The sequence below is a fragment of the Microtus pennsylvanicus genome, chromosome 7 (genome assembly GCF_037038515.1).
Source record: "Microtus pennsylvanicus isolate mMicPen1 chromosome 7, mMicPen1.hap1, whole genome shotgun sequence".
Taxonomy (NCBI): Eukaryota; Metazoa; Chordata; class Mammalia; order Rodentia; family Cricetidae; genus Microtus; species Microtus pennsylvanicus.
The window spans coordinates 87,280,753-87,402,648 of record NC_134585.1 but is presented as its reverse complement, the minus strand read 5'-3'; the positions used below and the strand labels follow the sequence as shown (position 1 = coordinate 87,402,648).

Below are 121,896 nucleotides of genomic sequence, written 5' to 3'. Positions count from 1 at the left end.
ACATTATCTATGATGGGTAGGCACTACTCAGGAGCCAGAGTGATCATCTTATGGGTACCAGATTGTTCCCTTCAGGCAATGAGAACTGCTTCTGGTCCCCTTGCAGAACCAGAACTGAGATAAATATCACCCAGACCACACTTTACTGAACTACAAATTCATCTTCTTTCCTGCCTCCAATCCTTTCTCTACTTAATTTTGAAGCTTATATCACTGCCCTAAAGGTAAAACTTGGGGTTACTGTAACCTTTTATGTGTTCCCCTTCCCAAAGTGTCACGCTGACTTAATCTCCTTTGTTTCACAGCATTACTTATGTCTTAAATTGGCGTATTGTGACAGGTGAGATAGAGGGCCTGTCCTCACCTGCTGGGGCTATAGCAGCAAGGGATTTGCCTTAAAACTCCTGTAGCAATGGGAAAAATAAAGGAAGTCCTATACTTGCGCATCTTATTACCCACAGAGACCATTGTCCAGGGAGGTAGGGACATGAGGCAGGGAAGCGCAACAGGGATGGAAGGAGGAGAGCATGCCCAGAGTGAGATCCAGATTGCAGAGTCCACCTGAGGGACAGCAGGCCAGCAGGAGGAATGGCCGGAAGGAGTTTGTGTTCCCACCAGTGCCAGTGGGAAACCTTGGTATGACCCGAGTATTCTCAGGGTTTCAGAACAACTGGGAAGAAGTCAGGTCAGGACACTTTATTAGCATAGGAGAAAACTTTCTCTCAGGTGTGGTTTTGGTTAAGTGGGAAATGATGTCAAAAGCGCTACAGTTTTTTTTTTTTTTTAAGACCACACATCTGAGTACCCATTAGGAAGCAGGACTCACCATTTTCCAAACTACTGTCTGATAGGAGTTTTAGTCAACGCCACCCTGGGCAGATATCTGTAGTGACCACAATGATTTGACAGTTATATTGTGTTCAGTGGCTCAGCTTACATATCAAAAATTTATCTGACTCTTGCTTTATGGACACTTTTGTTCCGTTTTGACATTGTTTTGTCTACGTTTTGTGAGCCACAGAGCCCCTGTTCCTTCTTAGCATCCAGTAACCCGTGTTAAACTTGCACACTTGCCTCCCTCAGAGCAATGACTCAGAGCTATCTGAACTCTGTCTCCCAACCTGGAGCTCTGAAGCCCCAAAGTAAACCTTTGTTATTTTTGCAGTTCCTGAGTTTGGATTGATACCTGACAGATAGATAGCACAGGGAAGGGAGAGCGAATACTTTCTTTCTCTGTTACCAGTTTTAAAAACCAGTTGGCAGACTGGAGAGATTTATCAGCAGTTAAGAACACTTATTGCTCTTCCAGAGGACCTGCGTTTGATTCCCAGAACCCACATGGCAGCTCACAACTGTCTGTAACTCCAGTTCCAAGGGATTTGATGCTTTCCTTGGGGCTCTATGGACATTAGGCACCAATACAGTGCATAGTCATAGGTGCTGGCAAAACTCTCGTGTACATAAAAATAAAAAGCTGGTTCTGTAGCAGCTCCCAAGGTTGGCCAGTCCTTAATTATGTTTAGAAACACTGGGACTTAGACACACTTCATAGTCTCTTCATCTTGCGGCTGTCTCACTAGTCCTCCAACTGCGTCCTTTTTGATGTGAGAAAGCTTCAACGGAGCTTAGCAGTAAGAATCAGCTTACCATCAATGAGCACTCCCACGGCTCAGAGTGTATCTAAGAACCACTTCCCTCACGCAGGAATGGAGACTCTCCAAGTAAGGGCTGGCTCCAGAGGTGGCACTTTATTTTTCTTTACGTGAATCTTGGAATCTTTTAAAAAGAAAATACTTTTTAGATGCATGCAAAAGAATATTTTTTTTTATTTATGACATTTTCATAAATCCGTGCTGTTGGGCTTCATGTACATTTCCCTGTTCTTCGTTGTCCTTATTCTGGAATGTTCTTTTAGTCTCCTTCCTGTTACTGGCTGAATTTAGAGCTGTATCGGAGTTCAGTCCTACATCCAGCCCCTTACATTAAGAATTCTCTAGATAGAGCTGTAGAGAAACATTGACATTTTAAGTGGTGGAGTAACAAGAATAGAACTGCATTTTATAAGTACCAGTCTGACTCAGTATTGGGAATGGAGAGGGTGGCTAGGGGGTGGAGGGCAGTATACTGCATGTGTGTATGTGTGTGTGTAATGATGACTACGGTTAGATGTGGGGGAGGGGCTAATTTGAGATCTTGTCAGTGGCGTAATAGGGGTTGACTGGCTAGCAAGAGGCTAACCTAGCAGGCCTTAGGTATTGCATGTGTCCGTGTGTGTATCCGTGTGTGTGATGCTGGCAGCTGGCTATCGGGGCAGAGCGAACTGCTGTTTGTGTGATTGTGGTCCAGGAGCAGAAGGTTATGGGGATGGGAAGACAGGGACTATAACTCCTGGAGGAGGCCTCTCGCCCCCAGGCTCCATTTTTTTTTTTTATGACTGGTCTTGGAATAGACGAGGTTGAAAGCACCCTTTATAGGTGATCATTCCTGCTTTTTTACTAGGGGACTTGAATGCTCTATCAGTAGCAAGTACTAGAGAAGCCCCTCTGCGGTTAGCCAGCGGTGACAAACACTGCATAGAAACATCCTGATATGAAGCGGTGTGTGTGTGTGTCTCCAAATGGCAGAGCAGGCACCTTACAAATGCTTTCCAATCGTGGATGAGAAACTATTGATGCACTGAGTAGAATTTTAAAGCGATGAACAACATGTGAACGAGCTAGTCACTAAGATAATTCTTCATTCTGCTGGGAAACATTTTTGGAAGGTGGCCTGGTTGATAAGTGCACAAATCGAGCGTGTGGAAGCCATAGGCTAGCGGAAGAAAACTAGAGAGCAGCACAAGTCCACGTCAGCTTCTTCCCCAAACAGCCTCCGCCCGGAGCATCTCCCACGCCCCTCCGCAGACCGCCCTCCAGCTCACTCAGTGCGCGTGCCCAGCATCCGGAGAGGTGCCCCTCCCGCCACCCGCCGCCCGCCTACATTAACCCTCAGGCCCCGCCCCTTTTCCTGGGTCAAGGCGGAGCTTCAAGCGTCGCCCCTGGTGATTGGACCTTGAGGTTCAGACCCCGCGCCTCCCGCTTCGCTCCGCCCTCCACGCCGCAGAGACGCCGAGCTCAGACCCATGCTAGCGCGAGCCAGGGCGCATGTCAGCGCGCGCCCGGAGCCCAGCGAGCAGGCCCCGCCCCTTCCCCTGCTTCGCCCCGCCCCCGGTCTCTCGGCTCCGGCTCGGCTCCCGGGCTCTCGTTCCGCAGCCGGGTATCCGCGCTTTGCGGCCATGGAGATTCCTGGGAGTCTGTGCAAGAAAGTCAAGCTGAGCAACAACGCGCAGAACTGGGTGAGTGGAGGCCGCGGGCGGGAGCGCGAGCAGCGGGGGCGGCTGTGGGAGCCGCGGGCTGCCAGTGCATCCTGTGGGAGCCGGGGGCGGGGACCCGGGCGGCGGCGGCCGGCGGAGGCTAGCTCGGGCCAGGCTGGCGAGGCCAGGGCTACGGCGGAGACGGAGTAAGGCGCCTCTGCATGATCCTCGTTTTCTCGGCTCTGTCCGTGGGCTTGGGCCGTCTTGGGTCGGTGTCCACGTCTCTGCATCTCTGAGTTGCAATGTGCTGGGAGCATACCCAACAATGTGGCCATTCATGCATCGGGACTGCACGGAACTGAGGTTCTTTGTGTATCTGTTTTAAATCGGAATGCCTGACACAGACATACTTTTAAAGACTCGATTCCCGGTGACAGTTAGGTGTGGGAAGATTAATGGGTTCTAACATGGAGCAGCGAGTGCCTGTTGGCCTTATTGACCAAGTACTGTACCCTCAGAAGGTTGTTTTCTTCTGTAGTTCATTGATGGCAGCAGCTAAGATGGTAAGCGCGAAGGTGGAGACCGTCCAACTTTGGAGGCTGCTAAGGGACTGGTTTTAGGTTTAGATGGAAATTTTTATTCCACAGCTAACAGGATGATGGGGTTTAAATTCAGTCTTGCAAATCATCACTTGCCCTTGGCAATTCATGGAGGAAGAAAAACGCTGTTTCAGGCGAATGTACTTTTGAAGTCATTAATTTCCCCTGTCTGCTGTCGGCATCAAGAATTCTTACTGTCTCTCTTCATTCTTTTTCTTAACTTCTTAGAAGGCGAGGAGGGACGGGAGATAAAGGGAGATGAGGGTACTGGAAGGAGACCCGGACTTCTGGCATGGGCTCCAGTCCCAGCCTTGCCTTTTGTAAGCTGGCCGATCTTGAGCACAGTCATTTTGCTTTGAATCTCGGATGACTGAGGGTGTGACAGTGTGACCTTTCCAGGATTATTTTCATGAGTAGAGAAGATAATGAACTTGAAAGGACAATGAAACCTTTCAACAGGTATTTTATGGGCAGAGAAATAAGTTGATTAAATCGGAGTATTTAAAAATGATTTCAGTGACAATGTCTACAAGTCATTTATTTACTTAAAATTTATGTTATTATTTATGTATCTGAGCGTTGGGCCTGCCTGTATGTACATGCACCATGTGTGCATGGTGTCCAGTGAGGTCAGAAGGGGATGTCGGATCCCTTCACACTGGAGTTACAGATGGTTGTGAGCCACCATGTGGGTGCTGGGAATTGGGCACAGATCCTCAGCAAGTACAAGTCCTCTTAACCACTGAGCCAATTCTCCAGCCCCAAGTCATTTATATATATAACACTGTTTGCTAAATGAGTTTGTGTTTTATGTAGCTATCCATGCTTGACATGGATATATATATATTAAAAGAAAAACCACGTGGGGCTTAGTGCAGTTGCCCAGGGCAACTGATTGTCACCATTTATCCCCTGATAGGTTTTCATGGACCACAGTGAGAGGCCCAAGACAAGAGTTTTATTGCAGGATTAGAAGGGATGTTACTTTGGCCCCAGGTGATTTTATAAGTTAATGGAGGACCTCATATTTCTGAGGTGGGTGGGAGCCATTACTTCCCTGAGTGGAGACTTGCTTGACTTCCTGCAGGGCGTTTTTGTTGGGGAGCAGAGATAACGCTGGGGTGGAGCAGGTCTGTGTCCTGTTAATGTTTAGCTACAGAGTTAGGATGATTTTCTAGGAGATTTTGAATGGAGCTAGAATTGCTATCTTTCTGAACTTCGTCTTTCCTCTCTGTAAACGGATAGCCTCCTCCAGCACACTTAAATCAATGGCTGGATGCGTGTGTAAAGAAGCTGTACGTTGTTAATGCTCCCTTTATGTAAAATTGATAATCCAGGAAGACTGCTTTACAGGAGAAATGCAGGCACTGGCTGCATTGTAGTGACAAGGATGCCTGACACAGGTGTTTTGTCACTGGTTGATCCAGTGTGAGCGGATGAACGGCAGGCTGGAAGGAGCAAAGGCAGGCCAGGGAAGACCAGACTAGGCTGAGAGATGGAAAGGAGAGAAATGGTCAAAGGAGGTCCCGGAGCTTTGATCTGAGACAGTTGAAATGTTGTATCTAAGTTAACTTTTGAGTTTTTGTGGGGTTTTGGGTGGGATGTAAAAACAAGGACCCTGATTGAGTATGATGGTGAACATCTGCTACTCCAGAGCTCAAGCTCAGCACACTTAGCATCTCCGTTTTATTAATGTAGAAATTGAGATGCTGAGTTATTAGGGTGTCAGTTGGGATTTTAAGCCTGTATTTGAAGGACGGCCTTAGTTGAAATATTTTGTAGAGTAATTCTAAGAGAAATCAAACGACCTGTGTAACAACAAAAAATTAAAGGCCGTGTTAAAATAAGTGAAAAATATAAAATGAGTGTCAATATATTTTCTTTAGCCTAATATAGCCCAACTATTTTCGTTGAATATATTTTTCAATATATATACATTAGTGCTGTTTGTAATCAGTGTAAAATTGCTGATGTTTTGCCTTCTTTGTACCTAGGATCCGAAGGATGTTTTGGTTTATCACACATCTTAGTTCAGTATAGGCATTTTGCACCTGCTCTCTGGGCCCTGTGCACACTGTTGTTACAGGCGTTGAGTTAGGTTAGGCTAGAAATAAAGACCTACTGGCTAACTTGAGTAGGACATAGAAAAGATGCAAATTAACGTGGTGAGAGTAGATTCTAGTCTTCTGCGAGGGATGGGTAAAAGAAGTGGGTTCATGGAAGACGATGAGTAAGAGATAGGAAAATGTAGTTCCGTGATCCTAGGAAGTGCATTGTTAGATGTCACCACCTACCCACAGGTGTAGGAAAGAGCAGTCAAGAGTCTGGTTTCCACAGGAACCCCCGTCTGTCAGTCTGAAGGGTAAGGAGTATCGGTCTTAGCTGCGTCATTCTTCCTCGCATGGGGTCACTTTCCATCTGCCCTTTGTAATGTGTCACTTGAGGTCGCTCATTTGAGACTCAGGTGTCACCCACCCTTAGAGTCAGGCAGGTGAATGCCCTGCTCGGGTTCTGTGCTGGGCTGGGCTGTCCAAAGCAGCGCTCTGGTTAGTGTTCTTCTCAGAGACAGTCTGCAACCCAGCATGAGATTCTGAAGCATAGATAGTCTCATTCTGGGTTTTCTGTTTTCTTCCCCTACCTCTCCCCATACCTCTGTAGCTCAGCACAACTTCCTCTTTACACCTCACATCCTTAGGATTTTGTATTTCCTTCTGTCTGGGCTGTCTACAACCCTTTAGCGAGGACTGGCATCTTCAGCGCCTTGGGCTATTCTGCCTTAAGTGTATTGACTTGCTCCTGGGTTGAGTCGCTTGTCGAGCCCTTCATGTGGCACCGCTACCCTGTCTGTGTAGATATATTTCGTTAGAGATGCTTCATAGCTACTGAGCTCTTACATGGCAGGAAGGGCAGAGGGGTAGAGTGTGGAGAAACCCGGGTGCTTGTGAGACTATAAATCCCTAGTCTGTTTAAGGGAATGAACGGCGTATGTGGTAGGATTCAGGTTGCGGTTCTGTCCTCTAACCATTGGCGAGACTGTGGGCACATTTCCTTAACCCCCTGTGCATCAGCATCCTCATCTCTAGTAAGGGTCACTAAAGAGCCATCACTGTCAGGCTGAATTATGCATATGTCAGGTTTAGTTAGTTAAAGTTAAGGCTCTGTGGTTCCCGACACACGAGTACTATTCTTGCGGTTACTTATTAATTAATTAATCAGATGTTTAACACCTGCTTTGTATATGCACACCTGGGTGGGCAGAGGAAGGGGTGCTGGGAGGAATTCTGCTCTGGTGGATTTTACCTTCTACTAGGGAGACAAACAGCCAAATAAATGACTGAGATAATTCCTCCTCTCACCAGCTTTACATCTGACAGTCTGTTCTCCTTTAGTAGAAGGCTTGCGGCCCAGTCTGCAGTTGGGGGAAGGCTAAGATGATACAGAGTGACTCAGGCTGAGGTAGGATATGTAGAACCTCGTCCTCCATCAAGACTGGGAGAGATACTGGTTGTCTTACCCTCCAAGTCTGGGAGCGGATGCTCCAGGAGTGCCCAGACGATAGGGAAAGCTCAGGTGCTACCAAGGAACATACTTTTTGTGCTGACTAATGGGCTTTGCATAAATATCCTCCAAAGGATATTTACCCATGGGGTAAAGCCTGGTTACCAGCTGTGTGCTGTTGGTAGGTGGTAGAACCTTTAAAAGGTTCTGGTGGGAGGAAGTCTGGTCTTTGGGGACATTCATGAAGGGGCGGTTGGACGCCCGCCTGCTGCCTGTTATTTCTCAGCTGCTGTGTGGTGAGCATCTTGTTCCTCATGTCCTCTCAGTTGCAAGATTTTGCCTTACAACAGTCCCCAAGGCAGCTGGGGACCATGGCCTGAAACTCCCCAGTCTGAGTCTGTCTTGCTGTTTTGTTATTGTAATGGGAAACTGATTAATGTAAAGCCTAGAAGGGTCTTTGTTGTCTAGTATGGTAGCCACTGGCCACAAGTAGCAACTTCATTGTTAAATAAAATAAACTCAGTGCCTTATTTGCACTAACCACATTTTTTTTTTTTTTTTTGATTTTTCGAGACAGGGTTTCTCCGTAGCTTTTGGTTCCTGTCCTGGAACTAGCTCTTGTAGACCAGGCTGGCCTCGAACTCACAGAGATCCACCTGCCCCTGCCTCCCGAGTGCTGGGATTAAAGGCGTGCGCCACCACCGCCCGGCACTAACCACATATTTTAAATGATCGTTACACTTCATGCTTTTCTGCCTGATTCATTTTCAATGTAGCAGGCAAGAAATTGCCAGGGTACATCCTTTTTAGTGATTAAATAAGATAGTCCCTTGTGTCTCTTGTATTTTCTCTCATCTGTAACTTCAGCAGTCTATAGGATACAGTTGAGCTCAGTTTAGTAAGAAAAAACAGGAAATATTTCATAGGAACAAAACAAACTAAAACACGTTAGATGCAGGCTTCTTCTTGTTTTGGAGCTCAGTGACCTGGAAACATCCCCAAACAAAATGATCAAGTCCAACAGGTTTGGTGAATAGAAGCCGGTTACCTTGTAGAACACTCTTCATCCATACCCAGCAGACACCTAGCTTCATTCTGTGCAGGAAGGTGGGAGCGCACTCTGGAGAGGTTCTCTGCTTTTCCCAAGAGGCAGCGTCTGTGTCTGGAACCCTTTCAGGCTTGAGATGCAGAGCTGCCAACCTTTGTTTCCTTACGAAATGGGTCCAGTTTCCCACAGTAGAGATTTTCTTAATTGTTCAATCTGTGTAGTATAATTTTATTGGAAATACACGCACCAATGGTGTTAGTGGAAGAAGGGTATAGCTTTTGTGCTTCTTAAGAGAACTATCAGGTTATTGCTTTGTTCTCTGAAGGTTTCACCCCTCAGGGCAGTGAGTCGTAAAAGTCAGTTGGGCAGGAGAAGCCTTTCCTGCACAGGATGGTGAAAGGGAAAGTGGGAAGACAGCTGTACCTCAGGCACTTCCTCACAGGGGAACAACTGGAGCTGAGACCGCCTGGCAACTGGTTTCTTAGAAACAGCTTGGCTGTTTGAGAGAGCTCAGTTCTCTTCCGGAGGATCCAGGTTTGGTTCCCAGCGCCCATGTTGGGTGTTTCAGAGCTGCCTGCATCTCCAGCTCCAGGGAATCTAATCTAATCTCCATCTCTCTTCTTGTCTCTTTAGGTACCAGCACACACAGGGAATATACACATAGATACATTCACATATATACGCATAAAAAACAGAAGTCCAGGAGCGGTGGCTTAGATCAGAGTTTGGGAGGTGGAGGCAGGAGTGTCAGGAGTGTAGACCTGGAGTGTCAGGAGTTGAAGGTCATCCTTGGTTATCTGGTGAATCCAGAGCCAGCCTGGTGTACATCCCCTGTCTCAAAAAGATAAAAAAATATGGTTATTGGTGGATATTGGCAAGATAGCAGGAGTTCCAAGTGCTTGTTTTATGGTAAAATATTAACAACATTGTACACAAATTACCTTCAAAAGCCACGGAAGCCAGGTGAGGTATCATAGCATGTGGGCACATCGCAGAAATAAGAACAGATAAATCCATGAGGCGTAAACCATACATCACTGTCTCCTGATTCAGGTAGCACAGCTTGGAGAGAAACACCATCTGCTTGGGGCAAGAAGAAGGAGTGAATGCCTGATTTAGCCTTAGATTAGCCCTGAACTCAGGCTGGTAAAATCCAGCGCTGGTTAAGTTCCAGCAGTTGCAGCTGCAGTCTCCAGGTTGGTACCCATAAGTGACCTCCAAGCCTACCCTGGCACCATATAGGATTCTGCAGCCTAGATTCCAACCTTGCCACATTGTTAGACTAACCTCAGCAGCTTTTGTTAATATGTATGCACCAAGCTTTGGGGCTCATAGTCTCAGAAAGGCTAATGGGCTTCAAGAGGCAGACAATAGAACAATAGTGGGTGATTTCAGTACCCCACTCTCATTTCTAGAGAGGCATTTCTAATGGCTAGTGAAGAAGATATAAACAACCTTAGCAGCTCCTTAACAACCTAAGGTTAAAGCAGTGGTAAGAAACCTCCCAGCAAAGACTAGGTCTAGGTGGAGTTACTGCTGAATCTTTAAAGAACTGACCAGTGTTCTACAAAGTGTTCCATCGAAAAAAAAATGGGGCACCACCACACTCTCTCAGTGACTCCTGTCACCCTAAATCCAAGATCAGAAACAACATAACCAAGAAAGAAAATTGTAGACCAGTTTGTCTGATAAACAGATGAAAAAAATTCTCAATGAAATTCTTACCAAATGCAATCAAGGGCTCTATGAAGATATTCAAATACTATGACCAGGTTGTTTTTGCTTTAGAGATATGTCGTTCTTTACAAAACAGGAGGTGCAACAAACACAGAGACTTCAGAACCTAGAACACCTGATCCTCTCGATCAGTACAGAAAAGGCCATTGTCACTAGTCACCAAGCTCAGCATCCGTTCATTATAAATGACCTCAGATTAGGAATGGAGGTTTATAAAGGCAGTATATAATAGACCTGTAACCAGCATTCTACTAGGTGGAGAAAAGTTGAGAGCATTTCCTGTAAAACTCTGGAATGAGACAAAGGTGCCCATGCTCTCCAGTCTTACACATTTCCCTTGAAACCTTATTAGAGCAGCAAGCCAAAGAAAGTAAGTCAAAGGGATAGCAAAGAAGTCAAATTATTCTTATTGCAGACCACACAATCCTACAAAGACCCCCAAAGACTCCTTCAGAAAACAAAGAGCAAGTAAGTATTTTCAGCAAAGTAACAGCATACAAAATCAACATTAAAGCAGCAACATCTTTTCTACATAACAGTAATGAACTTGCAGCTGGGCGTGTTGGCACACACCTTTAGTCCCAGCCCTTGGGAAGCAGAGGCAGACCAAGCTCCACATTTGAGGCCACCCTGTCTACAAAGTGAGTTCCAGGACAGCCAGAGATACACAGAGAACTCTGTCTCAAAAAAACTAAAGGAAATTGAGGAATTGGAGTGGGGAGATCCCCATTCACCATAGTGTCCCAAAACAAAACAACCGTAGGAGTAAAGCTGACTAAGGTGGTGAAAGTCCTCAACAGTGAAACTCCAGAACGAAACTGAAGAGGATGCCGGAACGTGGAAATACCTCCCCTGCTCATGGCTAGACCGGATTAGTATGTGAAGATGCTGTATCAGTGAGAGCAGTGTATGGAGTTAGTACAGTCCTTATCACAATCTCAGCGAACTTCTCAGAAGTAGAGAGAGCGGTCCTGAAGTGTACAGGGAAGCACCGAGGGCCCAGAACTAGCTACTCAGAGCAAAGAGTTGTGCTGGAGATGTTCCAGTGCCTGAGCTTGGATTGTATTACAGAGCCGGAGTAACAGTGTATCTCCTGACACAAGAGCAGATCTGTGGACCTGTGGGAGAGAGTCGGAGACCCAGAGATAAACTCAGGCACAGCACAACTGAAAAATATACATTAGAGAAAACGATAACCTCTGACAGTTGTTTCCACATGAATGTAGATCCTTCTCTGACCCCTCACAAAAGCAAATTCGGAACAGATTCGAGGTCTTCATAGAAGACCCAGAGCTTGGGAGCTGCAAGAGGGAACTTAGACAGAGCATTCTGAGATAAAGTACAAGCGTTTCCTGAACACCAGTGGTGCAGGAAGCGATCGTAAGAATTGACAGACTGGGTGATATTAATAACGTTCTGTGGGCTGTCGAGATGGCTCCTGGTTGAAGGAACTTGGTGCCAAGCCTGATGACCTGAGTTTGATCCCTGGAACCTGCACCCCACTCAAATAAATACATGTAAAATAAGATTTTGCATAGTGAAGGAAACATCCCTGGGGTGAAGAGAACCTACAGAACAACCTTTGCCAGTGGCGCATCAGCCAGGGTGCTGGTGTGCACCTTTAATCCCAGCACTTGAGAGGCAGAGGTAGGCAAATCTCTGTGAATTTGAGACCAACCAAGTCTGTATAGGGAGTTTCAGGACACTCAGGGCTTACACAGTAAGCCCTTGTTTCAAAAAGAAGAAACCCAAAGTAAAACCCCCCACCCAAATAACAAAACAAAACAAGCGAGAACAATGATAGCAGGGACTGGGTAAAGAGCCTTTATTCAGCACGAGAGGGAATAGTAATGTGCGTGGCCACTGTGGAACTCGGTGTGGAGGCTCCTCAGCATTCTGAAAGTGGAACTACCATGTGGCACCGCTATCCCACTTGTGATGAAACACCATGACCAAAAATAACGGGGAGGAAAGAGTATCTATGCCATCATTGTAGGATCTTAGAGGCAGGAGCTGATGCAGGGCCATGGAGGAGTGCTGCATACTGCCTTGTTCAGCCTGCTTCCTTTCTTCTTCTTCTTTTTTTTAAAAATTGATTTTACTGAGCTATACGTATTTCTCTGCTTCCCTCCTTTCCTTTTCCCTCCCCTTCATCTCCCTCCCATGGTCCCCATGCTCTCAATTTACTCAGGAGATCTTGTCTTTTTTTCTACTTCCCATGTAGAGTAGATCCACGTATGTCTCTCTTAGGGTCCTCATTGCTGTCTAGGTTCTCTGGGATTGTGATTTGTAGGCTGGTTTTCTTTGCTTTATGTCTAAGAGCCACTTATGAATGAGTACCTATGATATTTGTCTTTCTGGGTCTGGGTTACCTCACTCAATATGATGTTTTCTAGCTCCATACATTTGCCTGCAAATTGCAAGATAAAATTATTTTTTTTTCTGCTGTGTAGTATTCATTGTGTAAATGTGCCACATTTTCCTTCTCCATTCTTTGGTCAAGGGGCATTGAGGTTTAATAAAAAGTGGAATGGCCAATAGCGAGGCAGGATTTTCAGGCACAGAGGATACTGGGAAGAAGGCAGAGACGCCAAGGGATGCAAAGCAAGCAGCATAAAACACTACAGTGATGAGATAATAAAGCCACGAGGCAGAAAGTAAATTAATAGAAAAAGGTTAATTTAAGTTATAAGAGCTAGTTAGAAACAAGCCTAAGCTATGCCGAGCGTCCACAATTAATAATAAATCTCCATGTCATTCTTGGGAAGCCTACAGTCCTGACAAAAATGTCTGATCACACTGTATAAGATGCCAAAAGCAAGGAAAAGCTAAAACTGCTAACTTTCATTTTCTTTTACACACTCTTATAATGTTTAGCATTCAGCATTTTACATTTACATTTGCCAGTCAACTTAATTCTCACAGCAACCCAGTGGCAGGGGTCCTCTTACCACCGTAGCTTTATGGAAGGCGTTAAACCTGAGAAAAGCTACTAAATAATCCCCCCAAGATCTCATAACTAGGAGTAGAATCTGGCATCTTCCAGCCCTCATTTTTTTCACACACTTAGTCAATCATTCATTCAATCAGTTATTACTGAGATCCATCTAGTATGTCAAGTAAATAAAGTCTCCACCCTTGGTGAGTTTATTTTATTTATTTTTTTTAAATTTTTTTTTTGGTGAGTTTATATTTAACTGGATAATCAAGCCGATAAAATTGTATTAGATACATCACATTAAAAAGGAAGCAGAATAGAAGACAAGGGAAAGTATGGGGTGAGGGCTTCCTCCAGCAGAATGATAAAGACAGCAACTCTGATGGAGGGTGTGGGTCTCGCTTACCTGCATGGGAAAAGTCGGTTTTCCCTACAGCACCACCTGAAAACTGTCTTTCCTGGTTTATACGCTCTGGGCACCTCTGTCAAAACTCAAGAGACTGTATGTGGATTTTAATTCTGGACTCGCTCTTCTGTCCCTGTGGCCTCTATGTGTGCCTGGGTCCCTCCAGCCTTATCGTATATTTTGAAGACAAGCAGTGTGCTATCTCCTAAGACAGCTTTGGTTATCTGCAACTTTCTGAAGTCCTTTACCAACTTTGTGATTGCTTTTTCTAACTCTGTGGGGAAAGGGGTTAGTGGGATTTTTTTTTATTATTTTTTAGTAATTTCAAGCAAGCATATAGTGTACTTGGAGCACATCCACCCTCCCCTAGTGTCCCCTTCAGCCCTTCACAACTCCCAGCATCCACCTTCATGACATCTTCACACATATGTGCAAATGGTACTTGGCTCTCAAACTTCCACAGCTGCCCTGACACCACATCCCCTCAGCATGTTCCCTCCGTTCCCTTTCTTCCCGCAGCTGCCATGGACTTTGCTCTGCTGTTGCCTGGAATCTCCACCCTCCCTTAAGATCTCTTCCTTCTCTTTTAGGATCCCCTTTCTAGTTTGGTAAGCTATAAACACACATATACAAACAAATATGCAGTATTTGCCTGGGACAGGCTTATTTTACTAAGATAATGTTCCAGTTTCGTCCATTTTTCTATAAGAGTCACGTTTTTCTGTATAGCTGCATAAAATCCCATTGATTATATGGACAATACTTTCTTTATCCATTCATCTGCTGATGAATATCTAGGTTGGTTCCATTTCCTGGCCATTGTGTAACTCTTTTTATTTTGATTTTCGAGACAGGGTTTCTCCGTAGCTCTTTGGTTCCTGTCCTGGAACTAGCTCTTCTAGACCAGGCTGGCCTCGAACTCACAGAGATCTGCCTGCCTCTGCTTCCCGAGTGCTGGGATTAAAGGCGTGCGCCAATAGTGCAACCATACATAAATGCCCAATATCTACGTGGTGTCTTGACTCAGAATCCAAAACTCATAACCAAGAATGGTGTGTCTCTGCTTTCTTCCCAGTATCCTCTGTACCTGAAATCCTGCCTAGCTATTGGCCATTCTGCTTTTTATTAAACCAGTTAGAACAACAGATCTGCACGGTGTACAAAAAAATATTTCTCAACAACACAGAGTATTGATTGTATGTTTACAAGAATATGTGTTGACATTTTAAAGGACTTGTGTAAACGAGAATTTTTTTTTTCTTTTCTTCTTTTCTAGGGGATGCAGAGAGCAACTAACGTCACTTACCAAGCTCACCATGTCAGCAGGAATAAGCGAGGTCAGGTGGTGGGGACCAGAGGTGGCTTTCGTGGTTGCACGGTTTGGCTGACAGGTATGGTTAAGAGAGAAACGAGTGGGTGTGGTGGTGCATGCCTGGAATCCCAGATCTTGGGGAGTTCATCATCAGCCTGGACTGTGTAACAAGGCTGTGTCACATGACTGTGGCTTGACCTCAGTGGGTATGGGTACATAGTTGCCAGTGTGCACAAAGGAACCACCAAGGGGGCACGTAATGGCAGGAACAGTGAGGTAGGGGTGCCCGTGTAAGCCATGTCCTTCCGTGGGAATACTGGCAGTGTTCCATGAGGTAAAGGGGATGCACTGCTTGGTTTTCCTAGGAAACTGAAGTCCAGTGCCATGAAGAATTCTTCTGGCTTCTTCCTGAAACATTGTGTTAACAGTGTGGTCGATGGAGAGAGCCGCCCCTTCCCAAATCCATAGATCACTGCGTAGAAACCAATGGGCAGAAGCTGGCAGGGGCTGTTTATCCACACATCTCCCCGTGTGTACAGGTGCCGCACAGACATCAGAAACAAAATTTAAAAGAGATCACTTTCTGCAGTTTACTGACTTCTCTAGGAGACGCCCCTAATGGGAAACACTTCAGCTGACTTTTTCTAGAGATGTTTAGTAGACTGAATTGTACTTTGATACTGTTTCTTAGAAAATGTTTTTATGTTTCAGCTTACTTTTTCTAGAGGTATTTAATAGACCATATTGTACTTTGATACTGTTTCTTGGAAAGTGTTTTTTAGTTCCTAGAGCTGTTGTAGCAAATCAACTGAACCATTGACTTAAAGCAACATCAGCGACTCTGGCCTTCCCGGCATGCCTACAGGCCAGTTACATCCTGAGTGACAGGGAGGGGATGATGGCAGTTGGCAGGGGACGTCTGTGTCTGTCCACTCCTTTTCTTTTCTTTCTTTCTTTCTTTCTTTCTTTCTTTTTTTTTTTTTAAAGCATCTAGGGCTTTTAGAAATAACTGTCATTCTGTGGTTTATAGACAACATCGCTTCAGTCTGTTCTTACAAGGACATCAGGTACTTGGTTTGGGGCCCAGTCTAACCAGCAAAGACTGTATTCAGTTAAGATCACAATCTGAGGTCCTAGTGGACCAGAGTACTTGATGGTAGATGGGTTCTGTCCAACCCAGAACAGACATTTTGTTTTCTTTAGCTTTGTTGAAGCTGATATGTCTTATGTACATTGATTTTTTTGCCTCTTTGTTTCAGCCTCTCAGTTTTCAGCGATGTTTATTCTTTCTGCCTATATGTATTTGTAGAATATAGGTGTGTGTCCATGGGGGTGTAAACAGACTGGTTTCAATGTTTGTTCTCTCTCGTGTACACAAAACTTAGCTTTTCAGCTTTGATTTTTTTTTTCTTGCTGGCACTTGGTGCTCAACTAGTGTTTAAAACCGGCAACATAGCTGAGTATAATTGCCACTTTTAGTCCCCACACCCAGGAGGCTGAGGCAGGAGGCTAGCTCAGCATTTAGTATTAGTTTGGGCTATGAGTTCAAGGCCATCCTGGGATACCTAGGGAAACTCTGTCTCAAAACAAAATAAACAACAACAACCAAACAAATAACAGCAACAGTAACAACAAAACAGATGGAAAAGCAATTGAGCCCTCACGTCTTGGCTCCTGCTCTGTTGTTGCAGCGCAGTTACCAAAGCCTCACCCAGTGAAACAACAGCTCCTCTGATTACTTAGCTCTGCAGAAGCACAATTCAAGGGACTCCGTGGGCCATCTTTGCCTGGATCTCATGTGGTTATAGTCAGAAAGTCCTTGGGTTGCTAAACTGGTGTCCTTGTCAGCTAAGAGCTCAGCTGATTGACACCCGTGACTAGAACAAGCTAGGGATTTCAGTAGCTGAGTGGTCTCGGTGCTGTCCATGTTAAGTGGACACTGAGAAGCTACAGATGCATTTCTGGTCTAGCCTTGGAAGGCTGCACTCCAAGTAGATATAAACTAAATATAGTGCCACTTACTATCTTTTTTGGCTTCCAGGGTCCCTCAGCCAGCCCAGATTCAAGATGGTGGCATTAGGTACTTTGTGTTGAGGGCACAGCGGCAGGTCACACTGTAAGGAGTTTGCAGGGACAAGCTATTGTGTTGACCTCTTTGGGGAAACAGCCTGCTAATGAATTAAAGCAGCTGGCCGCCTGCTGATCCTCTCAGCATGTGATCTTTTCCTTTAGCTTTCTGGACTGCCATGATTTTGTTCTAGATCACTGGCATACTAGACTTCCATGTTCATCTCGTGCCTTACCGTTCTCTTGACTTTGCGGTCTTCAAGTTAGTGAAGTGTCAGTATATAAGTGTATCCTTTCTCTTTCCTGGTCATTTACTGAATATCCGTAATGGAGAGGAGAGTGAACGGAAGCTAGGGTTTTCTTCTCAGGTTAATTATATTGTGACTTGACTCCAGATAACTCTGTAATGGTCCGTGAGCGGCATGGTCCTGGAGTGAGGAGGTCGCTTTGTAGTTCCGCATTGGCTTTTCTCCTTTTCCTTTCCCCTTATTATATATAATTTGGCATTTGACTATAAAGATGTGGCATGTATCTTTCAATAGTGGTTAACAGTGACGAAGTGGATAGACCTACCCAACCATGACACTAAAATTGATAATTTTTTAATCTTATTGGTGATTTCTGGGTTATTTAAGTTACCAAAGATACATGCTTAAGAGGAACACCCCATATACCCCCCAAAACATAAAGAAACCCTAGATGCTTATAGATATTTTGAGTAGATAAAGGGTTAACGTTAAAGAGATAATGGGCAGGGGTGATTCTCAGACCCTGGTGCTGTGAGTAACAGATATAGTTATCCTTGTCCCTAGACTCTTGGTTCTAACTTCTCAGGTGGAATTTGTTTGGACTGTTCCCTCTAGGATTGTCCGGGGCAGGGAAGACGACCGTGAGCATGGCTCTGGAGGAGTACCTGGTTTGCCATGGCATTCCATGCTACACTCTGGATGGTGACAACATTCGCCAAGGTCTCAATAAGAACCTTGGCTTCAGTCCCGAGGACAGAGAAGAGAATGTTCGGCGCATCGCGGAGGTGGCGAAGCTGTTTGCAGATGCCGGCTTGGTGTGCATCACCAGTTTTATATCCCCTTACACGCAGGTGTGTAGCTTCTCTGTAGCTTCCCTGCGTCAGGTGCGGATTACACAGTTCAAGTGCGGTATCAGGCAAAGCGCATATTAAACATTGGCCTGTGTTTTGAGGCTGAATCTGACTTTATTATTTCTCTGAAATCCAAATAAGTTAAAAAAAATTGATTGATGTGATCCAGTGTGTGTAAAACCTGCTTTTTAAATCATCTTGAAGTGTAGCAAAATTGTTGAGGTGAAGCCATTGGCTGGCTATTTAAGCTTAATACACATACATGGACACTCACACACACTCACACACACACGGACACACATATGCAAATACATATATACACCATATGTAAACAAACTCAGGTACAAAGTCCTTTTCATTTATCTTTGGTTCATCCAGCTTTTTATCGTTTCTTTTTATTGACCCCTTCCTGTTTCTGTGCATGTCTTCTTTCTTCTCTTCTGAAGGACCGCAACAATGCGAGGCAGATTCACGAGGGTGCAAGCTTACCTTTCTTTGAAGTTTTCGTTGATGCTCCTCTGCATGTCTGTGAACAGAGAGACGTCAAGGGGCTCTACAAGAAAGCACGAGCGGGAGAAATAAAAGGCAAGCAGCATTTTCTTCGTGGTTTCTCTCTGTCTAGAGAGTTCATGCTTTTGTGTACGGGTCTGATGCCCTCCCCCACTTTTAAATTAAATTGTATTTGTCTGTCTGTCTGTCTGTCTGTCTGTCTGTCTGTCTGTCTGTCTGTCATGTGAGTGCAGTTGCCTGGGGAGGTCTAAGGCACTGGATTCTCTGGAATTGGAGTTGCAGGCAGGTGAGAGCCATCTGACATAGGAACTAGGAACTAGACTCCAGTTCTTTACACGATCATTATATGCTCTTCATCACTGAGCCATCTCTCCAGCCCGCAGGACTGATACTCTTTTTTCCTTTTTTTCTTTTTTTTTGGTTTTTCGAGACAGGGTTTCTCTGTAGCTTTGGAGCCTGTCCTGGGACTCCCTTTGTAGCCCAGGCTGGCCTCGAACTCACAGAGATCCACCTGCCTCTGCCTCTCGAGTGCTGGGATTACAGGCATGCGCCACCACCGCCCGGCTAGGACTGATACTCTTGTCTAAGGAATTGGGAGTGAGTAGTGACTTGGGGCTGGATAAGGAGGGCAAGAGGTTCTTATACTGTTCCTGCTCCCAGACTTAGCAGCAGTGCCTGGGACTGTGCCCCAGTGACCTTTGCTGACTGTGTTGGAAACCTGCTTACAGGACAGAGCTGGGACTTTGAGAGGTGGCGCTGAAACCCCCTTCATATAATTAGGTGTCTAGAGTTAGGTTGCTAGCCGTCACTACCTCTAGTCTTTGTTGGAGCCTGACAGTGTAGGATGTCCCCATAACTATTGGGGAACATGCCTGAAGCAGAAACATTTTGGTAGAAGGAGAATTTCCTGGTTTTAAGACTGTTGAGTTTGAATTAACATATCCGACCCCATGAAAACATCCACACCTTGCCTAGGGTTTAAGGGCTGCTCACAGTTTCGTGTGCCACGCCTTAGGCACTGAAAGGGAATGACAGAGCCCGCCTGCCGTTGTATTTGATCCCAGTTGTGTTCATTCTGTTGGCATTCCTGGGAACAGGACATATTGCGTTAATGAGTCATCGAAGGTAGGTTATAGAATATTCTTTAGGGATGATTCATGCAGGTAACTTGTTTGCCTTCCCAACAAGGTACGATAGCTTGGGATCATTGCAGGAGCTCTGAATTCTAGATTTGGGCATTCAGTTTTTGACACAGGAAAGGGAATAGGAAATTGGAAAAGGATGAGAATATTTGTTACCCATTTTTCATCTGTATTTGGGTCTGGGAATAAGCCCCCGAGGCAAACTCTGCCCTGGAGATGTCTAGTCTTGTGGACCAAGCTGGTGCGGGATCTCGCTGCCTTGGGACGCCGCTCATTGGTGAGGCCTCTCATACCTCTTGCCCCCTAAGCTAGCACCTTCCTAACTCAGACAGGCTGCTCCTTGGAGTGATTGGCAGTAGGCAGGACTGCAGATTAGTTATTTCACATTTTCATGCTTTTTTATTTTTGAGTGATTTTTTTTTAAAAAAGAAGAAAACTATCCTTTTTTCATTTTACATACCAATCCCAGTTCCCACTTCCTCCTCTCCTCCCATTCCCTCCACCTACCCCTCCCCATACCACCCCTCATCCGCTCCTCAGAGAGGGTAAGACACATTGCTTTGGGGTAGGTCCAAGGCCCTCCCTGCTATATCTAGGCTGAGCAAGGTCTCCATCCAAAGAGAATGGGTTCCAAAAAGCCAGTACAAGCAGTAGGGATAAATCCTGGTCTCACTGCCAGTGGCCCTGCAGTCTGCCCCAGCCATACAACTGTCACCCACATTCAGAGGGACTAGTTTGGACCTATGCTTGTTCCCTCCCTGTCTGGCTGGAGTTGGTGAGCTCCCATTAGCTCAGGTAGACTGTTTCAGTGAGTAGCCCCATCATGGTCTTGACCTCTTTGCTCATATTCTCACTCTGAGTGATGTTTAAGATGACCCCAGTGTTGAAAATGCTGTGTAGTATTGCTATTTTAAATTACACTTATTTATCATCAAGCATGTGTGTGTAGGCCAGAAGACTGTAGGAGCTGACGCTCTCCTTCCAACACATGGGTCCAGGCTTTGAGCTCAGGTTGTTAGGTTTGGTGGCGAGCTTCTTTACTCATCGAGCCATCTTCCTGGCCCTGTAGTGTCTGAAGCAGTGATGCTGGGATAGGTCCCAGAGGGGAGGCTCGCATTAGTGTCCTTCTCGCTGAGCTGTGCTGTGGCTGTGAGGTCGGTGTAAAGGAATCAGTGTGTTTGCTGAGGTCTCTTTAGACAGAAGTGCGCATGACACCCAAGGCTGGCAGGAACCTGGGCTTGCATTTCACCCAGGAGACATGATTCAGTGTTTACTTCATTAGTATTTGTGACACCTTCATTGGACATAGGTACAACAAATAATGAGAACCGACTGTGTGTGTTGGGAGAAATCAGGTTTAATTAGAAGTCTCCCAAGAATGAGCACTCAGTTCCATGACGCCCTGACAGGGCAGCGTGAGCCTTAGCTTCAGCGCAGACTGGTGTGGATGGAATAACCCTTTATGTTTCTCCTCCTTCTGTTGTCTGCGGTCCTTTAAAGGCTTCACGGGGATCGATTCTGAGTATGAGAAACCAGAGGCCCCGGAGCTGGTGTTGAAAACGGACTCCTGTGATGTCAATGACTGTGTCCAGCAAGTCGTGGAGCTTCTCCAGGAACGGGTGAGAGGGAGCAGGAGAAAGCTGCCTGATAACTTAGCCTCTAAAAACTGACCTGATTGAGTAGCCTGGATTTCAGATTCTTCATAAAAGCCGGAAACTTCCTGTATGCTACTATTTTAGCATTGTGGGGCATACACAATGCATGAAATACCCCCGTTCTTGTAAATGTCAGAAAGGTTGGGTCTTAAATTTTCTCATTAGTTTTACCACACTAGTAATAGTGGAAATCTAGCGAATATTTTACTGTATGACTTAGTGTTAGACTCTTTAAGTTGAGGCACACAGAGTTATTAAATTTCTTAGATATTCGACTCCCGCTTCAACTTGGTGATGCACTCACAGCTGGATTTTAGAGGAGGGTCCTGTAGAGGGAGACTTCCTGGACTCAAGTACCTCTCTCTGGCTCCTGGGTATTGGAAGCAGAAGATGCGAGGGGACTGATACGTGGTTCCCTTGGATTTTATTCTGGCTTTAGAGATAATTTTCCCCCTCTAAACTACCCAATAGTTTCACTCCACTGTCCGCTTTAGCTGAGAGGATTCGGCCTCTGTGTGGTGATGGAACTTGCATCTGGCTATTGTTCATCAGCTTGCCTGTGTCCCTACCTGTGCTGGCCACTTCTCCTGTGTGCAAAGCAGGTGCGGGTGTGTCAGCGCCCCCATTCTCTTCTCACTGGATGATAGTGTTTGGACTTCCTTTTTAGACACAGAATTCTGAACAGTCTCTGACTAAGTATATTATATGTGTTTCAACTTTGAAGTTTTCTGTATTATATCTCCCAGGTAGTTAGCATAAGGCTTTCCTTCTGAATTCATGCTTCTTATTCAAGTGTTTTCTCTGAATAAATAGAAATAATAGAAAATAATGACATGTTCTGACATTTTATGTATACATTTTTTTTTTTTTTTGGTTTTTCGAGACAGAGTTTCTCTGTTGTTTTGGAGCCTGTCCTGGAACTAGCTCTTGTAGACCAGGCTGGTCTCGGACTCACAAAGATCCGCCTGCCACTGCCTCCCAAGTGCTGGGATTAAAGGTGTGCGCACCCCCCCCCCCCCCCCGCGGCTTCGTATACATGTTTTATATACCCGTGTATGCCGCTGATGCACTGACCAGTACCTTCAGGCCAACGGCATTATTTTAGGAGGGTTCTTATTAACTAACGTCTATTCCTCTGCCTTTGCTGTCCCTCAGTCATTTCTCATCCCCACCAACCATATATGAATTAAAACCCCATACTGTCGTTAGTAACAGCCGCAGGCACTAGCAGTACAGAGGTTAATCAGGGGTGGGTCCATCCTTGGGGATTTGCGTTGTAGGTCAGAGAAGAAGAGCAAGGAGCTCGTGGTTCCTGGGAAATGTCTAGAAGCCGTGATTCAGTGGTGCGCGGTGTGTCTGGAGGGAGGCAGAGAGCAGTGTTTGGAAGGTTGGTCTTTGAGAGTCTTCACCTGCCTGGTCCTCTCTAGAAGGCATTTTGGCCAAATGAATTTCTCTCTCGCAGTCCTGTAAAGGTGTTCTTTCCTCTACAGTCATTCCATTTGTCTGCGACAGGCTCTTGCTGTGTTGCCCTGGCTGGCCTAGAGCTCACTGTGTAGACCAGGCTGGCCTCCAACTTGCCTCTGGCTTCCCTGTGCTGAGATTACAGGTGGGTGTGTGCCACCCCACCTAGCACTTCGTAGATTCGTGAAAATTCATGGCCCTTGCATTGCTTTAAAATGGATCTTCGTTTTAACTGACAACAGCAGCTTACATATGTGTAGCTGTTGTGACTTCAGTGTATGTGTTCAGTGTGTGAGCATCAGTCTCGCCATTCTCTCGAGCTTCTTTGGCTCTTCTCCAGTGGGGAATCCAGTTAGCCATATGTTAAACAGTGAGGTATTATTCCACAGATCCCCCGCTTTTTTCAGTTATTAAGTAGCTTTGATTATTTGAATTAATTTATTTTTAATTTCTTGATTCTGTGTTGTACTCAGTATATTGAAAAGCTTATTTTTTAATTTTTTTAAATTAAAAATTTTTTTTTTAAAAATCTTTGAGACAGGGTCTCTCTCTCTCTATTCCTGGCTGTCCTGGTGCTCCCTATGTAGGTCGGGCTTGCCTCAAATTCCCAGACATCTGCCTCCTTCCTGAGTGTTGGGTTTAAAGGTATGCATAACCATGCCTTGCCCAAGCTTTTAAACTGTAATAATCATCAACTAACAGTTTTGGGGTTGGAGAGTTGGCTTGGTGGTTGAGAACATTGATTGCTCTTCTAGAGCTCCTTGGTTTAATTCCCAGCACCCACAAAGAGGTCCACAGTTGCTTGTAACTTCAGAGCCAGGGAGGATGATGCCCCTTTCTGGCCCCCAAGGGTACCATGCACATACATCATATACAGATATGTATGCTGGGCAAAACACTCATACACATAAAAACAAACAAACAAAACTAAAACCAAAACCAATTTTGTCATCATTTGGCTTTTTTCCCCTATCACGTACACCTCTGCTGAAGTTCTCCAGGGATTCATGCATGCTGATCACATCCCACCGGATCGTGTGAATCAATTATCTTACTGTGAGAGTCACCATTTAAAGTCCTGGTTGATGGTTGAACTCTGGTGATTTCTGGATCTGCCTCTGATGGCATTGACACTTCACTGTGGGTGGTTTCCTCCCCCTTTTGGTTATCTCATAACTTTATTAAGTGCTGGATATTGGATCTGAGCACATAACAAAGATTGAGATAGTGTTTTTCCCTAATTAGTTATTTGTTTATTTATTTTGTGTGTGTATGTATGGGTAGGTATGTGCCATGGAGCACTTGTGGAGGTCAGAGGACAGCTTACTGTATTTGGTTCTCTCCTTCTCCTAGGTGGGTTCTGAGGGTTGAACTCAGGTTGTTAGCATTGACGGCGAGCACCTTAATCTGCTGAGCCATCTCACTGGCCTGAGATGATGTTTTTGTCATTTGTATTTCAGGATGGCATTAATACATAACTGGGAATGACCTTGAATTTCTTAACTAATATGTAACTGGGGATAATACATAACTTAATTAATACATAATTAATACATAACCTTGAACTTCTTGATGTTCCTCTGCCTCTCGACCACTGAGTTGTGCACCGCCACCAAGCCTGGGTTATGTGGTCCTGGGATTGAACCCTGGGCTCTGCGCATCATAGTCAACCATTCTATCCGAAAGAGCTGCATCACCAAGCTGTCTCCTGCCCCACCCCCCTTGTCCAGCCTTTGTAGGTACTGTCACGTATTCTGCCATAGTGTATATTCCCTTGCTCCCTCCCGTTCCTCCTTCAGCCTTCTCTTCCCATTTATCTTAATCTTTGTAGTCTTAGGTAATGCCTTCCTCCTAATTAATCTATCTTAATTAGAGATTGCATTAATTGCCCTTTTTATCTTACGCTTGCCAGACAATGTGATAATTGGACACTTTCATCACCCAGTGTCTTGAAAAGAGGCCTAGGGATATAGTATTCCTCCGCCTCTGCTATTCGCCGAGTTGGATGAAGGGCACACGTGTACTGCTCTATGCCATTTACGGTGATTCTTTCTGACCTTTAGAAACTGGGGCAGCGGCTCATGTTTCCCTCCCAGTTTATCTTCTAATACCCTCTTTTTTGTCTGTTTTTAAATTAAAGATTTATTTACTTTTATTTTATGTGCACATATGTCTGGACCTTATGTGTGCAATGCTCTTGGAAGCTTGAATCCCCTGGAATTAGAGTTACAGACAGTTGTTAGCTGCCATGTGAGTGCTGGGATTCAAACCCAGGTCCTGAAAGAACAGTCAGTGTTCTTAACCATTGAATCTTTGTGCTCCCCACCCCATTTCTGTGGCATTCCTAAGAGGAATAAATTTGTTCTCAGTTCTGCCTGTGTGTTGTCTCATTTCACACATGAAAAGCTTTGGAAGTAATTCAGAGCAATTAGATTTGCTTATGGCGGTGTAGGATTCTGCTTTTGGGTATTTCACAGCGATTTTTATGTATCCTTGGTTTTATTTTTAGAAGTCTTCTTGTTACACTCAAGTCTACATCTAGAAAGTGATTCTGACTGTATGGGCTCAGAACGTAGACCTTTTTTCTTAGGAAGGTTGTTTTTCATCCCAAAGCAGGGTGTCCGTGGAGAAGAAACCCGATGCTCCATTACTGTAATGTGTTTTCTGGGCATCATCCTTATTTGGGGAAAGGGATTTCAGCGAATGCTTTCCTAAGCCAGTGACGTCACTGACAGCTTGTTCTGTGGTGCGTGGTGAAGCGTGTTAATTGGAGACCACTCAGTGCCATCTGTGGTAGACACCACAGCAAACACGGGGGCGTGGCAGCCGACCAGATAGTATGGTTGCGTTACTGACCTGCGTGTTCGGTCCTTGCCACTCTTATAGTTTATAGTGTGTAGACAGGATGGCCATGCGTACATTAGTTTGTCCTGCTTCTTTTGTAGCATGATGTAGAATTCAGAGTTATAGTTGGAAGAAAACACACAGACAACACTCCATCTGTTTAAACATGGATTCTTGTTGATTGTCCCCTAGTAAACTTGACTCTCAGACAAGCCTTATGGCACATGGAGAAACTGGTGGACAGATGCCAGGTCACAGTGGTGAGTTGGTGGGATGCACACTGCTTTCCCATGGAATGGCGCTTGGTATAATGCACACTCAGCCCAGCCAGGGGCAGAAAGCGCAGTTCATCTTTACTATTGCAGCGAAGTGTGTGAGATTGCCCACAGGTGGGCAGGGGAGAGTGCCTGGTGGAGTCTGAAGTAGATTGGAGGGGAAGGGGATGAACGAGTGCAGCGCTGATTTAAAGCCAAGGAGGAAAACCCAGTCGGTTTCCAGTGTATGCCTGGAGTGGCGGTGTGAAGACAGGTTCCGACTAATCTGCCGTGTGTCCAAGTATAGCTGTGCCAGAAGAGACTCACAGGAACAAAGGTGAGCGCCATGAATAACTCGTTAGGCCTCTTGTTTCTGTGTTAGACTGTGTGGTAGGTATGTTGGTGGCCTTGGTGAATTCATATGTTTTAAAGGCCCGAGGGGCATTTATAGCTGTCACCGTTTTACTGATGAGAAGCAGGGTTGGGTTTGTGACGGAGCTCAGCAGAGTCCAGTCAGGTAGGGTTGACACTGTCCCAGGGTGGACTCTGCAGCCCACACTTGGGTTTTTCTAATGTGCCATCATTTCTAGATTATAATTACTTCCCTTTTTAGTGTGTTATGAAAATATGAATCTTTTATCTGATTCCCTTTCGTGTTCCTTGGTAGTTGATTCCCGAGTGTAAATGAAATTAAGAAATGGCAAGAAAGGCACTTCCTTACTCTAAAGAAAGCCAAGGGCAGTGCTGCCTGGCTTGGAAAAGATGTTCATTATGCAGAGAAAAGCTTCCCAGGTTTGAGTCTGGAGAGTATGAAATGTTCGACATGGTGAGAAATAAGGTCTTTGTAGGCTATTTTTGTTCAATGGTGAGTGTGCTTAAGTACACTCATGCACTCACGTGCATGCCTACATGCCCACAGAGGTCAGCAGAAGGCATGTGTCCCCCGGAGCTAGAATTACAGGTGGTTGTGAGCCACCCAGCATGGGCGTTAGCAACTGAATTTGGGTTCTTTGAAAGAGCTGCAAGTGTTCTTAGCCACTGAGAAAAGTCCCTGTGAGTATTATTATTATTATTACTGCTATTTTAAATAAGAGCTCCCTGGCTACCTGGAACTTGCTATGTGGATCATAGAGCTCCGCCTGTCTCTGTCTCTGGAGTGCTGGGATTGAAGGTGTGCGCCACCACACCTTACAGCAAGACAGTGCTTTTCAAAGGTTAAGTGAGGAGATTTTAAAGGCGGTTTGAAACAGTTGTCCTTGGCTGCAAGGATCATTCCCACGTGTGGTGTGCAGTCCAAGGTGGACAGGTATTGCGCAAGTATTTTGTCTGCAAGGTTCTGGCTGTGTTCCAGCAACTGCCTGTGGCAGCTCTTGTTATCTCGTGTGCGTGAGGTCCCCTCCTTGGTTGGGACCCTAATAAATCCCAATGCTGCTTTATAATGACAACTTTATTTCTGAAATAAACTAAGGGACGTTTTATCTCTCCTTTGGGTTCAGTTCTAAGGGTTTTTGTTTGATTTTCATTACATTGGCCAATTTTCTTACCTCTGATATCATTGGAGCATCCCAACAGCTCAGCTCAATTCTTATCCTTTCTGGAATTAGTTTGGCTTACAGGATAAGCACCCAAACTCAGAAGATTTCCTATTCAGACATGAGTCCTGAATGCGGTTGTCTAGGTCACCCACCATTCTGCCCAACTGTTTATATAACTCAGGGCTCCTCTCCTTAAGCTTTTTAACTGCTCAGAATAACTCAGCAAAGCACTTTATTGGTCATTTATTATCAGTTTAGGAACAGTTTGATGGAAGAGATGTCTAGGGTAGCGTGGGGTGTAGGAAGCCAAATTTTCATGTCTTCTTTAGGCTGCCCCTCTCTTAGCACCTCCACATGTATAGCAACCAGAAGCCTTTGAACTCTGTTGTTTAGGGGTTCTTACGGAGGCTTGAGTTGAAGTTGAAAGTTACCAACCTACAATGAGGTAATCCAGAATTCTGGTGACAAAATTCCATCTTGAAGCTGTTCAGGACACACACTAAGAGTCTCTCTGTGTGAAAGACATTGTAACTTAGGAGATTCAAAGCTTGTAGTTCTGTTAGGAACTGGGAACAAGGACCAAATATCTAGTACATTTCTCACTGTGTGGCTTTGTGTTAGAGAGAAGCCGGTGGTCTGAAGGAGCTTGAGAAGGCTGTGCCCATGGGAATAATGGCAGATGGCCTTCTCTTAGCAGCAGTGATTTGGGGAGACTCTTCTGAGATGAATTCTTCCTGGTATTCTTAACTCATTGTCAACAAGGAAGATAAATACTCATTTTTCATGTTCAAGAAAAGTGGATGCTGCCGCTAAGAGGCCTTTGGTTACATGGGTACTTAAGGTTCTGATTTCTCTTTCAGTCTGCTGTGTGATACAGTCGTTCAGATAAAGAATACATGCCACAGCATTTAGTCAAAGGACCTTTGCTTTCTTAACCTGCTTCATTTCGTATGCATTTACTCAAGAATACAGAAGACAAGCAAGCGTGAGACGTTGTCTTTTCTTTCCACTAACCCTTGAGTGGTCACTAGATGGCCTGCTCGCATTGCGTTTTAACTTGGTCTGTTAGAACACAAGGGAGTAGGCTTCTTGCCGCTGGTTTTAATCTAAAGTGATATATTAAATGCTGTTTTTAAATCTACCAGGAACTCTGGATTTACTAGTGCTATAAATTATTTAAAGGTTTGTCTTCTTACAAACTGGTGGTTTAGTGCTCTAAATGGATTTTATACTGCACATAAAAACCAGACTTTGTAGCTCAGTTTTAAAGTGTTGCCAGAATGTCGTTTGCTCGTGCTTTAGATGCATGGAGTGGAGATAATAGAAACTAAATAGTCGCATGAAAATGTGAGTGAGCCCCAGCCTTCAGTCTGCCGAGCAGATCTGGCTCCAGGAGAAGTGTAGCAAATATGTCGAGGAAAAAATGTGAAGTATGGACTCACTGCTTATTAATAGGCTCTGCTGCTACGTGAGGACCCAGATGAGAGGACAAGAATCGCTAGTTTTAATGGTGATTATTTGTCCTGCTCACAGTGGCCCAGACAAGGATGTAGATGCTGCATATATTGGTCATGTATAGTGTTGGGTCAATTAAAACAAAGTTTTGTATCCATCTTGCATTTTAAATCAAATGAGTATTTGCATTCATGACATCTAGTATTTCTGCCCTTGGAGGTCTGGAACTCGGCCTTTATGTAGGGTGATGTGTAATATGTAAACTGTTCACCAGTCTCTGCTTGGGACCCTATTAGTCTCCCCTGGAACCCCGGAGCCTCTCAGAAGGGGTGAGGTGTCCAGTCATAGGAAGACTTTCTCTGGCTAGCCTTGTGCGCTGTCTTTTCCTTGAAAGTCAGTTTGCTGAAATAATGGGGATTATATAAATGATACCAATGGTACAGTGTTTCTGATTGCTAGGTGAGGCTGTGGAAGTCCTTTGGAGTCCCAAATAAGCAATCATTTTATGTGGCAGGGACTCCGCCTTCTGCTCTCTCGGTATCCACACGTACTTTGAGGTGGTATTGGTCCTTTCAGGTTTTTAGCGGTGGTTTTGGAGACTGAGGTTTGTCATTAGAATGTGCTAGAAACTGGCAGTGTCTACATTCAACATAAGAAAATATGTATGGGTGTTTCGTCTGCTTGTATGTCTGGGCAGCATGTGTGTGCCCGGTGCCAGAAGAAGGCATTGGATCCTCTGAAACTAGAGTTACAGATGGCTGTGAGCTGCCATGTGGGTGCTTGGAATTGAATCCAGATCTTCTGGAAGAGCAGCCAGTACTCTTAAGTATTGAGCCATTTCTCCAGCCCTGTGTCTGCATTTTTAAGGTTCTCTTTGTGTTTCTGATAATCAGTTGCCTCATCTCTACCCAAAGTCTACACAGAGCTTTCTTCCACTGAGCAGATGTTCCGTCTTCCCCTTGACTCATGCCATTGTGTTTGTGCTAATTCCAGAAATATTAACTTTATCTTTCCAGAAGAAAACAATAGCAGACTCTTGAGCTTTTATTTAGCATTGGTTATCCACCAGAAGAATCGCACACCCATATTGTAAGACTAAAATGAATTTTATAAATATTGTTAGATATGAATCTGCAAAGGGAGGGATTTTGTTGAATGTTTGTGATGAAAAGTTATTTTGACTTAAAAATAAAACATGACACTATTTCTTCTTGATCTTGAAAAAAATGATTATAGCTCCCTGTTTATTTGAAAGCAGCACATGATTAAAGTTGCATGTTTGCTGAAACAATGTGTGTGACAAAGTCTTCTGACGTAGTTTCTATGGGGAAACACCGGAGGATACCTTTAAAGTTGAAATTCTAGCTCTAGCACCTATCAACTCAATTTTATGGCCTTGGGAAAGTTTTATTTCTGGCCTCACTGCTTTCCTGTGCGAAATAGAACTGCTAATAGAACCCGCCTTAGAGTTTGTTGAGAACTCTGTCTGAGTTAACGGACTGACAGCAGGAACTTAGGCGTGGTTCCTCGTGTACGATTCTGGTGAGTATTATTGTCATCATCATTTATTACCCGTGTGCTAAGTGCAGAGGAAACCAGTGTAGCGGGGTTTGTTCATCTCTTGGGCCTTAGCTCCCTCCTTTGTGGAGGGGCAGATAGCATAGTTTCTTCTGCCTTGACAGGCAGGTGTTAGGCCACAAGGCCTTTAAGAACAGTGTGTTGAGGGCATATCTCTGTAAGTGTTAGCCCTACAGTTCAGACACCATGATGTCTTATTCTTACAACAGCCCTGGGGAATGGGTGTCTGGATGTTTTTTAAGTGGTTGAGGAAAAGGAGAAACCAGGCGGTGAGGTGAGGAAGCTCGTCAGGGCTGTGTATTTAGAACTGAAGAAACAGATCACCGAGTGTCAGGCAAAGAATGTTTGTGTCTTCCTCTCTTTCATCGCAACAGTAAGAACATCAGAAATAACTGACGTACGGACTCCAGCCACCTTCTGTCTCTTCTTGGTTTGAAAATGTGTCCCTTAAATTTTGTGACTAGTTTACTGACTTCGTGTCCTTTCTGTGAGCCTCCCTGTACTCTCCCTTCTAGAAGCCTAACGAGTACCTGGCCTTGTCTACAATTGGTCACTCTTAGCATCTTTCCCTGTGTAGGATTCAGTTCTTTATTTCACAGCTGGCAAGAATATGTATGCCTGAGTGTGCCTTTGGTGTCTTGTGTGTGGGGTGTGTGCAGCTGCTTCGTGCATGCCCCACTGTCCCTCAGGGAGAATGGATTCTGGGCTTTCCCTTTCCAGTTGAAGCTTGGCAGAGACTGTAGATAGGCCATTTGCCCTGTAGCGCGTCCACGGTGGAGAACACTTCCGCGGGACACCAGGCTAATGACAGTGATGCACACACAGAAGGATATAGGGCACCTGCCTACACAGGGCCCTTTCCACATTGAAAGTAAATGCAGAGAGCTACGCCTAAGCTGTGTATCTGGCTAGATTTTTCTTTTCCTTCTGTGTGTGATTTTCCTCTTCCGACGCATTCTTAAAGTCCGCCATTCCGTATAAACTGACTGCTGACCTGTCGTACCCCTCCCTCTGTAAAGCTGACACAAACCTACTTTGGTGTGGTTCATGTGTGTGTGGGGAAGCCCACCTTGTGAGAACATGATCGCATGTGACATCCACCAAGTCAGACTGGAGCAGCTGGAGTGGCTGGAGCAGCTGGAGCAGCTGGGCTGCTGGGCTGCCTTGGTTCCCTTTTTTCTTTAATGGCTTTAGATAGTGTTTCTCCTCAGTAAATACAGCAATAACTGTCTGCCATGAAATATGGAATGTCTGGGAGGTTTATGGACAGTTGTGCTGGGCAGTTTGTGCCTTATGTGCTTGCTTCCTGTTTCCTCCTTGATTAGTGGGGCACACGAGGGGCAGAGGGGCGCTGGAGGGGCAGAGGTCTCTCAGAAATGTTGCTCTGCTCCAGGAGTGAGGCTGTGGGGCCTGGCTGGCCGTGGTCCCTCGCTGTGGATTTTAATTTTATTTCTTCTTTTTCTGTATGTGTAGTCTTACGTACCCTTGGGCTTATTCTGAGAAGTTGGAGGCCTTGAATATTACCATAGGAGAAATCCGGTTTTACTACCTGCTTTTTTCTGTGCTGAACTGTGTTTCTCCTTTTCCCCACTGTGGGAGCAGAGCATCTGAGAAGATGGCTCTGTGGGCCACTGGTTCTGGATTCGCAGATCCCCATAGGGGTTGTGAAAAAAGCTACCCCTGGTCTTCATGGACCTCTTTTGGCATAGACATGTAACTTAGCCTTATTAATATTAGTTTCCTCTTTTGCTATAGAACCAGATACAGCCGCCACTTTGAGCTCTTCCCTTAGACGAGGCATGTTGTACAAACATCTGTAGGTTGTGCTACCCAAACTAAGATGGCTGCAGAGCCACTGGGTCCCAGATACCTACAGCACTGTTAGCTGAGTGGACTAAGTTACCTGCTATGTGGCAGGTACTAACTGTGAGTAGGGTATGTCCTTAAAGGTTTGGTTTTTGGGCTTCAGTATCCACATAAAAAGCCGGGCACAACAGCACATGTCTGTAATGGAGGCCTTGGGAGGCAGACACAGGAGGGTGCTGGGTGTTATCATATAAGCAGTCTGGCAAAATGGCGAGCTCCCTGTTCAGTGAGAGACCTTGTCTCAGAAAATAAGGTGGGGACAGTGTGGACCTCAGCGTGCTTATGTACACACACATACACACATGCGCGTGCACACACACACAAAGATGAAGAGTGACTGAAAAAGACGTCTGATGTTGGCCTCGCTTCTGGGTGTACTTTGATTTGATTCTTTTATTAATGTTTTACTTTGAATTACTGTGGTCATTGTTGCTTCATGCTTAAAAAAATACTTCTTTTAGTAGAAGTTTTAGCTTCCTGCTAACACTGATGCTGTGTAGTGGGCATCATGCCTTTGAGCATGGGCTTCTTTCAGGTGACTGCTTGCAAGCCGCCTCCGGCTCTTGTCCTGGCTTGATGTGCTTAGGTTTACACAGTATCTGTGTCTTTGTGTGTTCTCACCAGGTGTAGGTGGAAGTTCTTGCTCTGCCGTCTGTGCTGTGGATTTTTGGTCTTTTTGGCAGAGACAAGGTGATGCTGGGTGTCTTCATAGGCTGTTATGCCATCCGTGTCTCTTTGGTGAGGTGTTAATTCAGGACTTTCTATCTGGCTGTTGGTGTAGGTTTGTTTTCTTACCTCTGTGAAGGATATCAGTGGTCCTGTGGTGACTGCATTCCAACCTATAAAAACGGGTTTTTTTTTCCCTGTGTGTTTTAAGGTACTTTGTGTATTTTGGCAACACTTTCCCCTAGGTAGGCTTTGGTTGTATCTTTTTATTCTCTTGAGAATTGTTTTATTTCGAATAGCCAAGTGTTGCCTGTACACATGTATGAAAAACCCACAATTGCTCCCATATTGTGTGCTGAGGAGATGGCCTGGCAGATTTGATATTAAAAAGAGTTAATGTGCTGGGACCCATTTAGAATTCGTTAGGGCACGGTAGTGCCTTGGGAGCCAGTCTTGTGAAGCTCTCCCAGTGGCAGTGTAAGTGGTTGTGTTGTCACACACACACACACACACACACACACACACACACACACACACTGCCTGCACCACCTCCCTCCACCCGTGCTCACGCGTGCAGTACGTGTGAGATGAACAGGAAGAGATCCTGTCTTAGTGTCATAGGCGAGCACTTAGAATTTTGACTGCAGTTCTGTTTCACGTGGGATCAAAAAGCACTAGTTTTCGGCCGATATCCCTGGAAGGCTTGCCTGCATCTGAAGAGAAACAGCGGAGGAACAGTGGATGGGGTGGGGTGGGGGAGGAACTGGGAAGAGGGGAGGGAGAGGAAACCTTGGGGTGTAAGAACAAAAACATTTTTAAAAAGTAGTTTTCAGTGGTTGTGGGAAGGAAGCTGACACTTCTAAAATGAATTTCATGAGCAAAATGGTAGCTTCAGTGACACCAAGGAGAAAGTGCATAGGGAAAAATGGTGGTGTCTTACACGGATTGTTTGTGTTTAAAATTTTCGTCTCGGTGTATCTGAGGGCAGCTCTAGTTACAGGTATCTGAAACATAGACGATTCTAGGAATGTTTACTTTTCTATTAATGGGGCATAATGCTGATTTCTTGAGTGTGAGATGTTATTTGGGAGTAGGGAAATTGAGGAGGGGACATGGTGCTAGAGCCCCCTTTTCTGCTAGAAATGCTGGTTTCCCTTCCCTGAGATGCCGTTTGGGGGTGCCTGCAGTGCTGGATCTACTGTCTAACTGCCCTCTTGTCGCTGTGCAGGATATCGTCCCTGTGGACGCCTCCTATGAGGTGAAAGAACTCTATGTGCCGGAGAACAAACTGCATCTGGCAAAAACGGATGCAGAAGCCTTACCAGCGCTGAAGATCAATAAAGTAAGTTCTCCATCGCTTCTCAGACCAAGTGGTTCAGCCGGCCGAGGAGCGGTCAGCTTGATGAATGTGGGATTTAGCGGCCGTGTTTGAAGTCGGGGTGGCAGTAGCAGGTCAGGGTGCTGTGGTATAGATCACAGTTCCCAGGGATGGAGAATGTGTTTCATGGGGAACAGTATTCCCACAGCACCGTGACTTTGATTTACTTTGAGTCACATTTGTTTATTTTGAAATATCAAAGGACAAAGATTATGTGAGATTTGGGGGCGTAAGAGAGAAAGGAATGTTTCTAAAACATTAAGAAATGCTAACCCATAATAATTAAAGGGAACTTTTACTGCTTTAACCATGTTTCCCAATTTCCTGTCCAACACTTGACTCTCCCTTATATTAAGAAAAATGGACACATTAGGAATAGTTCTGTTGTATATCTGTGTCTGATGCTACCATTAGGTGCCTTTCTCAATTATCAGTTTCTGAGTTAGACTAAGCAGGATGAGAGTGGAAACTATGACCTAGTCTTAGGAAACTTTAAGCTGTATAATTTATACAGAGAAAAGAAAAAAAAAGCAAAATCCCGCAAAGGATAAGAAATAAGAGTATGGAGTAGCAGTTGGCTTTCCTTCAAGTCTTCATTTACTCCAAGAAGAATCTAGAACATGGGCTGGAGAGATGGCTCAGAGGGTAAGAGCATTGTCTGCTCTTCCAAAGGCCCTGAGTTCAATTCCCAGCAACCACATGGTGGCTCACAACCATCTGTAATGAGGTCTGGTGCCCTCTTCTGGCCTGCAGGCATACACACAGACAGAATATTGTATACATAATAAATAAATAAAATAAAAATATGAAAAAAAAGAATCTAGAACACGTGAGGAAGTTTCACCTCTCGGTACTGAGGGTGGAGAACTGAGCTTGGCCTGGACAAAAGCTCCTCCATAGTTGTTCACTTCTTTGGTCGGAGTTGCTTTAAATGGACTGCGTGTGACCTGGTGTGAGGTGGACGAGTGTCGGAGGGATGGCGTAAAGCAGGGCTGTGGCAGTGGCCATGGAGAAGGACCATAGTTTGCACAGAGAGAGAGAGAGAGAGAGAGGGAGGGAGGGAGGGAGGGAGGGAGGGAGGGAGGGAGAGAGAGAGAGAGAGAGAGAGAGAGAGAGAGATCTATCTATCTACCTGGAGGTGTACGGCAGTGCAGAACCTTGAAGGAGAGCTTCCTTCAGTCCGGGAGCCTGTGGATTCAGTGTCTGGCACCCACCCACAAGGCACGCTGCTGGTCGCCCATTCCCAGCTTCCTCACAAATTCCCTTTAGTCATATAGAAGGCCAAGGCTTCAAGTAAGGAAACTCGCAGGAATACAGGCATTCAGCGCCTAACAGATGCTGCCCAGACTGAGATAAGCAACAACCACTATCATGGGTTTAGGAAAGGTTTATGAGTTGAGGCTGTGTAATTCCTCATGTTGTTTGCTGTTTCCTTGCACACACACGGCCATTGTGCTTTAGGAATGAATGGGAGACTCCATTTTAGTGCACACCATGGCCCATGGGCGTAGTCTTTTCTCATTGGGGATCCATTGCTGTATGAGGTATGCAGTTCACCAGTTTTTTTACTGTTCTGTTGGGATGTAACCACAAGTCTGGACGTTTAAGCAGTAGTGGTCTTTGTAAGATGCAGTTACTGTCTGGGGAAGAGACTTCTTGGTAAATATTTTGTATAAAGTATATTTTGGTTTAGGATAGTGACTGTCAGTTGGGCGGTGGCGACACATGCTTTTAATACTAGCACTCAGGAGGCAGAGACAGGCGGATCTCCTTGAGTTTGAGACCAGCCTGGTCTACAGAGTGATTTTCAGGACAGCCAGGGCTGCAAAGCAAAACCCTGCTTTGAAAAACAAAACAAACAAGGAGGAAAGGGAGATAGTGACTTTCAACATGCAGCTTCCAGATCTTCACTGACAGCAGTTCTAGGAACTTGACAGAGTTAGAAGATTTCCACTGCCTTGGAAATTGAATGTGAAGCAATATTCATTTGTTTGTCTGCTTGCTTTGTGACAGGCTCTCGCCATACAGCCTGGCTTGACTTGGAGATTGCTGTCTATCCCAGGCTGCCCTTAAACTCAGAGATCTGCTCGCCTGTCTCTGCCTCCCAAGTGTGAGGATTAGGTTTGCCCTACCAGGCCCATCTGGCAGTCAGCAACCTCCTAGAGGTTGTCTGAAACACAGTAACGTTTGAGAACCACTGGCCTAGGGGAGGCTGTCCTCGATGGAAGTAAGTGGAGGGTAGTGTGTTACAGATGGGATAGAAGAACAGTTTGTCCTCCAGGGTTCCTGTTCATTCTTCAGTTTGTAGGATCCACAGCCACTGCTGACATGTTTGTTGCCATTGCTTTTGAAATCAAATGCATAACACTTTTTGCTGCCTGGGTTCATAAGTACATGAAATAAGCGTTTTTTTATTTACAATCTCATTTCCTAGGTGGATATGCAGTGGGTGCAGGTTTTGGCGGAAGGTTGGGCGACTCCTCTGAATGGCTTCATGAGAGAGAGGGAATACCTGCAGTGCCTTCATTTCGATTGCCTTCTGGATGGTAAGACGGTCTACATCTGAAATCCAACTGGGTGTGGAGGAGGTCCTGCATGACTTCAGGGTTTGTCACTTTTCACAAAGGCAGTCGTGGCCTCGCAGTAGTAGTCAGGAAAACTAAGCTCCGCTGGGACACTTTATGGAGGAAGAAGGAGAATCTATGATCAGGACAGAAAGTGAGTTATAAAAGCCAGTTGTTCCCTGTGCCATGCCAGCCTGGCCACTATGGAGTGCTCCACCCCCCCCCCCCCCCGGGCTCATACACCCTGAGCCATTCCTCTACGAAGCCTGCAAACTCAGGGTCTGTTTGTTTGTGTGTTTGTTTTCTGTAAAGATTAAATGCTGCATTTTTATTTCTCTCTTTCGAGTCAGTGGTAGTCTTTACTTGTCTGCTCAGGAGTGACTCAACTTAGAGTTTAGTGCACAGTGATTAATTAGTTTTCCATCTTAACCTGTTCCTAGTCATTTTAGAAGTATATCCGGATTTGTTGATGGCTGATGGCTTTGTCCATGATTCTCTACACAGTAGGATTTCTTCTGTGTAGAAATCCCAGTAGGAATTTAAGAGCCTACTCTAATTTTCTAGCCCATATATGTCATAGTGACTTACACACACACACACACACACACACACACACCCTGCGTCTGGGTGTGATGGTGCATTCTTTTAATACTGAGAAAGGTAGATTTCAGTGAGTTTGAGGCTAACGTTGTCTATATAGCCAGTTCCAGGATAGCCAGGGCTATAGAGAGAGAGTCTGTCTCCAAAACCAAAGAAAGCAATGCAAAGCAAAACACGTAGAGCGCCACAGGCTGGGAACTGAGACTGTGCTTTGGGCTCACTGGTATCACAGTTTGGAGTAATTGGAACCACTGGTTACTGTTTTTGTTTCTTGGCCAGGTACACCTGACATTGGTTTGATTCTGACTATATTAAAAATGTAATTTAAAGGGGGAGGGCTGGGCAAATGTCTAGGTAGGTAAGAGCATTTGCTTTGAAAGAAGAGGGACCTCAGTCCAGATTCCCAGGTCCTATGTAAAAGTTAGACATGGCCACGAGTAACTGTGACGTCAGTGTTGACAGGTGGCTCCTGGGAGTTTGGTGGCCAGGCAGCCTTCCTGAGCTGTCAGTTTAGTGAGAGACCTATCTCAAGGGAGCAAGGTGTAGGGTGATAAAGAAAGACACATCACCCTTCCCTGGCCTATATATACACCTACTCATACACACACGCACAACCCCTCCCCCCAAATGATTAAATAAATAAAAAATCCTGGATTATCTTTGTCATGGATACATAATCAATTTGCTACTTGAAATGTAGTTGTTTGTGTCATTTGTGTCTATCTTGGAAATGAGATAGAGTTCTTGGTCTCATTCATATGGTGGGATGTATAGTGTTACAGCCATGGCCATCTGATGCGTCTTTTGTAAACGAGTTCCTTTACTTCTACAGTTCTGTTTAAAATTCCTCCCCAAGGACTATTGGGTGACTTGTGAGAGTTAGTATGTGGTATGTGTTGGTTCTTTCACTTTTCTTTTATTCTTCTCTCCTCTCCCTCCCCTTCTTTTCCCTCTCTATCCCCTTCCTTCCTCCCCCATTCCTACCTCCCTCCTCTCTCATTCCCTTCCTCCTTCTTTCCTTTCCTCCCTCCTCTCCCACCTCTTCTTCCCTCTTTCCCTATCCCATCTCTTTGCTTCCCTTCCTCTTCCTTCCTCCATAGTTGAATATTTTTCTCTGCCCGCCTGGTGCCCCTGGACCGATTTCTTTTTCGCTCGTGGGTCCCCACAGCTGCTTATAAGATAACACTCAGAGGTTTGATATCAATTGTAATTGTTCAGCCAATAGCTCAGACTATTACTGACTAGCTCTCACAACTAAATCAATTCATTTCTATTAATCTGTGTATCGCCACGAGGCTGTGGCTTACTGGTGATACTCCGGCATGTTACTCCTTCAGTGACGACATAGCATCTCCCTGACTCTGCCTTCCTTTTCTCTGCTTCTTAGTTTGGATTTTCACCTAGCTATATTTTTCCTGGCCTTTGGCGAAAACAGTTTTATTCATCAAGCAATGAAAGCAACACATATATGCCGCATACAGCAGGGCATCCCACATCATCCCCCGCTTTCTTCTCTTTTTCTCTTTCTTTTTTAACTTTCTGAATAAATTAGTTGCTTCTGATTCTTTTGTGCCAGGTACTCAAGAGACAGTCATTGGCTCTTTAAAAATGTTTGCATTAATTAATCAGTAATTCATTGTATGTATGTTCATGTGTGTCCACAGCACACATGTTGAGGACAGAGGAAAACGTGTGGCTGTCAGTTCATCCATTTTACCATGTGGATTCCAGGGTTTGAACTCTTGTTTGTCAGGTGTGGTAGCAAGTGCCCTCAATTGCTGAGTGTTCTCACTGGCCCTGCTTCTTTATTGTTGTTGTTGTTGTTGTTTTGAATTGTGCCACTAAAGACGAAGGTGACTATACTAAGACCCACTGAGTAAGCTGTGCACTTTGTGTTCTTTTGTGTCCTGCAGGAGGGGTCATCAACTTGTCAGTGCCCATAGTTCTGACCGCTACACATGAGGACAAAGAGAGGTTGGATGGCTGTACAGCATTCGCTCTGATGTATGAGGGCCGCCGTGTAGCCATTCTTCGAAATCCTGAATTTTTTGAGCACCGGAAAGAGGAGCGTTGTGCCAGACAGTGGGGAACAACATGCAAGAACCACCCCTACATTAAGGTCTTGACTCATCTGACAGTAATATTTGTGTTGAAATGTGGCCGTTGGCTGTGTGTTAATTGTTCCTCTGGGCTGTGAAGTTTTGCAGAATCGAGACTGGCTCTTAGATGAGTGTAATGAGCAGATGGTCTTGTTGTTTTGACTCATCTAAATATTTATTCAGTAACTCTTTGTAGTTTTTTTGAAATTGTTGATGCTGGGGATTAAGTCCAGAGCCCTGTGCATGCTAAGCCTGCACTTAGCTGTATGTATACTCCAGCGGGTAACCCATAGCTTACAGTGTTTGCTGTGCACCAGGTGCTGAGCTCGGCTGCCTCGGAACTCAGGGCTTGGACGCGTTAGGCAAAGGTTTCATTCTCTTGGAATATATTGGTAGGGAAAGATATTAAAATGTGTTCTTACAAGAAGGATACGAGGGGGCTGCAGTGGGGGCCCACACCAGGGCCGCTTAATATTTCTGGCCTCTTAACATCACATTCTTGTGGAAAATTAGAGAAACATGATTCATCTCCCCAAAGTGCCTCATTTGTGTGTTGAGTGTGGAAATGTCAGTATTGAAGGCAAATATCTGTCAGTTGTCTAGTGTTTTAAAGTAGATTCTGAGCTTTAGAAAAAAATGAAGTGTATGTAGGTACCAAGCAGCGCGGTGTAGGGAAAGGGTAGGCTTCAGGTGCGGCCTGTAAACGTGGGTCCTGAGGGTGTCCCACACAAGATGAGATACCCTTAGGTTATATGTCATTCTGTTAACCAACATCTAATAACAGTGGGGGAAATGCCATTTTTCTTTTTTCTTTTTTAACTGAAAAGTTATAATAATCATTCACTTAGGTTTTGGTCGCTTTTCAGAAATTCCTTCAAATACTGTATTATGGTATTTCTGCAGCGTCTTTCATCAGTGATGTTCATAGGCCTAGCTTGGCCTTTAGGATAGAGACCAACTTGCTTGTAGAAGCTGTGCTTAGCTCGTGGGAGAGTAATGGTCCTGCTTCTGTTGTGGCAAATAATTTCCTTTTGCTTCCTGTTAGATGGTTATGGAACAAGGCGATTGGCTGATTGGAGGAGACCTTCAGGTCCTCGACCGCATTTACTGGGGTGATGGCCTTGACCAGTATCGTCTTACTCCTACCGAGCTCAAGCAGAAGTTTAAAGACATGAATGCTGGTAAGAAGCTGGCCTGCTGGCCTGGTATGAGGCTCCTGACACTATCAACTGTGTAGAGAAGGGCGGTGACTAAAGGTGCCTGAGGCAGTGGAATAGACAGAGAAAAGCGGCAGTCAGCCAGGCCTCTGTAGGTTTTTTTGTATTTTGATACCTTCTTAGAATTTTGTTTTTATTTTTGTTTTCTGTTTTTCGAGATAGGGTTTCCCTGTAGCTTTGGAGCCTGTTCTGGAACTTGCTCTATAGACCAGTTTGACCTTGAACTCATAGAGATCCACCTGCCTCTGCCTCCCAAGTGCTGGGATTGAAGACGTGTGCCACCACAGCCTGCTTTTCTTAGAAGTTGATATGACATTTTGCATATGGTGTGAAAGATGGATGTTCATAGCACATTGGCTGTTTATTATAAATCTCACATGTTAAAGCTGAGCAGAACTATGTAAGAGAATTTATCAGAACTGCTCTCACACCAGGGGTGTCTCATGGAACAAATGATGGAGCAATGCCTATTCCATTAACCTGCATTTGTTGTGTGTCTGTCTGCTCCTGTGCCGAGTGCTGAGGCTCAAAAGTCAACGAACGAGAAGGGGCTTTTCTGGGTAAAGAAGACATTGAGCAGCAGCAGGATGAAGCTGTTTCAAGAGTAGTCTGGGAGCACCTCCAGAGCTCTCATCATTCTGGATTGGGGTGAAGGGGAGCACCTCCAGAGCTCTCATCATTCTGGATTGGGGTGAAGGGGAGCACCTCCAGAGCTCTCATCATTCTGGATTGGGGTGAAGGGGAGCACCTACAATGCTCTCATCATTCTGGGTTGGGGTGAAGGGGAGCACCTACAGTGCTCTCATCATTCTGGATTGGGGTGAAGGGGAGCACCTCCAGAGCTCTCATCATTCTGGATTGTGATGAAGGGGAGCATTGTGTTCGGAAAGGCTGAGGTGCTGTTCTCCGCAGCCTTGTACTCCAAGCGCCCCAGGACAGCATCTTCTCACCATGTGTGCTTCATGGGTGCTGGTAAATGATATGCTTCCATGTGGACCAGACATTTCTGCTCGTGCGCCTTGGAAATTGAAGGTGCTTTGGTGACAAGAGCATTTCCTTAGACTTGGCCAGACTGATAAGAGGTTAAGTGTTCTGCCATTGTTACTGTCGTCTGTGTCAACCACCAGCAGAGGTGGCAGGGCCCTAAGCCCCAATGCCGCTCCTTAATGCTTTCTGTGAGGATGCCTGGATGTGGCGGGAGGGGTTGGTGAACGTGGTGTGAGCAGTGCGGAATGGATGGTGAAAGACTCAGCTCCACCTGAGAGCCTGCAGCCTCTGTCCCAGATGACTAGAGAGCGGTGGGGACAGGAGAGCCCCACACAACCCCAGCAGTCATCTTGGCTTCAGGTTGTTTAGAGTCCTAAATAACATCCAAGATAACATCCTGTCTGACCATTTGGTTGTTTCATACTTATTTTCCTCTGTAAGGCTCATTGGCAGTTGGTGAGTACACTTATGGAACCTAATACATAGGGTTTAATTTATTTATTTGAAATAGGGTCTCACAGTGGCTCTTGCTGGTTTGAAACTCACTATGTAGATCAGACTGGTCTCAAACTCACAAAGATTTGCCTGCCTCTGCCTCCCAAGTGCCTTATAATGGTCAGGGTTTTATTTTAAAAATTGAAATGAGATCATTTGAGTAGTGCACTGTGAATAGCACCGGGCACACAGCAGGAGAATAAGTTTCTGTGTGGCTAGGCTGAAGCTAGGCTGCCTGCATTGGTGTGAAGGTTAGAGAAGGGGTATCTGTTACTCCGGAGCCTGCTGCACTTGGTTGGAATTTGAAGTCATATGACCATAAGGTAGTGTAGACATGGAATCTTCTGATGTCCACACTCTGCCCAATGATTCTGCTCAGCCTGCCTCATTCATTATTCATTCGCATTTCCTGTTTGGCTCCTTCAGTTGCAGGATAGGACCTCCCTGTGTCTCTGAACTTCTCTGTGAATTTGGAGCAGATACTTGGTGTTCTCTAGAGAAATGGAACTTATAGAATGAATCAATCTGTCTATCTATCTATCTATCTATCTATCTATCTATCTATCTATCTATCTATCTATCTATCTATCTATCTATCATCTAAAGGGGATTTATTAGAATTGTTTATGGGCTGTGGTCTATCTATCTATCTATCTATCTATCATCTAAAGGGGATTTATTAGAATTGTTTATGGGCTGTGGTCCAGCTAGTTTGACAATGACTGTCTACCAGTGGAAGGTCCAGGAATCCAGTAGTTGTTCAGTCAGTGGAGAGTGGAATCTTAGTTAATTCTAGATATAGTCAGTTGACAAGAATTCCCATCACCTTGGTTTAACATCCGGTGACTTCTGAGTGTTACATACAATGGCAGGCAGACTGCAGCTTCACTTCCTGCTTTCAGACACATCGGGACTCATCTGACATGTGAGTAATGATTGGGGTTGGGCAGCAGTGGCTTGCGATTCCCTGAGATAATATGAGATTCATGGAGCCATGAAGGCTGCTTCTCGCCATTGCCCTTTAAAGGAGAGAAACAGCTTCCAGAAAAAAAAAAGTCCTTTTTGACAAGAAACTGTATTATCACCAAGAAAGAAAAAGAAAGAAACCATTTGCCTGCCATTTTCCCATCCGGGTGCTGTCAGTGAGGACGGAGTCTTTGGAGTTCTTACAGCCATTCTGTGTTCATGAGAATCCCAAATATGTGTTCTGTGTTGACTTTGTCATTTATCTCCAGACTTCATATTAAAGAGATACTACATATTTAAATTATTTAAGACATTTCTAGTCCGGCCTTTTATTCATAATCAGTAATAATAGGTAGGGCATTTCATTTCCTCCCTTCCTCCATCCCTCCCTCCTGATTCTGGTGGTGAACAGAAACACATTTAGAACTTTTTGAGACCTCTTAATTTGTTTTTGCCAAAATCTGAATTCATATCTTGAATCGATGTTAGTCAATTATTTGGCTCTGTTGAGACATCTTATCATGGGATTATTGTTCATAATTAGAGACTTTACTACTCCATCTGTTTTGTGCTCTTCCTGAGCCAAACATTTTAAGTCATTTAGGGAACTTGTTGCATAATGAATGATTGCGACTTTGTTTAAAGTAGCCGAGAGCCAGTTATTAGCCTTACATCAAACGAGGAAGATTTGTGGTGTTATTTTGTTTCCTTTTCCATTTTAGACCAAGGCAAATAAGCAACAGACCGAGGGAGTTTACTCGGCAGCTCTTGTTTACTCATTAGGAAGCCAGTGACAACCGGCCTGCCTGCCGATGTGTTCAAGAGAGAGAAAGCAGGAGTAGTCCCCATTTTCATCTGCTGTGTGGCCATGCCTCTGTTTGTTCCTCTCCACTTCATCTTAAGTGTGTCTGTGACCTGTGTAGAGTGTTGTCCTGTGAACATGGATGGGACAGGTCAGTGTTGGAGTCCCTTCTGTAGCTGGGAGGATTGCGATTTCCCTGTTGCCTGAATTGCTAATCAGGAGGTGAGCTGTTTACTAATAGTGGGTTCTTGGAATCCAGATGATTGACTGACTGGGCAGCCTACAGAGAAGGAGGGATTTCACTGGGCAGCCTATGAGTCTGTTAAGTTCATATTCTTCCTTCAGGCCAGCGTGGTGCTGCACAGTTTGGGTCTGTCCACGAGGGCTTTTGTTGAGCTGTTGAATTACAGGCTGCTTTAAAGATGCATAGAAATGTTAGAAGGACATCTCAGGCAAAGTTGAGGGCAATAGAGGAGGTTGGTGAGGGAGTGAAGTTAGTGTGTTTGCTTATGCTAACAGCAATGAGCTAGATATGAAGAAACCAGATGAAGAAAATCCCTTTCTGGCAGATTTTGCCTGCAAGCAGAAGCACCCTTGGATAGAGTCTAAAGTTAATGAAATGAACATGGAAAGAGATGGGTGTAGCTATGGGAACCCACAAGTGCTGGGAGATTGAACTGGCAACATCAAGTAGGGGCAGGAAGCAATGCCTTGCCTTCCTGCCTTCCTTCTTTTCTTCCTTCTTTTCTTCCTTCTTTTCTTCCTTCCTTCCTTCCTCCCTTCCTCCCTTCCTCCCTTCCTCCCTTCCTCCCTCCCGTTTCCTGAGGTGCTCTCACTCTGTAGCTAGGCTGGCTTTGGGATGGTATTCTTCTGCCCCAGCCTCCTGTGCACTGAGATTCCAGGTATGAGCCGTGTGCCCAGCAGGGATTTGCGTAGGAGACAGTGCTGTGAGATAGTGCTGTAGGGCGATACAGTGAGATGCTGTGGGGGGGGGGGGGCTCTGTGAGGAGGCGCACAGGTCATAGTTCTGTGAGGAGTTGCTGTGGGCATGGTGGGCTTGGCTGTGAGATAGCCTTGTGCAGAGGCCCGGTGAGGGCTAATGTAGGTGTGGTATGGAGGCATTATGGGTTGGCAAGGCTCCTCCAGATGTTTCTTCCTAATCCTCTGGTTGCCAGCTGGAGCCTTCTGTCCTTGACCCAGGAGCTTGGTACCTCTCCCCCAGTAAGTCCTGGAGAACCCTGTATATCCTGTTCAGACAGCAGAGACAGGTGTGGAGAGTAAGCACACAGAGACCAGTCAGCAAAAGAGCTGCCTACCCAACAGCTTGAGACTGGCAGCTTCTTGTCGCTATGCTTCAGGGTGTGAGAGTACCAGCTTGTGAAAATTGGTGGCCCATATATATGTGCATTAACCCGGGCGCCCCATTACTGTTTTATCGATCCCTCCCTAGTTCTAACCAATATATGTGTGCTTACCCAGGCTCCCTGTCACTGCTTTACTGATCCCTCCTGATGACAGTCCTGATGGCAGAGGGACGATCCTTCTGTCCCTTCACAAAGACCCTCTTGAAGAGCCCCGACTCCCTGCATGATCTGTCAGCTGTGGATTCTTGTCCACGCTGTCTCGTTGGGCTGCTATGTTGGTTTAGGGAAAACAAGCAATGCCCATTTCTTTGAGTTTGGGGTGGTTAAAGTGGCAGTTAGTAGCCTTTTTCCGGTGGTGTGTGGACACTTACTGAGAAGAGAAGAAAAAGCAGAAGTTGTATCTGTGGGTCCCGCATGGGGCTGGGAGTGAAGCATGGGCCCGAGAACTCTGAGGAAGAATGCTGGCATTTGGGAAGACTTTCCTGCTCATTGCCTCGTTCATTCACTCAGTCATTCATTCCTTCACCCAGTCAGTCTCTCCCCTTCTCCCCTCCCTTCTCCTCCCTCCTCTTCCCCTCCCTCCCTCACTGACTGCCATTGTCTTTGGTCACTCAGCTGGAGCAGAGCTTGGTCCTTCTAGTTCTTTGCATTAGGTCCTGCCAGTTCCCACTGCCCGTGCCAATCGATGGGTTATCACGTGACCTGTGCTATACACACCCAGGAGCTGCTGCTGTTTTCACCATCAGGAAATGCTGACACTGTCCTTTACTTTCTTAGTAGTGAAACACAGCTCGAAAAGGGCCTTCTCTGCTCTCCTCTTCCCCCTTCACTTGTGAAAGGAAAGGGCTCCAGTTTCCCTTGCTTCTTACCATGTTGCCTCTTGGCCTGGTGGGGGCGTCCGGAGCGCAGGGAAGGAGAGCTTGCCACACTGTGCCGTCCTTTACACAGACAGCTTTATGTAGGAGGTTGGGAAGAAGGGGAGGAATGGACTGGGTGGAGCTGGGGTTGAGACAGTGATGCCCACAGTGAAGACAGAATGTAAACTGAGTACTGAGATGATTTAGCGATGTCTATAGTGATGAGCTGGGAATCAGGCTGTAGAGATATGGCTGAGATACCACATAGTAATGGAGTACCTCTGAAGTTGGGGTGTGGGCAGTTCCTGAGTGAGCATGGCAGTAGGGCAGCACACAGCCCGGCAGTGAGCCCTGCTGCTCCAGGTGCAGTGAGAAACGGGGTTAGGCCCAGCGGAGTCTGACATGTCATGTTTGATTATGGTTGTGTAAAAATTAATTAGGAGACTAGGCATAACCAAGCATGAACCCCAAAGACAGCAATACTGAAATAGTCTATGTACGGACACTCTTCCCTCAAGTTTTCTGCAGTGGCTCCTGCCTTTTATTTTAAAGAGGGCTTAGGTAAGAGGCTGGTGAGTTTAGAAGCCCAGGGCCCTGTGTGACATTTGGGCTGCAAAGGCTGTGGTAGATGTTCACACAGAGACAGAAAGCAGGGCACCATTGGCATTTGGTAAAATGCTCATGCTCACTGGGTGGCAGAGCAGGAAGAAACCAGTTGGCTGGGTGAATGCACCCAGCAGTTCCACATGGAAGTGAAGAAAGAGGCCATGTTCTGCTCCTTCATCACGTCCGCTCCACACTGTCAGCGCCCGTCTTTCCAAGCAGTTCTAATCCTTCCCTGCAGGACTCGAAAGAACTGGGTGTCTTTAACCACACCCTTGCTCTTTCCTTCTCCGAATAAACCGCAGACTCCCGAGGCACGGGAGCCCCACCGTTACCCCACTGTTCAGGGCTTGTCTGAACTGGAGCTTTCTTCTGTTCACACCCTCCCTGTCCCTGTCCGCTGCGTGGTCAGACTGCAGAGGGAGAACAGTCAGTGCGGACTTCTGTGGACAGATGCTGGTGTCTGAGCACATGCGCAGGAGAAGGCGAGCTGGAGCGTTCTAGACGCTGAATTAGGTACCGGTTCTCCAAAGCTAGGTGGCAGGACGGGAGATGGGCGCAAGACAGCAGGAGTTGACACTTGGGTGATGTTGGGGCACTAAGAGGCAGGTGGAGAGGTGATCTGAGCTTGGGGCCAAGTTTTGCTGAAATAACCAATTTGCAAGTCCAGCCTAGTACCCTTGGCACTTGTAACCTCATCATGGTGTGCAGGGTGTATATGGTCTATCAGGTGAACTGGCCCTAGGGGACACATTGATTAAGAAAGGAGATAAACTGGAACCGTTGGCAGAGTTCTGTTTTATGTGGAAACGCGTCCAGCAGTTTTATCTCTAGTGTCTGTACCCCCTTCCTTCCTGTGTCAAACTTGTACAGTCTCACTGGACCAGTTCTCTACTGAATGTCACAGGCTGCTTCACGTTCCATTCCTAGCCCTTGCTTGGTACCAGCATCCTTTCCAAGAAGCTTTCAGAATATTATGTGATTGTCCTGTACTGGGGTTTATCCAGCTATGTGCCCTCCATCTTTGACAGGATAGATGATTTTATGTTCACATCCCCTCTGGAGAGCAGGAATGCCGCCACACGTTTCCTCCTAGCTGGAATTTTACTTTACTTCTTCCTGTCCTGACTTACTCTGCGAGCTAGCTGGCACGCTAAGTCTGGCAGTCACATGTACTGGTAGATAGCCAGAGATAGCCAGGCTAAGGGTCCAGGTGCTGTCCCCAGACACATTTGCACTGTGGCATTTGGGTCGAGCGGTTACAACAGAGCCCCATGGCTTGCAAAGCCCTGAATGCCTTCAAGGCTTCTTAGTGGTCAAATTTGCTTTCATATACGATCAGGAGTCTCCTGGTAAACTTTGCAGAAGTGAGGGTTGTGGAACTGGATCTAAAAGCAGCTCTGCTTCAGATCCCCACACGTGTCTTCTCTTTTAAAGCATGTTGTTACAGGACTTTAAATCATATGCAGAGATCACAGTGCACTGAGTCCCTGTGCTTCTGACTCAGCTTTAGCACTGCCTGTCGGGTCGTTCTCCTCTCATCTCTGCCACTACTTCACCTCTTCGAATGCCCTCATCACATTCTGAATCAGAGCTCAGTTCTCATGCCATTTCATCGAAATACTTATGTGCATATCACTTTAACAGTGAAGGCTTCCAAAGCACAGCCCTGACACCACTGTTTCTCCCTGAGAAATACCAGCTTAAGACTATCAGATGTTTAGTGTCCCAACTTCTAGTATCGTCATTAGAAACAGGAAAAGATAGCGATAGTATTTCAAACATTGAGTATTAAGGGATATGACAAAACCAAACACCCACATCCTAGTCCTTTGTAACAGCTTTCTGCACTTCTGTCGTGGCGATAGAGGGGTCAGAATTGAAAATAGATTGAAGATGATGTCCACTGTGAAAGGCGGGATGGGAGGCTCCAAAGAGAGCTATACTGCTCTTCAAAGTGACTTGCGTTTGGTTCCCAGCACCCAGGTTGGGTGTTCAGAGATCAGTTCACAACTGCCTTAATTAATTTCAGCTCTTAGGAAATCCAGCATCTCTGGTTTCTGAGGGCATCTGCATTCATGTGCATATCCCCTGCACAGACATACACATACTTAAAAATAATGAAGGGGAATAATTTTTATTTTTAGTAAAAGTAAAAATGAATAAAAGTAAGCAAATTAGAGTTTCGGAGTCAAGTTATCATGGCAGGCGATGTGGCAGGTGCTGGGGTGATGGCAGGTGCTGGGGTGATGGCAGGTGGTGGGGTGATGGCAGGTGGTGGGGTGATGGCAGGTGGTGGGTGACGTGGCAGGTGGTGGGGTGATGGCAGGTGGTGGGTGACGTGGCAGGTGGTGGGGTGATGGCAGGTGGTGGGGTGATGGCAGGTGCTGGGGTGATGGCAGGTGCTGGGGTGATGTGGCAGGTGCTGGGGTGATGGCAGGTGGTGGGTGACGTGGCAGGTGCTGGGGTGATGTGGCAGGTGCTGGGGTGATGGCAGGTGGTGGGTGACGTGGCAGGTGGTGGGGTGATGGCAGGTGGTGGGGTGATGGCAGGTGCTGGGGTGATGGCAGGTGCTGGGGTGATGTGGCAGGTGCTGGGGTGATGGCAGGTGGTGGGTGATGTGGCAGGTGGTGGGGTGATGTGGCAGGTGATGGGAGACAGGGCAGGTGGTGGGTGGTATTACAGGTGCTCAGAGAACTGTGAAAACCGCTCCTGTGCCAGGGCAGTTCTTCTGTTCTATGAAATTACTTTATAACCCAAGGAACCGTGGTTTCTTTTTTCTTTATTTTATTTTATTAAGCTCTACATTTTTCTCTGCTCTCTTCCCTGCCTTTCCTCTTCCATTCAACCTTCTCCCATGGTCCCCACGCTCCCAGTTTACTCAGGAGATCTTGTCTTTTCTACTTCCCATGTAAATTAGATCCATGTATGTCTCTTAGGGTCCTCATTGTTGTCTAGGTTCTTTGGGATTGTGATTTGTGGGCTGGTTTTTGTTGCTTTGTGTTTAAAAACCACTTATAAGTGAGTACATATGATAATTGTCTTTCTGGGTCTGGGTTACCTCACTCAGTATGATGATTTCTAGCTCCATACATTTGCCTGCAAATTTCAAGATGTCATTATTTTTTTCTGCTATGTAGTACTCCATTGTGTAAATGTACCACATTTTCCTTATCCATTCTTCAGTCAAAGGGCATTTTGGTTGTTTCCAGGTTCTGGCTATGACAAACAATGCTGCTACGAACATAGGTGAGCACATGCCCTTGTGGCACGATTAAGCATCCTTTGGATATATACCCCAAAGTGGTCTTGAGGAAGGTTGTTTCCTAATTTTCTGAGAAATCACCCTATTGATATTCAAAGGGGCTGTACCAGCTTGTACTCCCACCAGCAATGCAGCAGTGTTCCCCTTTCCCCTACAACCTCTCCCGCATAAGTTGTCATCAGTGTTTTTGTTCTTGGCCATTCTTACAGGTATAAGATGGAATCTCAGAGTTGTTTGGATTTGCATTTCTCTGATGACTAAGGATGTTGAACATTTCCTTAAGTGTCTTTCAGCCATTTTATTTATTTATTTGTTTATTTTGGTTTTTCAAGACAGGGTTTCTCTGTGGCTTTGGAGCCTGACCTGGAACTAGCTCTTGTAGACCAGGCTGGCCTCGAACTCACAGACAGCCGCCCTCTTTTGCCTCCCAAGTGCTGGGATTAAAGGCGTGCGCCACCACCGCTCGGCTCTTTCAGCCATTTTAGATTCCCCTGTTGAGAGTTCTCTGTTTAGGTCTGTACTCCATTTTTTTAAATTGAATTATTTATTCTTTTATTGACAAATTTCTTGAGTTCTTTGTGTATTGGAGAACAGACCTCTGTCTGATGTGGAGTTACTGAAGATCTTTTCCCATTCTGTAGGCTGCCGTTTTTGTCTTATTGATTATGTCCTTTGCTTTATAGAAGCTTTTCCATTTCAGGAGGACTCATTTATTAATTGTTTCTCCCAGTGTCTGTGCTACTGGGGTTATATTTAAGAAGTGGTCTCCCAATGCACTCAAGTGTACTTCCCACTTTCTATTCTATGAGGTTCAGTGTGGTTGGCTTTATGTTGAGATCTTTGATCCATTTGGACTTGAGTTTTATGCATGGTGATAGATATGGTTCTATTTCATTCTTCTACATGTTGATATCCAGTTATGCCAGGACCACTTGTTAAATATGCTTTCTTTTTTCCATTTGACATTTTTTGCTTCTTTGTCAAAAATCTGGTGTTTGAAGGTATTGATTAATATCTGGCTCTTCTATTTGGTTCCATTGTTCCTCCTGTCTGTTCTTATGCCAGTACCAGACTGTTTTCAGTACTGTAGCTCTGAGGTAGAGTTTGAAGTCAGGGATTGTGATGCCTGCAGAAGTTCTTTTACCGTACAGAATTGTTTTGGCTATCCTGTTTTTTTTTTTTTTTTTTTGGCTTTTCCATATGAAGTTGAGTACTGTTCTTTCGAGGTCTGTGAAGAATTTTGCTAGGATTTTGCTGGGCATTGCCTTGAATCTGTAGATTGCTTTAGGTAAGATTGCCATTTTTACTATGTTATTTCTACCTACCCAAGAGCATGGGAGACCTTTCTACTTTCTGGTGTCTTCTTCAATTTCTTTCCTCAAAGATTTAAAGTTCTTGTCATACAAGTCTTCCACTTGTTTGGTTAGAGTTACTCTGAGACATTTTATGCTATTTGTGGCTATTGTACAAGAGGGCTACTGACTTTTTTGAGTTAATGTTGTGTTCTGCTACATTACATAAAGTGTTTATGAGTTGTAGAAGTTCCTTGGTATAATTTTTGGGGTCGCTTATGTAAACTATCATATCATCAGCAAATAATGAGAGTTTGACTTCTTTTCCAATTTGTATCCCCTTGATCTCCCTTTGGTGTCTTATTGCTCTAGTGAGGACCTCAAGAACTATATTGAATAGATATGGAGAATGGACAGACTTGTCTTGGAACTGGTTTCTGACAGGTCTCCTGGGACAAGCACGGAGGAATGAATCCAGGATTGTAGCACACGATGGCTACACAGTTCACTTAAGCTTGTAGCTATCACCATCTGAGTACTAGCCCAGGTCCTCATCAGAGATACCATTGCTGCATTGCAGTCCTAAGCCCAGACCTCAGATGACAACACAATGGCTTTGTTCTCAGAGTAATCTGCATGAATTTGTGTAGCAAATGAAAAATGCAGCCATAGCTCTTTTCACATCCTTCCTGTCTCTTGTTAATAAAGCCCTGGGAATGACCTGGGGTTCATTACCAACTCAAGTCTTAGGGTCTTTGGAGGATTTGAGTGAGGAGTGCCATTGGCACACTGACCACGAACTTGTATTTGTTGTAAACAGCTGACTGTGAGGACCAGAAAGAGAGCCCGGCAGTTGCTCTCATTCCCCCTGCACACAGGAGTAACTGCTTTATGTCTGTGGCTCCCGTGTCACACATCCTCAGGTGAATGAGGGCTGGTAATACCGATAGTAGCTGTAGATGTCTGTTGGGGACTGCAGACCACCAGACACTAATTTCCTGTAAACAACCTATTTTTCTCTGCTCTGAGCAGCCTGAGACCCTGATGGCAGGGGAATGATTTCTGGTGGGCTTGCAGCCGAAAGATCCCGAGAGCTGGGCCGTGGCCAGAGCACTATATAAGCTGTCCCTGAACACAATAAAGGGGGCATTCATGTTTCAAGGATGACCCGTGTCTCTTTCTGAGACTGGCTAACTGTCCCACAGTGCAGTTGCCACACTACAGGCGTAGCACTGCAGTACACGGAGTAGCACGGATGATACAGATGTTGACTGTCCTGGAATAAGCAGTCAGCAGTCTGTGGCTTTACCCATTTGGGATTCTGAGCTTGCATGTTTGTTACTTGTAGCCCTCGTCAGGAAAGAATGGTTTGTCCCACACAGGGTGATGCTGGAAACTCCTAACCCTGGAAATTCTCTTTTCAGATGCTGTCTTTGCATTTCAGTTGCGCAACCCAGTGCACAACGGGCATGCTTTGTTAATGCAGGACACCCACAAGCAGCTTCTAGAGAGGGGCTACCGGCGCCCCGTCCTGCTCCTCCATCCCCTTGGTGGCTGGACGAAGGATGACGATGTCCCTTTGATGTGGCGTATGAAGCAGCATGCTGCAGTGCTGGAGGAGGGCATCTTGAATCCTGAGACAACGGTGGTGGCCATCTTTCCATCTCCTATGATGTATGCTGGGCCAACCGAGGTAGGGCAGCGCCAGAGTCACTCTTGGGAACATCATAGCATCACCAGTTGACACACTGACCTTTCTTTGATGACGAGGTGTGTTCCAGACATTGAGTAGAGTGCTCCTCTGCTGTTGGGAACGTCCTCTAACGCTGCCCCCTGTGGGCTTCCAGTCATCGGGAAGGTTGGGAGAGGTTTCTTTGGGTCTTTATGGTTCTTAATCCCAGCTGCGAGGAAGACACGGCAGCAAGAACAGTGGAGCGGTACACAGCTGTTTTGTATCCACCAGCCAAGGTCCAGACATGGCTAGAACAACGCTGATTTTGTTCTTTCAATGGAGTCCTGGAGCAGGGGGCAGAGCAGTGTGACATTTGCTTTTTCTAAATCTTTCAAGAGCCGAAGAGGCTCCAGTGTGTCAGCCAGCTGTTTTCACTGTAGCAAACACCTGAGGTAACTAATCAGCTTATGAAGAGACAAGGTTTATTTGGCTCATGATTTGAGCGCTTCAGTATATAACTGGTTGGCCTTGTTGCTTTTGGGCTTGTAATAAAGAAGGCACATCAGGGTGGGAGTGAATGGCAGAACAGAGTGTTTGCATTGTGGTCTGACAGTGAAAGAAAGAGGAAGGGGCCAGAGTCCCACTTTCTGTCAAGGATGGGACCCTATGACCTCCCTCCCTTCAGTCCTGTCTCTTAAAGGTCTCACCACCTCCCGGGAGTTCCAGTACATGTACCTTTAGGATAACTTTGCAGAACCAAATGATGGTTTTGTCCCTGGTCCCAATGGCATTCTTGTACATGTGTCCATCTGAGTGTGAAATGCATTCATTATTTTAGGAAAGTGTACAGCAAGACTTAGTCATTTCCCCAAAAGATTATATTTTAGCTTTGTATCTGCGTGTGTCTGTGAGGTTGTGTGCGTGCACATGAGTACAGGCATCTGTGGAGGAGGCCAGTGGCATTGGATCCCCTGGGAGGTGGTGTTACAGGCAGTAGTCAGCCACCCAACATGTTTTCTGGAAACCAGACTTAGGTCTTTGAGTCTTCTGGAAGAGCCGTCCGTATTGGTTCTTAACTTCTGACCTTCGCGGAGATAATCTTCCCGGTTCTTTTGTGAAGGACTGGAACATGATTGAATAAGGAAGTAAAATTGCTTCCTGATAGGAGGGCAGGGTTTTGGAATTCTGCCTGTGGTCAAATGGAATGTTAGATCTTTTTATATTCGTGCGTAAAGATGATGGAAATTAGGTTTCAGTTTCAGGGCAGAGTAGAGTAGGCTTTCAAAATATATTTGCTGAATGAGTTAATAAATCAGCTGAGTGACCTCAGAAGTGGTGAGTGGGAAATTCCTAGCCAGCTTCTTGTGTTTTCAAGATAAAAACGGAATGCACTTTATTTCCGCACCATTTCATCCTTCTCTTAGATGAATACACTTAGATTTATCTGAGAGTCAAACTCATTTTTAAAAAGATCCAAGTAATTTAGTGAAACAAATTCTTTCCAACATTTTAAAAGCGAATACAAGTATTTGACTATTTAGGATGGAGCTTATGAATCTTTATTGGAGCTTCGTTAATGGGGCTGAATTCTCTGTTACCTCTTTATGCAAGAAAAGCAGACAAACAGAACCACAGGCTAAAAGATGAAAACGTGATTGCCTCTTCGTTTGGACCCTGTTCACTAGTACACTGCCACACTGTAGGAGATAACAGCCTTGCTGCTCGCCTTTCTGTGGGTGTAAGGTGTTGGTTAGGATCGGCCAGCGATGGCCTTGGTGTTCACCGTATTCTTCCCTGACCTCGATCTAGTTCCTGCATTTCACATTTTGTTCAGCAGTTCCTCTAGTTGGTGCTCACCACCGCTCTGGAGGCTGTAGGGCTTGGGAGAATGGAGCCGATACATGAGGCGGACTGCCCCAGACAGTTTATACGCTGAGGGTTAAGAAAGGCCACCTGAGTAAAGTTCTCATGAGTTCAAGCTGCATACAGTCACAAGGACGAGCCACACATGGCAAAAACATGTTTTTCCATAGCGGCATGAAAGGATAGTCAAACATTTAATTGAAAAATAACAGCAAGCAGTAATGAGCAGTCGGAAGTAAATTCACTGTTATCCGCTACACCTGGGAGGAGCACGAAAACATATTCCAAGAGCATTCCCCTGGTTTGGAGAAACTGAGATCCCACAACCCTTGTCTTGTTTTTTTTGGAGTGCTTTCACAAGCACTCAGAGTTCTCCTTAGAATACTTTGTTTCTGGACCAGATAACACTAACCTCATCACTTTAAGCAAGTCCTTTGACCTGAGTTTCTCGAGAATGTTGTCAGTGTGAGAATGACCCAAATGATGTTCGGGCAGTGTGCTGGCTAGTCTTTTGTCAACTTGAAATAAGCTGTCGTCATTTGGGAAGAGTCATACTTGCCTACGAAAATGCTGCTACAAGATTGGCCTGTAGCAAACCTATGGATCATTTTCTTGATTTATGATGGATGTGGGAGGGTCTAGCTCACCATGTGATGGTGTTGCTATGTGTTATAAGAAAGCAGGATGAGCAAGCTTCAGTAAGCTGACACCCTCCATGACCTCTGCATCAGCTCCTGCCTCCGGGTTCCTGCCTAGAGTTCTTGCCCTGACTTCCCTGGATGATGGGCTATAGGTTATGTAAGCTACAAACCCTTATTTTCCCAAGATGCCTGGTGCTTATCACAGCAGTAGAAACCGTACTGTGACAGGCAGGAATAGGTTTGTAAACAGTGACCTTATTAAATTCCAGCTTGGAAAATGAGCCTCCTTATTTCGGACCTGTCTTGTTCTCTTTGTGATTCTTATGCCCTGTCTTTTGAAAGTGGGGTTGCTGTGGAATTTTATTCAGTAAGGTAACAAGAAATGTTTTTTTTTTTTTAAAAAAAAATGAAAACAGGAGGATTTGTGATGAGATAGCCTGTCATAATAAACAGAAAATTCTTTCTTGAGTTAGAAAGGGGTTTGGGGGGCAGAGACTCAGGTATCCCAGGCTGGCCCTGAACTCCAGGTATCCCTGCCATTCCTCCCAGAGAACTGGGTTTGCAAGCCTCCTGCCCTCCGCCCAGCGTAAGATTGGGAAGATTTTATGTTTGAAGTTTTGTCAGTTGTGCTTCTGAAGGAAGATTCAACAGTGAAAGCCAGGGCTGGAGAGATGTCTTGAAGATGCGAGTTTGGATCCCAGTACCTATTAAAAAATGGGTGTGGGACGGCTATACACATACTGATGACCTAGGCCTAGTGGAGGGTGGAGACAGGAGGATTGCTGTAGGCTGCCAGGTGCCTGGCTCTAGATTCAGGAAGAGACCTTGTCATGGAGGAGCAGGGCAGAGGGCAATAGAGCAGGCCATTCAGCATGCTCTGGCTGCCATATACTCATGGGCTTCACCTTCCCATTGGATGCACATACAGCGCAGACAGACAGACAGACACAGGAAGAATAGTGAAGATACCCGAGGGCAGGCGTCTCACTTTAGCAGGCACAGTTGAGCAGCTGGTGGTGTATTCACCCTTTCTTCCACCTTGGGTTCATGGCTAAGACATCCCTTACAAAGAGGTTAGTGTAAGGAGAGCATGCACATTTATTGAATTCAAGTCTTCCATGCCACAAGAGCCTTTAGAATAAAGATCCGAGGAAGGTAGTGTATCGTATGCCTGAATTTGATGATGGGTGAGTGAAAGAAAGAATATGATTGGCTAGTGATGAATCTGGGGCTTAGAAAGGCCTATTGTTTATGTTGTTTATGTTCTTCTCTGCCCCCTTCTCTTTAGAGAGAGGTACATTTCTTTCCCGCATGTTTAGAGAGCCTTTTGACCTACTTTATGGCAGGTCAGCTGGACTTAGCAGCCTTCTCTCAGGGAGAAGGTGGAAGAAGGGAAGAGCAGCCTTCATGCTTCTGGCCCTGGACTGGCTCTGGCAGGACCTCCCCTGACCTCTGATTGACTCTCGTCACCACCTACAAGAGCAAGTCTAGTGACCATAGTAATGACGCAGACGTGTGCTGAGGGCTGTGGCGTGAGGCTGCACTGTTTCCCCCAGCTCCTTTGTAATCCGTTAGACTCCTCTGAGCTGTGTTTACGTGCACGAGTGCTTGTTTATAGGATGCATGGTAGGATTAAGTATTCTTATGTTCAAATTAATTTTCAAATTTGTCTTATTTTAACTTCATATTGAACTATACATAGGAAAAAGGGACACATTTCCTAGGTATTCAGTGAAGCTAAGTTTTCCAGAATAAGCGTAACTATACACTCAGCTTCCAGAAGCTCTTGTTCCTGTTCCTTCTGCTCCACACCTGTCTTTACCACACCAGTCACTGTCCTCACTTGCAGCAATGATCCAGTTCCCTCTTGTGGAAGGTTGTGAGTACGGGACAGTGGACGAAGAACAAGGCTAGGGTTTGGAGATTCATGAGAGCCCTTGCTATCCCATGGAAGAGAAGAGAAGGAAGGGAACTAGACAGGGCCCAGAGAAAAGCTGAGCTGCACTTCGGTCTTAGGCATTATAGATATTAACTAACTCAACCCTTGAGCCACAAGAGAGGATGTGCTGTTTTTCATTCTTTAGGTGAGGATAACCCATGTAGAGAGGTTACATAGCTTGCTCAGAACCACATAGTAGTAAATGATGGAGCTGGAGTCTGAACCGGTGTGCCCTGGGAGTTCTGGGAGATCCTTCAGAGATGCCCTGAGTTACCTAGAAACAGGCATCATAGGTGTATTGACTAGACATTGTCTGCTAAGAAAGGTGCCTTCTTTGGACCCGCAGCTCTCTACAGCAGGGGCTGTGTTTGAAAAGAGTCAACGGCTGTGGGTGCCTGCTGGCTGTACTCCCAGAAGCAGATGCTTGTCTCATCTTCCTGAAGTAACCTAGACTGCCACAGCATTCAGCCAGCGAGGTGTGACACCCGGCAGCTAGAGTCTGACATTGTGGTCTCTTAAGCCTGGCTTCTCCCACTTTACTTACTCTTACTTCGGTGGTATGGGATATTTGTTCAACTATGTAAAGATGTGTTGCATTTGTTTCTTTTGCAGAATAATTGTTTAATTGTGTTGCTTTTGTTTATCCTGCATTTGTTTAACTATGTAAATATGTGTGGCTATAGCACCGTGCCTGCCTTAGGCAACTGATTGGTCTAATAAAAAGCTGAACGGCCAATAGCTAGGCAGAGGAGTGATGGGCAGGGCCAGCTCGCCAGGGTCCACCAGCCAGCCACGGAGGAAGCAGGAAGGCACACGGACAGTACAAAGATGAGGTAAATGAGCCTCGGGGCAGCACGTAGATTAATAGACATGGGTTAATATAAGTTATAAAAAAAGCTAGAAACAGACTAAGCTAAGGCTGAGCCTTCATAATTCATAATAAGTGTCTGTGTCATGATTTGGGGCTGGTGGTCGGAGAAAGCCTGCTGCACTCAGGCAGTGGTAGACTGCTCACTCTCAGTCTCTGTTGCCCTGTGTGACTTCAGCATCCCTTCATCCCTGCCAAGGGCCATCTGGGCTGTGAACATGTGCTGCTGCAGGCTTCAGTACCTCCTTATGTGAATGTGCCTGCTGGGGATTGCTGAGTAGAATGGCTGTGTTTGGGTGTGCATCTATGTGGTGTCCGGCGAGGTTTCCAGTCCTTTCTAATGAAGATGTGCCAGTTCACACTGCACAGCATTGTGTGCCCACCAGTTCTGGGTTGTCTTGTGTGGTTACCATTTGGGCCTTTTGATTCCGACTCTTTGGCCACACGTTATATAATACTGCCATTTCTTAACCAATCTTCAGGATCTTCTTATTGGATCAGTTTCACTGAACAGGGAGTAGAGATTGGTTATATATTAGCATAGCTCTAGGTGGTGATTAAGAAATGAAATATCATAACTCAATTTTTTTTATGTGTATGGGTGCTTTGCCTGCATCTGTGTGTGTGTACCACATGCGTGGTTGTTGTTCACAGAGACCAGAAGAGGGTGTCCGATCCCCTGGGACTAGAGTTCCCAGTGCTTCTAAGTCACTGTGTAGGTTCTGGGAGTAGAACCTGGGTCCTGTGGTAGAGCAGCCAGTGCTCTTAACCACTGAACCATTTCTCTAGCCCCTAGCAGCTCATTTTGATTGAGCGCTCGCTGTATTTTCCAGATAATATTCCAAGTGATTTACATATGTTAATTTAGTCCTTCTAACAATGCTATGAGGGCAGGCACTGTTATAATTCAGTTTACAGATGAAACCCATGGTGGATGTTAAACAGTTGCTGAGCTCAGGCAGTAAGTCATGGAGATGGAGTTTGTATCTGAGCATCTGGTCCTAGAGCCATGCCCTACAGTTCCAGTCTCTGGTATCTGTTAACGTTACAATAGCTGCAAACTGTGCAAGTGTGTGTGTTTTGAAGTCGGACTTGAAGCACATTCGTAGAGTTCTGCAATAGTGAGTTGACATGGCTCTGGTAGACGTCTATAGAGATGGACTCTCCTGCTGATCAGCTTACATACCTGCTCATCACAATCTAGAGTGGTGTTTTTTTTGTTTTGTTTTGTTTTTCGAGACAGGGTTTCTCTGTGGCTTTGGATCCTGTCCTGGAACTAGGTCTGTAGACCAGGCTGGTCTTGAACTCACAGAGATCCGCCTGCCTCTGCCTCCCGAGTGCTGGGATTAAAGGCGTGCGCCACCACCGCCTGGCTAGAGTGGTGTTTTGTACTTTCTGTAAATCTTTATTCTTTCTATTCTAGTAATATCGTTCTCTTCTTATTAGTAAGTCTTCCTGTGGGTTTTGTTTTGTTTTTAGACAAGGTCTCTCTGTGTAGCTTTGACTTAGCTTGGGACTCCCAGTGTTATGTCATCCAGGCTGGTCTTGAACTCACAGTTGGCATTTTCACCACAGTGCTGGGATTAAAGGTATATGCCACCACACCTGGCCCTGCCTGTGTTTTTGTTACTGGGTTTGTATCTCACTGTCTGGCTGATACTGTATGGAAGTTTGTGCTGCTGACTGGCTGAAAGCGTGCCATTGCTTTGCCTCAAGTTCTCACTGTCCTGACTCCACATAGAGGCACTGTCTGTGTCTCATAATGGTGCTCTGTAGACTTGTATAAAAATCCTAGAACTTGGAAATATGACTTGTCATTGGTAAACTTCCTGTCAGAACACACGTCCTTGGCCTGACTTGGGATGTCCTTGGTGTCTGACTGTATAATGCTGATAACACAGGGACAGTAGAAGTAGCGGTCTTTGGGAGCTTGTGTGTGATGCCCCGACTGGATTGATGCTTTGTGTGTTATGCAACCCATAGCCCCATGAGACACGGACTTAATTCCCACTGCACCGGTGAGGCTTCTGAAGCGAACTCTGTTACTCAGCTGCCGTGTGTCCGAGAAAGCTAGAGCAGAAGAACAGTTTTTAACTTCCCATCCTTTGATGAATAAACTAAAGTTCCTAGCAATTATTTTAATATTTTAAGTAGTTAAGTACTTCAGTGTTTATCATCTGGCATGATTTAAGTGACTTATGAAAAAATATCCATTCTTCTGTTCTCTTCTCCCCCTGCCTCTTACTTTTTGAGATATGGGGTCTTGCTATGTAGCCCAGGCTACTCTATAACTCACTATGTGGCCCAGGTTTTGTAGCCTGCCTTCCTCTGTTTCCCAATGACTGTGATCATCAGAGTGTATACCATGCCTGGCTCTATCTGTTTCTTTCTCTGTAGTACCTAACTTCTGTGTTTGGCTTTTTTTTTTTAGCCTTTAAATGAAGATTTTTTAAAAAAATAATAACCAACAAAACCCACCTCATTTTTGTAGTTTTTCCAGGGACATCAGGACCAAGTCTGCCAATAACACATATTTGCCAAATTGTCTTACTAAAACACAAACAATGATTCTTCTTTTGTCGTTCTCTGGTTATTTAGAAGGCATCGGGGCCAGATTTGTTTCCTTAGCACAGATGCATTTCGGAACAATGAGCAGCTGTTAAGGCTGTGTGGTTATCAACAGGATGTTCCTCGTTTTCCAGTCTATAAAGACTTAATGGCTCGATTCCGAAATTCCATCCTAGGAATAGAGTTGGAACTGTGCCGGGAAGAATTGACTTTCTAATGCTTGAACTGGTGTTGTGAATGTTCAGTTTTATTATCTATATGAATAATTAGTTGGGAAATTGAAAATGTTTGGCTTGTCATTAAACAGTCAATCTAGTTTCTGAAGAATTGTTAGTGTTTCCTAAGAGCTGTTATGTGAAAGTGTCACAAACAAGACGGGTTTGAGAATGCATAGCCAGCAGCCTTATCCTGAGCATATGAAGATGTAATGAGGATTTCCATTTAGTTCTTTTTTCTTCTTGGAGAGGGGAGGGGCATAATGCGTTGTTGGGGTGGCAACTTTTCTCCGCCAGGAAAGTTATTCCCCAGTGTTAAATGCTTCTGTGTTAGACACAGATTCTGTGTAAGTGAGCAGAGGCATGCTGGCTGGAGCAGTTGAAACACCTGCTCCATGGATTCCCCTGCATTTCCTTAATTAGGTTACGCTTTAGACCATATCTGAATGGTCAGCATGGTATCTGTTGGGACGTGACCCTGCCCTATTGATCCCTTCAGAAGGACCCCATAGCCTTACTTATGTTCAGGGTCAGCCCCCATCTGACTTCTAGCCTTGCAGATTGGAGTTTGAGCTCTGTGAATGACTGCTTATGTGTATGTGAAAATCTTACACATGGATATGTGCACATCCACATACCTCATAAGCAGATAATCCATAAATATGTACACCTGTATATTGGTTCCCTTTTATGATCTTGGCTTGTGGGCCTGATTTTGATTCTAGCTTCCCAGGAAGCTGCATTAAGTTGTTGGGACTTCCTCCTGTTATGTGGCAATGAAGGGAGCCGTAGAAGGAGGCGCAGCTCTGTGGGAAAGGGTTAAACTCAAGTGCACATGCACTTTTTATCCATTTGCTCTTTCTCCCCAACCAGTCGTCAGAGGCTGCTTATCTAATACGTAGACATCTTTCTAGGTCCAGTGGCATTGCAGAGCGCGGATGGTGGCAGGAGCCAATTTTTATATTGTTGGGCGAGACCCTGCTGGCATGCCTCATCCGGAGACAGGGAAGGACCTCTATGAGCCAACCCACGGAGCCAAAGTGCTGACGATGGCCCCCGGCCTCATCACCCTGGAAATAGTTCCCTTCCGAGTTGCAGCTTACAACAAGAAGAAGAAGCGGATGGACTACTATGACTCCGAGCAGTAAGTGTCTCACCGCCCCCACCGAGCCGCACTGTGTTGTCTGAGCTGTGTGTCCGGGTTCAGCAAATCATCCGGTCTGTATCAGTTCTGATGCAAGGCTTTGTTGGATCCATCTCAGGAAAAGTCAAGAAACCTAACTGTCATTATTCTAGAGTCAGAAATGAAAGTAAAAGTTGGATCTGAGCTGGATCTGGTCATGTAGTCTGAATGGAAGCACTTGGGAGACAGAGGCAGATAGAGCTCTATGATTTGAGGCCACCCAGTCTACATAGTGAGTTCCAGGCCAAGCAAACAAACAGCAACAACAGTCTCCCCGACAAGTACACACTGGCTCCAGAGTTAGTGGTTTGGGGAGTGCTGTTGTGTGATCCTTAGGGGTTAATATTTGTATGTCTGTATGACTGCTGCCAACTTTCAGAAGAAATGATCGGAGTGCCCGGGCTGGTGGCCAGGGGCTGGTAGTCCCAGCTTGTTAGAAAACCGAGGCAGCAGGGTCACAAGTTCAAGAATAGCCTGGGCAAGGCAGGGAGACAGAGTCTCAGAATAAAAAGTAGAGTGGGCTAGAGCTGTAGTTCCGTGATAGTTTCTTAGCACACACAAGGCTTTGGCTCACTTTCTGATATTGCCAATACGTACATACATATGCACATACATACGTAGATACATACTTGCATACTTATGTATATACATAGTAATATTAAGTATATTTCTTTTTAACAAACAGGACTATGATATCTGTGTTAGTTTATAGAGGCAATGTAAAACTTAGTTACAGGGTCAAGTCCTGTCTTTGCTGTATGACCTGAATTTGAAATCTTTGCTGTCCATATTTCCCATCTCTGGAATGATGGCAGAGGATGAGGAATTCCCCTCCCAGGTCTTTCTATAGTTTCCCCATGATCTGCAACACCAACTTACTTTCTTAAGATAGGGTATTATTCTGCAGCCCCAGCTGGCCTGGTACTCACTGTGTAGATCAGGTAGCCTTGAACTCAGGGATCCATTTGCCTCTGCCTCCTGAGTGCTGGGATTAAAGACACGTGCCACTGGCTGATGGTTTTTTTTTTTTTTTTTGTATATAATGTAAACATAGGAGTTGTTTTGTTGACCAACTCTTGGTCTATTTATCTGCTTTTTAGGACAAGTTACAATTCATAGTCAGCAGTGAAAACAGACAATTCATGTAGAATATAATCATTTTTAATTTATGTTTATCAGTTTCAGTTCTACTGACAGCACTGACTGAAAACTGATGGTGGCTTAGACACATCCAGTCTGAGCAATAGTGCCCCTTTTCCATGGCTTTTAACATTGGCTCCGTGTTGAGGAATAATGCTGAGCCTGACCCAGTACCCTCATTTATTGTGACCCATTTTGTCACAGAGGGGACAGGAATGGAAAAAGAAATCTTCTGAAAAATGAAAACCACACTTTGTTTGTAAAAGACATATTAGTACACACCTACAATCCTAGCACATGGAAGGTAGAGTCAGGAGGATCGGGCTCGTCCTTGCTGCATCAAGAACTGGAGACCAGCCTGGGCTACATGAAACCCTGTCTCAAAAAATTAAAACAAGTAATAAACAGATAAAGTAAATAAGTAGAAAGGCCATGAAATGGCTCAACAGGTAAAGGTGCTTGCCACTAAGTCTGCAGATCCTAGTTCAGTCCCTGGAATCCACATAATGGAAAAAGAGATTAGATTCCTTCAAGTTGTCTTCTGATCTCCACATGTGTGCGGACACACAAAGAAGTAAAATGTGATTAAAAAATAATTTCAAAGGATATGAAACTTTGAATTCCATTGAGTTAAGTAAATCATCTGGATTAAAAGCTGTCCTTGCCACTGGAGACCGGAAGATGTCTTGGCTTCACCCGTGTTGTCATAGTGGGTTTAGAGACATTGCACCTCGAGTGACTGATGAGCTCTAGCTGAAACCTGTGGGCAAAAAGGTTTTCCTACAGGCACAAGGAAGAATAGACGGACTCCTGATGGCTGCCAGTGGCCATGTGTGAAGTCAGGATGGGAGCTGTTCCTGCCTGTTTGCTGAAGGCTTCAACTGTGATGACCCAGGATACTCTGAGCTCCTCACCATTGTTACACAGTTATGTTCCTAACCACGTGGACTTATTCTTTAACCTTTAAGATGTCTGCGTCTGTGTGTGCACATATACATTTGTACATACACATACATGTACATGTAAGTTGCCCCATCCCAAAGTACGACTCCAAGGAGATGGGGTAGAGTCTGTTAAAAGAATGTTATCAATTATGATAAACTGTATCACCTCAAAAGGTGATGGAATCTAAGTAGAAATGACAAAGAAAACTGAAAGCCATTTGGGTACAGTCCTGCCCTTTTGTGGTTAAATTTATGTAGCCCACCATCAAAGAGCCAGCCTTAGTCTGTAGGGAGACCTGCCTGTCACCCCTGTTTCAAGCTCCTGAAGAGGAAAGGCCTTCCTACAAACCGTGTCAGAGATAGGTGCTGGGGTGCGGTCCTTTTTGCTTCTTACCCTGAGCGCAATTTATTTAGTTTGTATACAGTATTCTCGACCTTCATTTTCTGAGTGAGTTACATAGAGGCAAGGGTGACCAAGAAGAGAGAAGCAGAGCCATTCTGCCCATTTCTTTGCTTTTACTGTAGAAGAGTTTCCATGTTGTGGCATTAAGAAAACTGAGATAGTTTCATGGGTGAAGGGCTTGCTGTGCAAACTCGAGAACCGGACTTTGATCCCCAACACCCATGTGGAAAGCCTGGTGTGGTGGGACCACACAGATGGCTCAGCATTTTAAGGACAGGTACTGTCTGTTGCAAAGGACTTAACTGTGGTTCTCAGCGTCTACATCAGGTGGCTCGTAACCATCTGTAACTCCAGCTTCAGGGGATGTCTGAGACCTCGGGCTTCTGTAGGTACCCGCATTCCAAGCACATATGCACACACAGATATATAATCACATACATAATTAAAAATAAAACATAAGAAAAGTCTGGTATGTTGGCATGTACTTGCCACCTCAGCCTCAGAGGCAGACGCAGTCAGGTCCCTTACATTCCCTGACCAGCTCAACCTTCTCTTCAGTCAGTCCCAGGCCAGCAAGAGTCCTTCTCTCAATAAGCAAGGTGGATGAGTCCTGAGGAACGACATCTGAGTTGTTTGATCTCTGGCCTCTGTAGCCATGTTCACATCCACGTGTGTCTACACCTACAGCTGCCTGCACACGAGTGTCCCTGACATGCATGCACACGCACACGCACGCACACACGCACGCACGCACACGCACATGCACGTGAAGAAAACCAAGCAAAATAAAGTGCAGTTTTCCTTTCCAGCTCCTGGGCCGATGTGTTTCGTCCCTGTGGTCCCTCTGCGTGGCCAGCTGCTTTCATCATACTTAGAACCCTAGATCCATCTGTATGCAGTTGATTAATGTGCTTCTAAGACCCTTGATAACTTTGATGTTTAGCAAAATCTGTGTAGTGCTGCTTTAAGTCTCTCTTTTAATCATTTAAAAGCTAAATAATTACATCATTTCTCATAAGATTTTCCAGAGATGAATTTTATGTTAGTCACATGAGTGGCTCATTTCCTTGGAATTTTTTTTGGGGGGGGGGTTTACCAAATCTTAATAAGTTGTAACTTGGGAAGCTTTAAAAATGCCTTAGTTTAAAAATTTTTCGGTATTTGTGTTCAAATATAATTAAGTTGATGGGAATATGTTGGAAAGTGATTAAAATTTTGTGGAAAGGCGGTCGTCTTTGATGTGCGAGAAAACAGTTATTAATTATGCACATATGAGCCTGCTCATGTTTGATTAATGGACATTACTCAATGCCAGCTTTTATGTAATTAATGATTTTGTAGCTTTTGGTTTGATTGAATGCTAGAGTAAGACAAGGCTTAGGGAGGGAAATTCCCTGAAGACTTCAGGCAAGATAATTATTGATAGGAATTATGATAGAGTCATCTGTTTACATTTAGGAAGTCAAGGGAGCCGTGTGAGCTTTAGAAGTGACTCAGCTGTAGGAGCTCCGTCCCATTGCAGATAGTAACAATGATTAGGATATCTTTTTTTCTCCTTTAAAGGGTAAATATTTGTATTCTGGGTAGACAAATGCAAAATTATTTAGATTATAGGACCAACATGCTCGCTAAAAGGGAGGTGCGTGAGTGAAAAGTGCCCATGGGGCTGAGTAAACGAAGTGATGGAGGGTAGTGTGCCCGCTCTGGCATCATCGCATCGTAACTGGTTTCTTCCTGTTTTAGTGGCAGACTGTACTTGAACTTGTGTACTGCTAGAGAGAGCACTCAGACATTAAAGGTGCCTCTCTCACCATCTAGGGGATACCCATTACCATCTAGAAGAATCCCCTTACCATCTAGAAGATGCCATGGCCCCTTACCATCTAGAAGATACCCCCTCACCCTCTGGAAGATGCCGCTTACCTACCTAGTACGATAGTTTTTGAGCTATGACTATTAAACCTGTATGGCAATGCTCCTCTATTACTATCAGTTTTCTGTTATTAAAATAATATCCTTTTGGACAAAACAGCACATATATCCACAGATCATAAAACCATGTTGCCTGTCCTCCTGCCAGGCCAGGCTCTTGTGTGAAGTCTCTAGAGTGCCCTCCCACGGTGATCCTTGCTAGCAGAATTCATTTTCTTGCTGATGTAGGATTGGGGTCTCGTTGGCTGATGATTGCACCCTGCTCCTAGAGGCCCCATTAAACCCTTCCCTGCAACATCTCCATTCAGCAATATGACCTTCTTCTGTTACATGTGATAGAATCATCTGGGATCATGTCCACGGGAAATGCCTGGTTTGCATTAACTGAGGTGGAGACCCGTGCACCTGTGGGTAGCACCCTTCCCTAGGTGGGATCTCGTACTGTGCAAGTCGAGAAAGTAAGCCGAGAGGCAGGAAGATTTAGCTCTGTTTCCTGACTGTCCTAGTCAGGATTTCTGTTGTTGCTGTGAAACACCGTGACCAAAAGCAAGCTGGGGAGGAGCGGGTTTCTCTGGCTTACACTTCCGCAGCACTGTTCATCACTGAAGGGAGGCAGGCACTGGTGCAGAGGCTGTGGAGGGGAGTTGCTTACTGGCTTGCTCCCATGGCTTGCTTAGTCTCAAGAACCACCAGCCCAGGGATGGCACTGCCCACCATGGCTGGACCTTCCACATCGACTACCAATTTCAAAAGAATGCCTTACAGGCTTGCCTACAGCGTGATCCTATGAAGGCATTTTCTTAACTGAGGTCCCCACCTCTCAGATGACTTTGGCTGTGTCTGGTTGACTTGAGACTATTTCAGCACACTGTGTGTAGACACAGTGTGAGCACCTGCTTCAAGCTCTTGCTGCCTGACTTCTCTTCCCGGATGGACTGTATCTTGACTTATGAGCCACAACCAGCCCTCCCCACTTAAGTCACATTGGTCAGGGTCTTTCATGACAGTAACAGGGAAAGAAACCGAGGCACAGTTACCTAGAACCTTGTCCGAGACAGGGTCTCTTTGCTGTTCTGGTCAGCACTGCAGAGCCAGGCTGGCTCTCAGGAGCTTCCACGGAGTCTTTTGTCTGCTTCCCATCTTGCTGCGGGGCTCTGGAATTACAGATGCGGTGTACTGCGTCTGGCGGTATCTAGGAGTGGGATCTATGTGGGATCTGGGAGGTCACAATGAGGTCTCACTTGTACAGCAAGCCCTTCCCCGCTGAGCCACCTCCCCAGCCCCCGATTAAACTTTTCATCTATTTCATTTAGTCTTTGGTTTGAAATAATAAGAAAATAATAAAATTGTCATATATGATGCTATCCAGTGCATTTTAGTCTCTGAAAGAAAGCCACAAGTAACTGTTTATCTGGTTTTGAAAAGATCATTTTAAATCATACTCTTAAGAATTCTTAGTGTTTTGATGTGTTATAAATGACCGGCTTTCAAGTTGGATGAAACATTAATTAGAATAAAAAATAATTAGACCCACTTATAAGTCACCACCATTAGTTTTGTTTCTGTCAAGAGAGAACTTCCCTTTTGCTCGTCTGAATCGCTATCTAGTTTGCATCCTGGGAACCCTGGGGGTTTGACTGTGGAGCCTTCAGAAGACAGACGTGAAGGCCATCTGCTGACCTCAGCTCTGGTCCAAGTGACTAGCTTGTCCTGGTAGCTCTGAAGGCTGCATGTGTCGACTGAGGGACAGCAGATGGCTGTGCAGATTTACAGTCGTCAGCAAGTGGCCAGAAGTCATCGTGCCTTGGAGGGCTTCAAGCTGCTGCCCACGTGTGGCTAGTGCATCCTTGGCCTCATGTAGGCTGCTGGCTCTCGGGTTCGCTCCACCCTCCCTGACGTCCCAGCTCTTCTGCTGGCATTCTGTCTGCTGTAGATTAAAAAGAATCTGTAATCCAGTGGCTTTGAAAAGAAGAAGAAGAAAAAGACAAGCATACTTGGGGTTTCTTTTTTCCAGGCTGCCATGGAGGATTAACTTACTGATGTTCTGAAATGACCTGAATTTAAACTGCTGTGTAGTGAAAGTGAAGGGCCTTTTCTGTCTCTGGCAGATTCCTGATTACTCAGAGGTAAAGTTTTAGAGCTAATTTTAGATCATTCTAGAAATTGCTCAGATTCTATTTTATGTAACTATTTCTATAAAACCATCCTATTGTGCAACTGTAATTTAATTATAGACTGTGACTTGAACCTGGCTTCTGATAAAATGTAAAATTCGTATGTAACAGAGATAGACATGCAGGAATGGGCCTAGGGCAGTGTATTTCCCCTAGACAGGGTGGAGAAGCACCAGCACGTGGAAACAGAAATTCACATCTCAGGAGAAGAAGGGATGCCTGGGGCATGCAGGGCAGATGGCGGGAAATGGCTTCAGGAAGAGGTGCCCAGGGCCCTTGGCTTAGAAATGGAATTTCAGAAGGAATGCAAACAAGTTGGGATTTCAGACAGTTTAGCGTTCTGGAGGAGGAAAGGACTTAATTGGTCTGGCTTTTTCCCTTTAATCACAGACTTCAGGCAGATCTTCCAGGAGCACCTTGCTCACTTACTTACCACCACCAGAACCAGAAATTCATGTGTGTGACCTGAGCTCTCATTCCTGGAAATAAAACTTCAGTTTTATACTGGCAAAAGCTCCAGGGCCATGCCTTTCCTCAGGGAGGTTTCTTTAGGGAACGTGAGTACTGCTTCCAGGGAATGGAGACAGCCCTTGCCGGCTGATTCTCAGCTGCACTCGCCTTCCATCGCATCATGGTGAGCTCGCTTAGATTGTATTGGAAGGTACTCTCTGGCCTGAAGACGACCCAGCTGACTGCTGACAGATTCAGCCACACAGGTGCTTGTGGCCCTCAGGGCAGCGTGGCAGAAATCCAAGAGCTGGGGCATGGCTATCAGTTAAGGATCCCTTTATAAGCTTCCCTGGAGCACATTAAAGTTGACATTCCTGTATCAAGGACGACCCGTGCCACTGTCTCTCTGTCTCTGTGTGTATGTGTGCGTGTGTTTTTAAGTTTCCAGCCTAGAGACTTGCAAACTGTAGCATGTACCATCCCATAGTGCAGGCTCTACACAACAGCATTTCCCAAGGCCTGGGACAGATGTGAGTGAGACAGGGACGTAGGGTGAGGCCAAGAATGGGGTTGGGGACTGCCCAGGGACCTCGCAGTGTCAGATAGCTGAACCTGAACCTCAGTAGTCACTGAGAAAAGAGGAGGACAGCTGAGGAGGCTGGAGGGTCGTGGCAGCTCATTTCTGTGCCATTACATCATTGCAACAGTGTGCTATGCTGGGCAGGATGTCCCTGTTGGGAGGGACGAGTTATCGAGGACACTGAGTCTTGCTGTGCGATTTTTTTTTATAATTTTCGTAAGGCACTGATTGATCTCCGTAGTAATTTCAGTTGATTTTTTTTTTTTTTTTGGTCCTAGCTCTAACACTGAAGAATGTTCAATTGTGTGGTGGTTTTCTCGGTGACAGATTAGACAGTAGATTGATACTTTTTCTCACTAGTAACCTAACATGAACTGAAGGAACAAATGCCCCTTATAATTTTCTTAGTAACTTTGTTAAACAGTACAGTGACCGGCTCTTCTCTCTCTTTCAGCCACGAAGACTTTGATTTTATTTCAGGAACACGGATGCGCAAGCTGGCGCGCGAAGGCCAGAAGCCTCCAGAGGGTTTCATGGCTCCCAAGGCCTGGACTGTTTTGGTGGAGTACTACAAGTCCCTAGAGAAAGCGTAGCGGCTGAGCCGGCCACTCCACCTGGGATGCAAGACTGAGTGACAGAGACGGTGTTTCTCTGTGGTCGTGTCCGTCTGGTCACACTTCCTGGAAACAGACCATTTTCTCCGTGTGCATCAGTTTTGGCCTGCCTTTGGGTTCTCTTTTGAACTATGTAACATCTCTGCTCGTAATGTGTCTTTCCCACTTATTGTTAACATTCTTATAATAAGACTGAAAAATCTTGCCTTTTTATATTGTATTTATGCCTCTGTCCTAGGATTTTCCAAGCTGATTTATTGGTTATAACCAATAATACACACATCATCTAACTTTTAATTCTCTAAGAAAGGGGGGAATTGCTAAATAGTAAACTTGGCTTGTTTGGAGAATTTTACAAGATATCTGTAGAATTAGGGTTTTTTATTTTATGTTAAAAATGTAAACTGCTCTCTCCTTTGCAGCCCAGTATGCTGAGGTATTCTTGTAATCTGAGTTAAGTGTTGAATGAATGCCTTGATTCAATAAAATTAATTTTGGGGGGCTTCTTATTTATGTTTTGTGTACATTATACCCTTTCCTTGTAAAGATCCCTGGCAAAGGGGGACTGTGGAAAGCGTTTTTAATTTCTGGGGTCTGATACATAGCTCCTAATACCATGGTGTTTCCTGAAGTTGTGCATAACAGGAACGTGTACTCCGAATTATGTGGGAAAATTATAAAGACTTCTTAGTTGATCTGAAATCTCAGTTTTGCCACGTATATCCTTAATATTCTTAAACACCAGGATCAGGATGGCAACAGAGCGTCACTGCTTTGTAAACTGTAGCCACGGTGTAGGTCATAAATGTTTGAAGTCAGGAAGGCTGGCTCCTGCTCTAGCTGTTCCATCCACCTGAGCAGGCACGTGCTTTCTGCTGTTCCATCCACGTGGGCAGGCACGTGCTTTCTGCTGTTCCATCCATGTGGGCAGGCACGTGCTTTCTGCTGTTCCATCCACGTGGGCAGGCACGTGCTTTCTGCTGTTCCATCCACGTGGGCAGGCACGTGCTTTGCCTACTGTGATCATTCACATGTGTCTATGAGGCAGACTAGAAAGAGGAAATCCTGGGAACATGAGAACAGCTTTTCACAATCCGATTGAAGTGTCTTACCAGAGGAAAAGCAAGAATTCCAGCACAGTGGACAACTACTGAAGACTGCACCCCTTCTCAGGTGCAAACCCACAGTTTTCTAGGAATTTCACCAGAAAACCATTTATAGGGAAAGGACATGTTCCAAACCCTGTGCACAAACCTAGTGGCTTCTGGTTTTATCTTATAAAATTATAACTTTGTCAAAGGCATCTCCAGAGCCACTCTGTAATCTCACTTATCAAAAGAGAAAAAACAATGAGGGGGTGTTCAGTAGCCTTTAAAGATTTGAGAGCCCCCAAAATGGCCTATTTGGCGTATGCTAAGATAATGAACAGTGTGTGTCGCTTGAGGAGCCCACCCCACATTTGGATATGTCCTCCTGAACTCCCTTAGAGAAGCTCACATCCATGCGTCCATCTCTGTGTCTATGCCAGTGAGAGATTTCAGAAGAAAACAGTATAAAAACAGCGTACACATCTAGCCCTGGTGCCACATGCCTGTAGCTCCAGACTTTTAGGAGGCTGAGGCAGGTTTGCAAGAGTAGCAAGTGAACCTAAACCAAAGTCAGGCCTTGCCTAGGAAATGATCACACATGGGCTCTGAAGTATTTGGGTTCAGAAGAGCCAGTGTTACCTGCTAAGTCAGTGGGGGCAAAACTGATCTCAGAGCCCCACTCAAGTGAGTTGGGAAAGATTTCTATCAGAAAGGACAACAGAACTGCCAAACTTCAATGTAATGTTTACTGTCAAAACGTTTTAAAAATTAAGATTCAGGAAAAAGGTATTTTAAAAATGTCGTTCATAAAATAGCATTGGCCTTAGTTGGTGGAAGCAGGAATACTTTGAGTTCAAGGTCAACCTGGCTTACACAGCAAGTTCCAGTTTGGGGTTGTTCAGAGACCCTGTCTCCAGAAAGAAACCAAACCCAACAAAAGAAGCCTTAGCAGTTTTAACCTAAGGCGGGAAGACTGGCTTCCCCAAGCACTGATCCTCCTTAGGGATAACAAGGTTACAACCTGGGATATGCTGTCTTAGGGTTTCTATTGCTGTGAAGAGATACCATGACCACAGCGACTCTTATAAAGGGAAACATTTAGCTGGGGCTGGCTTACAGTTTCAGAGGGTTAGTCCATTATTGTTATGTCAGAATGCATGGTGGCATGCCTTCAGACATGGGGCTGGAGAAGGAGCTGAGAGTTCTACATCTTGATCTACAGGTATCAGAAGGTGACTGCCACACTAGGACCTAGCTTGAGCATGTAAGACCTTAAAGCCCGCCCCCACAGTGACACAGTTCCTTTAACAAGGCCACACCTTTTAATAGCACCACTCCCTATGGGTCAGGCATTCAAACACATGAGTCTAAAGGGGCCATATCTATTCAAACCACCACGAAATGTAAAAGGGGAAGATGATGTAAATTTTTATTGAAATAAAGTGCCTTTGGGGATGGATGCCATCTAGGGCAAACTGGTCAAGCATCTTCGTAGAACTAGTTTTGTGCCAAGCTGTGGTTTGGCAGAGATATCAGCCAAATATGTGTGAAGACCACCTACTCAATCAGCACTTCATAGCTCATTAATTTCATTTTCTTAGGGCTTCATAAGTCAGTCCATTTTAATTCTAATCATTTCATAGCACTCTTTCCATTTGTAATCACAGCTTTTACAGAATTCAGATGTGGCAGAAATGAGACTAGGAGGGGTAAATTAGAGTTTAAAAAGTCACCTTGCATTTTATCAGGTAGCTGGCCTGGGCTCCTGCCCACTAAAACACATGTGGTGAAAACATGGCTTCAGACCCCATCCCCCTGGGATTAACCACCTACTTGGGTTTTATAAAAACATTGAAGAAATAAAAGCAGCCAGTAACTTCTATCAGTTCATAGACTGGCATGTGCTTCTAAAGCTGATAGATGTGGAAATTTTATTTTTCCCCTTCCTAGTTTATAAAAAGAGACCAAACCAATCTTTAAAACATCCAACCCTTCTGAGGAATGCCGGCTGCCAAGTGGTTTCAGAAATCTAAGTGTCTTTTAATCTATTCATCAGCTGGAGAAGGGAATGGAAAAATGATTTTTTTTAAAGGAAAGTGTGATGGTCTTGGCAGAAAAGAGAGTGTCTTAAATCTGTCAGTTCTCTCTTCCACTGTGATAATCAAGACCACATATTTGGGTTTCATTTCCATCCAAGAAGGGAGCAATTATACCTATCTCTTGGAAGGCAGCCTTAGATGCTTAATCAGGAAAAATTCGGAAGTTGTATTTCCACAGATGGCCTATCTTTAGGAGCACATATGCGTTCAAGAATGGGCTGGCTCACAGAGTAAGGAGGTGTTTGCCCACTGGGCCTCTTACATGTAGCTATACTTCTTAGAGAGCCTCCAGGCCTCTTTGCTTGGATTGCTGCTAGATGCCATTTCTGATTCTACACAGTCTTGTTCCAAATATGATTAGAGATGTCTTGCAAAGACCACCCTGCCCACAAAACTCAGTATTTTCCTGGGACGAAGTGAAAGCTGGCTTCCTTACAACTACATATTTGTGAACTGTAATTCTCATCTTCACTTCCTGCCTCCCCAGGTTGCCAGGGAAAATGGCATCAGGATTTAGGACCCAGCACTTATGAGTAATTGGAGGTCAGAATGTGTGGCCTTATCAATAAGTCATAGCTGGAGTACTGAGTGCTAGAGCCAGAGTGAAATCTGGGCATAGACCTCTCTGAGGGGCACTTGATCCTCTTCTTGCCTGTCAAGGACAGGGGACTCAGACACTTGTGTCTCAGGGATATCTGTTTCCCTCAGGTATAAGAAGCTCTAGGAAGGCTTCCTTCTGCATCTGTTGGTTCTCTTTTATCGCAGTGCAAGGTGATCTGTTTGACAGTGTTGTACACTGGGGTGATGTGTTCTTGTTCTCCACCCTGAGAACACTGAGTAAGGTTCATGTGACCCAGTATAACTGTGCTCAACAGCTTGTCAAGGTTGGGAAATTTGGTGGCGGTAATGCCAAATAATTTGAAGCAGGAGCTAGAGAAAGCCTTTACAATTAGATTAATAGATAAATTGACAGTGAGCAAGAGTGTTTCAAATCAAGCAGCTAGGAACATACAAGATGGAATATGTCCTCAGTACACTAAGGAAAACCCAAAATGGACTAGCAAAAATAATTCTCAACCTTCAGTGGTTCTCAGCCTTCCTAACGCTGCGACCATTTAATGCAGTTCCTCATGTTGTGGTGACCCCCAACAATAAAATATTTTTGTTGCTACTTCATAACTAATTTTTGCTTTGGTTATGAATTGTAACATAAATATCTGATATGTGACCCCTGTGAAAGGGTCATTAGACTCCCAAAGGGGTCACAACCCACAGGATGAGAACCACTGCTCTAGAACCAAGTTACTAAAGTGACCTGACTGGCTGCTTGGCTTTGTAGATTTACGGCGACTCTGTCCACATCCTTTGTTCACACAGTGTATCTAAAGGCACAGTTGAGCAGTTTAGATAAAGACCCTAGGTCCTGATCAGCTGGGACTTAGATATCTGGCTCTTGACAGGAAGTTTGCTGACTTCTCTGCTGGACCAAGAATTACTTCTATAGTGTGGATCCTCACATCAGACTTCTCCCCTAAAAGGGAAAGATCAGACCGGAGAATGGCAAAATAAGTGTGGTTGTTAGTGTGTAGGGCCCACCCTTCTATTCCTTTCTTCAATGTATTGAGGAGCTGGGGAGTGGGGGTGGGGATGGAGAAGGAGAAGAAATCTAAACCTTCCCACGGGGTTTCCCTCCCAAAGTCACAGGTTTCTCCTGTTCTGTCGTTGGATGCTAATGATAGTGAGACTGCTCAACAGTTAGTTAAGGACACGACATCAATGAAGAGCTGCCATTTCAGTCCATGTGAATGGATTTGTTTACTGAATTGACCAGGGTTTTTAAAGCATCGTGTTACTACAGCAACCATTACTGTCATGGGAACTAAAACTTGTAACAACATAGTATGAAGAATAAAACTAAATATAAATTTTAGTACATGACGATACTAGTTGGAGTTTTTTTTTTCTTTTAATTTGTGTAAAACTATTGCTTTACACAAGTTAGCGATCATCAGAAGCAGCAAGAATGCGGAGGTTGTGTGATAGGCTGCCAAGCCTGTGAACAGGATAGGAGCATGCACTTCTGGATTTCATGAGTCCCACGCTGTAATTTTGTATCCTGCATGCTATGTTAACATTTTCCTTACATTTAGTTCCCTTGAAAACATGATCAACCTGAAACATCCAGATGCCAGTCTCTCAGGGAAATTACTGGACATTATATACCCCGTGTTTTGTAGGGTAGGAAGTCTCTTTTGGCTTTGGAAGAAGAAAGAAGGGTTGTTTTTTGTTTTATTCACATTTCTACTGTGGGATAATGCTCTTGTAAAGATTGTTCACTCGTATTAGTTTAATAAAGTGCCGATTGGCCAGTAGCCAGGCAGGAAGTATAGGCAGGGCAACCAGGCTAAGAGAATTCTGGGAAGGAGGAAAGGCAGAGGTGCAGTCACCAGCCAGATGCGGAGGAAGCAGGATGAAAATGCTGCACTGAGAAAAGGTACCGAGCCACATGGCTAAGCATAGATAAGAATTGTGAGTTAAGTGTAAGAGCTAGTTAATAATAAGCCAGAGCAATAGGTCAGTTTATAAATAATATAAGCCTTTGTGTATTTCTTTGGGAGTGAATGGCTGCAGGACCAGGCGGGATAGAAACTTTGGTGTACATATTTCTATGGATTAAAAGTATGCTCAAAGTTTACATAATGTTCTTCCTTCTAATGGCAGAAACAACCAAAAGAGAACAAAGAGCTTCAGTAAAGAGGACAGTGTAAGCACCATATGCATGAAGTGCTCGCAGAGGCCGGAAGAAGCCATCAAATTCCCAGGAACTGGAGTCAGAGATGGTGGTGAGGCTGGTTGGCTGAAATAAGACACGGGCCACCCCAGATTCAAGGGTAGAGGAAGCGGTCTCTGTCTCTGTGTCTCTGTGTCTCTGTGTCTCTGTTTCTCTCTCTCTCTCTCTCTCTCTCTCTCTCTCTCTCTCTCTCTCTCTCTCTGGAACCGAACAGCCACATAAAAGTCAATCACATTGCAAAGGCAAGAAGGAGGGAGGTAATTTGTGGTAATTGTTTTTCATTTAGCCAATAGGCCAGAGAAAGATTCCTCATTTCTTTCATTTACTGGAATCCTCTCCTAGTCCTTCCCTCTTTCCACAGTCCAGACTGGTGGACTTAGCTGTATAGAAAGTGCATGGTACAGTTTGCAGTGAGGTGAGCAGGGAATGAGGCCCCAACATGATGGAAGTTTCACCTCCTTCCTCACACGGAAGTACCGACTACCTCTCCTCTGTAGAGATGCAGTTTCCATTTTTTTCAAGTAAACAAAACTTCTCACAAATGCTCCAGAGTTTCTATCCTCTTCTGTGGTGGCAAGTGGCTGTCAGTCGTAAACTGTTCCTCACTGAGTCAGATGGGGAGATGCTTCTCTTGGTTCTGTATGCTGCAAGGTGAAGTCAAGGTGGAGGTGGGATTGCCCTTCCTGAAGGACCTCCAGCTAACTAATAGTTATAGGGTTCATTGCCCAAATCAATTGTCTGCTTTCTCCTCACAAGCTGTCTTTTCTCCTTAGCACATGCTCTATTGAATTTAAGGACTCACTTGGACAACACAAGATGATCTTTGTAAGATCTTAACCATAATTATATCTACAAAGCCCCCCCCCCCTCAAAGAAGTCATACTCACAGGTTCATGGGATTAGGTCACAAGGATATCTGCTCCCTCCCTCTTTAAGAAGAGGGTCTATTCAACAAACTCCTGGGTGTTAAAAGGATCGGGATCTTTTCCATAAAAAAGCTATTTATATAATGGAGCATCACTCAGTTTTTAAAAACAAGGACACCAGGAAATTTGAAGGGAAATGGATGGAACTAGAAAAAAACCATCCTGAGTGATGTAACCTAGACCAAGAAAGACAAACATGGTATGTATCTTCTTATAAGTGGGTACTGACTGTAAAATAAAGGATAACTACGCTCCAATCCACAGACCCAGAGAGACTAGGTAACAAGGAAGGTTCATGGGGGGTACCCGGATCTACCTGGGAAGGAGAAACAGACTATGAATGGACTGTGGGCAGGTGGGCTTGGAAACATGAACTACTAGGTTGGGGAAGGAGGGTAAGGGTACTGAAAGAGACAACTTTGAGTCAACTAAAAGGGGGGCATTTTGGGGTCAGGTAAAAACCTAGTGCAAGGGAATCTCCAGGAATCTCGAAGGATGATTCTTAGCTAAGACTCTTTGCAACCGTGGATACGTCACCTGAACTAGCCATCTCCTGTGACCGCATTGGCCGCTGAGCTCAATTGTCATCAGAGAGCTGTCATCCAGAAGCTGATGGAAACAGATGCAGACCCCCAGCCAACTATTAGGTAGAGTTTGGGGAACCCTGCAGAAGAGGGGAAGAAAGGATTGTAGGGGCCAGAGGGGTCAAGGACACCACAAGAAAATTCATAGAATCTACTAACTTGGACTCAAGAGCTCATAGAAACTGAACCAACAACCAGGGAGCCTGCATGGGACTGACGTAGGTATGTTATAGTTACAGTTGTGGGTATCTGTGGGGATGCCCTTTTCCTCATGGTTTGTTGGCCACAGGCTAAGAGAACAAAAGGAGCAGGGGTGGCTGGCAGGGCTTGGCCAGCTGGAGCATTGTGGAAATATCCTTCTGGTAGTCAGCTTCAGTGAGACAGCTCGACTGTATTCCAGAGTGAGGGGAATGTATAGGACAGGGGACAGCAACCGCGGCAACACCTAATCGTCGCTCTAGCATGATGTATTTGCATTTGGCAGCACCAGCCCATCATACAGATGGGAACACAACACCTAATTATCATAGGGCATTGGGAGAGAGCTTTTGCAGGAACTCTGTCAAAGGTCACATCCATGCTAAGGGACAGCTTTCGAAATAAGGTCAGGCAGACAGTAGGAAGCCACTACTGGGGGAATTCTGTTTATGTTGTGGCCTGGTATCCAATTGAATAAAGCATTGGTCCAAGAGGCAGAGTTCACATTCAGGTGTTCTGAATGGATCAACGAGTCCTTGGAGGACCCAGGATAAGAGAAAGAGTGGTCTGTGTGGGGAGCGTCAGTGAGGCTGGAAGGTTGCAAGGTCTTTTTGGAGCTGGAAGGCAGGGTGGCGGGTGCATCACAGTCTTGGTACTGTCTCAGGTTCTGATATAAGTCCTTGGGTTTTATAATCAATAAACAGTAAAAGAAATTCCATCATGGGAAGGGAGTCTGCCGTTTTGCACCGAGCTTGGAGAGCGGTCCAGACATGGCACACTGCAACCTTAAGCAGCAAAGCCTTCTTTTGTTTTTTTCTCGTTTATTGATAAATTGAAAATATCAACCCAAATTCCCACTTCCTCCCCTCCTCCCACTCTCTCTACCCATCCTCGCACCCCTTCCCCTCCAATCCTAAGGGAGGACAAGGCATCCTACCCTGTGGCAAGTCCAAGGTCCTCCCTACTATATCCAGGCTGAGCAAGGTATACATCCAAAGAGAATAGGATCCCCAAAAGCCAGTTCATGTAGTAGAGACAAATCCCAGTGTCACTATCAGTGGCCCCTCAGTCTGCCCGACTGTCAAACACATTCAGTGGGACTAGTTTGATCCCATGCTCATTCACTCCCACTCCAGCTGGAGTTGGTGACCTCCTGTTAGCTCAGGCAAACTGTCTCAGTGGGTGAGCCCCTCATGGTCTTGACCTCCTTGCTCATATTCTCACTCCTTCCACTCTTCAACTGGACCTTGGGAACTCAGTCCAGTGCTCTGATGTGGGTCTCGCAGCAGAGCCTTCTAACAGGACTTGTAACACTGGGATCAGAGGCTGTCTCTGACTCTTTTTTTTATTTTTATTTATTTATTTATTAAAGATTTCTGTCTCTTCCCGCCACCGCCTCCCACATCCCTCCCCCTCCCCCAATCAACTCCCCCTCCCTCGTCAGCCAGAAGAGCAGACCAGGTTCCCTGCCCTGTGGGGAGTCCAAGGACCTCCCACCTCCTTCCTGGTCTAGTAAGGTGAACATCCAAACAGCCTAGGCTCCCACAAAGCCAGTACGTGCAGTAGGATCAAAACCCAGTGCCATTGTTCTTGACTTCTCAGCAGTCCTCATTGTCCGCTATGTTCAGCGAGTCCAGTTTTATCCCATGCTTTTTCAGACCCAGGCCAGCTGGCCTTGGTGAGTTCCCGATAGAACATCCCCATTGTCTCAGTGTGTGGGTGCACCCCTCGCAGTCCTGAGTTCCTTGCTCGTGCTCTCTCTCCTTCTGCTCCTGATTTGGACCTTGAGATTTCTGTCCGGTGCTCCAATGTGGGTCTCTGTCTCTGTCTCCTTTCATCGCCTGATGAAGGTTAATATCCAGGAGGATGACTATATGTTTTTCTTTGGGTCCACCTTCTTATTTAGCTTCTCTAGGATCATGAATTATAGGCTCAATGTCCTTTATTTATGGCTAGAAACCAAATATGAGTGAGTACATCTCATGTTCCTCTTGGGTCTGGCTTACCTCACTCAGGATAGTGTTTTCTATTTCCGTCCATTTGCATGCAAAATTAAAAAAGTCATTGTTTTTTACTGCTGAGTAGTACTCTAATATGTATGTATTCCATACTTTCTTCATCCATTCTTGCAGCTGTCTCTGACTCTTACAGGCTTTGGGGACCCTACTCTTCATGCTGGGTTGCCTTGCCCAGGTTTAATGGGGGGGGTACTCAGCCTTACTGCAACTTGATAAGCCCTGTTGGATTGATACTCACGGGAGACCCATCCTTTCCCAAACAAATGGAGGAGGAGTGGGTTGGGGAGTGGTAACAGAGGGGGATGGAGGAGGGACTTGGAGGAAAGGAGGAAGGGGAAAGTGATTGGAATGTAAAATAAATAAATTTATTAAAATAAAAATTAAAACTAAAAAAAATAAAGAAAAAGCTAAGTGTACAGAAACCCAGATGGATAATAAAGAGTCATATTGGGAAATCTGCCTGAGTCTTGAGGCTCAATAGTCCAAAAATTGTGGCTCATTCTTTGCTAGATTTAAAAAAAATAATGGTTTACTCTCCTGTCTTTCTTGCTACCCTTGAACAGTACAACAAAATGGATATTATTCCTTTATTATCAGGATAGACAATGCTAACGTACTCATCTCCATCTTGGTGGCTTGATAGAAAACCAGTTTATTTCTGTTTCTGTTCTGCTGCCTTCACTACATAGTTCTTACTGGGGATTTGTTTAGTAGTAGAGTGCAAGGTCCCAGGTTCAGTCTCTGATCACAGCAAACAAACAACAAAATCCCACCAGTCCTTGGTTCCCTCAATAGCTGGGGAAGAAATGTGACAATGGGAATGTTCATTTGGGGCTTTATGGCCAGACTGGAGAGTGGCTGACCTCACTTCCCGCATGTTTCATTGGTTATTGTCAGTCACATGACTCCAACCGAAATGCAGAGAAGCTTAGGAAGCATGGTTTCGCTAAATTCTCAAGAAGGGCTAAAGGGATCAGTGAGCATCAGTCAGTCTCTATCACAATATTTAAATAGTTTTCTAATTTTTTGAAAGTATTTTAAATATAAGGTTCCCTTAGGAAGTGACAAAATATGTAAATATAGAAATTTGGTTAATATGAAAATGATAGTGATAGATATCTTGTGCTTTATATTCTGTGAGATTAAAGTTATTTTTAGTACCATACAACTGAAGACATTGTGTTCCTTAATATGCCAGCTCAGAATTCATGATCCAAATCAATTTTTCTGTGCTTGGGCCAAACCAGGTATTGAAGTTGGAATTCTTGTTTAGTCTCATCTATACTATATACAATTGTGACTCTGAGAGTGGCTTTTCCAGTTTATATAACCCAAGCACAAAACCCCATGTTTTATATAAAACAATTCACAGAAAACTATAACTGTCACACCTGCAGCTGTCATGGTCTTTGGGTCCTCAGGACACATGGAGAGCAATCTGAAAGGGATCACCCAGCGAAGTGGTGCCAAGGGATCCTGCTTTTAAGCTCATACATTGTCAGTATCCCAGATTGCTAAGATGGAGTGGGTTATAGTAGGAAACTTACATCAGCAAGACCCCAAACTAGATGCTCTATCTCCCTAACAAGGGGCAAAGCCAAATGTTTTCTAATGGAAGTCTCTTCATTTCTCAATTGTCTTACTTATTTCATGAAAAATTGGTAGTTTGCTAAGACAAAAATATCTGGAAGTAGTTCGTTCATAGTTTCTGTCACATCAGAAAGGACCCGCAAATATTCACTGAATTCTCTGATAGTTGTGCTATGTTTCCTAGTCAGAGCCTGTGGCCCCCCTCTCATGTGGCACCATGCTGGGAAAAGGTGATCTGGACCATGAACACAAAAGGAACATCGGCTGAGGGACAGCAACCTGATCTCCCGTTTCCGTGCTCTAGCACAAGCAGGTGACTCATTCTGAACACGTGGGATTCTAGGGATATTTATAACACTAAATACCATCAATTTTAAGCCAGTCTTTGGGTCTTATGGAGATAAAGCATGTGGGTGGGAGGCCTATTGTCCTAATCCGTGGAGTCTATTTTGGGATTAGGAGTTGGGATGGAAAGATCAATCTAAAGCAAGAATGATGATCTGGCTCCGAGTGGTATTAGGAGCTCCTTGGCAAGGAGCATGTCAGGGCTTTGGGGGTCTCCTTTGTTCTCTCAGATCCACTTGCCAAGGAAGATCTGAGCGAGGAAGATTGGTCTTGTGCCTGGAGCTGTCTCATCAGCTTTTTATCCTCTATTTCTATTTTCATCCATCTGGGTCCAGACTCTGTGTAGAGAAGAAGTAATATCAAAGAGAACTGACAGCCTTCTCTTTAGCCAGTGTGGAAGGTTGTCAGAATTTATCCACTGATCTCCAGGAGTTCTTCGTAAGACTCCTAAGTCTGCCATTTTTGAAAAGCTCGTGGTGGTCAGCCAACATGGCCTTTTCCATTCTCTTCATCGTAGGGTTTTAGGGAAGTTTGCGGAGGGGAAAGCGTTTGCTTTAGTGACCCTCTGGGTACCTGAGAAGTATTTTTCTAGCCTTTCCTACTCAACACTAATTTAGAGTTTTCTGCCTTCATGTTCCTACAGGTCAGAGTTTAAAAACTGGACAACGCGAATAAGCTATATAAATTGTATGCCGCTTTCAAATTATCTAAAGAACCCAATCCATTCATATATTTTTATGCGTATTTTTTGTGTGCATTTTCCTAATAGACTCTCACACACATCTGTATTGTTTGCCCCCAAATGTTGGGAATTACTGGATAGCATGACATCAGCCTTGCTGTGTTGGTCTGCACCATTGGGCATCCGTATTGTATTTTCTAGAAGAGGGTAACTGCTATTTGCAGCTGATATTGTTACGTAGCTCCATACAGGCAAATGGTAGAATTCACTGAGTTTTGAAATTTAGAATCGACAAGAATGGGTTCAGATTCTGACCCATTTGTGATCATGTGACTTGGAACAAACTACCACTTCTTCAGTTGCTTGAGGAATCCTTCCCTTTGTGGTTCACAGGGAGCTTAAAAGAAGTGCACACCTAGCCTTTACTTTCTATTTAAATGAGTTTTTAATACATTTTTATTTTTTGATTAGCATACTGGGTAACAAACTGTATGCTGAACTATAAATAGATTTTGGTAACTCACAGTTTTGTGTGAAAATTCTCCTAAAACTGCACAGCAGCGCATTGTAAATTTTTAGTTAGAAAGCGCTGATTAAGGGAAAGTAGAGAAGTCTGCTAAGGCAAGAAGACATCAGTTACAGTCTCACAACACATGCACCTCTGCTGTCTGATGCATGCCTTCAAATCTTGTGTTCATGAAAAGGTTTTTAAAATAGGTAGTCACGATCACAGTGTGTTTCCCCTTACTTCTGACAGCCTGTGAACACACTTTAGCTCTTCCCTTATTGTTGGGTTTTAAGTATGTTCATTTTCAAAATGCTAGTGATTTCTCATTGATCGTTACAGATGAGAGTTTTCTTCTGAAATTGTGTCTCATGCTGTAAACCACCTGCCTCTGCCTTCCAAGTGCTGGGATTAAAGGCATGGGCTACTACATCTGGCTTATATGTTCCATATTTTGAATTTAAGGTGATCCTCCTGCTTCAACATTCTGAGTGCCAGGATTACAGGCATAAGCCAGCCACAATGCCTGGTTGGGACAAAATGTTTTAAAGAGTATAAATGCCTGTGGGGCAGATTCTTAAAGGTAGAATTAGTGTAACAGAGAGCATTAGACTATCTTTAAAACACACACAATTGCAAATTGTTTTCTCTGACCTTCACATTATGCAGTCAGATTTTACACAAGTAGAGAATTACACATAGCCACAAAAACAGCTTGTTTTTTTTTTCATTTATTTTTTAATAACAAAGCAAAGCCCAGTTTGCTTATATTGCCATTGCTGGAGATCTGCCCTCACTCTCCTGCCAGTCAATCTTTCCCTCGTTCCTTGCAGAAGAAACCACAGTATTGCTGTTATTTATAGTTTTATCATTGAAGCATACACCCCCCAATACTAGATAAGTTTCGCCTGCTTGTAAAACTTTATATAAACACAGTCGCACGGCATGCGTCCTTTGGTCTGACTTTTAATGTTTGATTTTTATATCTCTGAGATCCATTGATGTTTCATGTAGCTGGCAAGCTGTTGGTGTCTCCAGATGTGGGTGACATTGTACCCCGGGTCCATTCTCATCTCACTGTTATGCCTAAAGGGGTTGTTAAGCTTAGGAGCTCATAAAATAGAACAACTTGCATTTGGACACCATTAATCTGAATGTGTAAGGAAAAAAAAAGCAAGTGTGTTTTGTATGTGTGCTTTGGCTTTTAATGTGTGGAGTGTGTGACAGGGAAAGTAATTAATATACAACATATGTAAGATAATCCATGCACAAATACATGTTCTTTACTTGTATGTATGTATGTATGTATGTATGTATGTATGTACGTATTTAGAGACAGGGTATCACTATGCAGCTCTGGCTGTCCTGGAACTCACTCTGTAGAACCAGCTGGCTTCAAAATCACAGAGAACTGCCTGCTTCTGCCTTCCAAGTGCTGGTATTAAAGGTATGAGTTACTATATCTGTCTTACATGTTCCTTATTTAGAAGACAAAAGTTCACACATGAGTGTATATGTATGTGTTTGTTTACATATCTACAAGAACTTTTTCTTATGGTGAGAAAAAGCAAGGAATGTTTCTCAGGGTAGATTGCCACTGACTTACTGCAACGTGACTTAGGTTGGTGTATTTGGTACCTGAATGAAGAGAAAGGGTGTGTAGGAATCGACTTTGTTATGATTATAAACCTGTGCACTCCATCATTCTGCTTCCTTGCTGCAAATAGCAATGGAAGATATGATTCTTGCTCATTAGAATATACATACATACATATATAATTTAAAAGCTCCCCTTTACAAACTACAGAGAGTTTTAAGTAAGCACCTCTCCTATTTTTCAGTGACTTAGACAGATCTGTCTTTATGAACCGATTTATGTAAAAGTCGACTTATCTTCCTCCATGTTACAGGGTCTCTCCCCTCATTCTGCTTTGACTGAAGAGTGATTCTTGCTATTTGTGTGTTTCTTCAGCAGCCTCAAAATCTAAATTAGAAGTGCCACCTAACGAGGGTAGTAACTTTCTGTCCTCTTCTGTGGTGATCTGGAAAATGGGTCTTTCAGTTGACTACGTTGTTCTGTTCTAAATGCTACCATAGCATGTGTTAATGTCCGTCCACTTCTTACTGCAAAGGTGTGGCGAGGTTCTCTGCTCAGAACTGCATTCAAACAAGGACTCAACACAGGCAAACAGGACGGGTCCGGATCACCACTGAATTCCCAGTTCCTGCCAGCCCATAGCTGTGCCAGCATTTGTTGCACATGGGCCCCTTTTTCCCCCTATCCCCCCATTCTGGAGGTTATAGCATGACCCACAGATATCTACTTTCATGACTAGCGCAGTTCACGCTTCAGTGAAATGCTTCCCACATGGTTTATCCGCCATCCACTAGCAAAAATGCCTCTGTCTGTAGCCCATGTGGCTGTCCTGCTGCCAGCAGCTGAGGTGAAAGCTAGGTCAGCTTGTCGGGAGAATCCGAATGGTCAATGCACTTAGGTAAGACAAGGCAGATTAATCAACTCATCATCCCGCCTCTTTTCAGAGGGCACAAGGGCAATGGTCTCTTGAGCAAGGAATAATTTCCTATTAGTTCTGAGAACCCACTTTCTCGTGTTCAGTTTGTGAAAATAGCAGTGTAGCTCTAACAATTGGCGCACGACTGGTGAGGATGGGCTTCCGTTCCCACCTTTTGCTTCAGTTAAAGTTCTTGTCACATTTTACGCTCGTAGGCCCAGACGTAGCGCTCCTGAAGGGCAGCAGCGTGGGCCTTGCACATAGAGCTACAAATAGCTTGATTTTTAGAAATTGTTTTAGAAGACATACTTGTACTTAATAATTTCTATTCGTCTGTGTTTGGATGAATAGTGTTCCTATGTTGACTAAGCTGGTCTTGAACTTGTGAGCTTGAATGATTTGACTTTCTACCTCAGAGTAGCTTGGGGTGGTTGGTACATGCCATTCATGGCATCCAGCTCAAGCCATAATTAAAAAAAATTCAATTAGATTTTTCATATATGTAATTTTTTGATAATTTCCAATTGCTATTCTGATATTAAGCAATGCTTTTATTTTACCTTTTCATTTCTAGACAATTTTTGACATTTACAAAAGCAATGGCTTTTAAAACTATGTAGTATTTTAACTATTTCCTACTTTGGATGACTTTGGATGAAAATATTTCTAATTTTATATCTCATGGATATAATTATGTTTTAGTTTTTAGCTATCAGATCATGACTGTCTGTAGGTCTCAGCTTCCATAAGTTTTTTTTTTTTTTACTCCAGCAGCATGGTGGTTATACACATCTAGGAGTAGAAAATCCAGACAGGAGGAATAGTAATTAGATTCAGGCCTTTAAAAATATCTTGCCAGCTTTTGGTGGTGATAAAAACCATAGCTTTCTCGGGCCTTTTCAGTGTCATCGCTCCGGAAGTGTTTGTCCTTTAATGAGGAGCTGACTTTGTCTCAGTGTGGCCTTCAGGTTGCCAGCAGCTGACTTAGTGGTGTCCAGGGACCACAGGCAACTTCACGGAGCAAGACTAGGAAAAATCTGCTGTGTGGCTGTGATCAGCAAGATGGAAACTCTCTGGAGTCATGATCCGAGTATAAGAACCTTTGCCAGATCCGATAATGCGGAAACACATTTCTTCTTTTTATCTATTGGATAGCTTTATGTCAACTTGACACAGGCTAGAGTTACCAGAGAAGAGGGAATCTCAATTAAGAAAATGCCTTCATAAGATCGGGCTGTAGGCAAGCCTGTAGGGCATTTGTTTAATTAGTGATTGATGGGGGCAGGCCCAGCTCATTGTGGGTGGTGCTGTCCTTGGACTGGTAGCCCTGAGTGCTGCCAGAAAGCAGACTGAGCAAGCATAGGAAACAAGCCAGTAAGCAGCACATCCTCCCATGGCCTCTGCATCAGTTCCTGCCTCCAGGATCCTGCCCTGCTTGCGTTCCTGTCCTGACTTCCTTCAGTGATGGACTATGATGTGGAAGTGTAAGCCCAATAAACCAACCCTTTCCTCTCCAAGTTGCTTTTCATCAACGTGTTTCGTCACAGCAATAGTAACCCTAAGATGCTCCTCTAGGTATCGTGAGAGACTTCTTTATCACACAGCTTAGCTTCCACTCTGCTCTCATCTATAGATGAGAACCATAAAAACAGCCATAGACAGCACCCACCCCCACCTGACTTCCTTAAATTTCTTCACAACCACTTAACCCACTTAACCAAAGACCCACTCCTAGAAGCCCCTCCCAGTTCTTGCTGCTCTGCTTCCTCCTCCTTCCCCTCCTTTTCCTTGATCCCCCACCCCATTCTGAACCCAGGTCCTCACCATGCAAAGCAGGTACTGGCTCTACCACTGATTACAACCCTAGTCCTTCTGCTTCCCCCTGACCTGTGTCTCCATGGTGATTATAATCAGTGTGTTCCGGCATCTTTGGATTGATTGCTAGTATCCTTGTCTGGGTCCTACAGAAAACTGAGAAGTCCTTTCTAGGTGTGGCTTCTGGTTAGTTAAGCTTTCTCAGTAGCAAGGGCTATTCTCTCACCAGTTACTTAAGGATCAACACGTGTCTCACAGACATTAAGGTCAAGTACTACTGTTAAAACTCTCTTTAGCCTCCCCCTTGTGATATGACAATGTTGGTGTTGTTTATGGTGTCTTATGGGAAAATCCAATCAATATTCACTAAATACCATCATTATGGTGACTGAGGGGTCATGGTAGGTAAAGGAACAGACTTCAGGACTTGGCTCTGTTCTCATGCCGTGGAGCTTTATGGGGTCTTCCTGCTTCTAATTAATGCTAGCAGGGTCTCCATAGCAAGGTGCCAACAGTTCTCGTTATTGGGAGCCAGTGATGTTTGGCCAAATGAGAAGCAATTGATATCCTGCCCTTACGGCTCTCTCAGGGCCTTTCCTTACTGAGGATGAGGAGGATGTTTAAGCTTCAAAACATACAGACATACAGGACTTAATTCTCCCAATACAGGTGAATTCTCTGTGTTGACAGCATGTATCTTGTTATCAGTAACATGTCTTTTTATGCAAATGACATGAAATTAAAACGACTTGGTTTCAGCAGAAGGGTGCTGACTTCAAATCTAACATCGTGCTGGCATGATTTAGGGGAGTCAGGGGTTTTCTTTACGGCTGAAACTGATAGCCCTAATCATAGCACTGGTAAGACTATCCCCAAATCTAAAGCAGTGCAATCCAAACCCAATTTAATTTGACAAATTTGTGGTGCATGTCTTTGATGAGGAAGGATAGGATCTTTCACTTAAGGAGATTAAAATGCTTGGAAAACACAAGTGGACATTTTCAAGACAGTACTTATATCTGATCTCAATAAATGTATGGGACAGTCTATAAAGTTCACCATATATGCACGTATAAAGCAGCATGGTTAGTAATGACTCACGTATAATAGCGTCTGCAATGTGGTTTCCATTATATTCCTCATCTGCTAGTAACTTTCTCCAAATTAAATTTTTTTAGGTTGAAATTTTCCATGCCCTATTTAAGCTCAAAGTTATTTAAAAATGACTTTTTAAAGCCTCAAGGCAATTACTTTACCTATCATAGAAACCTCTTCTAATTTCAGTGAAGGCAAGAGACGCTTCGAGAATTAGGGTATCATGGTATGGCATTTGTGCCTCAAAACTAGATCCTTGAATCCCACGCAGCCCATACCTACAGCCACAGCATTGTGCTCATTCCCTAAAGTAACTAGACAGGCCGCCGTCTTCTGCATGGAAACGGAAGTTAGAAAGGTCTTTAGAGATTAGATGCCCATGACGGTGAAATACAGCTAGTCAGCTGGTAATTGTGACGAACCACAGGGTCATAGCTCAGGCCTCCATTATGTCCCTCTCTTTTCTCCTTCCCCCATGGAGCAAACAAAACAACTTTTAAAATTCTCAAGTATCTTACTATTATAAAATATGGGCGATCATAGACGTTTTAGTTTTTTTTTTTATTGATAAAAGACACTTCTGGTGTTAGCTGTGGAGCAATATTGCCAGAGAGGTCTCAGAGCTGACCTGTAGCTTCTACTTTTGACCTCGGATATCTATCTACATGTATAGTTATAGTGCATGCCTCCCTTGGCAGGGACAAAGGCCTCACGAAGGCCTTTGCTTGCTCACGCTTGCTGCTGAGTTAGGAGAGACAAGAAGAACCAGAGGAAAGAAGCCGTGGGTTCATCTCTTTCTGATTGTTTTCCCACACAAGAAAAATGATAGTCCTCTCTGTCTTATACTTCCCCATGTGTCATGGATCTTTACCTTATACTTCATTTAAACATTATTTTATCATGTCCCATTAAAGCATCATCACCTTTGAAATTATGTAGCTTAATATTTACTTAAAAAAAAGCAACTATCGACTTGCCCCAGGGCTTTTGAAAAGATGGCTTCTTACTTGTGTCCTGCTGAAGGGATAGATAGCCATGTGTGTATCTGAGCTGCTGGTGTGCGTGTCTGTCTTGTCTCCTCCTGTAGGTCCCCCATGTAGACGTCCGCATACACATCCGCGTAGGTTCAGAATTTCCCACAAGGAACAAAGAACCTTATGATGAAAAGCAACGTTTTCTGTGGCTCTGTGCCAAGGTACCAGGTCCTTGTTCTTCTCCAGTTGATGTATCCTGACGATTGGCTGTCAGGCAAAACCTCTGCGAGTTCTGCACGTCTCCTCCGATTATCGCATCCTCCTCGGCTTGGCAGGGCTCAGTTCTGTGTAGCTTTTCCACTTGGACCCTACCTCATATTCGGTGACATACTGAGATTAGTCGTAGCAGCAACAACAGGAACAAAGAGTTTTTCTTCATAAGTCTCAGGCTTAAAGTATCCCTGGGTAAATTTACCAGCGCTCTGTCTAGTTGTAGCCTACCATACCATGTCTTTTCTCAGTTTAGGTTTCCAGGTATGATTTGATCCATTTTCTGCTTGAGAAGGTAGAATACATGGTCGATGTTTCCCTTCATCTTTAACGTTCTCCTTGGAAATGCGGGCAGAACTCTGGGCTGTCTGTAATTAATCTCTGCTAGAAGTTTGTACAGCAGTTGGGAATGTATATCAGGAACCACCAGAGCTTTGGCTGTTTAGCCTGGGAAATGTGTCTTGTAGGACTGAGAAACGGACTTTTAAATATGATTTAAATGCAATTAATTCTGATTTAAGTAGGTGCATGGCTAGGGATCACTCTGTTTCACATCCCAAGAGTGCAGGGTTTAAATCTTAAAAACTGGGCAGGGATTTTTGGCAAAATGCATGACTTTTAGTATCTACTACTATTAACAAACTAGTCAAAACCTAATAGCTGTAAACCATATTTTGTTGCTTTTTATTAGAATATTTGTGGACTGGCTATGCTCAGTTTTCACTTTAGGCCTGTGATATGTGGCAATCAAATGTCAGGTGGGGCTGACTCTATCTGCCATCAGTCTGCCATCTTCCTTGGACATCATATTCAGGGTCCTGGACTGGGGTATCTGGACCAGGTTGGGGCACCCTGACAACCCTGTCTTCAGGGAACTCCTGTGTGTGACCACTATGGCTTTTCTCATAGCATGGAAACCCCAGAAAGCTGAGGCTCTTATAAAATGCCTAGCTTCCCCAGTGTTCATGTCTGAAGAGTTGGGGAGCTATGATGTCATGCTCTCCAGGCATGCAGAATGGCCTAGCATCACATCTGTGACGTACCTGCTCAGAGCAGGGCAGGAGTTTAAGAGGAAGTGGCCTGAACCTGACCTTTGTATAGGAAAGGGATAAAATAACTGTGTTTGTCTTTAATTTTCACAATCCAATTGTAATGATATGTTCCCCTAAGTACGAGCAGAAGAAAACATAAAGGCAAAAAAAAAAAAATTAGACTTCCCTTCTCTAGTGACAAGTTGAATGAGTTCAGTTGCTTAGCTGGGGATTAAGAAATGGTAAGAACAAAGAATTCTGTTGTTCTAATGGGGGTTTCGACAGTATATAAATGGAACAGGGGGCTGGGCGGTGGTGGCGCACGCCTTTAATCCCAGCACTCAGGAGGCAGAGGCAGAGGCAGGCGGATCTCTGTGAGTTCGAGGACAGCCTGGTCTATAAGAGCTAGTTCCAGGACAGGAACCAAAAACTACGGAGAAACCCTGTCTCGAAAAATTAATAAATAAATAAATAAATGAATAAATAAATGGAACAGGGGGATGTCAGAGTGAGTACAAATTAATTCCCCCCCCAAAGTGTCAGTGATCACTATGAGAGAAGCAAACATCATTAGATTCAGGTAATTTTCAAATTATTGGGAAATCAAATTCTGACTGCAAGACCTCCCCACAGTTCATGCATACAAATGCAAATGCATTATATTTGTGAATATAATTACATATATTTATAATCATTTATTTGGTTAATAAAGCTTCAGTGCTTTGTTTTTTTTTCTCTCCCTGGGCATATATGTGTACGTGTGTGTGTGTGTGTGTGGTGTACAAAGAGGCCAGAGGAGACAGTCACATAATCCCTCTATCTCTCTCCACCTTATTTACAACACTTATTCATTTAATGACGTGTGTGTGCCCTGGCATCTGTGTGGACATCAGAGAATAACCTTCAGGAGTCAGCTCTCTCCTCTGGTGAGGTGAGTCCCTGAAATTACACTCAGATCTCGTCAGGCTTGGCAGCAAGCATCCTCGCCTGCTGAAATATCTGTTTCACCTGCCAGCTTCAGTGTGGTTGGTTTAATGAAGCTTTTTTGGCCGGCTGTGTTTAGTGTGTCAGGCTGACTTTTTCTTAAAACAGCGATAAATGATCCTATGTGAATGAATATCCCCCAGTTTCTGTGAGCATTGCATAAGCATGGTAGAGCTCTGGATTTTTCATGCAGCATAACAGAGAAGTTGGCTCCTTTGATATTGTTTCATCTAACATTCAGAACATTCGGTTCAACTTCGAAACACGTACACGGCATCCTGCTGGCAGCCAGCATTCACCTGTCTCATCCAGGAGAACTATGTCAGGGTACCATGGCTTCTGTCCTTGAAGGTCGCCTGCATTTTCAGAACTGCTGGGAATAATTTTGTTTAACCATTTGGTGTTAATCAGTGCTGTTCATGAGACGCCATGAAAGTCTCGAGTCTAGGTGTCCTCATCATGTGGTGGGTTTGCACTGGCCTCAGATGGAAGGACTTTGGCTTCTTCCTGGGACTCCCCGGATCCCAGCTGTGCTGGGATGGAGGCCGCCTAGAAGATGTTTAGCTACGCTTTGATTTGCGTTTCTTCTGTTTCTTAGATCTTTGTGGTAGAGAGTGCCTTTTAGGTAATCAAATACAACCAGGCTTTAAGGTCTTCCTCGCGGAAGGAGACTGGGCTTTGTAGGGCTTATGGGTGCTCACTGATTAAAAGAGTACTCTTCCCACCGTGGTTCAGGGCCAGATTAAGGACTGGGATCCTGATGAGTCTTTGTTCCAAGGATGTTGTCTTCCCCTGGTGTCACCTCCTTTCCGATTCCACAGTAAGTCACACACCCCATTCCCATAGGTTTTGCTAGGTCTGCTTGGATTCCATTTCCTTTGGTAGGTGTGGCTGAGGCTATAGCCTTCTCTTTCTGATCTGTAGCTGTGCCTTCTGGTACCAGGTAGGATCTTTCTTTTCTTTTCCTTTTTTTCTTTTTTTTAATTGCAGAGAGGAGCAAGTGTATAACAGATGTGGTTTGGAGCCGGGGATGTTTCCAGGGTGGAGGTACCTTTCTCTGGAAGCTAAGATGTGATCCTCAGAGCCTATGGCACAGGAAGTCACACTGCATCCCTCCCTCACAGCTACCAGCTGCAGCAGATTGCCAGCAACCCACCTCCCCTTCCTCTCCTCCAGGACCATTTTTACCTCCCACCAAAGAGATCCCATGTTACCTGATGGGGGGGTCTCCCTTTCACCCCTTCCCTCACTGCTTCTCACTTCCATCTGTGTAAATTCAAATGTTCTCACTGCAATTGAAATAATATTTGCTTCTCAGAGGTAGCTCTTGTGTCTTAGGGTTTCTATTGCTGTGAAGAGACACCATTAGCATGGGAAAAAAGGGAAACATTTAGTTGCGGTAGCTCCTTACAGTTCAGATGTTTAGTCCATTATCATCATGGTGAAACATAGTGTCATGACAGCAGACATGTGCTGGAGGAGCTGAGAGTTTTATATTTTATCTGAAAGCAACAGGAAGTAAACTGAGACACTGAGCATGGTCTCACGTGAGAACTCAAAGCCCACCCCCACAGTGACACTCTTCCTCCAAAAGGCCACACCTACTCCAACAAAGTCCCACTTCCTAATAGTGCCTCTCCCTATGAGTTTGTGGGGGCCAATTGTATTCAAACTACCACATTCCACTTCCTGGCCCCCATTAGCTTGTAACAATATCATAATGCATTAGTCCAACTTCAAAAGTCCCCCATAGTCTATCACAGTCTCAACCATGTTTTGAAGTCCAATGTCTCTTTTGAGATTCAAGCAATCTCTTAATCTCCCCTGTAAAATCAAAATAAAAAAAAATAGCAGATCACACACTCCCAACATATAATGACGCAGGATATACATTACCATTCTAAAACATAGAGAAGGAGGCATAGTGAGGAAATACTGGACCAAAGACAGCAAACCAGCTGGGCAAACTCCAAACTCTGCATCTCCATGCCTGATTTCACAATGCTCTTCAGATCACTAATTCTATTGAGCTTTTTTGACTGCAACATACTTCCTTTTTTTAGGCGGGTTCTATTCCCTGTTAGTAACTTTTCTCAGCAGGTATCCCACATCTCTGGCATCTCTCACATCTTTTGAGGTCTCCAAGGCAATCCAGGCTTCACACAATGACCTCTTTGGACCTCCTTTCAGGGATGCCCCGGCACATGCCTGGCCTCACTGGCTTTCCTTAGTCTCGGAGGGAGGTTCCATAACCCCTTTCTTTTATCTTTGACTCTAAAGCCAAAACCACATGGCTGAAGTTGCCAAGTTCTGCTACTTACTGGGGCTGCAACATGGCTTTCTTATTGAATTACATCTTCACCAGCTTCCTGTTTTCAGTGATTTCCTTTACTGCCTAAACATGGCTATCTTGGAACTCTCTCTGTAGACCAGACTGGCCCTCAACTCAGAGATCTGTTATCTCTGTCTCGCAGTGTGGGCATTAAAGGTATGCACTACCATGCCTAGATCTAAACTATTCTTTAATTCCTTTTCACAACTTGGAAGCCTAGTTGGGTGGGATCGTACCCTGAGGTTACAACTACTTTTATTCTATTTAATATCAGGCTTTTCTTTAACCTGTTTACCTTCTTAAACACAAGACCTAGTCTATTCTACTTCCTGGTGCTCCCTTTCTCCTCAAGTTGTACATGTTGTATTTTTCCATGCTCAGCTTGTTCCTTTTTATTATAGATCTAAGAGTGACTACTAATGACCACACGACAGAGTCAATACTAGGATGTTTTGAGATTGCCTCTGTCAACAGAATTAATCCAAAACTCTTCAATTTAGCCTTAGGCAGACTCTTCCGACAAGGACAAAAATTAGCCACATTCTTTGACAAAATATTACAAAAACCAGTCTCTAGGCCGTGTACTAACATTCTTTTCTTTTGAAGCCTCTTGAACCAGCCCTGCACAGTTCAAATCACCCTCAGCACCACTGTCTTCCATACACCTGCTAGTATGGTCCATCAAAGCCACATTTAAAGCATTCAAATTCTTTCCTTTTTCAATTTGGTTTGGAACAGGGTTTCTCAGTGTAACAACCCTGGCTGCCCTGGAACTCACTCTGTAGAACATGTTGGCCTTATACGCATAGAGATCCACCTGCATTTGCCTCCCTAGTGGTGGGATTAAAGGTATGTACCACCACAGCCTGGCTCAACTGCTTTTCTAATCCAAACTCCCAAAGTCCACATTCCTCCAAATAAAAGCATGGTCTGTCCTATCATAGCAGCAATACTTCAGTCTTTGGTACTAACTTAACTTAGTTAGGGTTTCACTTGCTGTGAAGAGACACCCTGACCATGGCAACTCTTAAAAAGGAAAACATTTAATTGGGGTGGCTTGCTTATAGTTCAGAGGTTTAGTCCATGACCATCATGGTGGGACATAGCAGCATTCAGACAAATGGTGCTGGAGAAAGAGCTGAGAGTTCTGCATCTTGATCTGTAGAACTGAACTAGACACTGAGCATGGCTTGAGCATATAGGAGACCTCAAAGCCCACCCTCACAGTCACACACTTCCTCCAATGAGGCCACACCTCCTCCAACATAGCCACACCTCCTTATAGTGTTCATGAACTTATAGAAGCCAATTACATCCAAATTAGCACCTCTTGTTAACTCTCATGCACTCATTCATCTCCTAAATATCTTCAAGCAAGTGATGTCATCTCTTCTCAGAAGGACAGGGGTTTGCTTATCTACTTATCTCTTTTTCTGGTGACTCTTTTTTTGACCCTTTAAACACCAACACTTTGACTATCACTTCTTTCTAGAAATCACCTCTGGCTTTGCAGGCTGGGGTAGACTCACCTGTCTAAGACCCTTTTCCCTTTTCTTCCTCACACTCATCGAGTTCCCAATATTTATTACAGCTCTTTGTTGTTTGGCTTTTTACCTTGCAGATATGGACCATAATTTTATGTGATAGAAGAATCTCAGAAAGACAAATACCTTGCGATTTCACTCATTCATGGGATTGAAAATAGTTGACCTAGCAGGGCTGGAGAAATGGCTCAGTGGCTAAGAACACTGGCTTCTCTCCAAGAGGATCAGGGTTCACCTCTCAGCACCCACATGGCAGCTCACAGCTGTCTGTAACTCCAGTTCCAGGGAATCTGACACCCTTACATAGACATAGGTGTGGGCAAAACACCAATACACAGAAAATGAAGATAAAGAAATTGCTTTTTAAAAAAGAAAATAGTTGACCTAGCAGTAGAGAGAGCAGTGGTTTTCAAAGGCCAGGAAGGTTGCTGGGAGATGGGGTGAAGAGTGGATGATGGTTAAAAAATATAACTAGAAAGAAAGAATGAATTGCCATGTTTTGTTGCACGTTAATGTGAGTACAGTTTTCATATATTTATTATATATTTTATAAGACATTAGAAGAAAGGAAGTCAAAAATCCCCACCACTGGAAATTATAAAGCTTTCATGAGAAGGACATAATAGGAGAAGGAAAGTCTATTCATTCTGGTTTGATCATACGACAATATATACATGTGTTGAATTATTATACTCTACCCCATAAGATGTATATTTATAATGTATCAAGACCAAATAATTGTTGAATAGTGACATGAATTTCAAATTATGCTACAAATATCTATTTACTTGACGAAACCTTATAACAGAAACTTCAATTTTATAGAAAACGTTATGTTATGTTTTGACTTAACTTTTAGTGATAACTATAAAACGTATCTTTGGAGAAGTTTATAGATCCACTGTGGTGGCAGTGCCCAAGATATTTTTAGATAGTACTCATGTACAAAGACAGCTGTAAGTCAAAGAAAACACAGAGCAAAGAGTTGTCCTTTTGTAAGTACATTGCTGGGCGTTGCCTTGTGCGGTTCCTGCCTATCTCAGCCTGGCTTACATGAAAGGACTCCATTGACTTTTAATAAACCACATGGTAAATGTAGCCACACATATTTCTTCTGTTACCTCCAGGCACCGCTGCACAGCTGGTATTCATGAACAAGAACGTCTAGTGAAATCCCAGTATGTTGTTTCTAGGGAACAGTTTAGAGCCAGGAGAATGACAGGGTAGCAGGCAAGAGTACATGGAGATAGCGCAAGGATTAACTCTGTTCCCTGATGGAGGTCTCGGGAGATGAGATGAGACCACTACTTCCAATACCTATTAAATGTGCTTCAGTTGTTCCCCTTAAGGAAGCCATTGGGAGGGCGTAAACCAGAACACAGCCTGGCTTAAAAACACAATGGTGCAATACTTTGTGACATTGTTTGTTTATAATTTCCATCTTCTCTTGTATAAAAAAATTATTTCTTCCAATTACATACGTTAAAATTTTGAGAATGTTGCGATTCAGTTCCTATGATAGCCTTTTAAGAGGTTCATTCTTAACCCATCATCCAAGCGAAAGGTGTTTCCAGGTCCTTGGGGTCTTTTTAGCTTTCCGTAAGCTTGTGTGTAAGACTCAGCACTTTCACTAGCTTATTCAATACACAAATAAGTCAAAATAAAGTGAAATGCAAGCGGGTTGGGTACTTTTTGTACTATTCTGCACTTTCCATTGAGGTTTCCTGATGAAATGAGAGAGGAAATGTCAAGAGGACTGACTTTTGCACATTTAGAAAAGTTGATTATAGGTTTATCTAACACAAAACAAGGCTGGTGGCATATTGAGAGGAAAGGATGCGAAAATTATATATCTTATAGAGTAGAAAAAATAAAATTAAAGTAGAAAGGATGGGAAGAGGTAAAGGGAGATGGAGAGACAGACAGAGAGAGAGACAGAGAGAGACAGAGACAGAGAGAAATAAAAAGAGTAGGTCATCATTGTCAATAAATGGACACACGCTTAACTGGCCTTTGAAAAACAAGAGAAGCTCATGGACAGCCTTAACTTTATGTTGATTGTGAGGGATATACCTAAGGCAATAGAATTAAAAAGGCTAAAAATTGACGAGCAAATTTATACCAGGCTGTCCTGAACCTCTTGTCAGACAAAGCAAATTTTGTACCAATAAAAGCATTAACCAAGGCAAAGAAAGGCAAAGTCACAACTTACAAGCAACACACAATAGTACATGTGTTATACCAGGCTGTCCTGAATCTCTTGTCAGACAAAGCAAATTTTGTACCAATAAAAGCATTAACCAAGGCAAAGAAAGGCAAAGTCACAACTTACAAGCAACACACAATAGTACATGTGTTATACCAGGCTGTCCTGAATCTCTTGTCAGACAAAGCAAATTTTGTATCAATAAAGCATTAATCAAGGCAAAGAAAGGCTAAGTCAAACTTACAAGCAACACACAATAGTTACATGTGTTTTCATGACAATCTATACAACTATTAGTGTTAAAAAGCAGAAGCTGCAAAACATAAATGAAGACTATGCTGAAACACACAGCCAATGAAAGACTTTAGTCTCACTTAATATATAAGGCAGGTCAATAAATAGGACAAAGGAAAAGATTAGACTGTCACCAATGACAAAGTTGTTTTGAATACATACAGATTTCACACACTAGCAATAGAGAACTCCTTTTGCACACTTGCACATTGTGTTCATAAAAGTAAACTGTATTTTAGATAATAAAGAGTACATCAATACATTTGTATAGCAAAAATGTTATAAATAACATTCCAAGATCATATTGTGGTATAACTATGAACTTAAAATGAATTAAATCTCAAAAGACTCTTACGTGCTAATATTAGAAAATGTTTTATGGGGTTAAATCTTGGGTGAAAGGAAAATGCAAACAGCAGTTATAGAATTTTTGGAAAACAGTAATGAGGACTCCATAAGCACATCTGGGAGTTGTATGTAAAGCAGTGACCAGAAGAAAAAATCAATAGATTCAAGCATCTTAATAAGTGCAAATAAAAGACTAAAAATAAAGAAAATCCCTACTAAAAATATCCAGAAATAGACAACAAGCCAAATAAAATGAAAGCATGTGGAAGGGTAGAATAAATTTCAAAGAACAAAAAAGCAGTGTATAAAGTTAATAAATAGTAGTTCCAATTCCCTAGAAAATTTATTAATACTCAGAAACCAATGGCTACGTTAGTAAAGAAAAGGTATAGCACACTACAGGGAGAAAATGACTGAGTACAGGGGAACTTTCATATCATCCAAAGCAAATTTGTATATCTTCATGCAAATAACCTTAAAGTCAAATTTACTAGAATTGATCTCAGTGAAATATCTGGATTTTTCAGCAGGTCAATATTCTTAGGCAAACTAGAGGCACTAAGGAAGGGGCACAAAGCGGGAGGGGGAGGCCTAGGATCATTCATAGGGAAAAGGTCGCAAAAATCTTAAAATTAAGATACAGAAAGTGAAGAAAGGAATTGCCTAAATTGTCCAAATTCTTTCAAAGAAGTACTAGGTTTTGCTAGTTAAGTCCAACAAAGTGGGAATGCATCACTTAAGAACAGTGATGAAAATCATAACAAAATATTAGTGAGTAGACTTCACCAATCAAGAACCAATAAACTAGGTCAAGTGTGATTTATATCAAAATGCAAGGATGACCTGGTATTAAAAAGGTTATTAATCTTAGTGTATTATTAATCAGTAAATAAAATAAATTAGTATATTTATTAATCTTAGTATAAAAGGTCTCCAAAGAAAAAATATGATATTTCCATAAATACTAAATTAAAAATAGCTTTTAACAGTTTTATTTTAATAAAAACATTATGGAAAATAGGAATAAAAGGTTAACATAATAAATATTTATTAAAACACCAAAATAAAATTTCCAAGAGGTCCTAAAATGAGGAAATTTACCATGTCCTATGCTATTTGACATTGAAGTGTTAGGCAATGTGATTAGGGAAAAGAAAACAGAAATAAAAGAACTGGAAAGAAAAAGAGCTAGTCATAGGGGATACATAAAAAGTCTTCCAGAGTCAGTGATAAAGCTAATTCATGCATCAAAAGAAGTCAACAAAACCAAATGGCTAATATGAGCACTTTTAAGTAAGCAAATGACTTCATGAAAGGAAAAACTGATTTGTAATATCAAAAAGTATTAATTAAAATGCTCAAGGTAAAGTAAGAAATGTACAAAACCCATGAGAATTATCTGTACTCCTAAATAACAGAATGGGAAACATTCACTGTTCTTAGCAAAGCTTCTAAGTATCATTGTCCATACATCAATACATTGTAGATACTAGTAATATACTAACACATGTTTACCTGTGGGTCAAGTTGACTGTGCAGTTCCTACAGACTAAGATATAAGACTAGCCAAGAAAGCAATGAAATTGAAATACTAATGACTGATTTATCACTGGTTAGAAAAGGGTTTTGTATGAAAAGGGGTTTTGATAATTAAGGTTTTCATTAATTAAAATATGTGGCACTGGGCATGAATACCCAGACCAATGGAAAAGAATCTAACGTTCAAAGGAGACTTAAGAATATGTATAAATTTACCACTGAATAAAGCTAGTGTCTGAAATTTCTGAGCAATCATAGAACAAATGATACCAGGACAACTGGGCAGTTCTTTGAAAAATGTTCGAAGTAGTCACTAAACCACATACACGAATAAACTTTGAGCCAATCAAAAATATAAATATGAAATTTGAAATAAAAGTAGATGTTGGAGCTGGGCGGTGGTGGCGCATGCCTTTAATCCCAGCACTCGGGAGGCAGAGGCAGGTGGATCTCTGGGAGTTCGAGGCCAGCCTGGTCTACAAGAGCTAGTTCCAGGACAGGAACCAAAAGCTACGGAGAAACCCTGTCTCGAAAATCAAAAAAAAAAAAAAAATAAGGAAAGAAAAAGAAAAAAAGAAAAAAAAAGTAGATGTTGGCTTTCTTTGTAACCCCTGCTAAGAAAGGACCCCCATAGCATAAAGATCCTGGTGCATTACGAGAGCGGATCGGTCAGCTTGACTGCATTAAAAAATACTTCCATGAAAAAGGAAAGTTTGTCAAAGTACCTATGACAAGTACTAGATTGTTCAGACGTCTGCAATATATTATACCATGGACATTTCTAATACATTCTGTATGCACCGCGTGCTTCAATTTATTCCTTTGACAACACTTTAATTACTATGTGTAAGTTCATACCCAGTCTCTATCTGCAAAATAGCATGTAAGCATATCATAATTTAAAAATTAAAAATTTAAGGGGTATTTAGTTTGTCTATAGTGTGTGTGTATGTGTGTGCATCTGTGTGTATTCTTTTGAAAATCAAAACAGTAAAACAAATCTCCCCATCCAGTTGCATAACAGGCAAGAGATACAAACTGACCATTCACAAGGGTAAAATAAAAGGGCTCTCATGCATGCAAAGACACTTCCAGCTTTTGTCTGTATAAAAACCCGAAAGTGATAATTAAAACTTCACTAAGCATTTCTAACCTACAAAGTGGAAAAACCCAAACACCTACCACTGCACCATTGATGCTCAGTTCGTGAAGCTGGATGCTTCAGCAGTGCTAGTCTGGTGCTGAAGGCCTGGAGGATTCCTGGAGGACCACTGGTCTTCAGACCGTATCTGAAGTCTGAAGAATCTGGGTTCTGAGGGCAAGGAAGGCTGATAGCAGCAGTGGTGGCCACAGCAGCTCACCAGCAAGTCACTAACACAGTGCATGTGTTGTGTGTGTGTGTGTTTGCGTGTGTGTGTGTGCATGTGTGTGTCCCATATCTAGGGTGCCTATTCCCATTTCAGTTAACCTAATTCAGAAAACTCTCAGGCATCTCAGGCATGTCCGGAGGCTAGCTTAATCCAGATAATCCTTCCTAGGTGTGCCCAAGTCTTGTTTCAGAGTGATTGATCTTGTCAAGTTGATGATGGATATTTAACCACCACAAGGGCATGGGAAGTAAACAAGCACACTGCAAAACAAAACAAAACAAAACAAAAACAAAAAAAATAGGGAGCAAGCCTACAATCTGGGTCTTTGAAAAAAAGTAAGCAGTCAAGATCTGAAAAAAAAACCTATGAAAAATAAGAGAAACAATAATAAATAAATAAAACAGACGATAAAACAAGACTCTAAAGAGCATCATCCCTCACGATGTCAACTCAGACAGAAGGGGACTGGAAGCTTCTGCAGAAGGTCATGTTCAACACGCTCTCGGTGGAGACCCTTGACTGCTTTGGTACTGTGCTCTGCGTTTCAGTGCCTGTGTCCTTTTAGGTCCTGGTCTTAGCCTGGCCACCCCCTCAATATTGGCATGATTCTCTTCTCTCATGAGGAAGCCTTACCCCTCCAAGCTCCAGCCTTAACCTTTTCTCCTGCTTCCGCGGTTCTTCTAAACAGGTTCCTTTTAAACCTCGTCCGCTGCTTCCCATCCTTTCGCTCTTCATGGGAAAGCATTGCTTTAGAGAGGGGCTCAAGGTAAATCTCAGGGAAACAAAACCAGTGATCCGAGACTATGCTGAAAGAATGTGTGTCTGCACACCCTCGATTCAGCCATGACCAACCAATAGACATTTTAGGGTTGGTATCTCAACCCTGGTTAGGGGTCAAAGTGTTGTTTGTTTTACTTCAACTCCTGTCTTTCAGAGTGGTAGTTGTTTATTGTATTCAACATTTGGGGAGTTAGCTTAATGCAGAACAATGTATGGTGGATATATTGGACCAAAATGGTAACCGGAGATGCCTAACACAATGGCCAAACTCTTCACATACAGGCCTTTACATTTGTTTCAATTAAAGAATCCAGTTTGTTTTTTCTCTAGCCCATGACTTTTCTTTCAAACATTTGAATTTGGTAAACTCTCAATGTGTCTTGTTAGACACTTTTTGCCTGTAATTCTTTAAAACCATGTGTGACTTAATCCATATGCTTTTCATTCATTTACAATCAAATCATCAAAACACAGCCTTAAAGAGCTATTTGATTTCAAAGAACATTTTTTAATAAGCATTTAAAGCCCTTTGAGAAATAAAAACGGGATGCCACATCTTTCTAAGCGTAAACACAGCACAACCCAAACCACACTCATGGCTAGAGAAATCCAGGCTTCGGAGTTTTCATTTTTTTCCCCGTTCTTGGCTAAATGAGCCATCCTCTATCTCCTTTTAACTTTCAGTGAAGCGTGAAGTGTTTTGAGATGAGGAAATAGTACTTTCCAAATTATTTAAAATTCTGCTTAGCTACTATTGAGCAGTTCCTGTTGAGACATGAGCTCCCAGGGACTGAAATAGTTCAAGAAAATCCTTATTTTTTAGATTCCACTCATCTCTCAGACATGTGTAGAAGGTACCAGATATTCCCGATGGCTTGAAAAGGAGTCACTTATGTGTCTGTGAGCCCTGACCTCTACTCTTACAGGTGTTTGGATGAATGAAGATGTGGTTCTTGGCTGATGGAGCCCTGAGGTATACTCTGATGTCCTTTGTATGTTAAGTCATCACATACAACAGCCACATTTCACTGTCCTGTGGGTATGATGTGATTTTAAAATAACACAGGATAAGAGGAGTTTATAAATGTTTTGCTTGGAGATGTAATATCATGTTAGAACATTTGAGAGGTCAATGAAGGAACGTCATATAGCCTTCATTGGGACTGGCTATTTAGTAAGTACAAATAACACGAGTTCCCCACCCCCAAAGTTTTAAAGAGATGTTGAGCTCAGGGTACAGAGTGGATGGTTTGGGTGATAGACAGAATGTGAATGTCAAAGACTTCAAAGAGGTTAAAATTCTCTTTAAAAGAGTAAGGGTGAAAAATATTGACTGGTGTATGAAGATAATTATTTAGAGACTTGACTATTAATGTTGCCTCATCTTCCTATTAATTCAGCATCCAGTCTTCTTTCAACCTATTATGTCTCTGTACATTTCTCCTCATGTCAACTTAAGTTGGTTAGGACTCCTGAGAGAAACAGATGCAACATTTTCACATGGTTAGGGAGGCTGGAAATTCCAAGTCAAGTTTATAATGGACTGTCAGCAATGTGGAGCCGTGGTGAGCTGATGCTACAGTTTCAGCGGGAGGAAAGAGACCACACCCTGGCATGAACTGATTCTCAGTATGCATCCACAGGCAAGAAAAATCCAGTTTATCCTCTTTGGCTTCCATTGTCCTCATTTTTGAAAAAAAGTATGGTACTGGGATTAGGAATAGCAGAGGCATCTAGGAACTTTTTGGAAATTTGAATTCTCCATTGCTTGCCTCATGTGCATAATCAGCCACAGGGCCATACATTCTTTACACTCTTTCCCGAAGATTCTAATAGACCAAACGTTTATGAATTTCTGCCCTACAGATCCATGTCATTCTTTCATCTTGATTGCTTTTCGGCAAAGCTGTGCTCTACATATAAACTTGCTTATACTAACAGGAATGTGCTAAATATTTATATTTTTTATAGCTGCACTTCCCTCAATGCATGAGAAATCTCAGGCATTAGTAAGAAAAAGCTTAAAAGGAAACAGTTTGTCCATAGACTCAAAATAGTCACTGTAGTGGCTCTTCAATTAACAATTAGAAACATCCTTGAAGGTTATTCGATACATGGACCAGGAGCTATGGTCATCAGCTGTCAAATGAGAACTCAGAGCTCATGCCTCATTAATACTATCCTATTTTTCTCTGAGTATTTTGAACATTAAAAAATTACACTTTGCTGTTTCAGTGGATAAGCGTGTTTTCTGAGCAAGCCTGATGACCTGTTGATACCTGGAGTCCCCTTAAAAAGGATACTGTGATATAATTCTATCATCCAAAACTCTTTCTAGTGGATGAAAGGCAGAGGTGGAGGAACTATAGAAACTTACTGGACAGCTGGCTTGAAACACGCATCATGGTAGGAACAACACAAGAGACTTTGCCTCAAAAACAAAGTGAAAAGAGAGAGCCAAATCCCAAAATCTTCCTCTAAGAACATATACAGGTTGTGGCACGAGACTGTACACACACACACACACACACACACACACACACACACATACACACACACATTTTAAAATGCTCTTTGTTATTAACACATTTTTATGATGGACTATCAAGGTTTTGTAAGTAGATAGTATAATGAAGAACAGCGTTTCAAGGTCATGTTAGATCTCTATCCCTTCACAAGCCTGACCTAACTGTAACTAGAAGGACCCAGGTCCAAACCTCAACTTCACAGTCTGCCAACTGGGCAAACTTGGCGAGTCTAACTTCTCTACAGATTGGTTTCTGTGTTCCTTACTGACTTGGCACTAACTGTCAACTTGACCAAACTTAGAACCACCTGAAAAAAGTTCTTATTGAGTAATTGTTTTTTATCAGGTTTGTTTTTGAACAATAAGGGACTGTCTTCTTTTTTTTTTTGTTTATACAAAAGGGCTCAGGCTGCTGTAGGTAGCAACATATAAGAAAACAAGCTACTGTAAGTCAGCAGGCAGTGTTCCTCCCTGACTCCTGCTCCAACTCCCCTTGATGATGGATTGGAAGTAAACGCCAGATAGATGCTTTCTTCCCTAAGTTGCTTTTGGTGAGGCTGTTTTTATTACAGCAACACACTGACACAGGAAGACCTATCTATAACAGGAAGTGAAAATGAAGCCATTTCACTTCAATCCTTAGCTTCCTGTAGACCGTTGCTCTTGTTTCTATTGCCTTCTAGCCGGACAATGTCTGCTACAGCTCTTGAAATTCTTACAGTGACTCTCTAACTTTAAGAAACTATCAGGGAGACAATGAGATGGTCAAATAAGCTGAATAGTTTCACTCGTTCTTTGCAAGATGACTCACTTGGGGACAATTTTGCCCCTGAAGTTCTTTGCAGATGTCTGCAGGAATCACTGGCCCTGGGCATATACAACCTACTGATTCATGTAGCTCCCCTACCCTCCTTGGGAACGATATAGACACAGTACTCATGTATGAAGTTCTTACAATTTTTTTTTAATAAAAAGGGGGAAAATCATCTCAATTTATTTTCTTTGGCCCTTTGGCTCCAGTTAGGTGTATATACAGACAGCTTAAATAGTAAGAGTATGCTCCCAATAATAATAGTGATTGGTTTAAGTATCTACCATGTTTTGAGTCAGGAGTTAAATTTAGTCATTGTATATAGGAACAGAAAATTTGAGTTAAAATGTTTTGAAAACTGTGTTTCTTCTCCGAGTGTGTGTTGGAAGAAGAAACCAGTCAGAAATTGGGCTAATCTGTCAGTTTCTTCCTGAAGGTCCCTAGGAAACTCCCTACCCTAGCTGACTCAATTGCCAAGTGTTTTCTGGAGCCCCACACTGGATGGGAGTTAAAGGAAAATTCATCAGACTTGAAAGGCAGGAGGAGGGGAACAGAATTATGGCTGGAGACTGTATCTGCCAGGATCTCTCTGCCTCAGCATGCTGGTTACAGGGCTCACATTTCAGCCTACTTTGCCTTTTAACTTGTTTCAAGATGGGGGGCAGTGCCAACAATATTTTAAAAATAATTTGAAAAACTCCCATTGTTCATAATAACCTTTGCAAAAGTTGGAAATTCTCTTTGAACTTGTTTTGTCCCTTTCAATTTGGCAAAGAGACCTTTGAGTTTCCAATGGAACTTTCCATTTAAAAAGAAAAAAAGATTATGTGGACAATCTTAGTGTGAACGAAGCCCTGGCTTTCCATTTGGTACCCATCTGCCATTTGCTGAGGACCAACGCATCCACTTTGCTTACATTTACGTGAGATTGTGTGTAACAGAGGAGCCTGTGGTATTGATCAGAAAGCACGACCTTTGATACAAAGGAAGGCATTGCTTGGAAAATGAGGGTTTCTGAGTACTGTATAAACTTCAGGTCAACTTTCAAGTCTTAATTTTGAGAAAAATTTCTCACAAAAATTTAGGTATCTGTGATGTATAAACATGGTAGATTGTGAAGGCCTTTTGTGTAAGGGGGTCATCTGATACAATTGAGCTTTTTTTGATTATGGAACTTTAGAAAAGTTTATTGCTACTAAGACTCCATTAGCCCCTAGTCTCCTGGACATTCTATAGTTTGTATTCAAGATTTTTTTTTCAGGGACTTCTGATCTCAAGTTTAAATAGAATGTCCCATATAGGATCAATGAAAATGAGATGTCATTATATTGAAAGAGACTAATTAGTATTATTTTCAAGACCAGTTAATATTATTGGAATGTGTTATATTACTGGAATGTGCTAACGTAGTAGGATAGGGGCTGGTGAGATGGTTCAGCAGAGGGAGACGCTTGCTATAAAGCTTGCTGACCTGAGTTTGATCCCTTTGGTCCACCTGGTAAAGAACACATCCTAGCAAGTTGCCCTTTGACTTTCTCGTGTGTGCCATGCAGATCCCATCCATGCAGGTACTCTCTCTCTCTCCAAACAAATAATAAGCAAGCAAGCAAACAAACAAATGTAGTAAAAGAATCCAATAAAAATATAGCATCAGGATTTGTAGCTACTAATAGTTAATAACAATGAATAGCTAATACTAGTAATAGATATTAATAATGAATGTGGCAGAAGGCCTTAAGAAAAACTTGAGTTTTGTGCATGGTGATAGATATGATCTATTTGCATTCTTCTCCATATTGACATCCAGTTATGCCAGCACCATTTGTTGAAGATGCTTTCTTTTTTCCATTGTATAATTTTAGCTTCTTTGTCAAAAATCAGGTGTTCATAGGTGTGTGGATTAATATCTGGGTTTTTGATTCAATTCCATTGGTCAACCTGTCTGTTTTTAAGCCAGTACTAAGCTGTTTCCATTACTGTAGCTCTATAATCGAGCTCGATGTCATGGATGGTGATGTCTCCAGAAGTCCCTTTATTGTACAGGATTGTTTTGACTATCCTGGGTTTTCTGTTTTTCTATATGAACTTGAGTATCATTTTTTCAAGAACTGCGAAGAATTGTGTTGGGATTTTGAAGGGGATTGCATTGAATCTATAGATTGATGTTGTTAGGACTGCCATTTTTATTATGCTGATCCTACCTATCTAAGAGCATGGAAGATCTTTCCATTTTCTGATATCTTCTCCGATTTTGTTCTTAAAAGACTTAAAGTCCTTTTTGAACAGGTCTTTCACTTCTTTGGCTAGTGTTACCCCAAGATATTTTAAGTTATTTGTGGCTATTGTGAAGGGTGATGCTTCTCTAATTTCTCTCTCTTTCTTTTTCAGGAGGGCTACTGATTTTTGAGTTGATCTTTTGTCGTACAACAATACTTGTTATGAAATTGTGTTATTCATTATTTGTGTGATGTTGTGATATGTGTTTATATAATATTTAAATCAAATTCAAATCCATGTATATATTTATTCAAATATTTGTATTTTGTGGCAGAAACAGCAAACATTCTCTCTTCTAGTCTCTTTAGAGTTTTAAAAGTTATTACTACCTTTTTTGTATATTGGTGTTTTGCCTGTGTATGTATGTGTGCATTATGTGTGTACAGTGCTCACAGAGGCCAGAAAAGGGCACTGGATTTCTTGAGGCTGGAGTTGTAAATGGTGGTGAGCTGGAAATTGAACCTAGGTCTTTAGAAAGAGCATCCAGTGATCTTAACCACTGAGCCATCTCTCCAGCCATTTTTCAGCCCTTTTGAAACATGATTAATCAACATTGTCTATAAATCAACATTATCTATCTAATTAAAACTTAGTACCCCTTGACTAGCCTTTTCCTAGTCCCTTCTTCCTACTATTCCTAGCCTCTGGTGACCACTATTCTCACCTAACTTCTAGAAGACCCCCTTTAAAAAATCTCACATGTTAGTATAGGAGCGAGGGTCACTTGTTGGTTACTGCTGCCCAGTTTTCGGCCACCTGGCTAGCTTAGTCCCGAAATAATCACACAGAAACTGTATTAATTAAAACACTGCTTGGTACATTAGCTCTAGCTTCTTATTGGTTGACTCTTACATCTTAATTTAACACATCTCCATTAATCTGTGCATCGCCATGAGGTCATGGGCTACATTTCAGCACATTTATCTCTGGTGGCGGTGGCTCCATGGTGTCTTCTGAGTGTGCTTTCTTCCTCTCAGCATTCAGTTCTGTCTTCCCTGCCTACCTAAGTTCTTCTCTATCAACAGGCCAAGGCAGTTTCTTTATTTATTAATGATAATCACAGCATACAGAGGGAAATCCCACATCATGTTAGTGAGATTTATTTATCTTTATGTTTCTGTTTATTCATTTACATTTCTTCCTCCAGTTCCATCCATTTATTTCAAGGGATAGAAATTCGTCCCTTGTAATGGTTGGTTAGTATTCGGTTGTGTATATGCACCACCTTACTTCATCCATTCACCAGTCACTGGCTACTTGAGTTGCTTCTATATTTTGGGTATTGTGAATAATGCTGCATTGAGTATAGAGGACGGACATCCCTTCAACATGCCAATTAAATGTTATGTCATAATGACATATCGACTAGTGAGTTGACAGGGTCAAACTGTAGTCCAACCTTTGGGAAAGTTTAGCAAAAGTGTCTCGGGAGGAGAAAAATGAGAGATTATACTGTGTGGATCTGGATTGTATATTATGGGAATTTTGAGTATGTGTGCAAATTCTTTTTTTTTTCCACACACAATCTGGCTTTTATTCTTTCTGCCCTTCACATATCTACTGCTAAGACAACACATATGGGTGGGACCCCCAGCCCCGACTGCAGCTGCCTCAGCCCCTGCTCCCACCCACCCCTCCACCAGCTCCCTGGTGACCCTACCTAAACCTCACCCCAGGCATGTAGCATGAAGTGACCATGCAGTTCCCCGAGGTTGTCAAAGGAGTCCTCACACTCAGTACAGTGGTAGGTACCTCCCTTCTCCTCATCTTCATCTCCATCCCGCCCTGCTGGCCGGCTCTCCCCCATGCGAGATGGCTCCTCCTTTTCCTCACCAAGAGCCCTGCCTTCAGGGCCTGGGGCTTCTTGGGTTGCTGTTGCAGGGCAGCAGAGTCGGCAAGGTGGGGTACCTGGTGGGGCCACTGAGCTGGCAGGGCTGTGCAGGTGGGCCAGCAGGCTGGGCTGCTCCGAGTGCCCTGCGGGATGGGCCTCCCCAGCCCCCACCTATGCGCTGTTTCACCTTATAGCCAGGGTCATATTCAGGGTCATCAGTGGTCTCCTCTTCTTCTTCTTCCTCTTCCTCCTCCTCAGAGTAGGGCTCTGAAAGAGTGTATTCAGAGTCAGAAGAATGCTCCGGGCCTGGGGAAAGGTTTTCATCATCTTCCTCCAAGCTGGCGTAGCCTCCAGTCTCAGCTGGCTCACGGATCTCTGTCATGGCCAAGGGAGGGATCAAGAGACCGGAGCAGGGAGCAGAGCAGCAACTGGGCAGGGTCCCTCCCCGGCCAGCTCTCCCAGTCATACCTCCAGCCACAAGCTCTTCTATCGCAGAGTGTTGGCAGGTAGCGAGGGATGCCTGGAAATAGTTTCTTTTAGTTTTGTTTTGTTTTTCGAGACAGGGTTTCTCCATAGCTTTGGAGCCTGTCTTGAAATTAGCTCTTGTAGACCAGGCTGACCTCGAACTCTGTGTGCAAATTCTTGAATTACATCCATAGTTCACACTTAGCAACTATACAACCTTGGGAAAATAAATGTATTGAACCCAGTTACCTCATCTGTAAAATAAGATTATCTAATCTAAATACCCTTACTCTGTGCCAGGCACTATGTTCAGAATTTGCCAGATATTATTACTATTACTCTTGTCTCATTTTTCTCTAAAACCTTTTTTACACAGAATATATTTTGGTCATGATTCTCCTTCCCCAAGTCCTTCCAGGTCTTACCCACCTCCCAACTTCACATTCTTTCTCTTAGCAATATAAAAATAATGAAAATCAAAATAAACAAAGAAAAACCCAGTAAGACAAAAAATACCAAAACAAAGCAAAATGAAACAAAATCCCACGTAGAAAAACTTGCAATTTGGTGTTGACCAACTACTGCTGGACACGGGGCCTTCCCTGAAGGGTGGTTGACATCCTAGCGACACTCCATTGGAGAAAACTGAGTTTCCTTTTCCCGGCAGGGATTGATTGTTAATAGCTTCTCGGACAGGCGTGGGGCTTTGTGTTCACTTCCTGCCCTTCCTGCTGGAAGTTTTGTCAGGTCTTACACATGTTATCACCATCTCTGTTTCCAGAATATATTTTCTGTTATCCCTCACCTCTGATTCTCATAATTTTTCTGACTCTTCTCCAGAGATCCCTGAGGTTTGAGAAGAGGGGTTTGATGAAGACAGCCCATTCTGGACAGAAGCTCTCGCTCTCTGCATATTGTCCAGCTGTGAGTATCTGTATTAATTGCCATTTGCTGAACGAAGAAGCTTCACTGAGCTGATGAGGGTTGAATATTTCTCTGCTCTGTGGGTACAGCAATGCATCATTAGGAAGCATTTGATGGTTATGTTCCTTTAGCAGAATAACAGTAGGTTTCCCTTTGGCTTCATGACCTATTTAGTATCAGGTTTTTGGCTACTTTAGCAGTTCAAGTTGGGTTCCAGACAATAAAAAATAAAGTGCTCAGTTACTCCCAGGACATTTTTGCCACTACACATCAGTAAGTCTTGCAGGAACATAGAGAAGTTAAGCTGATGACCAGCTAGAAGTTTTAACTCTATTTCATAGCATGTGTGGTCCTGGAACGCTGAATGCTGCTGGAGGCAAAAAGCATACATTAGTCATTTGTCTTATTTTTCAAAGGAGGATAAAAATATTGGGGAAATAAAATAACTTGCCATGGTCATGTAATAGTAAGTACAAGAGCCCAGAGTTATTGGATTTACCAAAGTCTCTTTACTAGAATGTGTTCTCCTTATTACCCAATGTACTTTATTGGATTGTGTTTATTTATTTTTATTTTTTTAATATTTATTTATTTATTATGTATGCAATATTCTGTCTGTGTGTATGCCTGCAGGCCAGAAGAGGGCACCAGACCCCATTACAGATGGTTGTGAGCCACCATGTGGTTGCTGGGAATTGAACTCAGGACCTTTGGCAGAGCAGGCAATGCTCTTAACCTCTGAGCCATCTCTCCAGCCCCTTGGATTGTGTTTCTATCCTTATCCTGTGAGTACAGAGATATAGAAACAATCTATGGCACTTAGCTCAGTGTGTAACTCAGCAATTATTTATCATTATTGCATTGTATATCAAGCATTATAATATTTTACTATATAAGCCTTTATCCTAAAAGTTAGAACCATCAGCTAAGGACGCTAGGAACCACGTACTTTGGTAAAGTTCATTCATTTAGCTACTAAGAAGCCAACTGTGGTTTTAAGATTTATTTCAATTTTCCTAATGTGTGTTTGAGTGTGTCTATGTGTGGGTAAGTATACATGGGAGCATGACCATCCATGTGGAATTCAGAAGAGAGCATCAAGTCATCTGATGCTAGAGTTACAGGGGTTGCAAATCTTTGAATGGATGCTGGGAACTGAACGCCAGTCCTCTCTTAGATAACTGAGCTGTTTCTCCAGGTCCCTGACTTGCAGTTTAACTTATTTTGCTCATCCTGGATACTGAATGCTTTGTTCTATTATGGTCTGCCACGTTTAGGGGTTTTTGGAGAGGCCAGAGTTAGTGTAGACATTCCACAAATTCATGGTGTGCTAAGCCTTGCCTTGGTCTGCTTCACACGAAATATGTAACATTTTCAGATGTTTTATGACTGACGTACAGAAAACTATCCTTGTAGTTCAGAACATGTAAGTTTGTTGATAGAGATATGCAAGCAATTACGTATCATTATGCACATTTCTCAGTGCTCAGATTTCAAAAGCACAGTGATGTGAAAATGCATGATGAATTTTGATATTATGTGAAGAGATTTAGACGTAAGCGAATTATGTGGGTTATAAGCCTCCGCACTTAGCAGAACTGTGTTTGTGTAAGTAAACTGACTGGTCCATGGACACACTTCACTTGCCCAATGTGTGTTATCAGAAGGTTGAATCTGTGCACTCTGTGCACAAGCCAAAGGGGAAGAAATAGGAAGCTACCCATAGCATCTTGTTCATTGACACACACCATAAATATGCTCCAAGATTTTAATGGTGGACGCAAGCTCCTGAGGAAATTAAGAGCAACAGATTTGGCTATGGAAACAAAGCTACCTAAATTGCTGAAGCTTTATTCAAGGTTTCAGAAGTGTGATTTCTATTAAAGATGATGAGAATCACATGGCCCTAACCCTGACAGAGTGTGTAAGAATTTTTCCTCTAGGGTCAGATGAGTTATGGACATTTGAAAAGCGGAAACCTAGAGTTAATTTTCCAGCTCACCCTTACACTGGGCATGACTGGATAGGAGAAAGTGCCATTAGCATCCAGTGCAGTGTGCAGTGTTGACGGTCAGGTAGGGTTGCTCTGTGTCCCCGGTGCTGTGGGGGTCCATGAATAAAGAATGTGAAGTAACAGCCCTCTCCTTGGTGTCACCAAGTATGAGCTCCACTTCCAACTTGGACGCTGCATTGTGTTTGTAATTTCATTTCAGTCTGGTTTTGGAGATCATTCAAATCAAGCTTGTTGACTTGCAGAATGACAATGGAAAGGACTTGAATGACGACAGATGCATGGAGCCACTAACTCTTACTGAGTGCAATGATTCCAGATGTGCTTTTAGCTCAGGAGTCCTCTCTTCAGATGCTATGTTGTGTGTCATCTATTACCTGTGTAACCAGGTAAAGGATGACAGCCTTGAAGGAAGAAATGAGCCCCCATCCACTTTGAAGGCCATCTCTCCAGCCTTGACTATAGAATGGCCTTTGGGATGTACTAACAACCTTGGAACATTTTATTTTACTCTCCTGCTTCAAAGGCATTCACATCTTTAAAAAAGGACAAGTTTCCTATTAAACCATTTCCAAGATTTTTATTTTGATAGGAAGTTTATTGTGTACCTCCTTTTCTTCCTCCTTTTTGTCTGTTGGTTTTGGAGGCTAGCCTCACATATCACAGGCTGGTTTTGATCTTGTGTAGCTGAGGATGACCTTGAACTCACAATGTTCCTCTACCAAGGGCTAGAATTATAGGCATGTACTGCCATATCTGGTTTATGTGATGCTGGCAATTTGAGCCAAGGGCTTCCTGAATGCTGGGCCAGCTCTGTGCCAGCTGAACTCAATCCCTGGTTCGGCCTCCTTTTGGAAGGAATGATTAGTCGCCATCTAAGAGATAACAGGTTTTCTCACGGCCTATCAGTCCCAGTGAGTGGGAGGAGTAGTTTTCTAGGGATTGCATGGTTCACCACATACCATTCCATGTCTGTGCAAAGAAAGAGTGAAAGTTGGAAAACTTCAGTGATGGAAACCAAAGTGGAAACGCTTGGGAAGGATTCCATCCCACACCGAAAACCCAGGGAGCAGACCCAGGGGTTAGTTCTCAGTCCCTATGCTACTGTGTTTTTCAGCCTTGTTTGACTCAGTTTTACTTCTGGAATCCTCCTTCTCTGGACTTCCCTGGTGCTCTCCTGCTTGCCTGGCTTCCTCCTTCTTGGTTGTCTCTTCCCTGTCTTGAGATCATTCATCCCCCCCCCCCCAATCTACCTACCTTGCTGTTATTAACCTCTCTCCTTCTCCCATTTTCCTATACCATACCTCCCTTGCTGTTCTTGAGCACACATGCATGACCCACATTTAACCTTAGTATTTTCTTTCCTCTTTATCTAGTACCTTTCTCAGATGTGCAGGTCTAACTTCTTTGTTATGTTTCAGTTTGTTCAAATATCCCCACTCTATCCCCATTCAGTGACATCCTAGATTTTATTACTCTTTTGTATTTTTTCCCAACATGATAATCTTTTTTTTACTTACTTTGTCTACCTTTGCTAAACCAAACCTTCTCAAGGCTATGGACTAGGTCAATTTTATGCATTGTTGTATCCTTAATTATTGGAAGTGTGTCTGGGATTTAGTAAGGGCTCGAAGTTTTTTACTTACGTGGTAAATATTTATGAGCTGGACAGGCCATGTAAAATGACAGTGTTTTGCCTTAATTTAACACAGAACAGCCACACCATTGATTTTCATTGCTCAATAGCCATAATTTGTAAGCAAAATTCTATTTTTATAACATTATACATTGTGTCTTCATGTTTTAATTTTATCCTATGTATGCCCTTTAATGTAAGAGTCTACCTTTAAAATAATAGGTATACACACACACATGCACATGAATCCACAGTGGTGTGTTTATGCATTTTATGAAAATATGAGCACATTTGCACACATCACTGGGGGCCAGAGCTCATGCACAAATCGAAACCAGATAGCCTACAAGAGTTACTTAAAAGTAAACAGAACCTGTCATTTAGCATAACCATCTTCCCCACAGAGCAATGACACACATTGTTGAGTTTCACAGTAGCACAAAGATACATTTTGTTGTTATGATAGATAGATAGATAGATAGATAGATAGATAGATAGATAGATAGATAGACAGACAGACAGACATCCCTGGTTCATGTTAGTGTTTTTGTTAAGTAATCAACCAAATCAAGAGTATGCATTAGATTAGTACTGGTGTCAATCACTGGGATGTTCTGTAGAACGTATGGTAGTTTGAATAATAATCTCACAGCCGGTGGCACTATTAGGTGGTGTGGCTTTGTTTGAGAGAGTAAGGCATTGTTGGAGGAAGTGTGTGCTGGCTTTGAGGTTTCCTATGTTCAAGATACCTCCCAGTGTCTCAGTTGACTTCTTACTGCATGGAAGATGAGAACTCTTAGCTACTCTTCCAGCCACCATGTCTGCCTGCATGTCACCATGATCCCCGCCATGATGATAATGGTCTGAACCTTTGAAACTGTAAGCAAGCCCCTGCAATTAAATATTTTTCTTATAAAAGTTGCAGTGTTCATGGTGTCTCTTCACAGCAATAGAAACCATAGCTAAGACAGAAGGTCATAATTTATATTGATTCCACTTTCAGCATGCATCAATAAAGCAATTGATTGCAACATGAAAAAGGACTGGACTGTAAGAGAGAAAACCATGTCTCCACTTTGCTAATGTGGTCCTCGGGAATGAGCTGTAGGTATCTCTCAAGGTGGGCATGTTCATGTAGCTTCTCTAAGGCAGAGTGTTATAAACAGTCCTTTGTGCTCACCAAACCCCTTGTGGTGATAGTGATGACCACAGATGTCCCCAAATGTTACATCTCCATTTTTCATTTGACCAAATGCTGAAAATTCTCTAAGTATGCATTACTGTTTTAAACAGAAAAACAAATGCTGAGATTTGGAAAAAAAAATGTTAGAAAGTAGAACTAACATTTCCATGTGGGATTCATACCATTAAAATATCCTCCTCTGTTTTGGTGTAACACAGACATCCAACTAAATCAAGTTTTTATTATTAGGTTAACCCACAAGCTCAGAGGCATCCACCCATTAGTTTTCTAGAGGTTCAAATGTAAACCAGGCAAAGTCGTCTCCTCACTCAGACGATCCTGTTTACAGGAACGCTAAGGCGTGTATCCCCTGTCCACAGCACAGACCGTTTAGGAGGTAAGTGACTTCTCAGAGAGTGAGCAGGCACATTGTGAAGGATGATGAATGGTCCTCTCAAAGATGAGTAAGCGTGGGAAGCATATAACTTCTGGTCATGTATAGTTTGTCTGCCAGATGATGCCTCCCTGTATCCCATCCCTCATCCTCACCCCATCCCTGATGCAGCCTCATTCTGGACCCCTGCTTAGTCCCAGCTTTGCTGTCCCAAGGGGTGGGGAGCTAGAAACGGAGAGCTTTAAGGCTGCAACAGAGGCTTGAGAATGGGAAAACAATGTCTGTTTCACACATTACCGCTAACAGACACAGCTGAAGCTCTGGCATTTTGTTCTGGGGACCGTTTACAAAGCCCCCTGAATGGCACAGCTGTTTCCTTGTGCAACTGTGTCAAACAGTTCTGTCAGGACTGTCATAGATGCACATATTTTCTCCTAAACTGTCTTGTGCAAAGCATACTTTCTTATGTCTCTCTTGCCTCCACAGGCACATGGCTGTGCATGGTTTATAGCACATGCCTGGTAAATGCATTTAAGTGGGAGGATTTAAGTGAGATGCCCACTTGACACATGGCTGTGCAAATTAAATGCTATTTTCAATTTGGGGAATTCTACGCATTTAGGATACCAGAGGTCATAGTCTGAGTTTCTTGATTTGTACCTATAGGTGGGGTACAAATCAGCGCAAACACCCATGGGAGATTGTCCTTCACTCCTGGGTAGGGTGCTACAGCCTGACTGGATTTGGTTGGGGCGACTTGGAAGCCAGAGAGGTCAGAGGTCGCTCCCAGTAACCTCTTTTATCCCCCTTTCTTGGCAGGGGGATAAAAGAAAATAAAAGAAAAAGAAAAAAGAGAAAGAAAACCTGAGGGCCCCTAGTCGAATGCACCACAGAGTGTACGGTGCTAGCATGGGAGGACTGACCCTGGATCAGTCTGGTGACAATTTTAGCTAAGGGCTTAACTGTCCGTGGTTGGGGGCTGTCTCCCCATTTCTAGGAACACTAGAAGATTTCTGGGAGCTGACCCGTCAATTCCTCGGTTTTGGAGAAATGGTTAAGCTGAACAGAATGGGGGAAACTCACCAAAAGAAGCAGGTGGTGTGACTAGAAATCACGCTGTAGAAATCACGTGCAGGCATATGGAACATGTGGTTGTTGTAGAAAAAAAATACCTGGTTCTGGATCCCGACCCTGGGAGGGAGGCTCGGGGTGGGAGAGCCATCACAGCACAGTATGTAACGGTAAAAATAAAAATGCTGCGGATCCCTGAGCAGCTGCAGCGGCAGAAACACTGCAGGTCCCCAAGTGGCGGCAGGCAGCGGACCATGTGGTGGCAGGCAGGGGGTAGTGGGTCTCCAGAGAAGCCAGTCCCAGGCAGGGATGGTGCAGGAGACCATGCCACAGGTCTCTGAAGGTGGCTGGTCCCGGGCAGCAAGCCATGTGTCCCCTCCCCTCTTCAACCTTCTCCCAAGGTCCCCATGCTCCCAATTTACTCAGGACATCTTGTCTTTTTCTACTACCCATGTAGATTAGATCTATGTATGTCTCTTTTAGAGTCCCCATTGTTATCTAGGTTCTCTGGGATTGTGATTTGTGGGCTGGTTTTCTTTGCTTTATGTTTAAAAACCACTTATGAGTGAGTACATGCGATAATTGTCTTTCTGGATCTGGGTTACCTCACTCAAAATGATGTTTTCTAGCTCTATCCATTTTCCTGCAAAATTCAAGATATTGTTATTTTTTTCTGCTGTGTAGTACTCCGTTGTGTAAATGTACCACATTTTTCTTATCCATTCTTCTGTCAAGGGGCATTTAGGTCATTTCCAGGTTCTGACTATGACAAACAATGCTGCTATGACTATAGTTGAGCACATGTCCTTGTGGCACGGTTGAGCATCCTTTAGATATATACTCCAAAGTGGTATTATTGGGTCTTGAGGAAGGTTGTTTCTAATTTTCTGAGAAATCGCCACACTGATATCCAAAGGGGCTGTAATCCCAGCACTTGGGAGGCAGAGGTGGATCTCTGTGAGTTCAAGGCCAGTCTGGTCCTCAAGAGCAAGTTCCAGGACAGGCACCAAAACTACAGAGAAACCCTGTCTCCAAAAACAAAAACAAAAAACATAAACAAAAAAATCTAATGTTCAATCTTTAAAAAGAAGAACAACTCTGTGTGCACGTGTGAAGTATGTGAACACACATGTGCATGCCATGGTCGGTGTGTGGAGTGCAGAGGATTGGGGTGGCTGTTCCCGACTTTCACCTTTCAAGAGTCAAGGTTTCTTTGTTGTTTTATGTTTACTCTGGAGTAGCTAGCTGGTCCACGAACCTCCAGGGATGCTGCTATTTGCATCTTCATCTCACTGTGGGATCATGGGGGTTCCAGATGATCACCACCACTCCCAGCTGTGTGTGGGCTCTGGATATACTAACTTGGGCTCTCATACTTCTTCACCAGGTTCTCCACCCCACTGAGCCATCTCCCAAGTCCGAACGTTAAAGCTTTCAGTGGATAACGAAGAATCTTTTGGATGACTTGGTTAATAGTCACTGGTTCATTTTTCAAAGTAACGGTTACTTGTAATTCTTCTCGTGTAAAAAAAAGTCAAAGAGTCCCAGTGTTATCACAAAACAGAATTGATAACATTTTAAAACAATCTCTTAATAATTGGTCTTAACCCAGATGTTTGTAAATTAAATGGTTGCAAGTGCAATGAATCGATTTATTTATTTTTTTTCCTTAGACTTTTTTTTTATTTATTAAGGATTTCTGCCTCCTCCACGCAACCGCCTCCCATTTCCCTCCCCCTCCCCCGATCAAGTCACCCTCCCTCATCTGCTCGAAGAGCAATCAGGGTTCCCTGACCTGTGGGAAGCCCAAGGACCGCCCACCTCTATCCAGGTCTCCTAAGGTGAGCATCCAAACTGCCTAGGCTCCCCCAAAGCCAGTACGTGCAGTAGGGTCAAAAACCCACTGCGATTGTTCCTGAGTTCTCAGTATTCCTCATTGTCCTCTATGTTCAGCTAGTCCGGATTTATCCCATGCTTTTTCAGACCCAGAACATGGGATGTACTCACTCATATTTGGTTTCTAGCCATAAATAAAGGACAATGAGCTTATAATGCATGTTCCTAGAGAAGCTAAGTAAGAAGGTGAACCCAAAGACAAACACATAGGCATCCTCATGAACATTAACCTTCATCAGGCGATGAAAGGAGACAGAGACAGAGGAGCACGGGACAGAAATCTCAAGGTCCAAATCAGGAGCAGAAGGAGACAGAGCACGAGCAAGGACCTCAGGACCGCGAGGGGTGCACCCACACACTGAGACAATGGGGATGTTCTATCGATTTATTTTATAGAATCTAGAGTATTCCATACATAAATTTGGAAGTGTGTCCAAAACAATAAGTAGACCTTTCTCAAATAATATTCAAGGTTATATAGAAGAATGTTCTTTTTGAAATGGACATCAGTAAATAGCTGAATAGTATATATGCCATAAAGCAACCATTATAATTCTCTAAAGGTTATTTATAACTTAGAAAATGATATCGAAGAAAGGTGTCTCAGGGAGGGTTTCTATTGTTGTCAAGACACACAATGACTACAGCAATTCTTATAAAGGAAAGCATTTAATTTGGACTGACTTACAATTCAGAGCTTTAGTCTGTTATCATCATAGTGAAAAGCATGATAGCATGAAGGCAGACAAGAGGATGGAGAAGTAGCTAAGAGCGCTACCACATCTTGTAAACAACAGAAAGTCAATTGAGACACTGGGTCAGCAGACAGCAAGGAAGAGAGGAGAAACATTGGGCTTGATTTGAGCATCTGAAACCTCCAAGTCCACTCCCAGTGACACACCTACTCCATAAAGGCCACACATCCTAATAGTGCCCCTCCTTGGTGACCAACCATTCAGTTCTATGAATCTATATATATATGATCCATTCTTATTCAAGCCACCACAGGATAATAAACAAGTTAGTTGTTTCTGCATTTTTTCAACAACAACAGTATCCAAATTCTTCCTAATGTGCTTTTATATCTGGGTCATTCTTCTGAGGTCATTCTTCTGAGATTTACCTAATAGGCAGTAGACTCCCAGCAGTCCATCTGTTAATGGAGTTTATGAAGACCACAGAAAATAACCTGTCCAGTTTGTAATGACAGGAGATATTGAGCAGTGGGAACTTCTGCTTGCCTTAATGCAGGTCTGGAACAGTATGTTCCCTACTTCTCTTATCCTTTATGTTTTTAATTACTATTTTCTTGGGTCCAGAATAAAATTTCTTGTAGAATTGATTTGTAGTTGGGTAGGTATATATGTATGTGCATATGTGTCTAGTGGAAGGGCAATCTGGTGTTATACAGACATATAAACCATGAATAAAATAAAAGTAATGCTTTCTTTTCTCTCTGAGAAAAACACTTCTTCGAAATACGTATATATACATGTATATATATATATGTGTATATATATATATTCTTCTTGAGGGAAAGAATTGTTAAAGTTCATGTTGGATATGGTCTTGTGTCTCTGCAAATTGGTCTATTGGGAAGTATTAAGATCAAACAAACAAACAAAAATCCGTGGGCTGGTTTTACCTTGTATGTACTTAACAACTTTCACATGAGAAACGAACCTCACATTAGACCAAGTATGATTAAAGGCATGAACTGAGCAAAGGGGATTTAAGTTAATGACCTCCAGAATGCGGCACAGGGAGCCTTATTTGTCCCTTTGAGACTTGCCTTTTTGTTGAATTCTTTTTGGTTTAGCATGCATTTTCCTTTCTTTTTGAATTCTGCAAACGGAGACATCCCCAGTAAATTCTGTTTAGTGGAAAAGAGATTCATCTGTGCATGGCAGTGTAATGGAAAGAAGCCGGGAGTTGAAGCTTGTTTTCAGATTAACCTACAAGATTTTCCATTATTTAGACGAGTAAAGTAATACTCAGATGTAGTGTGTGTCCAGAATAAAAAAAGGGAAAGTCTACTTAACAGTCAGCTAAGAAATCCCTAAGATGACATGTGAACATGTGCCCGCCCTGGTAGAAGTGTGAAGCTCAGGACTTGCAGTGGCTTCACATTCGAAAACATCCTAGGGAACTCTGTGCATGAAAGGGTGTGAAAATGACAGCATCCTTGCTGGATCCCCTCTGAGGCCACAGCAGCAGGACCTCAGTACTTTGCCTGGCCATCTTCCTTGGCTCAGGTCACGGCAAGTTCCTGCACTGTCCTATTAAGTTCACCTTTCATCTTCTGGAGAATG

General features: G+C 43.7%; 1 protein-coding gene and 1 pseudogene across 1 annotated transcript; one reads left to right on the top strand and one right to left on the bottom strand.

Moving 5' to 3' along the window:
* The first annotated feature begins 3,099 nt into the window (after positions 1-3,099).
* Positions 3,100-71,146, top strand: Papss1 (3'-phosphoadenosine 5'-phosphosulfate synthase 1). The gene is made up of 12 exons (XM_075981316.1): positions 3,100-3,334; positions 14,795-14,909; positions 17,761-17,996; positions 18,443-18,581; positions 21,149-21,267; positions 34,191-34,304; positions 36,775-36,886; positions 39,418-39,623; positions 40,649-40,784; positions 52,876-53,144; positions 62,132-62,361; positions 70,478-71,146. Exons 1-12 carry the CDS (start codon positions 3,122-3,124, stop codon positions 70,614-70,616), a joined length of 2,028 nt encoding a protein of 675 aa, XP_075837431.1. The 5' UTR covers positions 3,100-3,121; the 3' UTR covers positions 70,617-71,146.
* Positions 71,147-109,823: 38,677 nt separating this feature from the next.
* On the bottom strand, positions 109,824-110,516 carry LOC142853827 (zinc finger protein 428 pseudogene; annotated as a pseudogene).
* Between the last annotated feature and the right edge of the window lie 11,380 nt (positions 110,517-121,896).

Coding starts and splice junctions, on each gene's coding strand:
- Papss1 (XM_075981316.1), top strand. CDS start 3,122: ATGCTAGCGCGAGCCAGGGCGCATGTCAGCGCGCGCCCGGAGCCCAGC. Junction 3,335..14,794: donor GCAACAACGCGCAGAACTGG/GTGAGTGGAGGC, acceptor CTTCTTTTCTAG/GGGATGCAGAGAGCAACTAA. Junction 40,785..52,875: donor GTTTAAAGACATGAATGCTG/GTAAGAAGCTGG, acceptor TTCTCTTTTCAG/ATGCTGTCTTTGCATTTCAG.